The following is a 144,179-nucleotide window of genomic DNA, read 5'->3' as shown; positions in this document are numbered from 1 at the left end:
GAGATTCAGGCTGTTTACCTGAACTCCCTGCCCCAAGTCCTGATGTGCTGAAGTGCTGGTACCCCACAGTCGGCAGGCTTTCCGTGCTCACACACAGCCCACCCACAGTCCTGCCAGGCTCCCAGCCAGTGCACTCATCTCTCAGCTCCTAGAGTTCAGTTCAGTTCAGTCGCTCAGTCGTGTCCGACTCTTTGCGACCCCATGAATCGCAGCATGCCAGGCCTCCCTGTCCATCACCAACTACCGGAGTTCACTCAAACTCATGTCCATGGAGTCAGTGATATCATCCAGCCACCTCATCCTCTGTTGTCCCCTTCTCCTCCTGTCCCCAATCCCTCCCAGCATCAGGGTCTTTTCCAATGAGTCAACTCTTCGCATGAGGTGACCAAAGTATTGGAGTTTCAGCTTCAGCATCAGTCCTTTCAATGAACACTCAGGACTGATCACCGTTAGAATGGACTAGTTGGATCTCCTTGCAGTCCAAGGGACTCTCAAAAGTCTTCTCCAACACCACAGTTCAAAAGCATCAATTCTTCAGCGCTCAGCTTTCTTCACAGTCCAACTCTCACATCCATACATGACCACTGGAAAAACCATAGCCTTGACTAGGCTTCCCTGGTGGCTCAGAGAGTAAAAGCGTCTGTCTACAATGCAGGAGACCCGGGTTCGATCTCCTGGAGAAGGAAATGACAACCCACTCCAGTCCTCTTGCCTGGAAAATCCCATGGACTGAGAAGCCTAGTAGGCTACAGTCCATGGGGTCGCAAAGAGTCGGACATGACTGAGCGACTTCACTTTTTGAGTAGACAGACCTTTGTTGGCAAAGTAATGTCTCTGCTTTTTAATATTCTATCTAGGTTGGTCATAACTTTCCTTCCAAGGAGTAAGCATCTTTTAATTTCATGGCTGCAGTCACCATCTGCAGTGATTTTGGAGCCCCAAAAAATAAAGTCTAACACTGTTTCCACTGTTTCCCCATCATTTCCCATGAAGAGATGGGACCAGATGCCATGATCTTAGTTTTCTGAATGTTGGGCTTTAAGCCAACTTTTTCACTCTCCTCTTTCACTTTCATCAAGTGGCTTTTTAGTTCCTCTTCACTTTCTGCCATAACGGTGGTGTCAATCTGCATATCTGAGGTTCTTGATATTTCTCCCAGCAATCTTGATTCCAGCTTGTGCTTCTTCCAGCCCAGCGTTTCTCATGATGTACTCTGCATAGAAGTTAAATAAGCAGGGTGACAATATACAACCTTGACGTACTCCTTTTCCTATTTGGAACCAGTCTGTTGTTCCATGTCCAGTTCTAACTGTTGCTTCCTGACCTGCATATAGGTTTCTCAAGAGGCAGATCAGGTGGTCTGGTATTCCCATCTCTTTCAGAATTTTCCACAGTTTGTTGTGATCCATGCAGTCAAAGGCTTTGGCATAGTCAATAAAGCAGAAATAGATGTTTTTCTGGAACTCTCTTGCTTTTTCGATGATCCATTGGATGTTGGCAATTTGATCTCTGGTTCCTCTGCCTTTTATAAAACCAGCTTGAACATCTGGAAGTTCATGGTTCACATATTGCTGAAGCCTGGCTTGGAGAATTTTGAGCATTACTTTACTAGCGTGTGAGATGAGTGCAATTGTGCAGTAGTTTGAGCATTATTTGGCATTGCCTTTCTTTGGGATTGGAATCAAAACTGACCTTTTCCAGTCCAGTGGCCACTGCTGAGTTTTCCAAATTTGCTGGCATATTGAGTGCAGCTCTTTCACAGCATCATCTTTCAGGATTTGAAATAGCTCAACTGGAATTCCATCACCTCCACTAGCTTTGTTCGTAGTGATGTTTTCCAAGGCCCGCTTGACTTCACATTCCAGGATGTCTGGCTCTAGGTCAGTGATCACACCGTCGTGATTATCTGGGTCATGAAGATCTTTTTGTACAGTTCTTCTGTGTATTCTTGCCACCTCTTCTTAATATCTTCTGCTTCTGTTAGGTCCATACCATTTCTGTCCTTAATTGTGTCCATCTTTGCATAAAATGTTCCCTTAGTATCTCTAATTTTCTTGAAGAGATCTCTAGTCTTTCCCATTCTGTTGTTTTCCTCTATTTCTTTGCATTGATCACTGAGGAAGGCTTTGTTACACCAACCTGCAATCTTCCCTATTCAATTCTTCATGCAGAAAAAATGTTTGAATGAGTCTTTCAGGATTTGTCTAAGTAAATCAAAAAGATCATGATTTTCAAATTAGTCTTTCCTTGGTTGTAAGTTAATCCATTTAGAAACTTGGCTGTCTTTGTGTTCTCTCTGGGTCTGAGATCTTAGTGTCCCTTCTTCCCTGAGCCAGGAAGAGGCCCGAGAAAGCCTACAAGGACCACAGTGAGGTAAGAATGGTAATTAACATGCACAGGGCTGGCTGGGTGCTGATTCAACCCAAAACATACAGATGGAGAGGTAGAGAAATGGGAATCCAAACCTCTGTTGGCCAGCTCGCTCACCATTCTCTTGTCCCCACGCTCCCAGGGAAGGAAGGACTTGCTCTCATGCCTCATGCCAACTCCCCAGTGTGGTTGGGCAAGAGCCCCCAAATCTTACCAGCACAGGTCTGGAGGGGCCCACATCCCTCATATGAGTAGGAAAGCAAAGGCCACAGGGATATAAGTAGCAGTTCTCAACAGAATCCCTGGGGAGCTAGTAAACATACATGTTCCTGGGCCCTGCCCCCAAATATTTGATTCAGGCGGTCTCCAGCAGAACCTGAGCATCTGCATTCCCACAGAGCTCCCAAGTGACGCTAATGCTCTGGCCCAGGACCACAGTGAAAGCACTAATTCAAAGGACCTCAAAGGTGGCTTGAAGGAAGGGGACAGAGGCCAGCCATCAGAGGAGGTGGCCCCAACAGAGGCAGACTTCAGAAAGGAAACAAAAAACAATGCTGAACACAAGAGACACTGTAATGAGAACTCGTAAGGAGATATGTCTACACAGAGAAACAGGGAGAGAGAAATTAGATACAGATTTGGTATAGATATAGTCCAAAATCTTTGTTTTTTCTTTTCTTCTTTTTTTCTTTTTTTCTCAGGAATTCTGGCCCTCAGTCCGACTTCTCCCTTAGACACAGGAGTCTGAGTCCCAGCCCCTCCTGTCTTGTAACCAATTGTCCAGGGCCTCTACTCTCCTATATGGTTCTTCTAGGTTTTTCTCATGGGACCTGAAGAGCTGACCAATGTCCGCAACGTAGAGAGACTGAAGAAGGAGCTGAGGGTGAGGCTGGGAAGTCTGTTGCCCCTGCTCACGTCCTCTGACTCGCAGTCAGCCTGCCTCCCTTACCCTGGAAGCCCTCTCTGGGTTCGCTGAGGCGGCGGGCAAGGCGTTCATCAGCCTGGTCATGTCGGGCCGGGTGGTGGCAGTGACCGAGAGCTGGTGGCGGCTGGGGAGGCCGGAGGCTGTGCAGCTCCCCTGGCTGGTGGGGTCCTTGCCGCCGCAGGCCACTCGCGACTCCCCGGTGTACCTCTTTCCTGGCCGTGACACCTGTTTCCCCACAGGCTGCTGCTCCTCCACCTGGAACTGAAACGCTAGTTTTTTCTTACTGTTTCTTGCTAATATCTTCCTGACTCTCCTTAAAAGTTCTCATTACAATTATTTTTTAGATTTTTGTTATAATTTTAACATTTTATATATTTGTGTATTTTATTTTTATTTTATTTTTAATAGTTTTTAGTCTATATACATACAGAACATATATACATACATTCAAATTATAAAAATTCAGTAGAGGTAATGAAAAGCAAAATGGATGCTCTAACATTATCGTAATTATCACTCCTACACACACGCCAAACTCCTGCCCCTAACTTCCTTGAACTCTCTTAATGAAACCTTAACCATGTTAAATCCAACTCTCCAGCAGAAGATAGCTGGGAAAAATCACAAGTCGCATAGATGGGCTTCACTCCAGTCCCTGACTGTGAACCTCAAGAGGCAGTTTGTCCTGCCCAGGTCATGTTGTACTTCCTTCATCCATCCACTCCCCAGTCTCCAGAGGCTGGTTCTCACTTTCCTCTCTCGCCGCAAACCCCCAATATTCTGCCTTTACCAGCCCTCTCCCACCAGCATCTGCCCACCCTGGATTGTCCAAGCTGCCACCCACAGCCAGTCCCTCCTAACCGATGCAAGGGTCCTGCTCCAACAACATTGCTCTCTCTCTGCCACATCATCAGTCTTCATTCTTTCATTCTCCTGGATCTTCTTCAACTGTATACAACAATGCTGTTACCTCTCCCAGCTGAAAAGAACAAGAGAAAACACCCTAGTGTTACAAACATAGAGAAAAGACTTGTGGACTCAGCGGGGAAGGAGAGGGTGGGACCAGCTGAGACAGTAGCACTGAAACATATACATTACCATATGCAAGGGGCTTCCCTGAGAGCTCAGTTGGTAAAGAATCTGCCTGCAGTGTAGGAGACCCCGGGTTGATTCCTGGGTCAGGAAGATCTGCTGGAGAAGGGATAGGCTACCCACTCCAGTATTCGTGGGCTTCCCTTGTGGCTCAGCTAGTAAAGAATCTGCCTGCAATGCGGGAGACCTGGGTTCAATCCCTGGGTTGGCAAGATCCCCTGGGGAAGGGAAAGGCTGCCCACTCCAGTATTCTGGCCTAGAGAATTCCATGGACTTCCTGGAGAAGTCCATGTGGTCGCAAAGAATTGGACACAACTGAGCAACTTTCATTTTCACCATAGGTAAAATTAGATAGTCAGTGGAAATTTGCTGTGTCATGCAGGGAGTTCAAACCTGGTGCTCTGTGACAACCTAGAGGGGTGGGATCACGTGGGGAGGTGGGACAGAGGTTCAAGAGAGAGGGGACATACATATACCTATGACTGATTCATGTTGATATATGGCAGAAACCAGTGGAATATTGTAAACCAATTATCCTCCAATTAAAATAAATTAAAAAAAAAAAAAACCACTGCAGTTTTGTTTTTTTGGCCACACAGCACTGTTTGTGGGATCACAGTCCCCCAACTAGGGATTGAACACATGCCCCTGCAGTAGAAGCATGCAGTCTTAACCACTGGACTGCCAGGGAAGTCCTCAAAACACCCTAGTCTCGAGCTTACTCCTCCTGCCAACATCTGTCCCATTTCTTGTCTGTACTTGTCTCAAATTCTTTTCCATCCACCATCTCTCTTTAACGTACTTCAATCAGGCTTTTACACGTGACAGTAATAAATTGCTCTCCTCAAGCTTACAAATCATTTCCATATAGATCCCATGGGCTGTCCTCATCTCACTGTCCCAGCATGGCCACCTTCCCATCCTTGTAATATTTTCATCCTTGGTTTCCAGGATACCATCTCCTTGAATTCCTTTCATCTCCTGAACATTTCTTCTCTGTCTCCTTTGCTAGCTCCTCCTCCCCTCCATGACCTTCTTTTCCCCTCTAACTACCTGGCTTCCCTGGTGATAGCCACATCTCCTCCCACTCCTTCCCAGCAACTAGAAGACCATATGTGACTAGTTCTGGCTAATAGATTGAGTAGAAGAGACAGGTCACTTCCCAGCAAAGCCTGGCATAAAATTTTCCAGCTGTCTTTTCTCCTGCTGTAGCTATTTAGAGAATTTCTCATGTTGATGTGTGGGACCAAAAAACCAAAGCAGCCTGTTCACTGAGTCACTCTATAAAAGACAGACGTCCTGGAAATGAACCCAGACATGCATCAAGCTTCATATCATTGAGCAAACATCTGTGTATCAATTGCTTGTATTTGGGAGATATTTGTTACCAAGGCAGAAGCCTCATCTATTCTGACCAATACAGTTACCTTATCCAACTTTATACCTTTAACTACTTAACTACATATGCCAGTTACTCCCAAATTTATAGATTTTGCCAAATTTGTCTCCTGGACTCTAGACTCAAATATCCAACTACCTACCCAATGCCTCCAGTTGAAACATTAGACTTCTCAAACTTAACATATCCCAAGCCAAATTATTGATTTTACTCTCATAACATTCCTCATTTCAGCTAGCGGAAACTCTGCTAGCCATTACACTCCACTGCTACCAAACTCCACTGCTACCACCCTGATCCCACTGTCACACTCGTTAAAGAATCACTTTCAGTTAGTTCTCCCACTTCTACCTCTACAGTCTATTCCCATACAATTGATACCTGGACAATCTATGCCTAACAGATTAGCCAGAGAGATCTTTTTATTGTTTATGAAACTATACTAAAAATTCTTTATCTTATTGAAGTATAGTTGATTTACAATGTTGTATAAATTTCTGCTTGTGCAGGACAGTGACTCAGTTATATACATACATATTGTTTTTTCATATTCTTTTCCATTGTGGTTTATCAGAGGATATTGAATATAGTTCTCTGTGCTATACAGTAAGACCTTATTGCTTATCCATTTTACATATAATAACTTACATAAGCTAACTCCAACCCTCTGTTCCATCCTTCCTCCAACCCTCTCCCCCTTTTATAATAAGTCAGATCAAGTTATTCTTCTGTATCAATACTCTACAATGGCTTCCCATTTTAGCCAGAGTAAATCCAAAGTCTTTACTGTGGTCTATAAGACCCTATGCTATGCTATGCTATGCTAAGCTAAGTCACTGCAGTCGTGTCCCACTCTGTGCGACCCCATAGATGGCAGCCCACCAGGCTTCCCCGTCCCTGGGATTCTCCAGGCAAGAACACTGGAGTGGGTTGCCATTTCCTCCTCCAATGCGTGAAAGTGAAAAGTGAAAGTGAAGTCACTCAGTCGTATCCGACTCTTAGCGGATACTAAATATCCAACTACAGTCCAAATATCCAACTACCTACCCAATACCTCCACTTGAAACGTTAGACTTCTCAAACTTAATATATCCCAAGCCAAATTATTGATTTTAATCTCATCAGATCAGATCAGATCAGTTGCTCAGTCGTGTCCGACTCTTTGCGACCCCATGAATTGCAGCACGCCAGGCCTCCCTGTCCATCACCAACTCCCGGAGTTCACTCAGACTCACGTCCATCGAGTTAGTGATGCCATCCAGCCATCTCATCCTCTTTCGTCCCCTTCTCCTCTTGCCCCTAATCCCTCCCAGCATCAGAGTCTTTTCCAATGAGTCAACTTTTCGCATGAGGTGGCCAAAGTACTGGAGTTTCAGCTTTAGCATCATTCCTTCCAAAGAAATCCCAGGGCTGATCTCCTTCAGAATGGACTGGTTGGATCTCCTTGCAGTCCAAGGGACTCTCAAGAGTCTTCTCCAACACCATAGTTCAAAAGCATCAATTCTTCAGCACTCAGCCTTCTTCACAGTCCAACTCTCACATCCATACATGACCACAGGAAAAACCATAGCCTTGACCTGATGAACCTTTGTTGGCAAAGTAATGTCTCTGCTTTTGAATATGCTATCTAGGTTGGTTATAACTTTCCTTCCAAGGAGTAAGCGTCCTTTAATTTCATGGCTGCAGTCACCATCTGCAGTGATTTTGGAGCCCAGAAAAATAAAGTCTGACACTGTTTCCACTGTTTCCCCATCTATTTCCCATGAAGTGGTGGGACTGGATGCCATGACCTTCGTTTTCTGAATGTTGGCCTCATTTCAGCTAGTGGAAACTCTGCTAGCCATTACAGTCCACTGCTACCAAACTGCTACCAAATATCCATGGACTGCAGCCTACCAGGCGCCTCCATCCATGGGATTTTCTAGGCAAGAGTACTGGAGTGGGTGCCACTGTCTTCTCCGATAAGACCCTATAGGTTTTGTTATCCATCAGAACCTCAATATCCACTCTGTGCCAGTCATACCAGCATTCTTGCTCTTCATCCAACACACAAGGTACACGCCCTTCTCAGGCCTTTGCACCAGCTGCCTCCTAGAATGTTCTTCCCCAGGTCCTGCAAGGCTCACTCCCTCACCTTGTTTGACTAATTCTCACCTTCTCAAGAGGCCTACCCTGAACAACCCATTTAAAATTGCAGATCAGAGGAGCTAAGATGGCAGAGGAGTAGGACAGGGAGAACACTTTCTCCCCCACAAATTCATCAAAAGAACATTTAAACGTCGAGTAAATTCCACAAAACAACTTCTGAATGCCGGCACAGGACATCAGGCACCCAGAAAAGCAACCCAAGTCTTCAAAAGGAGGTAGGAAAAAATATAAAAGACAAAAAAAGAGACAAAAGAGGGAGGGACGGAATTCCGTCCCGGGAAGGGAGTCTTAAAAAGAGAGAAGTTTCCAAACACCAGGAAACCTTCTCACTGCCGAATCTGTGCAGAGCCTTGGAAGCACAGAGGGCAACATAACAGGGAGGAAAAATAAATAAACAATTAAGACCTGCAGATTATGAGCCCTATGGTAACTCCTCCAGCGGAGAAGCAGAGCAGACGCCTGCACACGCCACTAGCAAGCGGGGGCTGGGCAGGGAGGCGTGGCACAGGCTGCATCGCTTAGAGTAAGGATCTGGCCTGAATACCCCGAGCACTATCTGAGCGAAATAATTTGGGCTAGCAAACCAGACTGTGGGATATCTACCACGCTAAAAGCCAGCCCTAACCTAAGACACCGCCAGGCCCACGCACGGAACAAAGGACTGAACAGAGATAGCCGGCTGCAGACCATCCCCCTCCGGTGACAGGCAGCCAGAGCCAGAAGGGGGCAATTGCAGCCCTAGAGAGACATTATCTATAAAACTGTAAGCAGGCTTCTTTGCTAACTAAGATTTCTTGAGGGTCTGGACGGTCAACATCCGCCTGAGAAGATGCGCCGGTTGTACACCTAGATAACTGAGTGGTGGGGAGGCGATAAGTCGCAGCAATCGCGCTCGCCAAACACCTCATCACCTGAGCTGCTCGGACCTGGGAAGGGCACAAAATGCAGGCCCAACTGAGTCTGCGCCTCTGAGGACTACCCGAGTGCCTGAACCTGAGCAGCTTGGACCTGGGAGGTGCAGGCAGCCCAGGGCCGGCCACGGATGGTTCCCGGCAGAGCAACCTAGAGCCTGAGCAGTGTGGGCAGGGAGGCTCCATGCGCCGTGAGCGGGGGCAGAACCAGTGTGGCTGAGGCACTGCGAGCACATGCCAGGGTTATTTGTTTGCAGCGTCCCTCCCTCCCCACAGCGCGACTGAACAAGTGAGCCTAAAAAAAAAAAAAAAAGTGTCCACCACCGTCCCCTTTGTGTCAGGGCGGAAACCAGACACTGAAGAGACCAGCAAACAGAAGAAGTTATAACAGAGGGAACCGCCTTGGAAGCTACAGGCAATAGGTACTAACCCTGTGGTTAGTACCATCTACATAGGAAGGGGCCTATAGATCTTGAGAAATATAAGTCGGACCAAGGAACTAGCCGAAAATGAACTGAACCCACAATACCGACAACAAAACCAGAGAAAGTCCTAGATATATTTTTACTATTTTTACGATCATTCTTTATTTTTTTTTTAATTTTTAAAAAAATTTTAAGTCCTCTATTGTTCCTTTAATTTTCACTTCTATAACCTACTATTACTTTGCAAAAAAAAATCTATTTTTTAAAGCAAACTTCATATATTTTTTATAATTTTTTGACCTTTTTTTTTCCTCTTTTCTTTCTTTTTTTTTTTTTAAATATATTTTATTTTGTTTTATTTGGCTGCACTGGGTCTTAGTTGCAGCATGTGGGATCTCATTCCCTGACCAGGGATCAAACCTGGGCCCCATGGACTGCAAACGCAGTGTCTTAGCCACTAGCCCACCAGGGACGTCCCCTTCTTTTCTTTAACATTGTATTTCTGAAATTCCAAACTCTACTCTAGATTTTTAATTTTAGCTTTTTGGTATTTGTTATCAATTTTGTACCTATATTTTTTTTCTTTTTATAATTTTTGTGACTTTTTTTTTCTTTCTTTCTCTTCTTCTTTTATATAACATTGTATACCTGAAATTCCAAACTCAATTCTAGATTTTTAATTTATGCTTTTTGGTATTTGTTATCAATTTTGTACCTATATTTTCTTTATAATTTTTGCAACTTTGTTTGTTTTTGTTTGTTTGTTTTCTTCTCTCTTTCTTTTTCTTCTTTTTTTTAACATTGTATTTTTGAAATTCCAAACTCTACTCTAGATTTTTAACTTTTGCTTTCTGGTATTTGTTATCAATTTTATACCTATGTTTTCTTTATAATTTTTGCGCCTTTGTTTTTGTTTGGTTGGGTTTTTTTTTCTCTCTCTTTCTTTTCCTTTTCTTTTCTTTAACATTGTATTTTTGAAATTCCAAACTCTACTCTAGATTTTTAATTTTTGCTTTTATGTATTTGTTACCAATTTTGTACCTTTAAGAACCCAATCTTCAGTACCCATTTTTCACTAGGAAGCGAGATTACTGGCTTGACTGCTCTCTCTCTCTTTGGACTCTCCTTTTTCTCCACCAGGTCGCCTGTGTCTCCTCCCTAAGCCCTCTCTACTCTATCCAACTCTGTGAATTTCTGTGTGTTCCAGACGGTGGAGAACACTTAGGGAACTGATTTTTGGCTGGATCTGTCTCCCTCCTTTTCATTCCCCCCTTTTATCCTCCTGGCCACCTCTGCCTCCTTCCTCCTTCTTCTCTTCTCTGTATAACTCCGTGAACATCTCTGAGCAGTCCAGTTGTGGAGTGCACATAAGGAAGTGATTACTCGCTAGCCCACTCTCTCCTCTATTGATTCCACCTCATCTCATCCAGGTCACCTCTAACTCCCTCCTCCCTCTTCTCTTCTCCATGTAACGCTGTGAACCTCTCTGGGTGACCCTCACAGCGGAGAAACTTTTCATCTTTAACACAGATGTTTTATCAATGGTGCTGTATAGAAGGAGAAGTTTTGAAACTACTGTAAAAATAAGACCGATAACTGGAAGCAGGAGGCTTAAGTCCAAACCCTGACTCCAGGTAACTCCTGACTCCAGGGAACATTAATTGACAGGAGCTCATCAAAAGCCTCCATACCTACACTGAAACCAAGCACCACACAAGGGCCAACAAGTTCCAGGGCAAGACATACCAAGCAAATTCTCCAGCAACAAAGGAACACAGCCCTGAGCTTCAAGATACAGGCTGCCCAAAGTCACCCCAAAACCATAGACATCTCATAACTCATTACTGGACACTTTATTGCACTCCAAAGAGAAGAAATCCAGCTCCACCCACCAGAACACCGACAGAAGCTTCCCTAACCAGGAAACCTTGACAAGCCACCTGTACAAACCCACACACAGTGAGGAAATGCCACAATAAAGAGAACTCCACAAACTGCCAGAATACAGAAAGGACACCCCAAACTCAGCAATTTAAACAAGATGAAGAGACAGAGGAATACCCAGCAGATAAAGGAACAGGATAAATGCCCACCAAACCAAACAAAAGAGGAAGAGACAGGGAATCTACCTGATAAAGAATTCCGAATAATGATAGTGAAATTGATCCAAAATCTTGAAATCAAAATGGAATCACAGACAAATAGCCTGGAGACAAGAATTGAGAAGATGCAAGAAAGGTTTAACAAGGACCTAGAAGAAATAAAAAAGGGTCAATATATAATGAATAATGCTATAAATGAAATTAAAAACACTCTGGAGGCAACAAATAGTGGAATAACAGGCAGAAGATAGGATTAGTGAATTAGAAGATAGAATGGTAGAAATAAATGAATCAGAGAGGAAAAAAGAAAAATGAATTAAAAGAAATGAGGACAATCTCAGAGACCTCTAGGACAATATTAAATGCTACAACATTCGAATCATAGGGGTCCCAGAAGAAGAAGACAAAAAGAAAGACCATGAGAAAATACTTGAGGAGATAATAGTTGAAAACTTCCCTAAAATGGGGAAGGAAATAATCACTCAAGTCCAAGAAACCCAGAGAGTCCCAAACAGGATAAACCCAAGGCAAAACACCCCAAGACATATATTAATCAAATTAACAAAGATCAAACACAAAGAACAAATATTAAAAGCAGCAAGGGAAAAACAACAAATAACACACAAGGGAATTCCCATAAGGGTAACAGCTGATCTTTCAATAGAAACTCTGCAGGCCAGGAGGGAATGGCAAGACATACTCAAAGTGATGAAAGAAAATAACCTACAGCCCAGATTATTGTACCCAGCAAGGATCTCATTCAAATATGAAGGAGAAATCAAAAGCTTTACAGACAAGCAAAAGCTGAGAGAATTCAGCATCAACAAACCAGCTCTCCAACAAATACTAAAGGATATTCTCTAGACAGGAAACACAAAAACAGTGTATAAATTTGAACCCAAACAATAAAGTAAATCATACTTATCAGTAATTACCTTAAACATAAATGGGTTGAATGCCCCAACCAAAAGACAAAGACTGGCTGAATGGATACAAAAACAAGACCCCTGCATATGTTGTCTACAAGAGACCCACCTCAAAACAGGGGACACATACAGACTGAAAGTGAAGGGCTGGAAAAAGATTTTCCATGCAAATAGGGACCAAAAGAAAGCAGGAGCAGCAATATTCATATCAGATAAAATAGACTTTAAAACAAAGGCTGTGAAAAGAGACAAAGACAGTCACTACATAATGATCAAAGGATCAATCCAAGAAGAAGATATAACAATTATAAATATATATGCACCCAACACGGGAGCACCGCAATATGTAAGGCAAATGCTAACAAGTATGAAAGGAGAAATTAACAATAACACAATAATAGTGGGAGACTTTAATACCTCACTCACACCTATGGATAGATCAACTAAACAGAAAATTAACAAGGAAACACAAACTTTAAATGATACAATAGACCAGTTAGACCTAATTGATATCTATAGGACATTTCATCCCAAAACAATGAATTTCACCTTTTTCTCAAGCACACATGGAACATTCTCCAGGATAGATCACATCCTGGGCCATAAATGTAGCCTTGGTAAATTCAAAAAAATAGAAATCATTCCAAGCATCTTTTCTGGCCACAATGCAGTAAGATTAGATCTCAATTACAGAAGAAAAACTATTAAAAATTCCAACATATGGAGGCTGAACAACACGCTGATGAATAACCAACAAATCATAGAAGAAATCAAAAAAGAAATCAAAATTTGCATAGAAATGAATGAAAATGAAAACACAACAACCCAAAACCTGTGGGACACTGTAAAAGCAGTCCTAAGGGGAAAGTTCATAGCAATACAGGCATTCCTCAAGAAACAAGAAAAAAGTCAAATAAATAACCTAACTCTACACCTAAAGCAACTAGAAAAGGAAGAAATGAAGAACCCCAGGATTAGTAGAAGGAAAGAAATCTTAAAAATTAGGGCAGAAATAAATGCAAAAAAAACAAAAGAGACCATAGCAAAAATCAACAAAGCCAAAAGCTGGTTCTTTGAAAGGATAAATAAAATTGACAAACCATTAGCCAGACTCATCAAGAAACAAAGGGAGAAAAATCAAATCAATAAAATTAGAAATGAAAATGGAGAGATCACAACAGACAACACGGAAGTACAAAGGATCATAAGAGACTACTATCAACAATTATATGCCAATAAAATGGACAACATGGAAGAAATGGACAAATTCTTAAAAGTACAACTTTCCAAAACTGGACCAGGAAGAAATAGAAACTCTTAACAGACCCATCACAAGCACAGAAATTGAAACTGTAATCAAAAATCTTCCACCAAACAAAAGCTCAGGTCCAGACGGCTTCACAGCTGAATTCTACCAAAAATTTAGAGAAGAGCTAACACCTATCCTACTCAAACTCTTCCAGAAAATTGCAGAGGAAGGTAAACTTCCAAACTCATTCTATGAGGCCACCATCACCCTAATACCAAAACCTGACAAAGATGCCACAAAAAATGAAAACTACAGGCCAATATCACTGATGAACATAGATGCAAAAATCCTTAACAAAATTCTAGCAATCAGAATCCAACAACACATTAAAAAGATCATACACCATGACCAAGTGGGCTTTATCCCAGGGATGCAAGGATTCTTCAATATCTGCAAATCAATCAATGTAATACACCACATTAACAAATTGAAAAATAAAAACCATATGATTATCTCAATAGATGCAGAGAAAGCCTTGAACAAAATTCAACATCCATTTATGATAAAAACTCTCCAGAAAGCAGGAATAGAAGGAACATACCTCAACATAATAAAAGCTATATATGACAAACCCACAGCAAACATTATCCTCAATGGTGAAAAATTGAAAGCATTTCCTCTAAAGTCAGGAACAAGACAAGGGTGCCCACTTTCACCATTACTATTCAACATAGTTTTGGAAGTTTTGGCCACAGCAATCAGAGCAGAAAAAGAACTAAAAGGAATCCAAATTGGAAAAGAAGAAGTAAAACTCTCACTGTTTGCAGATGACATGATCCTCTACATAGAAAACCCTAAAGACTCCACCAGAAAATTACTAGAACTAATCAATGACTATAGTAAAGTTGCAGGATATAAAATCAACACACAGAAATCCCTTGCATTCCTATACACTAATAATGAGAAAACAGAAAGAGAAATTAAGGAAACAATCCCATTCACCATTGCAATGGAAAGAATAAAATACTTAGGAATATATCTACCTAAAGAAACTAAAGACCTATATATAGAAAACTATAAAACACTGGTGAAAGAAATCAAAGAGGACACTAATAGATGGAGAAATATACCATGTTCAGGGATTGGAAGAATCAATATAGTGAAAATGAGTATACTACCCAAAGCAATTTATAGATTCAATGCAATCCCTATCAAGCTACCAACATTATTCTTCACAGAGCTAGAGCAAATCATTTCACAATTTGTATGGAAATACAAAAAACCTCGATTAGCCAAAGCTATCTTGACAAAGAAGAATGGAACTGGAGGAATCAACCTACCTTCAGGCTCTACTACAAAGCCACAGTCATCAAGACAGTATGGTACTGGCACAAAGACAGAAATATAGATCAATGGAACAAAATAGAAAGCCCAGAGATAAATCCACGCACCTATGGACACCTTATCTTTGACAAAGGAGGCAAGAATATACAATGGATTAAAGACAATCTCTTTAACAAGTGGTGCTGGGAAAACTGGTCAAGCACTTGTAAAAGAATGAAACTAGAACACTTTCTAACACCATACACAAAAATAAACTCAAAATGGATTAAAGATCTAAACGTAAGACCGGAAACTAGAAAACTCCTAGAGGAGAACATAGGCAAAACACTCTCCGACATACATCACAGCAGGATCCTCTATGACCCACCTCCCAGAATATTGGAAATAAAAGCAAAAATAAACAAATGGGACCTAATTAAACTTAAAAGCTTCTGCACAACAAAGGAAACTATAAGCAAGGTGAAAAGACAGCCTTCAGAATGGGAGAAAATAATAGCAAATGAAGCAACTGACAAACAACTAATCTCAAAAATATACAAGCAACTCCTACAGCTCAATTCCAGAAAAATAAATGACCCAATCAAAAAATGGGCCAAAGAACTAAATAGACATTTCTCCAAAGAAGACATACAGATGGCTAACAAACACATGAAAAGATGCTCAACATCACTCATTATCAGAGAAATGCAAATCAAAACCACTATGAGGTACCATTACACGCCAGTCAGAATGGCTGCGATCCAAAAGTCTACAAGTAATAAATGCTGGAGAAGGTGTGGAGAAAAGGGAACCCTCTTACACTGTTGGTGGGAATGCAAACTAGTACAGCCACTATGGAGAACAGTGTGGAGATTCCTTAAAAAACTGGAAATAGACCTGCCTTATGATCCAGCAATCCCACTGCTGGGCATACACACTGAGGAAACCAGAAGGGAAAGAGACACGTGTACCCCAATGTTCATCGCAGCACTGTTTATAATAGCCAGGACATGGAAGCAACCTAGATGTCCATCAGCAGATGAATGGATAAGAAAGCTATGGTACATATACACAATGGAGTATTACTCAGCCATTAAAAAGAATTCATTTGAATCAGTTCTAATGAGATGGATGAAACTGAAGCCTATTATACAGAGTGAAGTAAGCCAGAAAGAAAAACACCAATACAGTATACTAACGCATATATATGGAATTTAGAAAGATGGTAACAATAACCCTGTATACGAGACAGCAAAAGAGACACTGATGTATAGAACAGTCAGTCTTTTGGACTCTGTGGGAGAGGGAGAGGGTGGGCAGATTTGGGAGAATGGCATTGAAACATGTATACTATCATGTATGAAATGAGTCACCAGTCCAGGTACAATACATGATACTGGATGCTTGGGGCTGGTGCACTGGGACGACCCAGAGGGATGGTATGGGAAGGGAGGAGGGAGGAGGGTTCAGGATGGGGAACACATGTATACCTGTGGCGGATTCATTTCGATATTTGGCAAAAACCAATACAATATTGTAAAGTTTAAAAATAAAATAAAATTAGTAAGAATAAAAATAAAATAAAATAAAATTGCAGATCATCCCTATATTATTAATACCACTCCCAACTCTCCTTGCCCTACCCTACTTGTCTCTTTCTTCTTTAGTACTCATCATCTTCAAATATATTATGGAATTTACTTCTTTGTCATCTATCTCTTCTCACTAAAATGCAAGCTCCTTGAAAGCAAGGTTCTTTGTGTTATTCATGATATAACCTAAGTGCCTGAATTTGGGCACAGAGGAGGTGCTCAAAAATGTTTGTTAAGTAAATACATAAATAAATAACACCACAAACGCATATTCCTGACAAGAAACGAAGCACGGAGAAAAAAAGAGTGAATAATAATAGTTCCAAAATGAAAGAAAGGAACAGTAGAGAAAGTAATAATATAAGATATAATACATGAAAACTTCCTTATCTGAAAAAAAGACTTGAATTTTCTGATTGAAAATGCCAAGCTAAGTACCAAGCAGAGTTAATTTTTTTAAGTCATAAGTATGACATTTCCTGTAAATTTTTTGAACTGTGATTATCAAAAGACAATCTTAGGAGCTTCCAGAACGAAAGAACAGGCTATTTGCCAAAGATAATCATACTTCTAATGCATTTCTCATACAGTCTACCATAAACATGTCCTTTCTAAGGAAATAACTGAAGAATAGTTTCATAAACATGAAAATTAAATCAGAACAGTAACCTCAAGACAAGAGAAGACAGTGTATACAAGGAATACTGATGAATGAGAAATCTAATTAAAACCATAACCTGCTTTGTGAAATAATTTTACTAAACTGCCCATTAGGAACTGGGTGTTATATGAACCACCAAATCAAAAAACTGGGTGTGTTCAGAAGCATTTCATTATGACATGTAAGGGGTACCTACTAGAAAAGTCTGAGTGGTTCCAAAAGACCCAATAAAATACCTGTGTGTGTGTGTCAGATTCCACAGGACCTGCCCCTACTGCTTTGCTGCCAGGCCTGCCACTGTTCTGTGATCTTATGGGTATTCCCTATGACCATAAAATGAAGAGAAAAAAGCGCAATATGCCAGCACCAGCCTAAAGGGGACAACCACTCAGGGAAAACCCTAGAAACCCTAGAAAACAGTATTTGGAGATCTTCCCAAAGACGGAACTTCAGACAAGACATCTGGTGGTCCGTGTTGTATGGAAGGAAAGATGGCCTGTGATATGGGTCTACAGTGGTTCACGTGCAGTGGCTAATAGATTGGCCAGCTGGTCTAGGACTTGGAAAGAAGTAGAATACCTAGAAGACAACATCCACCTCCTGAAGAGAATGCTCTCATAAGTGTCAGTCAGCCTCTTCCCCAATCGCCCAGTGCTTGTTCATTAAGTCTAGGTACAAAGTGGCCACAGAAACAAGAAGGAGGCTCTTTGTGGACTTTCCTTCACAGAGGTTGCTCTGGCCACAGCTGCTGCTGAGGGCCTACCCTACCAAAGGCAGATGGCACCAGTTCCCAGGGAGACCACTCAGCCCACTCCAGGTGACCACACTGGGCGCTTCTGTCAGGAAGGGGATCAGCCCACTCCAGGTGACCACACTGGGCACTTCTGTCATAAAGGGGATCAGCCTACTCCAGGTGCTCACACTGGGCACTTCTGTCATAAAGGGGATTGGCCCACTCCAAGTGATCACACTGGGTACTTCTATCATGAAGGGGATCAGCTCACTCCAGGTGCTCACACTGGGGACTTCTGTCATGAATGGGATGGGCTCACTCCAGGTGCTCACACTGGGAACTTCTGTCAGGAAGGGGATCGACCCACTCCAGGTGACCACACTGGGCACTTCTGTCAAGAAGAGGATCAGCCCACTCCAGGTGCTCACACTGGGCACTTCTGTCAGGAAGGGGATGGGCCCACTCCAGGTGACCACACTGGGCACTTCTGTCAAGAAGGGGATCAGCCCACTCCAGGTGATCATACTGGGTACTTCTGTCAGGAAGGGGATCAGCCCACTCCAGGTGATCACAGTGGGCACTTCTGTCAGGAAGGGGATTGGCCCACTCCAGGTGATCACGGTGGGCACTTCTATCATGAAGGGGACAGCAATTTGTCCTAATAGAGACAGACATAGTTTTGGTGTATGAATTTGCCTTCCCTGACCGCAATATTCTTGGCAGCTGCCATAACCATCACAACAAAATTAGACAAACTAGAATATTTTTTAAAAGGAAGAAACATGGAAGGAGGGAAGAAGTAAGAGAATAAGGAAAGAAGGAAGTGAGAAAGGAAGAAAAGGAAGACAGGAAGAAAGGAAAAAGAATGGGAAAGGAGAAAAAAAATCCTTATAAACCAAATGCAAATTTTCTAAATAAAATATCAGTAAATAGAATCCAGCATTCTATTAAAAGAAAAATAATAACAATCTAATGGAACTTATTTCAAGAATATAGGAATGGTTCAAGAGTAGAAATTTTCTTACCACATTAACAGATTAGTGAGAAAAATTTCACCACTATCTTGATAAACATGTTTCTCCCACTATCCAAAAGTAGAGCGTTCCTATGAAACCTTTTGTAAAACTACAAAAGGGCAATAAAGCTAGAAGCGATTACCTCAGTATACATCTTGCTAAAGGACACATGAAATACATCTAGACAAAGCACAGATGCTCACGGACATGGTTCACAGCTTCAGCAGCTCCTTGCTGAGGTGCCAAGCGGTTCCCAGGGAGGGAGTTGGGCAGGGCCACTCTATGCTTGGGATTCAGCTGCCTCTGTACAGACTCATCTGGTTAGCAAAAAAAATGCTGAATGCTGTTTTAGCTTCTTGCCTTTTTTGTAAAAGCAAAAGTCTTCTTAGACTTCTTTCAGTTCAAAGCAAAAACAGGTCGTTTTTTCATTGAATAAGGATACTTGCTTCACACTATTGTGTTCGTTTCTGCCATATAACAACTTGAATCAGCCATAAGTATGTATACATATATATGTGTGTGTGTGTATATATGTATCGGAGAAGGCGATGGCACCCCACTCCAGTACTCTTGCCTGGAAAATCCCATGGAGGGAGGAGCCTGGTAGGCTGTAGTCCATGGGGTCGCTAAGAGTCAGACACGACTGAGCGACTTCACTTTCACTTTTCACTTTCATGCATTGGAGAAGGAAATGGCAACCCACTCCAGTGTTCTTGCCTGGAGAATCCCAGGGACGGGGGAGCCTGGTGGGCTGCCGTCTATGGGGTCGCACAGAGTTGGACATGACTGAAGCGACTTAGCAGCAGTAGCAGCAGCAATATATATATATATATATATATATATATATATATATATATATATATATATATATCTCCCCTCCTTCTTGAGCCTCTCACCCCTCTATGTCATCACAGAGTGCCAAGTTGGGCTCCCTGTGTTATACAGCAGCTTCCCACTAGCTATCTAGTTTATACATGGCATTTTTGCCTGGAAAATTCCACGGACAGAGGAGCCTGGCGGGCTACAGAACATGGGGAGGCAAAGAATCAGACACGACTGAGCATACTATACACAGACAGTGTAGATGTTTCAATGCTACACTCCCAGCTGGTCCTGCCCTCTCCTTCCCCTTCTGTGTCCACAAGTCCTTTCTCTACATGTTCCTCTCTATTCCTGCCCCCAAAACAGGTTAAAAGGTCTCTTAAGGTAAGTCTTTGTAAAAGTGAAGTGGTGTAAAGTAGGGGATACCTCTGTCTGTAAACCATTTTATAATGTTTGATACCATTCCTGATTTTATTTTAAAGCTGAAGAAGAGAAAGAAGCTTATTTAACATCATGAAATTTAAAAAAATGTCTCCCCACAAATCTATAATAAGAAACTAATGCCATAGTCTAAAGCAATCAATCAGTAATAATAAGAGCAAAAGACAAAGACGTAAATCTTAAAAAGGGGGGGAAAAACTGACACTGTTTTGCAAAAGACGTGATGGCCTACCTAGAAAATTCAAGAGGGTCAATTGATAGGTGAATAATTAACAAAAGAATAAAGTAGAAAGATATCACAACACAGTAAAAAATCAATACTTTACATTTCAAGTAAGTGGAGGAAAAATAGACTATTGAATAAACAGTGTTTGAATAAATGGCTAACATTTGGGGGAGAAGTTAAGTTCCTGTATTGTATCAGACACCAAAATAAATTCCATACAGATCAATATATCAATATAAAGAATACAATTGTAATACTACTAAAGCAAAATATAGGAGTAAGTGTTTAGAATCTTGAGATGGTAGCAGGGGGGAGTTTAAAAAACTGCAAAGACATAAAATAAAAGAATAATATAAGTTCCAGAAAGAGAAACCCAAGAAAACTAAGCAGACAGGTTTATCAAAGAAATAATGTGAAACCATTCCTAGAAAAGTAGAATACAAGTTTTCAGATTAAAAGTGCCCACTACTACTACTACTTCTACTACTAAGTCGCTTCAGTCGTGTCCGACTCTGTGCGACCCCATAGACGGCAGCCCACCAGGCTCCCCCGTCCCTGGGATTCTCCAGGCAAGAACACTGGAGTGGGTTGCCATTTCCTTCTCCAAAGCATCAAAGTGAAAAGTGAAAGTGAAGTTGCTTAGTCGTGTCCAACTCTTAGGGACCCCATGGACTGCAGCCTACCAGGCTCCTCCGTCCATGGGATTTTCCAGGCAAGAGTACTGGAGTGGGGTGCCACTGGAAGAAGGAACTTTCAAATCATAATTCAAAATCCACTGGGGATGAAATATGCAACATGATGATTAGTTTACACTGCTGTGTAATCTATTTGAAAGCTGACAAAAATTCTCATCACAAGAAAAAAATTTTTTTTCCTTTTTTTCTTGTATCTATACAAGATGATGGATATTAAGTAAACTTATCATGTTAGTTATTTTGCAATATATGTAAGTCAAGTTATCACACTGAATACCTTAAATTTATATAATGGACTATGTCAATTATATATCAATAAAACTGAAATTAAAAAATAAATCAATAAAATTGGAATTTAAAAAATGAAACCCAGAGGCCACACAGCCTTGCTTCCTGCCAACTTGGCAAACCAAGGCTGCAGACTTGCTCCCAAGAATGGAAAAGGAAACATGAATACCAAGAAATAACCATCCCCCAAAATAATAATCCCCAAGAAAGCTCTGAAAAGACTAAAACTTAAGTAAAGGCAGAATTTGCAATGAGAAGGCATGTTGGAGTAGAGCTTTTTACTCCATCCCCCAAAACCCAACCCACCCATTTTCTCGGGACAACATGTCCCCCTAGAAACCTGTGGTTAAACCATTGGTGTTACAGATTGTGAGGTGGTGTCAGAGCAGTGTAAAACTCTGCTGAGATGAAAGCTGATGAAGAGATACTATTGCACCATAAAAATGAATGAAAATTTTCCAGCAGTATTGAGATATTATTGTATTAGTTAAACTAATATAATACTTAGTATTGTATTAATACTAATACTTATTGTATTAGCTAAACTAATACTAATACCTTAAACTAATTGTATTGTATTAATAACTAATACTTATTGTATTAGTTAAACTAATACTAATACCTTAAACTAATAAAATTAGTTTAAGGTATACAATGCAATGGCTTGAAATATGTATGCGAAATCAACTTAATTTTTTCTCTAGTTATGGAGAAAGCCACAACTGGAAGAAATTTTAAGAGAAATAATAAGTTATTAATACCTTCTCAGAAACTGATAGAACTGTAGGGAATAATAGCTAGATCAATAATATTAACATCTCTCTTGGAACCAATAAACACAGCAGATAAAGCAATAAGCAGAGACATGAAAGACCTACAAAATGCTTTTTAAATTTATATGTATGTGTCTTTATCCACAATAAACAAAATTATGTAATTACATATTTAATTATGTAATTTAGAACATTTCTGAGAATTAAACATATGATTGCACCTTAAAGTACACTTTAATAATTCCAAAAATTCAATATCATAACACCTCTGTTCTCCAACCATAATGGAAATGAAAAGAAAGAGAGAGAAGAGTAAGGGAGAGAGGGAAGGAGGAGGGAGGGATCTTGGAAGGAAAAGAGGAAAGGAAAAATAAAGAAAGAAATTATGTACGCCTACATAACCCTTCCAGCTGAGCTATTTCAAATCCTAAAAGATGATGCTGTGAAAGTGCTGCACTCAATATGTCAGCAAATTTGGAAAACTCAGCAGTGGCCACACGACTGGAAAAGTCAGTTTTCATTCCAATCCCAAAGAAAGGCAATAACAGTGTTCAAATTACTGTACAACTGCACTCATTTCACATGCTAGCAAGGTTATGCTCAAAATCCTTCAAGTTAGTCTTCAGCAGTACATGAACCGAGAACTTCCAGATATACAAGCTGGATTTCAAAAAGGCAGAGGAACCAGAAATCAAACTACCAGCATCCACTGAATCATAGAAAAAGCAATTCCCTTCCTTTGGAATGGAATTCAAAAAAAAAAATTCTACTTCTGCTTCAATGACTACACTAAAGTCTTTGACTGTATGGATCACAACAAACTGTGGAAAATTCTTAAAGATATGAGAATACCAGATCACTTTACCTGCCTCATAAGAAGTGAAAGTCGCTCAGTCGTGTCGGACTCTTTGCGACCCTATGGACTACACAGTGTGTGGAATTCTCCAGGCCAGAATACTGGAGTGAGTAGCCTTTCCCTTCTCCAGCAGATTTTCCCAACCCAACCCAGGGATCGAACCCAGGTCTCCTGCATTTCAGGCAGATTCTTTACCAGCTGAGCCAAAAAGGAAGCCCCCTCCTAAGAACCTGTATACAAGACAAGAAGTAACAGCTAGAACAGACATGGAACAATGGACTGGTTCAAAATTGGGAAAGGAGGAGTACGACAAAGCTGTATATTGTCACCCTGCTTACTTAACATATATGCAGAGTACATCATGCAAAATGTGGGCTGGATGAATCACAAGCTGGAATCAAAATTGCCAGGAGAAATATCAACAACTTCAGATATGCAGATACCACTTTAATGGCAGAAAACAAAGAGGAACTAAAGAGCCTCTTGATGAAGGTGAAAGGGGAAAGTGAAAAAGTCTGGCTTAAAACTCAACATTCAAAAAATGAAGATCATGGCATCTGGTCCCATCACTTCACAGCACATAGATGGGGAAACAATGGAAACCATGACAAATTTTATTTTCTTAGGCTCCAAAATCACTGCAGATAGTGACTGCAGCCACGAAGTTAAAAGACGCTTACTTCTTGGAAGAAAAGCTATGACACACCTAGACGGCATATTCAAAAGCAGAGACATCACTTTGCCAACAAAGGTTCATATAGTCAAAGCTATGGTTTTTCCAGTAGTCATGTATGGATGTGAGAGCTGGACCATAAAGAAGATTGAGCACAGAAGAATCGATGCTTTTAGACTGTGGTGTTGGAAAAGACTCTTGGGAGTCCCTTGGACTGCAAGGAGATCAAACCAGTCAATCCTAAAGGAAATCAGTCCTGAATATTCATTGGAGAGACTGATGCTGAAATTGAAGCTTCAGTACTTTGGCCACCTGATCCGAAGGGCAGACTCATTGGAAAAGACTCTGATACTGGGAAAGATTGAAGGCAGGAGTAGAAGGGGGTGGACAGAGGATGAGATGGTTGGATGACATCCAAGTGACTCAATGGACATGAGTCTGAAGCTCCAGGACATAGTGAAGGACAGGAAAGCCTGGCGTGCTGTAGTTCATGGGGTTGCCCAGAGTTGGACGCAACTTAGTGACTGAACAGCAACAAGAATAGATTGACGCAACTTGTCAAATCCTGGATTGTTAGAAACCCAAATCCATTTTAGACCACTAGATGGAGCCAAACACTGATACTTGTTACATAGTCATGTGTGTCTTTGGGCATAAATTTAAAAGTATTCATGATATTCCCTACTAGGAAGTAGAAAAGCCTTCACCTCTCTGCAGAGCAGAGCAGAGCTTCCAGACTAATAAGGCTACTCAGCAGTTAGCTGTTCAGAGATGCTGATATGTTTGGCCCAGGGGTGACCCAGTGAAGTCTGAGGAAGCAAGACTCCCCAAGTGCTACTTCTGCAGCAAGAAGTCTTCCACTCATTTACAATGCAGTGTTCGACCACAAACAGTATCATGTTCTGAGTGATTCATGATATGAAAAAGATTAGGAAGCACAGCTTTAGGAATGAGAATCTCTCAAACTTATAAAGGAGTACAAAGACCAGAGAGTTTGAGAATGCTTGTTCAGGAAATGACCTGGAGCAGCCATCCACCTGAAATTTACTGAAAGAGTAAATATCCATCCTGAGCTCTCCGTCTTAAAAACAATTTGCATATATAATTAAATAATATCATACAATTCCTTTCAAACATACTTAATGAACACTTGATCTGTGTCTTCTCTGCCATACAGAAGGGAGTGTTATTGTCAGGTGGCCCCTTTTTTCAAGGAGCTCCCAATGTAGAGAGGAGCCAGACAGACAAACCAAATACTATCATACAGCAATAAATACACTGTGAAACTAGCACACCAAATGAAGTTCAGGTTCACACAGTGCATCACTTAGGGATACTTTCAGCTGCAAGATGAAAGTAAGCATTTACTGTGGCATAAACAGAGTTATTTACCCTCATGCTGGTCACATTATGATGCCAAAATGGCTGCCATGGCTCCAGCCATCGTGTCTACATTCAAGGAAAGGAAAAAAGGAAAAGGAAGTGGATCATCAGCTGGTGAATACATAGATAGACCTGGTAAATGTTATATGGCTTCCCACTTATCAGAAAAAGCAAAAGACTTCCCAAAAGCCCCAATACAGTAGTTACACTTCATTGGTCAGAATTACGCTACATGGCACGCCTAGCTGCCAGGGAGGTAATAAACATCAGTATCCCACCTAGGATTGAGCCTATTAACAAAATCAGCATTTATTTAGCAAAAAAAAGAGTACCTATACTAATAAACAAAGAAATGAAACAAAAGGAGAGCTCTTTCTCACTTATCAAATTGGCCCACATCTCTAAAGGCTGATAATGTCTAGTGTTGGAAAGATGGAGGAAAGTGAACATTTTCATAACTTGTTGGTAGAAGTGTACAGTCTTCATCTGGCCATCTACTACAAATCAAGATTTTTTATTTATTTTTGGCTGTGCTAGTTCTTCGTTGTTGCATGCCAGCTACTCTCTAATTGCCGTGCACGGCTTTCTCATGCAGAGGCTTCTCGTTGCAAAACAGAAGCTCCAAGATGTATAAGCTTCCTTAGTTACAAACTGTGGCCTCAGTAGTTGTGAGGCATGGGTTTAGTTGCCCTGAGGCATATGAGATCTTCCCAGACCAGGGATCGAACCCATGTCCCATGCATTGGCAGGTGGATTCTTAACCACTGGACTACCAGGGAAGTCCCAAGATCTTTTTTTAATGAAACATTTTGACCCAAAAATTCCACTCCCAGAAAGTTACTTAGGAGACAAGTACACAAAGATATGCATGCATGTTAAGTCACTGCAGTCATGTCTGACTCTCTGAGATCCTGTGGACTGTAGCCAGCCAGGCTCCTCTGTCCATGGATTCTCCAGACAGGAATACAGGAGTAGGTTTCCATGCCGTCCTCCAGGGGATCTTCTCCCAACCCAAGGATCGAACCTGTGTGTCTTATGTCTCCTGCCTTGTGAGGCAGGTTCTTTACCACCAGCACCACGTTGGCTCAGTAAAGAATCTGCCTGCCAATGCAGGAGATGTAGGTTCAATCCCTGGGTCAGGAAGATCCCTTGGAGAAAGAAATGGCAACTCACTCCAGTATTCTTGCCTGGGAAATAAATCCCATGGACGGAGGAGCCTAGGGGGCTATAGTCCGTGGGATCTCAAAAGAGTTGGACACAACTTGGTGATTAAACAACAATTTATTTTTAAATTAATACAAGATTAGTTTCCTAGAATAACTGTCTTGCATAATAAGAAAGACATATTTGATACTCTGCTTCTGGTCCCCAGAACAGAGCTCCTAAAACTTGTCATTTCCTGAGTGAAAGAGAGATGGGAACAGCTTTTTTGTTATTTGTAAAAAGCCTGTTTCAACAATACCTGAGTTTATGCTAATGAGGTGACTCTTGTGATTAGAGAGTTGGAAATTTCATGCCTACCCCACCCCCACCTCCTGGGAGGGGTAAGGGGCTGGAGATTGAGTTCAATCACCAATGGTTAATAATCGATCATACCTATCTAACTGAACTTCCACTAAAACCCTAAGCAGCAGGATTCATATCAAGGTGCTGAGGGGGTAATGCACACAGAGAGAGCATGGAAGCTCCAAACCTCTTCCCATGCACGTTGTCCCGTGCATCTCTTTTTCATTTCCATTGGTTTCTTAGCTACATCCTTACCACAAAGAGGATAGTTAAGTAAGGCACTGTCCTGAGTTCCATGAGTCATCCCAGCAAGTTATGAAACCTGAGGAGGGGTTCGTGGGAACGGCTTACTGATAGCCAGTCAGTTAGAAGTACTTGTGTCACCAAACAAGGGCTTCTATGCCCACAGCACAGACAGCCAAACCCTAACAGCAGGTGTCTGCAGAAGTGAGAGTGTATTTGCAGGGTATCAAGCAAGGGAGTGGAAGACAAGCCCCAGATCTACTCCAACCCGATCTTCGGCTTGGGGGTGTTTTTTAAAGGGAAGAACAAAGAAGCTGTGTTTAAACATTATCTTGTGACAATTCTTGGTCATAATTGCAGAGGTCAGGATATCTCCAGTTTAAGATTCTCTAGCCATGTGTGGTCCATGGCTCAGGAGTCTGTGAGCTCATATTGCCCTAGAGAAACAACCTGAGTTTTTACATTAATGATGATGTCTACAATAGCAATTTGAGTACTTCAATAATGTTATTGACAAGAGCAATTTTAGTCATCCGACTCTGGTTGACTAGGGTTCAGTTAGCATAGGACTGAGGTCAGAGCGGACAAGAAAGGGAATAAAGTTTTAAATAGATTAATCATAAACTCGGTAAAGGAACTCAGTTTTAGGGGGACTCAGTTTCACTGGAGGCCTAGATTGGCCTCTGAATTGAGGAGACAGTCTTTTTTTTATCTTTTTTTAATAGAAGGATAATTGCTTTACAGAATTTTCTTGTTTTCTGTCAAGCATCAACATGAATTAGCCATCAGTTCAGTTCAGTTCAGTCGCTCAGTCGTGTCCGACTCTTTGCGACCCCATGAGTCGCAGCACGCCAGGCCTCCCTGTCCATCACCAACTCCTGGAGTTCACTCAGACTCACGTCCATCGAGTCAGTGATGCCATCCAGCCATCTCATCCTCTGTCATTCCCTTCTCCTCCTGCCCCCAATCCCTCCCAGCATCAGAGTCTTAGGAGGGGACAGTCTTGTGGGACTGAGCTCTCACCCTGTGGGGTCCACATTAACTCCAGACAGTTAGTGTCAGAAGTACTGTGAGTAGGAAGACAAGTTTTCCTTTCAGTTGGTTACCCTTTAAACTTTCACACTTTGATGCCATCTCAGCAACAGTACTTACATCTCGTTCAGTTACAACGAACCACCACAAGTTCTACGATTCAACTTATCATTGTAGAGTATTTTACCCAAATCCCTGTAGTTACAAGGCCGTTCAGAGAAGCCGAAGTCTTTAAAATGTTAAAATATTTACTAATGAGTATATTAGTATTACCACTTATAAAATCCATCCCTGCTCCAAGCTCACTTCCTGCTGGACCCCAAAGTACTATACCTCAGGTACTGAGCCAAAGGCTAGCCAGTCTCTGGCTGGTTGTCAGATGTCTACAATGCAAATCAATTGTACAGTGAAGCTATAAATCTGCACACAATGCAAGATTTCACGGAGTAAACAAAAGTGATACTAAAGTCCCAGCCAATCCCACACAAAGCCACAGACATATAAGATCAGCAGAAAAGAAAACTAATGCTGCTGATCCAATAGGAGCTTCAAAATAGAATAGTTGGGGGAAAATAGTAAATTTAAAACATATGAAAAGAGAAGAGTGAGCTTAGATGGGCAAAACGGCTTGTTTTTTCCTATGAGATATCCCACCAAAATATCCAGAAGGATGAATAACATGATAAACGGGACAATTACTTTACCACTTTGGGCCAACTAGCTTGAATTGTATGTACATGCAAAGAGATACAAGTAAAATGAAAAGGTAGCCAGAAAAGGGTGTGGTTTAATCTGCCGCAGGATTAAAGGGGCCTTGAGAAAAAATATGAAGCCTAAATATTTTTGGACCCTCTTCCTGACTCCATTGTGAATCAGATGTGAAATAAATAATGCTATATAATGTGATTATCTTCAGAAAAATTGTACAAAGAAAATTAGCACTTATTCATTCTTTACTCATTATACAAACTAGTACATGGTTGCGAACATTTTAAATTCTGTTAAGTATAAGATAAAAGAAACTTATTTTTGTTTTTATTATCAAAATAAAATCTCAGTTAAGACTTTTTTTTCTTTTTTTTAATTGAAGGATAATTGCTTTACAAAATTTTTGTTGTTTTCTGTCATACCTCAACATGAATCAACCATAGGTATACATATATCCCCTCCCTTTTAAAACTCCCTTCCACTTCCCTCCCATCCCACCCCTCTAGGTTGATACACAGCCCCTGCTTGAGTTTCCTGAGCCATACAGCACATTCCTGTTGGCTATCTATTTTACTTATGGCAATGTAAGTTTCCATGTTACTCTTTCCATACATCTCACCCTCTCCTCCCCTCTCCCCATGTTGTAAGTCTATTCTCTATGTCTGTTTCTCCATTATTGCCTTGTAAATAAATTCCTCAGTACCATTTTTCTAGATTCCATATATGCGCGTTAGAATATGATTTTTATCTTTCTCTTTCTGACTCACTTCACTCTGTATAATAGGTTCTAGGTTCATCCACCTCATCAGAACTAACTCAAATGTGTTCATTTTTATGGCTGAGTAATATTCCATTGGGTATGTATACCACAACTTCCTTATCCATTCATCTGTCGATGGGCATCTAGCTTGCTTCCATGTTCTAGCTATTGAAAATAGTGCTGCAGTGAACCATGGAATACATGTGTCTTTTTCAACCCTGGTTTCCTCAGGGTATATGCCTAGAAGTGGGATTGCTGGGTCATGTGGTGGTCTTATTCCTAGTTCTTTAAGGAATCTCCATACCCTCTTCCATAGTGGCTGTATCAATTTACATTCCCATCAAAAGTGCAAGAGCCTTCCCTTTTCTCCACATTCTTTCCAGCATTTATTGTTTTTAGAATTTTTGATGAGGTTCATTCTGACTGGTGTGAGATGATATCTCATTGTGGTTTTGATTTGCATTTCTCTAATAATAAGCGATTTGAGCATCTTTTCATGTTTGTTAGCCATCTATATGTCTCCTTTGGAGAAATGTCTGTTTAGGTTTTTTCCCCCACTTTTTGATTGAGTTGTTTGTTTTCCTGGTATTGAGTTGTATGAGCTGCTTGTATATTTTGGAAATTAATCCTTTGTCAGTTGTTTCATTTGCTATTATTTTCTCCCTTTCCAAGGGTTGTCTTCTCACCTTGCTTATAGTTTCCTTTGCTGAGCAAATGCTTTTAAGTTTAACCAGGGCCCACTTGTTTACTTTTGTTTTTATTTCCTAGGACGTGGGTCATAGAGGATCTTGCTTTCATTTATGTCATCAAGTGTTCTATGTTTTCCTCTAAGAGTTTTCTAGTTTTTGGTCTTATATTTAGGTTTTGAATCCATTCTGATTTTATCTTTGTGTATGGTGTTAGGAACTGTTCTAATTTCATTCTTGTACATGCAGCTGTCCAGTTTTCCCAGCACCATTTATTGAAGAGGCTGTCTTTGCCCCATTGTATATTCTTGCCTCCTTTGTCAAAAATAAGGTACCTATAGGTGCATGGGTTTATTTCTGGGCTTTCTATCTTATTCCATTGGTCTATATTTTGGTTTTTGTGGCAGTACCATACTGTCTTGATGACTGTAGCTTTGTAGTATAATCTGAAGTCAGGAAGGTTGATTCCTCTAGCTCCATTCTTCTTTCTCAAGACTGCTTTGGCTATTCAGGGTCTTTTGTGTTTCCATATGATTCTGAAATTTTTTGTTCTAGTTCTGTGAAAGATGCCATTGCTAACTTGATAGGGATCACATTGACTCTGTAGATTGCATTTCGTAGTGTAGTCATTTTCACAATACTGATTCTTCCTACCCAGGAACATGGAATATCTCTCCATCTGTTTATGTCATCTTTTATTTCTTTCATTGGTGTCATAATTTTCTGTGTACAGTTCTTTTGTCTCCTTAGGTAAGTTTATTCCTAGATACTTAATTCTTTTTGTTGCAATGGTGAATGGGATTGATTCCTTAATTGCTCTTTCTGATTTTTCATTGTTAGTATATAGAAATGCAAGTGATTTCTGTGTATTGATTTTGTATCCTGCAACTTTGCTAAATTCACTGATTAGCTCTAGTAATTTTCTGATACTATCTTTAGGGTTCTCTATGTACAGTATCATGTCATGTACAAACAGTGAGAGCTTTACTTCTTCTTTTCTGATATGGATTCCTTTTATTTCTTTTTCTTCTCTGATTGCTGTAGCTAGGACTTCTGGAACTATGTTGAATAATAGTGATGAAAGTGGACAGCCTTGTCTTGATTCCTGATCTTATGGGGAATGCTTTCAGGTTTTCACCGTTAATAATAATGTTTGCTGTAGGCTTAGCATATACGGCCCTTACTGTGTTGAGGTAGGTTCCTTCTATGCCCATTTTTTGAAGAGTTCTAATCATAAATGGGTGTTGAACTTTGTCAAAGGCTTTTTCTGCATCTATTGAGATTTCACTTTTTGCTTTCATGCATTGGAGAAGGAAATGGCAACCCACTCCAGTGTTCTTCCCTGGATAATCCCAGGGACAGGACAGCCTGGTGGGCTGCCATCTATGGGGTCGCACAGAGTCGGACACGACTAAAGTGACTTAGCAGCAGCAGCAGCAGCATTGAGATTATCATGTGGTTTTTATCTTTCAACTTGTTAATATGGTATATCACATGGATTTGTGTATATTGAAGAACCCTTGCATTCCTAAAATAAACCCAACTTGATCATGGTGTATGAGATTTTTGATGTGTTGCTGAATTCTGTTTGCTAAAATTTTGTTGAGGATTTTTGCATCTATGTTCATCTCAGTCAAGACTTTTTTGAGGGTTTTTCAGTCTTCTTGTTTTCTGTCACGCTGTGTAGCTTTCGGGATCTTAGATCCCCAAACAGGGATTGAACCCAGGTCCACAGCAGTGAAAGTGCAGAGTCCTAACCACTGGACTGTCAAGGAATTCCCTAGGATTTTTCAGTCTTTATGACACATTGGTTCCCATTTCATATGTATTCACTTTTTTATATATCTTTTTACTTTTTATTATGAAAATTCAGACATTCAAAAAAGTAGAATAATAATTCTCTTACACTCATTACCTAGATTGCAAAACTGTCAAGATCTTGCCACGTTCACACCAATTACTTTCTTGACTTTCTAGAAAGAAGTCTTTCAGAAGGTAGTTCCAGTCTCATCAGGGTTGCCTGTTCTACCAGGTCATGGCAGATGCTGCCCATTGTAGGAATGTCTCACTGTTTGCTACAGGTGCTGTTTCTCTTCTTCCTTTCTCCCCTGCATTTCCTATAACCCAGTCACATGATCTTCATTGCAAGTGCTCAGCAGCTGCCTGTGACTCCTGTACAGTCACAGGCCACCATACAGAACATTTACAGCTAAGGGTTCTATCAGACAGTGCTGCTCAAAAAGCATATTTTGCTTTAGGTAAACACTTTTGGCAGAAGACCACAGCCAATGGCATATTGTGTTATTCAGAAAAATGATTTGACCTTAATTGGCCGTTCTTGGCACAGGGTACCAATTATATCCAGATAGTGAAGCTCGCTTAGATTATAAAATGACAATCAAAGTGCACAAATTATACACACATGAGACACAATTAGTAAAGCACCGTCTACTGATAGGCCAATTGCAATCCTACTGAAGCCACAAGGATCCATCTCTTTGGCTCTCACTTTGGACTCAGCCAAGTCACCCAACCACCACGGGATGCTGCATAACTCGATATCTAGTCCACACCAAGGAGAAAATAAGCAATCTGCAAACTGCAGCATGTAGACAAGACAAAGCCTCTTGCCACAGGGAAGCAAAGGGAGGTTTGAAAACAAGAAGGAAAGGATCAGCCCTGGGTCTTGGAAGTCCTTGGCTGAGCTGGAACAGATACAGGAAGTAAAGCCCCAAGGCACAGGGAAATGTCCTGGTGAGTGACTACAAACCAGGCAAGAATCCACTCAGGCAGGGGCACTGGGCATAGAAATGCAGGGCCTGATATGAGAGACAGAGTCTAAGAAATGTGATGAGAATCCTCCAAAGGATTTTTTTAAGTGAGAGTGACTGCAATGGGCACAGGATGGAATCAGACTCAGGAAGAGGGAGCAGATGCATGTAACCCAAGCCACGAGGATAAGCCATGAGAAGGGAGAAAAAGTTCTAGGCCTAACCACACAAAAAGGCATTTGTTAAAAATGCTGGGGTGCATTTCTGGGCATATAGTCAGAACAGACAAAAATTCTAATTTGAAAAGACACATGAACCAAGTCACGGAAACAACTTAAGTGTCCATCAACAGACGAATGAATAAAGAAGATGTAGTATGCACGTGTATATGAACATGTACATGCTTTGTGTTTAGTTACTCAGTTGTGTCCGACTCTGTAACCCCATGGACTGCAGCACACCAGGCTTCCCTGTTCATCTCCAAGTCCTGGAGATTGTTCAAACTCATGTCCATTGTGTTGGTGATTTCATCTGATCATCTCATTCTCTGTTGTCCCCTTCTCTTCCTGCCTTCAATCTTTCCCACATCAGGATCTTTTCCAATGAGTCAGTTCTTCCCCTTAGGTGGCCAAAGCATTGGAGCTTCAGCATCAGTCCTTCCAATGAATATTCAGGACTGATTTCCTTTAGGATTGACTGGTTTGATCTCCTTGCAGTCCAAGGGACTCTCAAGAATCTTCTCCAACACCACAGTTCAAAAGCATCAATTCTTTAGCACTCAGCTTTCTTCATGGTCCAACTCCCAAATCCATACACGACTACTGGAAAAACCATAGCTTTGACTGGACAGACCTCTGTCAGCCAAGTAATGTCTCTGCTTTTTAATACGCTGCCTAGGTTGGTCATAGCTTTTCTTCCAAGGAGCAAGTGCCTTTTAATTTCATGGCTGCACTCACCATCTTCAGTGATTTTGGAGCCCAAGAAAACAAAGTCTCTCACTGTTTCCATTATTTCCCCAACTATTTGCCATGACATGATGGAACCAGATGTCATATCTTAGTTTTCTGAATGTTGAGTTTTAAGTCAACTTTTTCACTCTCCTCTTTCACTTTCATCAAGAGGCTCTTCAGTTCTTCTTCACTTTCTGCCATAAAGGTGGTGTCATCTGCATATCTGAGGTTATTGATATTTCTCCTGGCAATCTTGATTCCAACTTGTGCTTCATCCAGCCTGGCATTTTGCATGATGTACTCTGCACATAAGTTAAATAAGCAGGATGTACTCCTTTCCCAATTTGGAACCAGTCTGTTGTACGGTTCTAACTGTTGCTTCCTGACCTGCATACAGATTTCTCAAGAGGCAGGTAAGGTGGTCTGGCATTCCCATCTCTTTAAGAATTTTCCACAGTTTGTTGTGATCCACACAGTAAAGGCTTTGGCATAGTCAATAAAGCAGAAGTAGAAGCAGAAGATATTAAGAAGAGGTGGCAAGAATACACAGAAAAACTATAGAAAAAAAGATCTTATAAAAAAAAGATAACCACCATGGTGTGATCACTCACCTAAAGCCAGATATCCTGGAGTGCAAAGTCAAGTGGGCCTTAGGAAGCATTACTACGAACAAAGCTAGTAGAGGTGATGGAATTCCAGTTGAGCTATTTCAAATCCTAAAAGATGATGCTGTGAAAGTGCTGCACTCAACATGCCAGCAAATCTGGAAAACTCAGCAGTGGCCACAGGACTGGAAAAGTTCAGTTTTCATTCCAATCCCAAAGAAAGGCAATGCCAAAGAATGCTCAAACTACCACACAACTGCACTCATCTCACACACTTGCAAAGTAATGCTCAAATTTCTTCAAGCCAGGCTTCAGCAGTACATGAACTGAGAACTTCCAGATATTCAAGCTGGATTTAGAAAAGGGAGAGGAACCAGAGACCAAATTGCCAACATTCATTGGATCATATAAAAAGCAAGAAAATTCCAGTAAAACATCTACTTCTGCTTTACTGCTTTGGGGTAGGAACTTTTTAATCATTATTGAATATTTCTAGCACATAGAAAATTATAGAAAAAACATAACAAGTACATTAGAGTATCATCTAAATTTCACTATTTGTACCTAAAATAGTCAGACATATCCTCTTCACCAAAACCCCCTTAGCAAGTTTTCTCCAAAGTTGATCTCATATACAGTAAAAAATTGAAAGAACCTGGAACTGCCATGTTTCTTTTGGGGCTTCCCTTGTGGTTCAGCTGGTAAAGAATCCAACTGCAATGTGGGAGACATGGGTTTGATCCCTGGGTTATGAAGATCACCTGGAGAAGGGAAAGACTACCCACTTCAGTATTCTGGCCTCGAGAATTCCATGGACTATATGGAATGGGGTCGCAAAGAGTCGGACACGACTGGATGACTTTCACTTTCATTTTGCTAGGACCATTAAGATAAATACATGCAAACTCAATTGCCCACCTATCAAAAACACATATTTTATAATGTTCCACTTGCTATTCTGAAATGAAACATATAGAATAAACCTACAAACACTCAAAATTACAAAAAATTTAATACAATGTCATAAGCACAATATGAAAGAGAAATAAACCTACAGTATGTATTTCATATATTTCAAAGGAGGTCACCTCAAGCCAAACTACAGGGAGGGGACACAGCCCCACCCATCAACAGAAAGTTGGATTAAAGATTTACTGTGCCTGGCCCCACCCATGAAAGCAAGACTCAGATTCCCCCACAGCCAGTGCCTCCCATCACGAAGCTTCCACAAACCTCCCATCTTCATCCATCAGAGGGAAGACAGAATGGAAACCACAAATACAGAAAACTAACCAAACTGACCACTTAGATCACAGCCTCGTCTAACTCAATGAAACTATGAGCCATGCTGTGTAGGGCCACCCAGGATGGTGGAGAGTTCTGACAAAATGTGGTCCACTGCAGAAGGGAACAGCAAACCACTTCATTATTCTTGCCCTGACAGCCCCATGAGCAGTATGAAAAAGCAAAAAGATATGACACTGAAAGATGAAATTCCCAGGTCAGTAGATGCCCAATATGCTTCCGGAGGAGAGCAAAGAAATAGCTCCAGAACGAATAAAGAGGCTGAGCCAAAGTGAAAACAATGCCCGGCTGTGGATGTAACTGGTGATGGAAGTAAAGTCTGATGCTGCAAAGAACAACACTGCATAGCAACCTGGAATATTAGGTCAATGAATCAAGATAAATTGGAAGTGGTCAAACAGGAGATGGCAAGAGTGAACATCGACATTTTAGAAATCAGTGAACTAAAATAGACCAGAATGGGTGAATTTAATTCAGATGACCTTTATATCTATTACTGTGGGCAAGAATCCCTTAGAAGAAATGGAAAGTGAAAGTCACTCAGTCGTGTTCGACTCTTTGAGATCCCATGGACTATACAATCCATAGAAATCTCTAGGCCAGAATACTGGAGTGGGTAGCCTTTCCCTTCTCCAGGGAATCTTCCCAACCGAGGGATCGAACCCAGGTCTTCCGCATTGAAGGCAGATTCGTTACCAGCTGAGCCACAAGGGAAGCCCAAGAATACTGGAGTGGGTAGCCTATCCCTTCTCCAGCAGATCTTCCCAACCCAGGAATCAAACTGGGGTCTACTGCATTGCAGGTGGATTATTTACCAACTGAGCTATCAGGGAAGCCACAGAAGAAATGGAGTGGCCCTCATAGTCAACAAAAAAGTCTGAATTGCAATCTCAAAAATGACCATGCAATATCACAGTAATCCAAGTTGATTCCCCAACTACTAATGCCGAAGAAACTGAAGTTGAATGGTTCTATGAAGACCTACAAGACTTTCTAGAACTAACACCAAAAAAGATGTCCTTTTCATCATAGGGGACTGGAATGCAAAAGTAGAAAGTCAAGAGATACCTGGAGTAAAATTGGCCTTTGAGTACAAAATGACGCAGGGCAAAGGCTAACAGAGTTTTGCCAAGAGAACTCATTGGTCATAGCAAACACCCTCTTCCAACAACACAAGAGACAACTCTACATATGGACATCACCAGGGGGTCAAAAACGAAATCAGACTGATTATATTATTTGCAGCCTAAGATGGAGAAGCTTTATACAGTCAGCAAAAACAAGACTGGAAGCTAACTGTGGCTCAGATCATGAACTCCTTATTGCCAATATCAGACTTAAATTGAAGAAAGTAGGGAAAACCACTAGACCATTCAGGTGCGACCTAAATCAAATCCCTTGCAATTATACAGTGGAAGTGACAAACAGGATCAAGGAATTAGATCTGATAGAAAGAGTGCATGAAGAACTATGGATGGAGTTTCGTGACACTGTACAGGAGGTGGTGATCAAAACCACTCCCAAGAAAAAGAAATGAAAAAAGGCAAAATGGTTGTCAGAGAAGTCTTTGCAAATAGCTGAGAAAAGAAGAGAAGTGAAAGGCAAAGGAGAAAAGGAAAGATATATCCATCTGAATGCAGAGTTCCAAAGAATACCAAGGAGAAATAAGAAAGCCTTCCTAAGTGATCAATGCAAAGAAATAGAGGAAAACAATAGAATGGGAAAGACTAGAAATCTCTTCAAGATAATAAGAGACACCAAGGGAATATTTCATGCAAAGATGAGCACAATAAAGGACAGAAATCGTATGGACCTAACAAAAGCAGAAGATATTAAGAAGAGGTGGCAAGAATACGCAAAAGAAATATACAAAAAAAGATCTTAATAACCCAGATAACCACGATGGTGTGATCATTCACCTAGAGCCAAACATCCTGGAGTGTGAAGTCAAGTGGGCCTTAGGAAGCATCACTACGAACAAAGCTAGTGGAGGTGATGGAATTCCAGTTGAGTTATTTCAAATCCTAAAAGATGATGCTGTGAAATTGCTGCACTTAATATGCCAGAAAATCTGGAAAACTCAGCAATGGCCACAGGACTGGAAAAGGTCCGTTTTCATTCCAATCCCTAAGAAAGGCAATGCCAAAGAATGTTCAAACTACTGCACAATTGCACTCAATCTCACACGCTAGTAATGTTCAAAATTCTCCAAGCAAGGCTTCAAAAGTACATGAACCAAGCACTTCCAGACGTTCAAGGTGGATTTAGAAAAGGCAGAGGAACCAGAGATCAAATTGCCAACATCTGTTGGATCATAGAAAAAAACAAGAGTTCCAGAGAAACATCCACTTTTGCTTCATTGACTACCCCAAAGCCTTTGACTGTGTGGATCAAAACAAACTGTGGAAATTCATAAATATATGGGAATACCAGACCAGCTTACCCAACTCCTGTGAAACCTGTATGCAGGTCAAGAAGCAACAGTTAGAATTGAACATGGACAATGAACTGATTCCAAATTGGGAAAGGAGTACATCAAGGCTGTACACTGTCACACTGCTTAGTTAACTTATATGTAGAGTACATCTTGCAAAATGTCAGGCTGGATAATGCACAAGCTGGAATCTAGATTGCCAGGAGAAATATCAATAACCTCAGATATGCAGATGACACCACCTTTACGACAGAGAGTGAAGAAGAACTAGAGAGCCTCTTGATGAAGGTGAAAGAGGACAGTGAAAAGCTGGCTTAAAACTCAACATTCAAAAAACTAAGATCATGGCATCTGGTCCCATCACTTTATGGCAAATAGATGGGGAAGTAATGGAAACAGTGAGAGACTTTGTTTTCCTGGGCTCCAAAATCACTGCAGATGGTGATTGCAGTCATTAAATTAAAAGACACTTGCTACTTAGAAGAAAAGCTATGACCAACCTAGACAGCATATTAAAAAGCAGAGACATTACTTTGCCAACAGAGGTCTGTCTAGTCAAAGCTATGGTTTTTCCAGTAGTCATGTATGGATGTGAGAGTTGGACCATAAAGAAAGCTGAGTGCTGAAGAATTGATGCTTTTGAACTGTGGTGTTGGAGAAGACTCTTGAGAGTCCCTTGGACTGCAAGGAGATCAAACCAATCAATCCTAAAGGAAATCAGTCCTGAATATTCTTTGGAAGAACTGAAGCTGAAGCTGAAGCTCCAATACTTTGGCCACCTGATGCGAAGAGCTGACTCATTTGAAAAGAGCCTGATGCTGAGAAAAATTGAAGGCAGGAGGAGAAGAGAATGACAGAGGATGAGATGTTTGGAAGGCATCACTGACTCAATGGGCATGAGTTTGAGCAAGCTCCGGGAGTTGGTGATGAACAGGGAAGCCTGGCATGCTGCAATCTATGGAATTCCAAAGAGTGGGATATGACTGAGCAACTGAACTGAAGATTGGGATCATGATATCAGTTCCTGAAAAAAATCTAACTATCTAAAGATATGTCCCACCAGATTCCCTGGAGCACAGAGGTCTCACTCCACCCTGAACTCAACAAGGGGTGTTGGAGGTCAAGAGCCACAGCAGTGCAGGGTTCAATGTTGGCAGAAAGTGAAAAGAGAGAGAAAGTACTAATCACTCAGTCGTGTCTGACTCTTTACAACCCTACTCGGTGGTAAAGAATCTGCTTGAAATGCAGGTGACCTGAGTTCAATCCTTGGGTCAGGAAGATCCCCTGGAGAAGGGAATGGCAACCCATTCCAGTATTCTTGCCATGTAAATCCCCTGGACAGAGGAGCCTTGAGGGCTACAGTCCATGGGGTCGCAAAGAGTCAGACACAACTGAGCATGAGCCACCATGAAGGACTGTAATCCATCAGGCTCCTCTGCCCATGGAATTCTCTAGGAAAGACTACTGGAGTGGGTTCGCATTTCTTTCTCCAGGGGATCTTCCCAATGGCAAATGCCCTTGTTCAGTCGATGGCAATGCTCTTCACAAGTGCCAATTTTTAGTTGACAGGCAAATGCCAATTTGTAGTTGATGGTTTAATAACTCTTGGGTTCTAAACAAATCACGTTAGTCACATTCTGGGGAAATTTAGAGTACATTTATGGCAGTCATTATACTGTCCATCAATATTCCATTTTCCTTTTCCCAGATTCTAGTAGGAAGTTGGAGATGACATGTGACTTGCTGTGGCCAATGAAATGTGTATAAACAAAGTTTGTCACTGAACAGCTAGGATACTTAAAATTGAGTACTTGGAGCAAAACTGTGCTCCAACTAGTGGAGCCTCCAACGGCCTGATCCCTGAACAAAGCACAAAGAGAAAAAACATCTGTTATGTTAAACCATAAAGATTTGAGGGTTATTTTTGTTCAGATCAGATCAGTTGCTCAGTCGTGTCCGACTCTTTGCAACCCCATGAATTGCAGCACACCAGGCCTCCCTGTCCATCACCAACTCCCGGAGTTCACTCAGACTCACGTCCATCGAGTCGGTGATGCCATCCAGCCATCTCATCCTGTGTCGTCCCCTTCTCCTCCTGCCCCCAATCCCTCCCAGCATCAGAGTCTTTTCCAATGAGTCAACTCTTTGCATGAGGTGGCCAAAGTACTGGAGTTTCAGCTTTAGCATCATTCCTTCCAAAGAAATCCCAGGGCTGATCTCCCTCAGAATGGACTGGTTGGATCTCCTTGCAGTCCAAGGGACTCTCAAGAGTCTTCTCCAACACCATAGTTCAAAAGCATCAATTCTTTGGCGCTCAGCCTTCTTCACAGTCCAACTCTCACATCCATACATGACCACAGGAAAAACCATAGCCTTGACTAGACAAACCTTTGTTGGCAAAGTAATGTCTCTGCTTTTGAATATGCTATCTAGGTTGGTCATAACTTTCCTTCCAAGGAGTAAGCGTCTTTTAATTTCATGGCTGCAGTCACCATCTGTAGTGATTTTGGAGCCCAGAGAAATAAAGTCTGACACTGTTTCCCCATCTATTTCCCATGAAGTGGTGGGACTGTAGCATAACCTAGCCTGATAGAATATTAAAATTATTCTTCCCCCAAAAGTTTATGTTTTTATGCAAAATGGAATTTGGTTCCAGTCTCTAATCATTATAAACAAACTTTTCATCGATATGATTGTCCAATGGCATTGGAAAGTCACAAAGGATCCCAGACAACAGTTTGTTTTTCCAGACTACTTAACACATCTGTCCACTCTATTCCAGTAAAGGCTAGTAGCATCCCCTCAATCATTGTGACAACTCAAATAGCACGCCCACAAATTACTTAGTCACTCCCTACCCATCTCTCCAGAAAACAACTGGCCGTCAGGAACCAGTCAAGTCACAAAAACTAATTAAAGGGGCTAGACGAAGATAACAGGAGAACTTGGACTTTAAAAGGGCAGCCATCTTCAAACAATAAATGTTGGAAAGAGTGTGGAGAAAAAAGAGCTCCTTCCTACACTGTTGGTGGGATGTATATTGGTACAGCCACTATGAAGAATAGTATGGAGGTTCCTTAAAAAACTAAAAATTTAGAGCTACCATTATGATCTAGCAATCCCACTTCTGGGTATATATCCAGAGGAAACCATACTTCAAAAAGATACATGGACGCCAGTGTTCATTATAACACTAAGCCAAGACATGGAACCAACCCAAATGTCCATCAACAGATGAGTGGATAAAGAAGATGTGGTATATATATCAATGGAATATTACCCAGTCATAAAAATGAAATTATGCCATTTGCAAGCAACATGGATGGACCTAGAGATTAGCATACCAACTGAATTAAATCAAAGACAAGTATCATATGATATCACTTATATGTGAAATCTAAAAAAATCATACAAATGAACTTGTTTACAAAACAGACTCACAGACGTAGAAAACAAATGTATGGTAACCAAAGGGGAAGAGGTGGGGAATAAATTGGGAGGTTTGGATTAACACATACATTCTACTATATATATCAAGTATTTGACAAAGGTCTGAACACTCAAAGCTATGGTTTTTCCAGTTGTCATGTATGGATGTGAGAGTTGGACCATAAAGAAGACTGAGCACTGAAGAATTGGTGCTTTCAAACTGTGGTGCTGGAGAAGACTCTTTTTTTTTTTTTTTCAGTTCAAACTCATTTCCCTTTTATTAAAGTCCAAGTTACATTACACAGTTTGGTACTCAACAAAGGAAAACTTGTTTGAATAAGGTAATATGTTATCATCAGTATTTCCAGGTGACTTTATAATCAAGTAGCATTATCAATAAGTCCTTGGGAAGTCCATCCATGGGGTTTACACTTTGTCAAGGCCCAGTTCCTCTGGAGTGGAGATTCCCAGTTCATTCAAAGTTGGTCTAAGTTCCTGGATGACATAGGGGTAGATTTCCTTATGAGGTCCTGCTTTGTCCTTAACAACTTCTAGGATGCGAACTGCACTAGCAAAATCATTTAAACATCTGCATGCCCGCAAAGCAGCATCAATGATTTTGGGCTCTGGAACCAGGTCATAGCCAACAAGTGTGTTCATCCCTTTACGCAACTCCCAAGCATCAATATCTGGCCTATTGAAGTATGTCACCCAGCGAGCATCAAACTCCTCGTCTGTCTCATGTGACCCATGGGAGTAGCAGCGAAGTGACTGGACAGCGGCGGCTTGGCCGGGGGCCGGAGTGGGGTGCAGGAGGCCTCGAGGGCTGGCCCGGGCGACTGCGGCTGCAGCTACAGAGCAGCGGCGGACAGCGGCGCCTAGCATGACGGCGATGGCGGCGCACAGGTTAAGGCTGAAGAGAAGCCGGGTGTGAGCCCACGACCGCTCGGGAGCTCGTGGGGGCCGTACTTGGAGAAGACTCTTGAGAGTCCTTTGGACAGCAAGGAGATCAAACCAGTCAAACCTAAAGGAAATCAACCCTGAATATTCATTGGAAGGACTGATGCTGAATCTCCAATAATTTGGCCACCTGATGCAAAGAGCCAACTCATTGGAAAAGACCCTGATGCTGGGAAAGATTGAAGGCAGGAAGAGAAGAGGGCAACAGAGGATGAGATAGTTGAATGGCATCACAGATTCAATGGACATGAGTTTGAGCAAACTCCAGGAGACAGTGAAGGACAGGGAAGCCTGGCATGCTGCAGTCCATGGGGTTGCAAAGAGTTGGACACAACTGAATGACTTAAAAACAACTCAGTCGTGTACAACTCTTTGTGACCCCATGGTCTGTAGCCCACCAGGCTCCTCAGTCCATGAAATTTTCCAGGCAAGAGTACTGGAGTGGGTTGCCATTGCCTTCTCCAGGGGATCTTCCCAACCCAGGGATCGAACCCAGGTCTCCTGCACTGCAGGCAGATGCTTTACTGTCTGAGCCACCAAGGAAGACAAAAAACAACAATATATATTAATAAAATAGATAATCAACAAGGACTTATTGTTGCATAGGAAAGGCTACTCAATACTTTGTAATAACCTAAATGGGAAAAGAATCTGAAAAAGAATGTGTACAGCTAAATCACTTTGCTATACATCTGAAACTAGTACAACACTGTAAATCAACTATTCTTCATTTAAAATTTTAACGTATTTTAAAAATTTAAAAAGGGCAGCCATCATGCACTCCACCAGTTTGCTGCCATCAGAGAATACATGGAGCTGCAAAAGCTTCTGATGTCTCAAAAGAAGGCCAACATCCAAATCTTTATGTAAATTCTTTTGATTTCTAAATATCGGTCACTTAAATATTTTTAATTTGAAATTCAAATGTTCTGGGAATCAAAACACTTCTCCTAGTTTGATGAGGCCTATATGCCAACATTTAGCAAACAACGTGTTAAATGTTAGTGAAATTTAAGTTTCTATTTAGACAAATTTCTTTTTACCAAGTGAAGAAGACTACAATATCGAACAAGCAGATCCTGTCTTGCCCAAGCCACATAGCTAAGAAACAGATAGTCAGTGCAATTATTCATGTCTGCCATGTGCTCCTTATTTAATAACGAGATTGGCTCTATTATTATCACCATTTAGTTAATTAACGGCAGAGTCATCTGCTGGATCATACGAAATAGAGAAAAGAAATAGAAGAAAAACTAGAGATCTCTTCAAGAAAATTAGAGATACCAAGGGAATATTTCATGCAAAGATGGGCTCAATAAAGGACAGAAATGGTATTTACCTAACAGAAGCAGAAGACATTAAAAGAGTTGGCAAAAATACACAGAAGAACTGTACAAAAAAGATCTTCATGACCCAGATAATCACAGTGCTGTGATCACTCATCTACAGCCAGACATCCTGGAATGTGAGGACAAGTGGGCCTTAGGAAGTATCACTGCGAACAAAGCTAGCGCAGGTGATGGAGTTGATCTATGCTGCTGCTGCTGCTAAGTCGCTTCAATCATGTCCAATTCTGTGGGACCCCATAGATGGCAGCCCACCAGGCTCTGCCATCCCTGGGATTCTCCAGGCAAGAACACTGGAGTGGGTTGCCATTTCCTTCTCCAATGCATGAAAGTGAAAAGTGAAAGTGAAGTCACTCAGTCTTGTCTGACTCTTTTCGACCCCACGGACTGCAGCCTACCAGGCTCCTCTGTCCATGGGATTTTCCAGGCAAGAGTATTGGAGTGGGTTGCCATTGCCTTCTCGTAGATGAGCTATATCAAGTCCTAAAAGATGATACTGTGAAAGTGCTGCACTCAATATGCTAGCAAATTTGGAAAACTCAGCAGTGACCACAGGACCAGAAAAGGTCAGTTTCATTCCAATCCCAAAGAAAGGCAATGCCAAAGAATGCTCAAACTACCACACAATTGCACTCATCTCACATGCTAGTAAAGTAATGCTCAAAATTCTCCAAACCAGGCTTCAGCAATACGTGAACTGTGAACTCCCAGATGTTCAAGCTGGATTTAGAAAAGGCAGAGGAACCAGAGATCAAATTGCCAACATCCTCTGGATCACTGAAAAAGCAAGAGAGTTTCAGAAAAAAAAAAAAAAACATCTATTTCTGCTTTATTGACTATGCCAAAGCCTTTGACTGTAGGGATCACAATAAACTATGGAAAATTCTGAAAGAGATAGGAATACCAGACCACCTGACCTGCCTCTTGAGAAATCTGTATGCAGGTCAGGAAGCATCAGTTAGAACTGGACATGGAACAAACTGGTTCCAAATAGGAAATGGAGTACGGCAAGGCTGTATATTGTTACTGTGCTTATTTAACTTCTATGCAGAGTACATCATGAGAAACGCTGGGCTGGAAGAAGCACAAGCTGGAATCAAGATTGCCAGGAGAAATACCAATATCCTCAGATATGCAGATGACACCACCCTTATGGAAGAAAGTGAAGAGGAACTAAAGATCCTCTTGATGAAAGTGAAAGAGGACAGTGAAAAAGTTAGCTTAAAGCTCAACATTCAGAAAACAAAGATGATGGCATCCGGTCCCATCACTTCATGGGAAATAGATGGAGAAGCAGTGGAAGACTTTGTTTTGGGGGCTCCAAAACCACTGCAGATGGTGACTGCAGCCATGAAATTAAAAGACGCTTACTCCTTGGAAGGAAAGCTATAACCAACCTAGACAGCATGTTAAAAAGCAGAGACATTACTTCACCAACAAAGGTCCATCTAGTCAAGGCTATGGTTTTTCCAGTAGTCATGTATGGATGTGAGCGTTGGGACTATAAAGAAAGCTGAGCACTGAAGAATTGATGCTTCTGAACTGTGGTGTTGGAGAAGACTCATGAGAGTCCCTTGGACTCCAAGGAGATCTAACCAGTCATCCTAAAGGAAATCAGTCCTGAATGTTAATAGGAGGGACTGATGTTAAAGCTTAAACTCCAATACTTTGGCGACCTGATGTGAAGAACTGACTCATTTGAAAAGACCTTGATGCTGGGAAAGATTGAAAGCAGGAGAAGAAGGGGATGACAGAGGATGAGATGGTTGCATGGCATCACCAACTCAATGGACATGAGTTTGAGTAAACTCCAGGAGTGGTGAAATGGACAGGGAGGCCTGGCATGCTACAGTCCATGGGGTTGCAAAGAGTCAGACATGACTGAGTGACTGAACTAAACTGAACTGAATTGTTGGATCATCAGAAAAGCAACTGAATTCCAGAAAATCATCTACTTCATTGGCTATGCTATGCTACGCTATGCTATGCTAAGTCACTTCAGTCGTGTCCGACTCTGTGTGACCCCATAGACGGCAGCCACCAGGCTCCCCCGTCCCTGGGATTCTCCAGGCAAGAACACTGGAGTAGGTTGCCATTTCCTTCTCCAATGCATGAAAGTGAAAAGTGAAAGCGAAGTCGCTCAGTCGTGTCCAACTCTTAGTGACCCCATGGACTTCAGCCTAGCAGGCTTCTCCATCCATGGGATTTTCCAGGCAAGAGTGCTGGAGCTAAAGCCTTTTTTCTATGTGGATTACTACAAACTGTAAGAAATTCTTAAAGAAATGGGAATATCAGACCACCTTACCTGCCTCTTAAGAAACCTGTATGCAGGTCAAGAAGCAACAGTTAGAACCAGACATGGAAAAATGAACTGGTTCAAAATTGGGAAAGTCATGGATGTATATGTCACCCTGCTTATTTAACTTATATGCAGAGTACATCATTAAAAATGCCAGGTTGGACAAAGCTCAAGCTGGAATCAAGATTGATGGGAGAAATATCAATAACCTCAGATATGCAGCTGACACCACCCTACTGGCAGAAAGTGAAGAGGAACTAAAGAAAAAGTTGTGGTACATATACACAATGGAATATTACTCAGCCATAAAGAGGAATGCATTTGAGTCCATTCTAATGAGGTGGATGAACCTAGAATCTATTATACAGAGTGAAGTAAGTCAGAAAGAGAAAGATAAATATCATATTCTAACATATATATGGAATCTAGAAAAATGATACTGAAGAATTTATTTACAGGGAAGCAATGGAGAAACAGACATAGAGAATAGACTTATGGACATGAGGAGAGGAGAGGAGCAGGTGAGATGTACGGAAAGAGTAACATGGAAACTGACATTACCATATGTAAAATAGAGAGCCAAGGGGAATTTGCTGTATGACTCAGGAAACTCAAACAGGGGTTCTGTATAAACCTGGGACTTCTCTATAGCTCAAATGGTAAAGACTCTGCCTGTGATGCAGGCGACCAGGGTTTGATCCCTGGGTTGAAAAGTTCCTCTGGAGAAGGGAATGGCAATCCACTCCTGTATTCTTGCCTGGAGAATTCCATGGACAGAGAAGCCCAGCAGGCTACAGTCCATGGGGTCACAAAGAGTCAGACACAACTGAGCGGCTAACACACACACATACACACACATCAACCCAGAGCGGTGGGATGGGGAGGGAAATGGGAGGGAGGTTCAACAGGGAGGGGATATATGTATACCTATGGCTGATTCATGTTCAGGTTTGACAACAACAAAATTCTGTAAAGCAATTATCCTTCAATTAAAAAATTAATAAATTTTTTAAAAAATAAAGAGCCTCTTGCCCAGGGTGAAAGAGGAGAGTTGGCTCTTTCTCTTTTTAATCCAAAATGTTGGCTTAAAACTCAACATTCAAAAAACTAAGTCCATGGCATCGAGTCCTATCACTTAATGGCAAATACATGAGGAAAAAAATGGAAACAGTGAGACTTTATTTTCTTGGGCTCCAAAACAACTGCAGATGGTGACTGCAGCCATGAAATAAAAAATGCCTGCTCCTTGAAAGAAGAGCTACTACTAACCCAGAAAGCGATTAAAAAGTGGAGCCATCACTTTGCCCACAAAGGCCCATATAGTCAAAGCTGTGGTTTTTCCAGTACTCATGTATGGATGTGAGCGTTGGACCATAAAGAAGGCTGAGTGCTGAAGAATTGATGGTTTTGAACCCTGGTGTTGGGAGAAGACTTTTAAGAGTCTTTTGGACAGCAAGGTTATCAAACCAGTCAGACCTAAAGGCACTCAGCCCTGAACATTCATGGGAAGAAGGACTGATGCTGAAGCTCCAATACTTTGGCCACCTGATGAGAACAGACTCTGATGCTGGGAAAGACTGAAGGCAGGAGGAGGAGGAGACAGAGGATGAGATGGTTAGATGGCATCGTGTGACTCAATGAAAAAGTTTGAGCAAACTCCAGGAGCCAGTAAAGGACAGGGAAACCTGATGTCCTGCAGTCCATAGGGTTGCAAAAAGTCAGACACGGCTGAGCGACTGAGCAAAAACAGCCGGACCTTCTGATTCCCATTCCACCACAGTGTGTTCAAAAGAACACTGCCAAGTTGTCAGTTTTCAGTTATTTAATTATTTTTTTATTTTTTAAAGTCCTGCCTTCCTGCCTTAACTGTTGCAGAATTTCCTTACCCGCTCTTTTAGGGCTTGTTCTGAAAACTACCGCAGAATAATGGCTAAGCAAAGCAAAATATGAAATGAAAATTTAAGAGGGAATTCTTTCACAAAGAAAACTACGGCCTTTGGGGCTCTGTTTTAAGCCAGATAGGAGGAACGACAAAAAAGGGAGAAAACCCAAGAGGAACTTCAACGGAAACAAGTCCCCCCAGCTGATAAGAACGTGTGACTTGCGCCTTCCCGAGCTTTTCTAAACTGAAAGAAAGGAGAGTAGAACCGTAAAGAGGAAGAAAACCCGGCGCGAACACGAAAACGAGCAGCGAGGACGTAAAAGCGCCCTCCCGCGCGCCCGGCTAGTCAGCCGCCGGGGGCACGTGACACGGCCAAAATGGCTGACGGGGACGACGGCTGCCGGCCGGAGCAGGAGCCGGGGCCGGAACCGGGAGAAGAGTTTGAAATCGTGGACCGGAGCCAGGTGCCGGGCCCAGGCGAACTGCGGAGGGCGACGAAGTCGCGGGCGGCGACGGAAGGCTGGTCCGCACCCATCCTGACCCTGGCGCGGAGAGCCACAGGCACCCTGTCGGCCAGCTGCGGGAGCGCGCTGCGCGCGGCCGCGAGCCTGAGCGGCGCGGAAAGCGGCGCGGACGACGTGGTGCGCGCAGGTAGGCTCCGGCCGGGCACGCTGCGTGAGCTTTCCATCAGACAGGTGGTTGTTTTGCCTTGGGTGCCAGGCTGGCAAGACTGTTTAACTGACTCAGCTTGTTAGGTTGTTAACACGCGCAACTACTCGTCGGTTTTCTTTACACCGTGCGTCCGAGTCAAGATAAATACCTGGGCGTGGGTGGCCTGAGATTGGAGCAATTTCACTTCCTATGGTGTGCCCCAGACAGCATTCTTATTCTCATCGGTGACCTTTATACTAAAAACTGGACGGCTTTAAGTTTAGTTAGTCCTTATTTATTTTTAAAGGACTTACTTAGGAAATGAAAATGTACTTTTCTCTGCTTTAAATCTCAAACTTCCATGCCAGCTCACATCTCTAGTTGTTGATGGCGCATACTGACTCACCGCGGAGTCAGAACACCAGGTGGAGTTTAGAGGGCGAGGGTTCCGGTTCAGTTCAGTTCAGTCGCTCAGTCGTGTCCGACTTTTTGCAGCCCCATGGACTGTAGCACGCCAGGCCTTCCTGTCCATCACCAACTCCGGAGCGTACTCAAACTAATGTCCATTGAGTCGGTGATGCCATCTAACCATCTCATCCTCTGTCGTCCCCTTCTCCTCCCGCCTTCGATCTTTCCCAGCATCAGGGTCTTTTGCAATGAGTCCGTTCTTCACATCACATGGCCGAACTATTGGAGTTTCAGCTTCAGCATCAGTCCTTCCAGTGAATTTTCAGGAATAATTTCCTTTAGGATTGAATGATTTGATCTCCTTACAGTCCAAGGGACTCCCAAGAGTCTTAATCACCACAGTTCAAAAGCATCAGTTCTTCGGTGCTCAGCTTTCTTTATAGTCCAACTCTCACATCCATATATAACGACTGGAAAAACCATAGCTTTCACTAGATGGACCTTTGTCGGTAAAGTAATGTCTCTGCTTTTTAATGTGCTGTCTGCGTTGCTCATAGCTTTCCTTCTAAGGAGTAAGTAAGCATCTTTTAATTTCATGGCTGCAGTCACCATCTGCAGTGATTTTGGAGCCCAGAAAAATAGTCTCTCACTGTTTCCATTGTTTCCCCATTTATTTGCCCTGAAGAGACGGGACTGGATGCCATGATCCTAGTTAAGCCAACTTTTTCACTCTCTTCTTTCACTTACATCAAGAGGCTCTTTAGTTCTTCTTCACTTTCTGCCATCAGGGTGGTGTCATCTGCCTTTCTGAGGCTATTGATATTTCACCCAGCAATCTTGATTCCAGCTTGTGCTTCATCCAGCCTCTCATTTTGCATGATGTACTCTACATATAAGTTAAGTAAGCATGGTGACAATATACAGGCTTGACATACTCCTTTCCCAATTTGGAACCAGTCTCTTGTTCCATGTCCAGTTCTAACTGTTGCTTCTTGACCTGCATACAAATTTCTCATGAGGAAGGTCAGGTGGTCTGGTGGTACTCCCATCTCTTTTAAGAATTTTCCACAGTTTGTTGTGATCCACACAGTCAAAGGCTTTGGCGTAGTCTATAAAGCAGAAGTAGATGTTTTTCTGGAACTCTCTTGTTTTTTCGATGATCCAATAGATATTGGCAATTTGATCTCTGGTTCCTCTGCCTTTTCTAAATCCAGCTTGAACATCTGTAAGTGCTTGGTTCAAGTACTGTTGGAGCCTCGCTTGGAGAATTTTAAGCATTACTTTACTAGTGTGTGAGATGAGTGCAATTGTACAGTAGTTTGAACATTCTTAGGCATTGCCTTTCTTTGGGATTGGAATGAAAACGGACCTTTTCCAGTCCTGTGGCCACTGCTGAGTTTTCCAAATTTGCTGGCATATTGAGTGCAGCACTTTCACAGCATCATCTTTTAGGATTTGAAATAGCTCAACTGGAATTCCATCACCTCCACTAGCTTTGTTCGTAGTGATGCTTTCTAAGGCCCACTTGACTGCGCACTCCAGGATGTCTGGCTCTAGGTGAGTGATCACACCATTGTGGTTATCTGGGTCATGAAGATCTTTTTGTATAGTTCTTCTGTGTATTCTTGCCACCTCTTCTTAATATCTTCTGCTTGTGTTAGGTCCACACCATTTCTGTCCTTTATTGTGCTCATCTTTGCATGAAATGTTCCCTTAGTATCTCTAATTTTCTTGAAGAGATCTCTAGTCTTTCCCATTCTAATTCCAGACGACCACTACAACCAACGAGCTGTATGATACAGGCAAGTCATCACATTTTCCAGTCTGTAAAATAGGAATTTTGTGATTCACAAAGTTCTTATAGCCTTCAATGATCTCTTATCATCAACTCTTTTAAGCCTTTGTCATCTAGAATAGTTTCAGCACATGAGTAAGAATGGAAACGTTAAATGATTGGTAGAGTGTGACTTAGAAAGTCCTGTAAAGCCAGATATTTAGAGCTCTGCCAACCAGTACAATAGCCACTACCCACATGTGATGTTTAGCGATTAAAAATTCAGTTCCTCAGTCACAACAGCCACATTTTAAGTGGTTCAGTAATCTACATGTAGCGAGTGGCTACTGTACTGGATTGTGAACTGAGAACATTTCATCATAGTGCTATGGGGCAGAGCTCACTAAAGACTGTGAAGTACCCCCTAACAAGTATTACAGTGTGCCTTTAAGGCTTCTTGATTCCATCCTATCCAGTGTATATTTGATGTAAAAAGCACGGATAGTGAGTTGTGATAGTTTCAATGGCTAGGAAAGATTTTTACAGTTTAAAATCTCACTTGTTTTGATAGGAAACTGTATGTCTCTGGCAATAGAAAGCAGGACTAGAAGGTAATGAAGGAACCTATTTAACTCAGGAATCTAGTTCCCACTAAATTGCCACCTTTACACGTTTTGACTGTATGCCCACCCACTGGTGTTCAGTCCAGAGAGTCAAGGCCCGAGATCTTCTTAGACGCTTGTTAGTAAGCAAATAATGTTAGCTGTTTGGCGAGGAAATGTGCCAGTGCCTAGAACTGTGCCTAGCACGGAATAATATTTGTTGAACAAATATTTGAAAAATACTTTTCTATTTATGGTAATGCTATAAATAATAAGCAGCACTTATATTGTGCTTCCTAGGTAACGGATATTATTCTTAAATCTGTACATATATTAGTTCATTTCATCTTGACAGTAATCCTAGGTGATAGCTGAACTGGCTTCATGATGTTCATGAAGTGCAGGCTTTAATCAGTATGACTGCACAGGGCCAGGCCCTCAAAAGTACCCACGATAGAAACTCTTATCTTTAAATTTGTGTTAAGTGAAGTCTCATGGGACAAAGGAGCAGGTGTGGGGCCTTGGAGCTGGGCTCCCGTGTGGTCCCATCTCCCACTGTCTCCGTGGGACAGGTTCTCTGCCACTCAGGTCCATTGAATTTCCCTCGGGCTTCTCCCTACCTGTCCCTGACATACTGCATGACCATGCTGCCCCAGGGAGGGTTGATGTTATGCCGTTTGACTCTCAGGGCAGGGCCAGGTGTCCACTGGCCTGCTGCAGGCTGGCAGCGCCACGGCACATTAGGCAGGAACTGGGCAGGGACTTCTCACCCACCCAACCCTATGGGAACTGCATCCCTGCAGGAAATTGCAGTCCCTTAGGGGCATGGGAAGGAGTCGTGGACTTCATGCCTCCACTCATGTAGCCTGCCCCATGTGATAGATACCATTATTATTCCTTGTTTATAAAGAGGGAGGCTGAATTAAAAAGTAAATTGACCAAGTTACTTAGAAATGGCAGAGCCAGAACTTGAACCAAGACAAGCCTCCTCTCAAGCCAGTGCTTAGTTACATCACCTCAACGCCTTGATGTTTTTAAATAATGTTGTAATACGCTGTAATATATACATATGGATTTTTTAGTCAGTTAAGTAAACAACTGCCACTGAAATCTGGCAAAAGTTGTGAGCATGGCTTACTGAGGGCCAAAGGGTGGGGAACAGCTGGCATGAGCTATGTGACTGGTTTCCCAGTGGTAAGCCAGATTTTAAGTCATCAGATAGAGCAGGAGTGGGAATGGGGAAAAGGAACTGAAACCCAGGTAGCATGCTCTGCAGAGGCCTCAGAAAGTAGGTCAGAAGATAGTGGTCACCACTCCAGCCAGGGCTGGCTCATTTCCTTTCCTTTGATCTGCTCATCTGCTTACAAAAGCAGTGAGGTCAGAGATTGTTCAGTGGGAGTGGTGGAGGAGCAGAGACTGAATATGAGCAGCACTCTTGCCAGAAGGAGCAGAGACTGAGTATGAGCAGCACTCTTGCCAGATAGCTTTTGTGGTGATCTAGGTTTAAGAAAGATGCTGTGGAATGTCATGAAATGACTTGTATTAAAATGTTAACCCACATGGGGTCTGGTAGCGCAGCTTGCCACAATGATTGCATTCTCTGTAGTTGTTTGGTTTGGGGGTATTCTTTTACTAAAGGATGAATAACAAAACTCACTGAAGAAGTCACTCTTTAATTTTAAAAGTATTTAGATGTATATTTGCCATTAGGTAAGTGGCATTATATTATGCCTTTCTTTGTTGTCTTCCAATGGCAAATTTTATTTTCCACGTATGAGAGCTCCACTGCACAAAGTAATATGCCTCCTTCCAAAATGAAGTACAATGCCTTTTTCATTTCATATTGCTGAACTCCTTAAGTTAGCCATTGAGATGATAAGTGAAAATTCTGGAAAATTAGGAAAGTGTAAAATGGTTTTCTTGTCAGTACAGTGTAACACCATATTGTATTATAAGATCTTTTGAGACACCAAAGGGCTAATCAAAACTAAAACTCAAATTTATAAAGACTCGTTACTTCTCTTTAATTCAGAACCCAATAAAAAAAATCTGTAGAGCCCACTCTCCTGAATATGTATTCTCTATACCAAGGTTACAACACACTGGCAGCCCTTTGAGATGTTTGTGCTGGTAGCTGCATTCTTTTTTTTTTTTTTCACATCCTGCACAGTGTAAAAGCATTTAGGGTTTTTTTTTTTTTTTTTTTTTTTAGCCAATTACCAGGTTTTCTATTAAAAATCCAGATCCCAGTTTCTTCTGACTCCCATCTGGCACACATGATCAGTTAGCATTCCTCTAGCAAGGTGTCTTTATGTCTTCTCCAGCTTTTCCTCTCACTGGGTCACTCTTTTATGTTACAGGCTCAGCCCCTCTAACAGTCAAGGTCCAGATCCCTGATCAGACCATTTACTTGGCAATTCGATAAGTGTAGAATTTTATGATATTCTGTGTGCTGTGTTGAACTATTATTAATGAAGCTTAGAGATGTAAATAGCTTAGCCAAGGTCACAAAGCTAATAATATGGAGAAATGAAACAAAGATCCTTCCAAATTTTCCATGACTCTAAATTGAGCTCGAATGGGAATTGGTGACTAACCTAACTGGGGAATAGATGAGATGGCTGCAAAACACTACTGTGTTCCCAGGAATGACTGTAGGAGCCACTTCCTGAAACACTAGTCTTCACATTTTTTGTTCACATGACCCCCTAAAAAAAATCTTCAACTTTTAAAGTTGATACATAAAATTCATCATAATTTTCAATAAACTTTTTGGTTTATTGTAAAAATTGACTTTTTAAAATAAAACCACTGTATCATTAAGTGTATCAAGTGATCAATACCTTAACAACTTGATAACTCTGCCATCTATCTTGTTAATAAATTAATAATAAAATTATTTAATATTTATACATTTTACACTTTTCCCTTTATTCCTTGAATTTCCAATCCACTTAATGTATGTTTTAAATTTTTTTATTGGTCATCCTATCATACACCTCAGAAAAAAATATGTAAATTAATTAAAATATAATAAACTTTTCTTGTGACTAAAGCTCTGAGTGTATAAAAAATTTTTTCTTGTATAATGAATTACCATTAAAATTATTAGTAATGCTAAGTTGATTAAAGGGATACAAATATAATTTTATAAGTAATTATACATAATTTTTTCTTGGAATTACTTCTCTTAATGAACTGAATGGTGTCTTTGTTTTTAATTTAAAAAATGCAGATGAATATACATGATTTACTGATGTAAATGTGATGGAACTCAGCATCAATTTTATTCCCATCTTTTGGGTTTTTTATAGATGTGATCCTTGAGAACTCTGACTCATATAAATAAAAAATAGAACTGGACAGGTTGGTTTGTTTTCCCCCCATTGGTAAATTCTACCAAACACTTTAAAATATTTTATTTCAGTACAGTTGATTTACAATCTTGTGTTAATTTCTCCTGTACAATAAAGTAACTCAGATATGAAATGGACAGCTGTGTTATAGTAATGTTATTCAGGTCTTTGAACTCCTTCTAAGTTATATGCCCCAAATCGCATTGATCTAAAAACATTTTTTTGATCAAAAAATTTTTTGTTCAGATTTTCATTTTGTTCGAATGAAAATCACCTTTCTTGCAACCATTAAAGATATTTCTCTTTCAGGGAAGTTCTCCAAAAAAGGCTTTACCAAGACCTATCAAACGATAATTATGCCTTATAATTCTTTCACTTTGTTTAACCTAGACACTCAAAATGGTTGGAGACATCTAAACATTGCTTATATCATCACATCTTGCCGATACATTATGTTTTAACAGAAAGACTTTAGGAAATTCCCTGGTGGTCCAGTAGTTGGGACTGAGCACTTCCGCCACAGGGGACACGTGTTTGATCCCTGATCAGGGAACTAGGGTTTCATATGCCAAGATGTGGCCAGAATGCATAAAAAAGAGTTAGTGTACGTGTTCTTCAAGGGCTGCAGTTTGGCTCATTTAGAGAACATGTCCATCCAGTTAATGGCACATCCAAGGAATAAGTATTGAGACCAACCAAAAAGAATTACATATATTTTTACTTGTAGATAAATTTTTTTTTAAACTTTCTAAATTCAGGATACCCAGCAGACGGGTAGAAACCACTCCTCTCCCCCAAGATCAAGTTTCTTTAACTAAGTTCAGCAAATGAAAGACTGGAATCTCTTCAAATTTTTAGTGATTTGATGAATCATCAAAGGAAGCTTCACCCCTATCTGGTATGTGGCAATTTCTGTACCTCAGGTCAGTGCCTCAGGAGGAAGATACGGGACAAGGAGTGAACTGTGATTCTTCTGTAGAGTGGGTAAAGAAAGAGTGCCTGTGAAACTTGAGATCTAAAAATCAAGTTCCTCAAAATATCTGGACCTGCCTAGCCCTCTGCAGGACTTCCTGTGTATTTATTCCCATTTGAAGACCACTAGACTTCGTTTATAGCCTAGGGATTGGTATCTTCTTTAAGGATCAGTTCAGACGCTCAGTTGAGTCTGATTCTGCAACGCCATGGACTGCAGTACCACAGGCTTCCCTGTCCATCACCAACTTCCGGAGCTTGCTCAAACTCATGTCCATTGAGTCGGTGATGCCATCCAACCATCCCATCCTCTGTCGTCCCCTCCTCCTCCTGCCTTCAATCTTTCCTGGCATCAGTGTTTTTTTTTTCCAATGAGTCAGTTCTTTGAATCAGGTGGCCAAAGTACTGGAGTTTCAGCTTCAACATCAGTCCTTCCAATGAACATTCAGGACTGATTTCCTTAAGGATTGACTAGTTTGATCTCCTTGCAGGCCAAGGGACTCTCAAGAGTCTTCTCCAGCACCACAGTTCAAAAGCATCAATTCTTTGGTGCTCAGCTTTCTTTATAGTCCAGCTCTCACATCCATACATGACTACATAAAGACCATAGCTTTGACTAGATGAACCTTTGTCGGTAAAGTAATGTCTCTGCTTTTTAATATGCTGTCTAGGTTGGTCATAGCTTTTCTTCCAAGGAGCAAGTGTTTTTTATGGCTGCAGTCACCATCTGCAGTGATTCTGCAGCCATGAAAATAAAGTCTCTCACTGTTTCCATTACTTCCCCATCTATTTGCCATGAAGTGATGAGACCAGATGCCATGATCTTAGTTTTTTGAATGTTAAGTTTTAAGCCAGCTTTTTCATGCTCCTCTTTCATCAAGAGGCTCTTTAGTTCTTCTTCGCTTTCTGCCATAAAGGTGGTGTCATCTGCATATCTGAGCTTATAGATAATTCTTCTGGAAATCTTGATTCCAGCTTGTGATTCATTCAGCTTGACATTTCACATGACGTACTCTGCATAGAAGTTAGATAAGCACGGTGACAATATACGAGCTTGACATACTCCTTTCCCAATCTGGAACCAGTCTGTTGTTCCATGTCTGGTTCTAACTGTTGCTTCCTGACCTGCATACAGATTTCTCAGGAGGCAGGTCAAGTGGTCTGGTATTCCCATCTCTTTTAAGAATTTTCCACAGTTGGTTGTAATCCACACAGTCAAAGCCTTTAGTGCAGTCAACAAAGCAGAAGTAGATGTTTTTCTGGAACTCTCTTGCTTTTACGATTATTCAACAGATGTTGGCAATTTGATCTCTGGTTCCTCTGCCTTTTCTAAATCCAGCTTGAACATCTGTAAGTGTTTGGTTCATGTACTGTTGAAGCCTGGCTTGGAGAATTTTGAGCATTACTTCACTAGTGTGTGAGATGAGTGCAATTGGGCAGTAGTTTGAACATTCTTTGGCATTGCCTTTCTTTGGGATTGGAATGAAAATGGACCTTTTCCAGTCCTGTGGCCACTGCTGAGTTTTCCAAATTTGCTAACGTATTGAGTGCCACACTTTCACAACATCATCTTTTAGCATTTGAAATAGTTCAGCTGGAATCTCATCACCTCCACTAGCTTTGTTCGTAGTGATGCTTCCTAAGGCCCACTTGACTTCACGTTCCAGGATGTCTGGCTCTAGGTGAGTGATCACACCATCATGGTTATCTGGGTCATTAAGATCTTTTTCGTGTATTTCTTCTGTGTATTCTTGCCACCTCTTCTTAATATCTTCTGCTTCTGTTAGGTCCCTACCATTTCTGTACTTAATTGTGTCTATCTTTGCATGAAATGTTTCCTTGGTATCTCTTATTATCTTGAAGAGATCTCTAATCTTTCCCATTCTATTGTTTTCCTGTTTTTCTTTGCATTGATCACTTAGAAGGCTTTCTTATCTCTCCTTGCTATTCTTTGGAACTGCATTCAGATGGATATATCATTCCTTTTCTCCTTTGCCTTTCACTTCTCTTCTTTTCTCAGCTATTTGTAAGGCCTCCTCAGACAACCATTTTGCCTTTTTGCATACTTTTCCTTGGGGACGGTTTTGATCACTGCCTCCTGTACAACGTCATGAACCTCATCCATAGTTCTTCAGGCACTCTATCTATCAGATCTAATCCCTTGAATCTATTTGTCACTTCCACTGTATAATCATAAGGAATTTGATTTAGGTCATACCTGAATGGTCTAGTGGTTTTCCCTACTTTCTTCAATTTAAGTCTGAATTTGGCAATAAGGAGTTCATGATCTGAGCCACAGTCAGCTCCCAGTCTTGTTTTTCCTGACTGTATAGAGTTTCTCCGTCTTTCGCTGCAAATAATATAATCAGTCTGATTTCATTTTTGACCTCCTGGTGATGTCCACATGTAGAGTCGTCTCTTGTGTTGTTGGGAGAGGGTGTTTGCTATGACCAGTGAGTTCTCTTGGCAAAACTCTGTTAGCCTTTGCCCTGTTCATTTTGTACTCCAAGGCCAACCTTGCCTGTTACTCCAGATATCTCCTGACTTCCTTCTTTTGCATTCCAGTCCCCTATGATGAAAAGGATATCTTTTTTTGGTGTTAGTTCTAGAAGGTCTTGTAGGTCATCATAGAACCATTCAACTTCAGCTTCTTTAGCATTAGTGGTTGGGCCATCAACTTGCATTACTATGATATTGAATGGTTTGCTTTGGAAATGAACAGAGATCATTCTGCCTTTTTGAGATTGCACCCAATCACCCATCTCATTAAACTTTTCAAATTTATAAATAATACATAGGAGTCTCTCAATATTCAAAATATACCATCCCCACCCAGATGCTTTACTTAAAATCTGTTTTTCTTTTTCCAAAACCAAGATGAAATATTTAGACCAGTTTTTCTTTCCCAGTAGCTGTCTTCTTGGGTTTTGCTGAGAATTTGGAATTTTCAGTCCCAGGCTGTCTTGAGTCTCATTCATATTTACTTAATACTTGTATTATAAATTCAGAGTCATAGTATCATCCTTTTTGATTTAGCTATACACATATATGCTCTTTTAACTATATATCCATATTAATTATTGCTGATGAAAGAAAGCAGGTAAACAAAGGATTAATATCCACAATACACAGACCCATAAGACAAAAGCAAACAAATCAAGAAAGTTAAAAGATTTAACAGGCAAGTCATAGAAATAATACTAGGAAACAATAAACATGAAAGTCTGCTTAACATATATAATGAACAACTGGTAAACAACCATATACTTCCCACCCCATCCTCCAATCCAAGGGGCAAACATTTAAAAGACCAAAAGGTGGCATTAGTGCAGAGAGAGGGGTGCACCAACCAGGGCTTATTTTCCTGCTGGAACTAGGTTATAGTTTGAGGGTCTATAATAGTTTTAATTTCCAGAGTGACAGTTTCCTAGGCTTGAGAGGTCACTCAGTAAGAATTTGTCATGGATTGGGTTGCACGTAGAGCAGAGGGCCTAAATAAATGGCTCATCTGTTTATAGCCCACCAGACAGGAATCTGGGTTCACTGTGACAAGAGGCACAAAACTTCTAGTGTTTCAATGAACAAATATCCAAACTGTGTCCTTGTTCACCTCCATGTGGCTGCTGGGCAGGACCAGTGGGACAGGGCTCGATATTGGAAGAAGAGCTGCAGTACTTAGTCAGGGAGCTTGTGACCTAGAGCCCTTCTGGTCATGCATGTGTTGGCCATGAGTGGTCTTAAAAAGGCTTTGAACCTGTCAAGGAGAAAAAAAAAAGATAAATAGATTCCAACTAAATGCCATTCTGGAAAAGGCAAAACTCTGGAGACAATAAAAAGATCAATGGTTGCCTGGAGTTAGCAGGGAGATGCATACACAGAGTACAGAAGTTTTTATGAGCAGTGAAAATACTTTGACATTATAACGATGTCATTATAATGATATTATACTTTTGTCCAAACCCACAGAAGGTGCAATACTACTTACTTCATCAGTGAACATAGAGGATGAACTGGGACCTTGGTTATCATGTGTCAATGCAGTTCTGCTGCTGCTGCTGCTAAGTCACTTCAGTCATGTCCGATTCTGTGTGACCCCATAGACAGAAGCCCACCAGACTCCCCCGTCCCTGGGATTCTCCAGGCAAGAACACTGGAGTGGGTTGCCATTTCCTTCTCCAATTCACGAAAGTGAAAAGTGAAAGGGAAGTCGCTCAGTCGTGTCCAACTCCTAGCGACCCCATGGACTACAGCCTACCAGGCTCCTCCATCCATGGGATTTTCCAGGCAAGAGTACTGGAGTGGGGTGCCATCGCCTTCTCCGCAATGCAGTTCATCCTTATTTAAAAGAAAAAAGTTCCAGTCTTGATAACAGCTATGCATGTTCATTGGAAGGACTAATGTTGAAGCTGAAACTCCAATACTTTGGCCACCTGATGTGAAGAGCTGACTCATTTGAAAAGACCCTGATGCTGGGAGGAGAAGGGGATGACAGAAGGTGAGAAGGCTGGATGGCATCACTGACTGGATGGACATGAGTTTGGGTAAACTCTGGGAGTTGGTGATAGACAGGGAGGCCTGGTGAACTGCGGTTCATGGGGTCACAAAGAGTCAGACACAACTGAGCGACTGAAGTGAACTGATGCATGTGCAGCTGCTGCTGCTAAGTTGCTTCAGTCGTGTGCGACCCCATATACCGCAGCCTACCAGGTTCCCCCATCCCTGGGATTCTCCAGGCAAGAACACTGGAGTGGGTTGCCATTTCGTTCTCCAGTGCATGAAAGTGCAAGTGAACTCGCTCAGTCGTGTCCGACTCACAGGGACCCCATGGACTGCAGCCCAGCAGGCTCCTCCGGCCATGGGATTTTCCAGGCAAGAGTACTGGAGTGGGTTGCCGTTGCCTTCTCCAGATGCATGTGAGGGAAGGGAATTTCCGTACCTTCCTGTCAATTTTGTTGTAAACTTACAACTACTTTAAAAAAAAAAATTTCTCCCCCCCCAAAAAGAATTAATTCAGGGTAGACTTTTTCGCAAAATTTTGTTTCACCTTTATACATTTTTACATAGTAAATGAGCTTTCCTCTTGGCTCAGTAGTAAAGAATCTGCCTGCCAATGCAAGAGACGGGCCTCGGATCCCTGGGTTGGGAAGATACCCTGGAGAAGAAGAAAATGGCAGTCCACTCCAATATTCTTGCCTGGAGAATCCCATTAAGAGAGGAGACTGGAGGACTGAAATCTGACTTAACAAAATGAAAAATAATCTAATGAAATATTGCTGAACTCCAGTGGTTATTAAGTGTAAATACGATTAATGAATACAAAGAAACTTCTAGCACATTTCATTTTATAATTATTTATAATAGTAATAAAATAAAGATTTTTTAAAAAACCTTGAATGATTGAACTTTTATTAACTGTACCAGTTTATAGTGCTTGCATTTTATTCTAATGGTTTTACCTTACAAAAGAAGTGTGAAACAGTGCACTAATCGTGCACGAAAGAAGGGCAACGAGAATTTGAGCCCTGTACCAAGGAATGGATGCTTCCCCGAATGCCCCGGGTGGCACTCACAGACAAAACAGCTGGCTCAGGAATCCCTCTAGCTAGTATACGACCCACCCCAAGCAAGCCCGGAAGCCGCTACCTCCCTCCTGGCAGAGAAGTCAAAATGGCGCCCGCGAGCTCTGGGGGCGTGGCCTCGAGCTGGACTCCTCCAATAGAAACGAGAGGGGGTGAAGCACTTTCCCAGCAAGCCTCCTAGCTTAGGGCAAGGCTTTCTGGAGTATGCATCGTTCCATTGGTCGAAAATGGAATAAGGGCGTGGGAGACACCAATCGCAGTGAGTGCTGATAGGGCCGTCGCCGTAGCAACGCGCGGAGCTACCTGGGAGAAGCCTTGCAGACTGACCCACGGCCTCAGCCGCCCGGTTGAGGCTGTGACCTCCCGGGGATAGGGGCCGGTTGGCTGAGAACTCCAGTTAATCCGCACGTGAGTGCTCAGAGCAGACCAGCCGACGGGTCTTCCCTTCGTTGTTCTGCGTCTAGCCTCCTCACCCGGGACTACATTCAGTGCACTAACGAAGCTGTCCCTGCTTCCACTCTACAGCTTCCAAGGGCCAGATGATGGAGGAGCGTGTCAACCTGATGCACATGATGAAACTCAGCATCAAGGTCTTGCTCCAGTCTGCCCTGAGCCTGGGCCGCAGCCTGGATGCAGATCATGCCCCCCTGCAGCAGTTCTTTGTAGTGCTGGAGCATTGCCTCAAACATGGGCTGAGAGGTGAGCCGCGGCCGTGGGGCGGGGTGGGGCGGGGGGCTTCCAGGGCGTGAAAATTCAGGCTGACTTCGCTCAGCATCTTCAATGCCAAACATTCTTCTGGGTGCTGGGGTAACAGCTGTGCACAAAACAAACAAGATCCCTGCCCACAAGACATGACATTATAGAGCAGCGCTGTCCAGTAGAAATGCCATGCAAGCCACATGTGTGATTTCTGATATCCTAGTAGCCACGTTTTTAAAAAGCAGAAACACATGAAGTTTTAGTAATTTATTTTATTGAACCCAGTATAGCCAAAATAGTATCATTTTGACGTATATAGTCAGTATAAACCTTATTAGTGAGATATTTTACATTCTTTTTAAGGTGAGGCTTAAAGATCCACTGTATTTTACACTTAAAGCACATCTCAATTGCACTGGCTACATTTCAGTACCACTTGTGGCTAGTGACTACCTTGGACAGCACAGTTCTAGAGCGGAGATAAGACAACAAATTCAGAAGCAAAACAGTTGCAAAATGCTACTAATTCAGGGATGCAAGATTGGTTAAAAGATAGAGGGAATCAAGGGAAAATCTTTCCAGTTAGGGTAAAAGGGGAACGTCTTTCTGGGGAGTGAAATGTGAGCTGAGAGCTAAAGGAGAGAAGGCGTCAACTGTGCAAAGGTTTGGGGCAAGAGCCTTTCTAGAAAAACAAAACAGGTGCAGAGGTCTTGAGTGGGACCAACCTTGGTTTCAGGAAGACACCAGGTAAGTGAGGCATGCCAACAGGAGGAGAGGAGGTCAGGGTAGTTGAGATGGGCTGGATAACATCGGCCTTTAAAGGTCAAGTTAGGAGTTGGATTTTATTTCATGAGTATTTGGAGGATTTTCAGCCATGGAAAAATAAGATCTACATTTTTAAAAAAAACTTTCACCCATGTGGAGAACAGATTAGAAAGGTGGGGTGGTAACAATATTAGGAGCAAGGAAACCCATTAGGAGGTTATTGCAGCAATTCAGATGAGGGATGGTGGTGATGATTTGACAAAGTCCATCAAGAATTGACTTTGGCATCAGGTAAGAGGGAGAAAGGGCAAGGATTTCATAGATGATTATTTGAGCACTTGTTTTATTTTGTGGGCAATAAATACTTGAGGGAGCATAATGGGTATGACAGAGAAACCCTGTCATCAGAAGCAGGGAGAGCTCATTTGGTATTTGGCTTCTCCCAGTCCCCAAGACTGAATCAGAAGGAATAAGCAGTGCAGCTCCATAGCTTTCATTTGGCTTTTGGGAGAGAGACTGAGGGCCCCTGAAAACGTTTTGCAAACTGTTCTTATGAATAATACTTTTGTTTTCCCTTTTAGTTAAGAAGAGTTTTATTGGCCAAAATAAATCTTTCTTTGGTCCTTTGGAGCTGGTGGAGAAACTTTGTCCAGAAGCATCAGATATAGCCACTAGTGTCAGAAATCTACCAGAATTAAAGTGAGTGAGAAGTAGTTACATCAATTTGATGTTTTAAAAAAAAAAAAAAAAAAAAACTCCCTTCTATTTATCCATTTCTCAATTCCTTGCTAATAAAGCATCTTCTAATTTAGAACAAACTATAGCACAAGCCACACTTTACTTAGACTTTAGTCTCAGCTCTGCTGCTCAATTTCCACATAAACTTGAGCAAAATTTGCCCCATTCTGAGCCTCAGTTTCCTTTTCTTTAAAATGAGGACCATAATTCCTGCTTGTCATACAAGGTTCTGTAATGAAAAGGTATTGTCACTGCAAGAGCAGTTACAGGAGGAGAAGGAGATCCTGGGGTACATACCAGAGCCCCTTGCAGAGTCTTCCACAAGGAACCTAACTATCCAGACTCTCTTTGACCTTCTCCTGCAGAGCCAGCCTATTCCATTTTAGGGTAATTACATTAGCCACCACCACTGACTAAGGCCCTGCCAAGTGCCAGGCATTGTGCTAAGGACAATGCCTTAGCACTTCATTATTTCATTTCATCATCCACAAATCCCTAGGAGCTAAGCTGTTGGTGTTCTTATCTGCAAGTGCAGAAACTGAGACTCAGAGTGGTTAAGTAACTTGCCCAAGGTCCCTCGGCAACTGAGTGGTGGAACCAGGAAGAGAACACAGATCTCCTGGCCTCTGAAACGCTCTGCATCTTGCTAAACTCATTTGCTGCTGAACCCCATGCGTTCATAGGATTTAAGCCTTCTGTCTCTGACCTGGGTTCAGCCCTGTGGGCCTGTGCCACCTAAGGCTTTCGCCTATAGCAGGTGACAAACTTTCATATATTTATTTGGTGACACCACCCCACCCCACCACCCCCACCAGCCGTGATCTTCCTGGGCTTCCCTGGTGGCTCAGATAGTAAAGAACCTGCCTGCGATGCAGGACGTGTGGGTTCGATCCCTGGGTGGGAAGATCCCCTGGAGAAGGAAATGGATACTGGCTCAGTATTCTTGCCTGGAAAATTGGATGGGCAAAAGACCGTGGTCCATGGGGTCGCAGAGTTGGACATGACTGAGCAACTGACCCTTTTGCTTTTCACTTTCACGAGCCTCCCACATCTGCCTTGTTTCTTCAGTTGTTCTGTGCATGGTCCTGTTGTCCATCCCTTCCAGCCAGCTCACTCCCTCTAGAGACCCTGTCCTTGGGTGGTCTGATTGGGTGGAGCAGGGGTCTGCCTTCTCCTGCACTCACGCTTCTATTTCCACTTAGGCACAGGGGCATTTCCGAAGTCTTGTTATGCTAACAAAGAGCTTCTTGTCAGCTGAACTCACTGCTTCTGTTCCCTTATTAACCCTGTGGATGCTGAACAAGCAACTAGTTGAAGTATCAAAATCCTCCCTGTGTCTGCCAAAAAGGAAATACAGAGTGACTCCCTCTTCTTGATGCCTCTGGAGTAGTAGCCTTTTGGGGAGCCATGTGAGAAGACTGCTGGCTTTGCTCCATAAACAGCTGCAGTGTTTTTACCATTTCATTAAACAGGAGCACAAGTTCTAAAATTTCTACAGGATTTTAGAAGTTATGATTAGTATTTTTTGGAGAGTAGAGACTGTTTGCTCTGAGGTAGTTTGAAACTTGCAGGACAGACTTTGAGTCCTGAGAGTCATCTCTCTGGAGTTTAATTTCCTTGTCTAATTGAGATAAAAATGTCTTTTACAGTGTGGCCCAGTACCCAGAACTTTACATTGTTTTCATATCATGGTTCACTATTAAACATACTGTTACACAACAAATACGATTTCACGTATTGGCATGTAAACCCAGACAACAGACAAGGTTCTCTACTTTTTTGGAAATTAAAAACAGTCTTTTTTCTTATTACATAATTTTTAATTAGGAAATAAGAACAAGTAAAAAAGATGCTTCTGTTAGCTTACTGCTCAGAAAAAACAAAGCTACAATTAATATCTTGGTCATTATCCTTGTAGAGTCAGACAGACGAATAAAGAAGCTTCTACTGTGATTCACCTTTGCCTCCCCCGGTGGCATCACTGTTGCAGTCCTCATGGACTAACCACCGAAGCCACCAGCGCATCTACCTTTTGCCCCAGTAACTCTACTTCTAGGGGTTTTATCTCATAGACCTAACACGTGAAAATGACACATGTACAGAGATGTCTGTTGCAGCATCATTTGTAACAGCAGCAGATTAGAAATGGCCTAGATTAAAAACTGGAGAAGGTGATGGCACCCCACTCCAGTACTCTTGCCTGGAAAATCCCATGGATGGAGGAGCCTGGTGGGCTGCAGTCCATGGGGTCGCTAAGAGTTGGACACGACTGAGCGACTTCACTTTGACTTTTCACTTCCATGCATTGGAGAGGGAAATGGCAACCCACTCCAGTATTCTTGCCTGGAGAATCCCAGGGACAGGGGAGCCTGGTGGCCTGCCATCTATGGGGTCGCAAAGAGTCGGACACGACTGAAGCAACTTAGCAGCAGATTAAAAGCTAGGTAAATAAATCATGGCACAGTCCAGTAGTGAAACACCTTAAAGCTATGAAAACATGAACAGGAAATTTCCTGTGTACAGAAAGAATTTCAAAATAACAGATATTCAGTAAAACGAGCAAGTTGCAAAATGGTATATGTAGCATACTAATATTTTTGTAAGAAGGGAAGGAAAATAAGAACATTTATTTCCAATGCAGAAAAATGCTTGGGATGTGAACCTTAACTAGGAGCAGTATATTAATGAACAGAGAAGGAGAACTGGGGAAAAAACAAGTATTAAGCTGTACATACTGTAGCTTTTTTCCCATTTAATAGTAGACTTTAAGCCTTTTTCCATATTAAATATTCATCCACAACTTTGTTTTTGAAGTGAGCACACAGCATTCTGTTGTTTAGCCCCTCCCACTTTGGGCTTTGTGCTGCTAAGTCACTTCAGTCGTGTCCAACTCTGTGCGACCCCATAGACGGCAGCCCACCAGGCTCCCCTGTCCCTGGGATTCTCCAGGCAAGAACACTGGAGTGGGTTGCCATTTCCTTCTCCAATGCATGAAAATGAAAAGTGAAAGGGAAGTCGCTCAGTCGTGTCCGACTGTTTGTGACCCCGTGGACTGCAGCCTTCCAGGCTCCCCTGTCCATGGGATTTTCCAGGCAAGGGTACTGGAGTTGTGGTTGTCTTCAAATCCTCATTGTCCAAACTGCAGTGCTGACCACCCCCAACACACATCTTTGTGCACATCCTCAATTACTTCCTTACCTTGCTAGATGCAGAACTTTGATAACCGGCTGGCATTAAATTGCCTGCTGGAAGAATTGTGCCAGTTTGTACTCCCACCAAGCAGGACATGTAGATGTGCATTTTTCCTATTTCTTTTCTTCTTTTACTCTAACTTCACATCATTTATTGAAAGGTGGGGGGAATCCAAAGCCTTTTATATTAAGTTGGGTGCCTTCTAGCCCTTTGAGGCAGGTATTGATTACAGCAGTACCTCCAATACTCTCTTGGACATTACAAATGCAGTTACTCTGCTTAGAACAGTAACTTTTTTTTCCTTAAATAGTGCTAGGTCTATATTTGGGAGGCTTTTTCTTTCTTTTAAAACAGATCTTTTCAAAATTGCACCTTTGAGACTGGTTGCACAACATGTGCCTAACAGAGCTAACAGTACACTTAAAAATGGATGAGGTGGTAAACTTCATATTATGTGTATTTTACTGTGTCAGAAATAAACTTGATGTAGTAAATTTCAAGCTAATGCCTTAGAAATCTTGTGAGTTCAGTACTTTAATGACTGTATTCTATATTCATCTTTTGAAAGAATGTTTATCCATGATACAATCTAACCTGATATTTCCTGGCTTCCTGTGAAATGTATGAATACATGCAAAGTTTTATCTAATTGTATTTGTTCCAGAAATCAGATATTTCTGGCTTAAATATTTTTCTGGTTTTGTTGTGGTTTTTTTTTTTTTGAGGGGGAGGGAGGGAAATATATGCCTATGATAGAGACTTCAAACAGTCCCGAAAAAAATGCAGTGAGCCATTTCTTCAGCCTTCCCAGAGTGTTCCCGCAACCCCCAGGGCAGCTTTGCATTCACAAGCGTGCGTGCGTGTGTGTGTGTGTGTGTGTGTGTGTGTGTGTGTGTGTGTGAATATATTTCTCCCTGGCTAAGTTGGCTTTTTTCCCTTTGTTTTTGTTGTTGTAATGCTTTAATAGTCTGATCCTCTGTTTGAATTACAGGACAGCTGTGGGAAGGGGCAGAGCTTGGCTTTATCTTGCACTCATGCAGAAGAAACTAGCAGATTATCTGAAAGTGCTTGTAGACAATAAAAATCTCTTGAGGTATTTCATCACCTATCTTCGCTTAGTTTTTGCTTCGTAATTAGAACATAGTTTTGTACATCATTAGGAATTAAAATAAGAATGTATTGACTTGGCCAAATGGTTCATTCATGTTTCTCTGTAAGATGTTAACGCAAAAACCTGAACAAGCCTGTACAGTTTTTATTCAGATTATTATGAAGTGTAACTATTCTGTGGCTTACTTTTAAAATAGCAGAATTTTATTTTTTGAGCACCGATGTCTGAAAGTCTTTATTAATGAAGATTCATATTTTCATTTTGAAGATAATTCTTCAAAAATACCTAAGATCAGGTAACTGACAGCATACTCCATTAAGTTTCAACAAAATAGTATTTGATTGGGTGATAATAGGGGGGAAATGACTTGAACTAGATTCAGTGGGCAATTTTAAATTATAAGACCCTGCTTTTTATAAGAGAACATACCTAGATTACCTATTTTAGGATTCCATATTCAAATTGTAAACTTTTATATCTCTTGGCATCAGTAAAGACAAACTATCTCTGTAATTTATGACTGGGTTCATTTTTTATATTTATAACTTTATAGACGAAAGAAATCATTATAAGAGGAATTTTCTCTATGATATGAGAATATTTGAGGAAAAAATCTTTATAGAGCTAATGCTCTTATCTAACTGAAATAAAAATACCTTTTACAGTATGGCCTATCATCCAAAATTTTCGATTGTTTTCAAGTCATGGCTTATTACTGAACAAATGTTTTCATGATAAATACTGATTTCAAATAATTTACATACCTTGTACTCTTCTCTGACCGTTATACTGAATAACTTTGAGGTACGGATTTTGTTCTAAACAACTAGTTCTGGGACTGCCCTCACGGTCCAGTGGTGAAGACTTCGCACTTCCAGTATAGAGGGCACAGCTTCCGTCCCTGGTCTGGGAACCAAGATCCCACATGGCTCACTGCCAAAAATAAAATGATAATAAATAAATAAATAAACAACTAATTCTGAGGATAACACGTTCTTATGCACTCACACACACGCTGGTGTATTAGCTAATCACTGATGACCAGAGCGGTGACGGATGGAGCCTCACTACACGTGTATGCACTCAGCTAATGCACACGCTGGTGTATTAGCTAATCACTGATGACCAGAGCGGTGACGGATGGAGCCTCACTACACGTGGCCCGGGGGACTGGGAGGGAAGGAAGTCAAAGCAGGCAGTGTTCCCCGGGACACAGGGGAGAGGGAAGAGTGTTGTTCTGGGTCAGGGGGGTGGGGATCGCAGGATTGCACTTCATGTTGACATGAACGTGAGTGTAGCAGTAGTTCACGTAGGAAGACGAAGGAAGCAGCCAGGTGGAAAGAGGGACAGAGTGGCGTTTAGGAACACAGGGGCCTAATGAGAAGAGCTGGGCTCCAGGGTCCAACCAGAGAAGTTAACCTTAGACCAGAGGTGGGAGGGGTCCGTTCTAAGCCCCAGGAAGAGAGAAGAGGCCAGAGAAGAGATCACAGAACTTAAAATGAGAGAGGGAATAAAAGGCAGAAGGGAATGCACACAAGGCAGCCTCTGGTTCCTGGTGAAACTCTCAGCCAGGCCACGAGCTAAGAGGTGAAAAGTCAGGAGGTCCAGTAGAAGGGTGGTGAAGGTGTTCTGTCGTATCCATCTCTTTCAGTGAGTTCTATGAGCCTGAGGCATTAATGATGGAGGAAGAAGGGACAGTGATTGTTGGTCTGCTGGTGGGACTCAATGTGCTTGATGCCAACCTCTGCTTAAAAGGAGAAGACTTGGATTCTCAGGTAAGATGGGAATTTTGACTCTAGGTCAAATGTCTTATTTGGGCCAGGGATTTTACATTGGATCTGCAGACGTGTGCAGGAAGGGGCAGATGGCAGGGGGTATCTGGCAAAGGGCTGTGCAGGGTGCTGCGCTGGACCAAAGCTGGAACAGCTGGCAAAAGTCCTGGGGAAGAGCGAAAAATAGCTCGGGCAAAGGCACAGAGGCACACACACAGAGCATGGCGTGTCTGGGAACGGGAAATGGTTCTCCATGGCTAGGACACGGCCTGCCCAATGAGTGACATGGAGGTGGAGGCCGGCCCAGGTTTTACATCGCAAGTGCCATGTTAGAGGCTTCAGCTTTTGTCCCTGGAACTTTGGGAACCATGGGAGGTTTTTAGGCAGTACACTGAAATGGTCAGGCCTGAGACTGAGAAAGTTGAAGCTAGCAACCATGCGGGTCATGAGTTAGAAGCAGCCAAGAATGGGGAATGCAGAAACATGAAGCAGATAAGTCAGGAAATCAGGGGCAGACAAGTCTGCATGAGGAGTGGGAGAACAGACTCAGGAGAGATTTGGAAAGTCAGATGGTAAAACGGAGCAGGAACTTTCAGGCCGTGAGGTGCAGAGTGCCCCTTGCTGGAGACAGCCTTCTTTTGATGGGCTTTTCCTCCTGCACAGAAGCCAGTAGCCAGGGCTGAGGCCTAAGCTCCAGGTGCTGGAGACTAAATCCAGACAGTCTGCCCCGCCCTAACCTCCACCCCACTTCAGGGCATCAGGAACTGTGGCTGGGCCGCTGCCCCGCCTTCTTCCCATTACATGTTTGGACATGAATCTAAAGCTTCCCCAATCCCTCCATGACCAGATCAGCTGCTTTTTTTCCCCCAGTAGTTTTCTTGTTCTGGCCTGTTGAATATTTTTCAAAAAATACAAACAAGTTTTTTTTTAAAGAAATGAAGTATCACATATTGTCCCATTACACAGAAACAGCTGATTCAGTGTTACATTTTGGGATATATCCTTCCAGCACATGAATAAAAGGTGTGAGTGTGTGTGTGTGTGTGTGTGTGTCTTTGTATCTCACAGACCGATGTTTGGAGCTTTCTTTTTTCATTAAACCAAAATGTGATTATTCCAAGAACACCATTTTGCAATTTCTTTATTTAACAATGTGTTCCACATAGCTCTTGATGTCAAGAGATACATCCATTTTATGAATATACCATAATTTATTTAACCAATACTTTTTTTTAATTGAAAGATAATTGCGTTACAGTGTTGTGTTGTTTTCTGCCATACAACAACACAAATCAGTCATAATTTTATATATATATATACATATAATTGTATATATAATATATATATCCCCTCCTTCTTGATTCTCCCTCCCTAACCAATACTTATTAATGTAAGTCATTTTCATGTTATAATGACAGTGTTATAAATATCCTTATACTTGTTTTTAAGCCTTGTCCTTTTGTTTTCTTAGGATAAGTTTTGAGATTGCTGTGTCAGACTGCACAAGTTCTGCATGAGTGTTGTGAAAGCATGAGAGGTTCTTGGTCTTTTTCAATCAGACAGAAAAAACTCTTCATCCCAAATTTGTGTTTTTGAAAACTAGGATGATGGAGTTGTTTTGGTTTTTTTTTTCATGTTTTATTTAAATATCATACAAGGTTTATTCATTTTGTATTACAAACATTAAACAAGCCATTGGTGGTTCACCTGTTCATATCCTTTGCCCATTTTTTTGAATATTCCATCTTTTTCCACTTCTTTATTATAGATAAGGATATTTACCATTTGTCAGAATATTTGTTATAAAAATTTTTTTCTGCTCTCTCGGGGTTTGTTTTCTCTATAGACCTCTTTTTTTTTCTCGTGCAGTCGTATTTAATGGACTTTTCCTCTATACCTTCTAACCTATTGTGCCTAGAAGGTCCTTCCACATCTAAAAATTAACTTAATTTTTAAATCACATGTATATATTTTACATGTAAATAATCTGCCTGTCATTCTTTTTGACATAGTATGAAGTGGAAATCCAGATTTCTTACATAAGTACAGCAGTGAACCAGTGTTTCCAGTATCATGTATCAAATATTATTATTTTGCCTACTAATTTGAAATTCCACCTTTATCATGTGTTAAAATATCCATTATACTCAGGGGGCTTATTTGTAGACTCTCTATTTAGTCTCTGGATCTTTTTATTTCTATGCTAGTAACATAGTCTTTTAACTACCAAAGCCGTATAGTGTGTTTTATGCTCTGGCAGTTCACCTCCTACCTACTTTGTTATGCAACATTTTCAGATTTAGTTGAGGCTGTCCCGTTTTCCATTCTGCCCGATGACCTTGAACATCATTTATTTTGTCAGATTCCAAAATGAAAATTTGTCTGGGATTTTTATTAAATAATAGATGTGATTGAGCCCCTGGCTTATTCTTATCGTCAACATAATGCCTCCTGCATGTCACTAGGAAGCATGAGTATTTGCTGCTGCTGTCTGAGAGATCCTCTTTCTCGTGTTTAGAAAGTGCTGTTCTCTTCTAACTTTGCATTTTTATTTAAAAATGAATATTGACATGTATCAGCCACAGGTGTACATGTGTGCCCCCGTCCCAAACCCTATGACAAAAACCACCTCAATATTGTAAAGGAATTAGCCGCCAATTAAAATAAAGAAATTAATTTTTAAAAAATGAATATTGAATGCTATCCAGCACTTTCTGGCATCTATTGAGATGTCATATCCATTTTTAGCCCATAATTATAATTGAAATAATTGTTGGGCTTCCTATTGTGATATTATTATTCCTGCATTCTTAAAATAAATCTTAGTCATCGTACATATACTTTTAGTGTACTCCTAGACTTAATGTCTGTGGTTTAGTTGGGATTTTTGTGTTTCTACTTATAAGAGACACTTGTCTGAATCTTCCCTTCCTATACTGTCTTTGTAACTTTTCAGTGTCAGGATTGTATAACCTCATAAAATAAGCTGGATAATATTCTTTTCGTTCTTATTTTCTACAAAAGTTTATTATAGCAAGAATTATTTTTCTTTAAATGTTTGTTAAAACTTGCTGGTATAACCGTTTCAGCTCTTTATGATCTGCATACTCTGACCACTTCTATTTTTTGCATAGCTTTGGTCAGTTCATTGGTTTCCTAAGCAGCAGCAGCAGCAGCCAGCCTTATAAAAACCTTTAGTCATTTATATTTTTCCAGAAACCATTTATTTCATTCAGATCTCCGCTGTTAGTTGCATGAGAGTATTTTCTTGCAGCTTTTTAAAATCTCACATTTCCAAATTGTAATATTGTACGCATGACAGAGTTCGTCTACTGTGTTGAGCTCGAAACCCAGATCTTGCTCTTTACTCATCACTTCTGCTTCGGGAGGAGGACTTTATCTGTCTTCTAGTCCATTAATTTCTACTTTGGGTATTAATTCTTTCTCATTCTTTCTATTGTTTCCTTTTTTCCAGGCAAATGTATATATATATTTTTTACTCTTTTTCTATTATAGAAGAAGTACATGCTTGTTGAAAAAAATTAAGCAATTACAAAAGCATGTAAAGTGAAAAGTGAAATTCAAGCTTCCCTTTTCTCCTTCCCCTTCAGTCCCACTTTTGTCCCCACAGGTAATGTGAAAACTTGAGGGACTACTTTTTCTATGCATTTATGTGTACATAGGTTTTTGTTTCTGACTAAATCTTTTCTGGCTTTCTATTGCAGTGTAACAAATTAACAGTCACATTAAAAATACCAATCACTCATAGTTGATGGTTAGCTGATTTCAGCAAGTTGATTCTGAAGCACACCTGTGATTATAGGAAGTTGGTGGCTAGGACTGGAGTGGCTGAAGGCATGTGCTGTCACTGCCCTCTGAGTTGAGAAGGTCAGTGGGTGGGCGCTGGAGCAGCAGGGGTTTCCTGGGCATCTCTGTCTGCATCTGGTCTCTCCACATGGTCTCCAGCGTGGTGCCTCAAGGTAGCCAGACTTTTCCCATAGAAGCTCAGAACTTCAGAGGCATGTGCCCAAGGGAAAGAGCCAGGACGAAGTGTGTACTGCCTTTGTTAACCTAGCTGAAAAGTCACAGCCTCCTTCCTGCTGCTTTCTGCTCATTTGGACAGGTAGTAAGGCCACCCAGGTTCAAGGGTTGGGAATGGAGATTGGTGGGAGGCGCAACAGAGAAGTTGCAAAAGACGTCACATACAGCTTTGGCTTTTAACATGAGTGGGGTTGCTATACTATATATATATAAGTGGGGTTAATGCTGTACATAGTATTCTTTGACTTAAAGTTTTATCCTGGAGCTTTCTTCATTTCATTACATTTTCATTCCCTGTGTTCTTTGTTATGGTTGCAGAGGGCTCTGCAGTATGGCTATAATGTGATTGATTTAAATATTTCTGTATTGATGGACCCAATTATCCTGTATTTCAAAGGAATGGCTTCACTTTCACCAGAGTCAGTGGTGGCAGGCTAGGGCTCTTATTCACTCTCTCTCAAGTGCTTTATTTCTGAACAAAGCACCTAACTTTGAGATGTTGAGGGATCTTGGACCTCCCTAGTTCCCTATAGCAGAGAATTTTCCCTGAAATACTGACTGGACCTTTTCATCCCAACTTGGGGAAAGAAGGAGTCAGAGTTATCAGTTGAGGTCACCACTTTAAAGATCCAGGTCTCTCTCTCTCTTTTTTTTTTAATCACTTTGTACCCAAAGAACTTTGTTGATCTTTGTCAACAATTTGTTGAATAAAGACAGAAAAACTAATCATTATTAAGTGGTAAAACTTGAGAATATTCCCTCGAATTCTGATTTTTAGTAAGTTTTTCTTCTAGAAGATGATGGGGTTGTTTTTCTTTCGGTTTGTTTGCTTGATTGCTACTTTAAGCTCATCCGTCTGACTGACTGTTTACGAAGGAGATAGGCATATAAACACCATGAATTTTAAAGATAGTAAGGTTTGTGGAAAGTGGGGAAATTATCTTTCATTTAAACTGGTGCATTTTCTTTCAATCAGGTTGGAGTGATCGATTTTTCTCTCTACATTAAAGATGTGCAGGATCTAGATGGCGGCAAAGAGTAAGTTCTGCATTGTATGCTGCTCTTATGATTTTAATGAAATTCTAGCAAAGAATGCGACTTTTTAAAAAACTGAGATGTAATTGACATATAACATTATATTATTTTCACATGTACAACATAATGATCTGATATTTATATATATTGTAAAGTGATCACCACAGTACATCTAGTGTACATCCATGACCTTAACATAGTTAGTTACAAAAGAACATTTTTCTTGTGACAAGAGCTTTTAGGATCTACTGTCTTAGCAACTTTCAAATATGCAGTTTTACTATTAACTATAGTTATTAGTTATACTTGATTATATATATTAACTATATATATAAAATGCTCTTAACTATAGTCATCATGCTGCATGTTGCGTCATTAAGCCTCCTTTGTTTTATAACTGGAAGTTTGTGTCTTATGACCCCCTTCACCCTCTCCCCCACTCCCCAACCTCTGGCAACCACCACCAGTCCCCGTATCTGTGAGCTTGGTTCTGTCTTTGTTTGTTTTAGATTCTACATATAAGTAAGAGCATAAGGTATTTGTCTTTCATTGTTTTACTTATCTCACTTAGCATAATGTCCTCAAATCCACTCATGCTGTCAGAAATGGTAGGATTTTTTTTTTATGGATGAATAATATTTTGTTATATAAATATACTACATTTTCTTCATTCATCTATTGATGGACACTTAGGTTGTTGCTATAAAGGAGTGAAGTGAAAGTCGCTCAGTTGTGTCCGACTCCTTGCAACCCCAAGGAAAATACAGTCCGTGGAATTCTCCAGGCAAGAATACTGGAGTGGGTAGCCTATCCCTTCTCCAGTGGATCTTCCCAACCCGGGAATCAAACCAGGGTCTTCTGCACTGCAGGCAGATTCTTTACCAACTGAGCTATCAGGAAGGTTGTTGCTATATCTTGGCTATTGTAAGTAATGCTGCCGTGAATATGGGGGTGCATATATGTATTCATGTTAGTTTTCCCTTTATTTGGGTAAATACCCAGAAGTGGAATTGCTGAATCATTTAGTAGTTTTATTTTTCATTTTTTGAGAAACTGCCATACTGTTTTCCATAGTGGCTGTACTCGTTTACATTCCCACCAACACTGCACAAGGGTTCCCTTTTCTCTGTTTCCTGGCCGACACTTCTTATTTCTTGTCTTTTCAGTGATAACCATTCTAACAGGTATGAGGTGTTACCGTCTTGCAGTTTTGTTTTGCATTTCCTGATGATTAGTGTTGTTGAGCATCTTTTCCTGTAACTGCTGACAAAGAATGCTACTTTTGTTTTTGCACTGTTTGAGATTTTCGTTTTTATTTAGCTGTTTTTAATTACAATGGTAATATGTTCCTGTTCCTGTAGTTTAAGGAATTAGGCTCTCAGGAAGAATAGAGAGTACAAGGGCGATTTCCCCATCCACACTATCCCCCGGTCTCCCACCTCAGTCCCACTCCCCGCCTCCTTCGTCAGAGGAAGCCACTCATGCATGACTCCTTCCAAGTCCTTTTTTTAATGCCTTTCAGATGTATATTGTTGGTAGTGTAATTTGCTTTATGGATTGTTGGGATGTAAATGGAAAAGCACTGTGACACATTTAGGTTGCCTCTAGACTTACTCTGACCACAGTGTGTCTTGGATGTCTTTTCATGCCACATGTAACTCTACCTCATCCTTGTTAACAAGAGCATTAAAAGAAGTCACTCTGAAAAAAGAGACGGAAAAGAAAAAAAAGCAAACAATGTGTATAACATGCTCAAATTTATGTTGTAATAAAGAAGACATAACACTTGTATTTATATGTTGTACTTCCATATTCATGGATCACTTCTAGAGAGGCACATGGACTGAACACAGATGTGGGAGGGAGTTTCACTGTAAACCCTTGGGCTGTGTTTGAATATTCTGCCAGAAACATCCATTACTTGTCCTTCACACTTCTTCGTATTGAGGACTCTTCTGGTCTCAGTGTCCTGGCAGTGTACCTTACCAAGGAAGGCATGCTTTATGCCCCCAGAGTACTAAGGTTTGCTCACTTGGAATTAAAAATATATTCTTAATGTCGAAAAGAACTGGAAATGAGCTGATTGTCCACCTTTAAGGGAATGCAGTCAGCCTTTCATACCTGCAGATGTTGAACCCACAGATGTAGAGGGTCAGCAGTGCTACGCCATGTGTATGAGAGACTTGAGCAGTTGCAGATTTTGGTATCCACAGTGGTTTTGGAACCCGTCCCCTGTGGACACTTAGGGACATCTGTAATTGAATGAATTGTGGAATATCCAAAATGTTCCACGCTGTGGTATATTATACAGACATGAGAAAAAGCAAATTTTACCTAGTGAATAGTAGGTTTAGAGGGGTTTCCACAGGTATTATTGAGTGAGAAAAGTATAATACTGAGAAGTATATATATTCCATTTTTTTAAACCCTCCAAATCTCTTTTATATTTTAATTGTATATACTATATATAAAAATATAGATATTATGATTATATGCACAGAGGCTACTCAACAAGCTGTCAGTATGTGTCACCTGGGAAAGCCATGTGAGGGCAGAAAGGTTAAAAAAAAAATAATAATAAACTATACTGACCAATAAATCCAGCACCTGTGGCATGAGTGTGGGTTGAATAATCTCATTTACGTACATATGTATGTAAAGAAATTGGTGGGGGGAGGCTAACTTTAAAATGTTAAAGTCTTTTTTATATATATAAACACATATAAAGTTTTTTGTTGTTGTTTTGTCTGTCACACTGCGTGGATTTGGGGATCTTAGTTCCCTAACCAGGAACTGAACCCACCCCCTTGGCACTGAAAGCACAGAGCCCTCACCACTGGACCACCACGGAATTCCCAATGTCTTTTTTTTTTTTTCAAACCCAGACTAATCAGCTTTGTGTTGTGAAGAGTCTTGTGATCTTCTTTTATGAGCCAGCTTCTTTTCCTTCAGTATACCAAGGGCTGCTTCATCTCCTGCCTCGGGAGCCATTTGCGTATGGATTTTGGTGTTTCCACCTCGCACCCTGGTGGCATTCTCAAATGCTAGGGATGCGGTGCGAGGAGTATCTGTAGGGAGGATCCTTTCCAGGCAGCGTTGCCAGAGTGTTCCATGTTCTCCCAGCCAGTCGTGCTGGTTCACTCAGGACCAGGTAGACGTTGCTACACTCTGACTGTCTCTTGGTTTCCCAGTGGCACTAATGACATTGGTACTCCTACAAGGTAATTGGAAGGTTGGGGGCAATTAGAGAGTATTAACCCTGAGTAAAAGCAATTCCTTGGGACTTCCCTGGTGTCCCAGTGGTAAAAAATAATCCATCTTATAATGCAGGGGACACAGGTTCAATCCTTGGTCAGAGAACTAAGATCCTACATGTCAGGAAGCAACTAAGCCCATGCACCACAACTGGAGAGTCCATATGCCGTATCCAAAAGACCAAACACAGCCAAATAAGTAAATGCATTTTTTTAAACTATTCATTGCAAAAAAATAATTTCTCTATTTTTATGCCCTTTTTTAAAGGCATGAAAGAATCACAGACGTCCTTGATCAAAAAAATTATGTGGAAGAACTTAACCGGCACTTAAGGTAGGACTCCCTTCTTTTTCCAGTGTTCGTTCTCAGTGCCCAATAATTGCCTCATGGGACCTTTTTTGAGTTGCCATATATTTATAACTTTTTTCCTAATCAGGAAGAAAGATTGTCATTCAGTGCTCATGTGTACAGGTTATAGAAGTATGATTTCTTGATAAAGAGCTTTGGGGAATCCTTTGGTGCCTTGTTCTGTGTAGTCATGCAGCTTAGAGAGTAATGAATGAAACCTGACTCTCCACCCCTCAGCCTACAGCAGCTTAGTTGGAGATCACTGCCTAGAAACCACTACTGCCGCTGGGAATCAGCACACATCCCTCCCGTGTGCTGAGCAGGAAAAGGAGTTGAAAACCACTGGGTTAGACCTTTGAAAGCAATTCAGAAGAGATTTAATAGCAAGTGTTTTTTTTTTTTGAAAGCGGATATCTTTATCTTGAGTTTTCTTTTTAATTGGAAAGCTGCTCCTGTGTGTCGTGAAACACTGGTTGTTGCAAGTGTTGATGGGGAGTGGATGGAGATTCTCAGCGTAACATTTTTGGGAGATACAATTCTCTCCCTGAACCCTCAACCCCTTTAGGAAATTTACTCTGCACATTAACAGTGCCCTATGGGAGCAGCCTCTGTGGCCCCCAAAGCCAATGAAACAGGCAAAGGATCTGGCATGTTCTTTAGAACATACATAAGGAGGCACATTTCTGAGCTCTCTGAGGTATGATGCTGACTATTGTTTTGAGAGAGAGATTCTTAATTCATTCCTAGTTTATTGAGAACTTAAGAAATAGATGTTGAATTTTATCAAATGCCTTTTAGCATTCATTAAGTTAATCTTGACTTTTATCCCTTAATCTATTGACATGATACAATTTTACTAATTTATTTTTTCCACAGGGATAAACTACTTAATCATAGCTTTAATGATTTAATCATTCTCTTAAGGCATAATCTAATGTAATTGTTCCATAGTTTTCCTTCTGGCATGGTCTCAAAGCAGCCTCACAAAATGAATCAGAAAGCTTTGCCTTATTTCTGTGCCTGGGAACACCTTCTAGTTCGTGAAATCCTTGAAAATTTGAAGCACCTGTAGAGAGGCAATACTTTGCCAGCTTTTCAGTCTTTCCTTGGTTGTTAGTTCATCTAGCTTTTCTCCTCTTGTTCAGTTCAGTTCAGTCACTCAGTCATGTCTGACTCTCTGCGACCCCATGAACCGCAGCACACCAACTCCCAGAGTCCACCCAGACCCATGTCCATTGAGTCAGTGATGCCATCCAACCATCTCATCCTCTGTTGTCCCCTTCTCCTCCTGCCCTCAATCTTTCCCAGCATCAGGGTCTTTTCAAATGAGTCAGCTCTTCGCATCAGGTGGCCAAAGTTTTGGAGTTTCAGCTTCAACATCAGTCCTTCCAATGAACACCCAGGACTGATCTCCTTTAGAATGGACTGGTTGGATCTCCTTGCAGTCCAAGGGACTCTCAAGAGTCTTCTCCAACACCACAGTTCAAAAGCATCAATTCTTCGGTGCTCAGCTTTCTTTATAGTCCAACTCTCACATCCATACATGACCACTGGAAAAGTCATAGCCTTGACTAGACAGACCTTTGTTGGCAAAGTAATGTCTCTGCTTTTGAATATGCTATCTAGGTTGGTCATAACTTTCCTTCCAAGGAGTAAGCGTCTTTTAATTTCATGGCTGCAGTCACCATCTGCAGTGATTTTGGAGCTCAGAAAAATAAAGTTTTCCACTGTTTCCCCATCTATTTGCCATGAAGTGATGGGACCAGATTCCATGATCTTAGTTTTCTGAATGTTGAGCTTTAAGCCAACTTTTTCACTCTCCTCTTTCACTTTCATCAAGAGGCTTTTTAGTTTTTCTTCATTTTCTGCCATAAGGGTGGTATCATCTGCATTTCTGAGGTTATTGATATTTCTCCCTGCAATCTTGATTCCAGCTTGTGCTTCATCCAGCCCAGCATTTATCATGATGTACTCTGCATATAAGTTAAATAAGCAGGGTGGCAATATACAGCCTTAACATACTCCTTTTCCTATTTGGAAACAGTCTGTTGTTCCATGTCCAGTTCTAACTGTTGCTTCTTGACCTGCATACAGGTTTCTCAACAGGCAGATCAGGTGGTCTGGTATTCCCATCTCTTTCAGAATTTTCCACAGTTTATTGTGATCCACACAGTCAAAGGCTTTGGCATAGTCAATAAAGCAGAAATAGATGTTTTTCTGGAACTGTCTTGCTTTTTCCGTGATCCATGGGATGTTGGCAGTTTGAGCTCTGGTTCCTCTGCCTTTTCTAAAACCAGCTTGAACATCTGGAAGTTCATGGTTCACGTACTGCTGAAGCCTGGTTTGGAGAATTTTGAGCATTACTTCACTAGCATGTGAGATGAGTGCAATTGTGCGGTAGTTTGAGCATTCTTTGGCATTGCCTTTCTTTGGGATTGGAATGAAAACTGACCTTTTCCAGTCCTGTGGCCACTGCTGAGTTTTCCAAATTTGCTGGCATATTGAGTGCAGCACTTTCACAGCATCATCTTTTAGCATTTGAAATAGCTCAACTGGAATTCCATCACATCCACTAGCTTTGTTCTTAGTGATGCTTCCTAAGGCCCACTTGACTTCACATTCCAGGATGTCTGGCTCTAGGTGAGTGATCACACCATTGTGATTATCTGGGTCGGGAAGATCTTTTTTGTATAGTTCTTCTGTGTATTCTTGCCACCTCTTCTTAATATTTTCTGCTTCTGTTAGGTCCATACCATTTCTGTCCTTTATTGAGCCCATCTTTGCATGAAATGTTCCCTTGGTATCTCTAATTTTCTGAAGAGATCTCTAGTCTTTCCCATGCTATTGTTTTCCTCTATTTCTTTACATTGATCACTGAGGAAGGCTTTCTTATCTCTCCTTGCTATTCTTTGGAACTCTGCATTTAGATGTGTATATCTTTCCTTTTCTCCTTTGCTTTTCGCTTCCCTTCTTTTCACAGCTATTTGTAAGGCCTCTTCAGACAGCCATTTTGCTTTTTTGCGTTTCTTTTCCATGGGGATGGTCTTGATTCCTGTCTCCTGTACAGTGTTACGAACCTCCGTCCATAGTTCATCAGGCACTCTATCAGATCTAGTCCCTTAAATCTATTTCTCACTTCCACTGTATAGTCATAAGGGATTTGATTTAGGTCATACCTGAATGGTCTAGTGGTTTTCTCCACTTTCTTCACTTTCAGTCTGAATTTGGCAATAAGGAGTGCATGTCTGAGCCACAGTCAGCTCCCGGTCTTGTTTTTGCTGACTGTGTAGAGCTTCTCCATCTTTGGCTGCAAAGAATATAATCAATCTGATTTTGGTTTCGACCATCTGATGATGTCCATGTGTAGAGTCTTCTCTTGTGTTGTTGGAAGAGGGTGTTTGCTATGACCAGTGCGTTTTCTTGGCAGAACTCTATTAGCCTTTGCCCTGCTTCATTCTGTACTCCAAGGCCAAATTTGCCTGTTACTCCAGGTGTTTCTTGACTTCCTACTTTTGCATGCCAGTCCCCTGTAATGAAAAGGACATCTTTTTTGGGTGTTAGTTCTAGGTCTTGTAGGTCATCATAGAACCGTTCAGCTTCTTCAGCGTTACTGGTCGGGACATATACTTGGATTACCGTGATATTGAATGGTTTGCCTTGGAAATGAACAGAGATCATTCTGTCGTTTTTGAGATTGCATCCGAATACTGCATTTCAGACTCTTTTGTTGACCATGATGGCTACTCCATTTCTTCTGAGGTATTCCTGCCCACAGTAGTAAATATAATGGTCATCTGAGTTAAATTCACCCATTCCAGTCCATTTTAGTTCGCTGATTCCTAGAATGTCGACTTTCACTCTTGCCATCTCCTGTTTGACCACTTCCAATTTGCTTTGATTCATGGACCTGACATTCCAGGTTCCTATGCAATATTGCTCTTTACAGCATCAGACCTTGCTTCTATCACCAGTCACATCCACAGCTGGGTATTGTTTTTGCTTTGGCTCCATCCCTTCATTCTTTCTGGAGTTATTTCTCCACTGATCTCCAGTAGTATACTGGGCACCTACTGACCTGGGGAGTTCCTCTTTCAGTATCCTATCATTTTGCCTTTTCATACTGTTCATGGGGTTCTCAAGGGAAGAATACTGAAGTGGTTTGCCATTCCCTTCTCCAGTGAGGATAGTCTCCTCTTGAGGATATATCTTTTTTGGCAATTTATGTTTTTTAAGATTTGTTCTAAGATTTATGTTTGGAAATTTATGTTTCCTAAGAAAAAAATAGCAATTTATTAGTACTTTGTGAGTTATATAGTCAGTACAGAATTGAAAATGCCATACTCTTTAAACTTGTAATTCCTTCCATATCTTTTGTTTTGTTGCCGTTTTCATTTTGTGTCAATTTGTATTTTTATCTTTCTCCCACCCAATTCCTGAACCTTGGTTCTCTAGCCTTGAAAGATTTGGCTCTTGGTACCCACCCCCTCAATCGCAAAAAACATCAGTTTTTGGTAGTAGGATCTTGCCGGGGACTAGCCCCGGCTGATCCAGGGTATTCGAAGGAGAGACGGCGTAGGCGAGGATCAGGATACAATAGCTTCAATTAGATATTAATTAAAGATATAAAGAGTAATAGAATAAGGATAGCTCAGTAGGAAAATTCAGTGGAGAAAAGAGGCTGAGTAGCTTGGTTTACGCGGGAGACCAATAAAACTTGAAGACAAGAAGTTTGCACCACTTACATAGGCCGCAGGCGTCCTTCCGTTCTCCCGAAGGAGAGGAGACACTGAGGCCTCCCCGGTCGGATCTTAGAAGCCCAGGCATAATTAGTAAGCATGGTGGGTTCCGCGCTCCAGATGGAGACTCAACCAGAGTGAGAGAGAGAGTGACATGGGGAGACCAGTATTTCGAGAAACTGATCCCAATTCTTTATTTTCCAGAGTCTGTTTTTATACACTGAGATGTTATACAAAAGTCACGTGGGGACAGCAGTCCTGACTTTTATTAAAGTCAGGTGCTTCACACAAATGTATACAGAGGTCTTGGGGGTGTTACATCATCTTCTGGCCAGGGCGGCCTGCTGACAATTTACGACCCTCTCCTTGTGACAGCGGTCAGTCAATCAGGACACTTATTTCTCCAGGGCTGATTATTCTCAAAACAGACGCCACCCAAATAAAGTTACATTCCTACAGGGTGAGGGTGTAGTGGGTTTTAGTTAAGGAAAGAATTTACTTAGCCTAAGGTCTAACGTGATTAATATCAAAGGTTAATTCTATATATTCATTAATGTGTGTAAGGGCAGGGGATGTGGAGACTTAGCAACAAACATTGGCTCAACAAATGAAAAACCCTTCACCAACACAATTTCTAATCAGCCCATTATACTTATACTAATAGTTTTCTACTTCTCTAAAGAACCTGTTTTTAGAGGGTTTAAAGCATCTTGTGCCTCTCACGGTTGGGAGGCTGTGAGCAATCACATGTGGCTGGACGAGCCTGTCAGGCAGGCTAGAGAACCTTCAGAGGAGTTTGTAGGTTAAAACACTCTTATCACGCCCAGGAATTATTATTAACTGGAGCTCTAGGTTAACTCCTTCTCCGAAAGAGGTGGTGGGGGACAGCCCCCCGTAAAGTCAGAGGTGTAGGTAAGAGCACAAAGTAGTAAAGTAGGCAGGCTCTGGTTATGGGGGTAGACGCTCGAGGATTTCCAGGGGGACTCCTGAGGCTCGATCCCGCCTTTGCGTATGTCGAGCCTCCTTCCTCATGACCTTTGTCACGGGCGGAGTACCTCACTCTGGCCCCCAACAGGATCTGTTGCCTAAAAGTGCAGATTCTAGATCCAGACTTCCTGGGTTCATAGGGGTATGAACTTAGTGAGTTTTTCAATGTAAAGTTACAGTTTCCTCATCTGTAATACAGATTAACAATAAAATTTGCCTCACAGAATTGTGGGGAGGATTACATAAGTTGATGCATTTAAAATGCTTAGACCAAAAGAGAGCCTGGTACATTGTCCAAAAAGAAAATTACTACTATTATTGTTGTAGCTATTGTTGTTGTTTATGAAGTCTACACTAGCTTTTTGTGTATTTTTCAGTATGAAGGTAGAGCATGTTACTTAAAGAGTATGTGAAAAATGGGACAAAGTATAAAAAAGATTTAAAAATCAACTTTGATCCTAGTGCCCAAAAGTACCAATATCTTGTTATGAATGTTACTTTAGATGTATGACTGCCAGGGCATTTTGGCTCCCATCTATTGTGTTGGGAGAAACTCTTGTTTTCTTTCCAGTTGGCTAAAAAACAAATGGGTAGCATATTTGGGGAAGAAAACATTGAAAACTTTTCAATTAATATACATATATATTTAAAATCCTCATCTATGAGTTAATTGGAAACCCTTTGACTCCATTTCATACAGGAAATCTGAAACTCTCTATTCTCATTGTTTACAAATTGGGAAGACAGTCTTCATAGGTTCACATTTACTTAATATTTTCTGTTTTACAGCTGCACAGTTGGGGATCTTCAAACCAAGATAGATGGCTTGGAGAAGACTAATTCAAAGCTTCAAGAAGAGGTTTGTAACTTCCTGAAATGCTTAAGCCAGAATGACCCCAGGCTAAGAGAAATGGTATGGTTGGTATATCTGACCAGAGCTGCTCACTGGCAGGAATGGGAAGTGCTAACCTTGGGTGGAGCTGCAGACAGGACAGGCACTCTCAGAATTTCACATCCTCAGAATGTCTGTGTTCTGCACTGGCCAGGGCTCCCGTGAGCCAGTGCAGCTGATCGCGAGCCAGCTCTCGGGGACTTCGGTTTCATCGCGCCACAGTGGCTCAGAGGAGACAAGTGCAGGTCCTCTTGTGAACATGCTGTTCTCTTCCTCTTTTACCACCCGTCCTGTGATGTTTGTGTCTCCCTGCTGTCGGAAGGCGCAGGCTCTGCCACGGGGTGGAAGTACCCTTACCCGCCCCTTTGGTGTTTTGGCCTTGCTGGCGCATGGAGCCAGTCTCCCCACAGTGTGGTCTTTCTCTGCTTTCTCACTAGGAAGAGAGAGAATGAAAGGCCAGGAAGAAGGAGGGCTGAGGCCGAGGAAGAGGCTTGCTGCCCGCACCCGGCCGTCCGCTTGGTGGACACAGCTCGTCTCCTACTAGCAGGAGCGGGGTGCGTGCCCACAGGTAGCGGTCCCTGGCTGCCCAGCCCCCCCAGCTCTCACTGGGAAGGAGAGGCCGCGAGAGCGGCTGGAGGACAGCCGCCCGTGGCTTGGGGCAGGTCACGGCCGGGAGGAGTCGCAGAGCACGCCTGTTAGTAAGGACTCCATTGGAAGGCTCACTGCAGACTTCCTATAGTCTTCTCAGGGCCATGACCGGAACAGCTTTCAGGAGAGGAGCTCAGATATGTGAGAGGAGGCAGAAATTCAAAGATGAGCATCACAGGAGAGACTTCATCGCATTTAGAACTGAAGCACTCAAATTCCTCTGGGGATGGAGTGGGCCTTTGGGTCTCTCTTTCCTCATCTCCAAGTTGGGTGATAAGTCATACCTTACAATAGTGTTGTATAGATTAAATTAGGTTAATACCATATAAACGTGCCTTGCCTGATACTTGGCATGTAGAGGCGCTCAAAGAGACCTTAGTTGCTTTTAGAACAAGCAGATTCACTCTTTGTTCTCCCAGATGAGGCGGCATGCTTTGTTTTTTGTTGTTGTTGTTGTTTTAGGGTTTTTTAAATCATTTTTATTGAAGTATAGTTGGTTTATAATGTTATGTTAGTTTCAGGTATACAGCGAAGTGAATTAGTTATATAAATACATACATCCACGCTTTAGATTCTTTTCCCGTATAGACCATTGCATAGTATTGAGTAGAGTTCCCTGTGCTCTACAGTAGGTCCTTATTAGTTAACTATTTTCTTTTTTTTCTTTTTTTTTTATTTTTTTTTAGTTAACTATTTTATATAGCAGTGTGCTTATGTTAGTCTCAGTCTTCCAGTTTATCCCTTTCCTCCCCCTTTTACCCCTGGGAACCATGGGTTTGTTTTCATCTGGAACTCTTTTTCCATTTTGTATATAAGTTCATTTGTACCCATTTTTTAGTTTCTACATATAAACAATATCATGTGATGTTTGTCTTTCTCTATCTGACTTACTTCACTTGTATGACAGTCTCTAGGTCCGTCCATGTTTCTGCAAACTGACATCATTTCATTCTTTTTTATTCCATTGTGTATATGTACCACATCTTCTTTATCCCCTCCTCTGCTGATGCACATTTAGGCTGCCTCTGTGTCCGGGCTGTTGTCAGTAGCGCTGCAGTGAACACTGGGTCTGTGAATCTCACACTCTTGCTTTCTCTGCTGCATGCCCAGGCGTGGCACTGCTGGGTCACGGTAGCTCTAGGAAGGGTTTTTTAAGGAACCCCCACACTGTTCTCCACAGTGGCTGCACCAGTTTACGTTCCCACCAACAGTGTAAGAGGGCTTCCTTTATCCACACCCTCCCTGGTATTTGCAGTTTGTAGGCTCTTATGATGGCCATTCTGACCTGTAGTTTTGGTTTGCATTTCTCTAGTAATTAGTGATGTTAAGCATCTTTTCGTGTGGTTTTTGGCCATCTGCATGTCTTTGGAGAAATGTCTGTTTACATCTTCTACCAATTTGTTGATTGGATTTTTCTTTTTTTAAATACTGAGCTGCACGAGTTGTTCGTATATTTTGGAGATTAATCTCTTATAAGTTACTTTGTTTGCGAATATTTTCTCCCACTCTGAGGGGAGTTGGCACACTTTGAATGAAGGTCTAATTTAGCTTTTGAAACTGAACAACTGGGTTATTTTTTCTTCAAAAGCAAACAGTTGTAATAGAAAATGTGCTTTAGAGAAAAGTACACCTCTCAGTCGGGGTGTGCTCTCTCTATCCTCAGAGAGTAGGACTGGAATTACGATACGGTTTTTTCCTGCTTCTTCCCTTGTAGCAACTAGCACCTCCTTTCAAGCCTTACAGTTTTTAGCTTGGGCAGAGAAGTTAGTTTAGAAACCTCAGTCCTGGCTTCTGAGTCTGAGTGGAGCTAGATGCATTGACCAAGAGAAGGCTCCAGGGCCTCCTGTTTGTGAATGATGCTAGGAGCATAACCACACATTGGGACACACGTCTTGCTTCTTTCTCCTTACCCAGCCTCACCTTCTCTCTCGAGGCTGGTTCAGAGTCTGGATAAGGACAAGCTGGTTGGAGCATTCACTCCTTGTCTTTCCTGCTGGCCTCTCTTCAGCAGCTCCACGAAGGCACCTGCTCCTATATACTTTTCCCTAAACTATGTTAACTCATTCAAGGCAAGGAAGATGTTTTCCTCAGGCACATCTTTAGTGGTTTGGTTGTGATTCTACTCCCACATTCTTTAATTATCTCTCTAGTGATAAGATATACTTTTGCTCATTGGCTAGAAAAACTAAAAAGGGGGTGGGGGGGAGGGGTAGACAGGAAACCCATAATCCCTTGGCTAAATGACAGCTCTTTTTAACACTTGGATTAAAGTGTCCCCATCTTGTCCTAAAAGTTTTGTTTGTTTGTTTGCTTTTGATTTTCTTCTTAAGCACTTTTAAGTTGTGGGGTTTTTGTTTAGTTTTGTTTTAGGCTGTGCCGTGTGGCATGTGGGGTCTTAGTTCCCCAGCGAGGGATCAAAACCATGTCCCCTTCACTGGGACCACCAAGTTTTTACCCCCACCAGGGAAGTCCTTGTGGTGGTGGTTGTTTTAAACTAGTCATGAGAACATACTCTATAACCTGCTTTATTGTATTGTATCATAAATATGTTCTCAAGTCATTAAAAGTTTTTATAAATATTTTAATAACTACTTGTTTCTTTTTTTGCTCTCACTGTGATTTGTTAAACCATTTCTAGTATTGGACATTCAGGCTGTTTCTAATATTTTGTGTCCATAAATCTTTGCCCATGTGAATTAGATGGTATATTGTCATTTTTGTGAAAGAGTATCTGGGGAGGGCAGAGATCACTAGGGGCAAGGGTGGGAGAGAGATTTTACTGTCTATGTATTTTTATCTTTGGAATTTTGTGACTGTATTACCTAATTCAAAACAAGGATAAAATACAAAATTTCACATATGTGAAAATGCATTGTCAATTTCGAGGATGCTAAATGTTAGCTTCTGATTTGAGCAGTAAGATTCATTTTGATGTTAAAAAAATATAAAAATCTTTCTTAATAAGCTTTCAGCTGCAACAGACCGAATTTGTTCACTCCAAGAAGAACAGCAACAATTAAGAGAACAAAATGAATTAATTCGTGAGAAAAGTGAAAAAAGCGTAGAGGTGAGAAATGGGCCCTGCGGGCACTCAGACCTGTCCATCACAGACCTCAAGCTTGAAACGTGCAAAGATGCTCTGTTTCAAAGATGCCTTGGTACCCTCATGTCACTCTCAGGCCACCTGGACCACTTGCGGTTTCCCAAGTGCCTCTAGGCCTTTGTAAATGAAAGTTACTGTTCCCTCCTCAGCTTCTCTTGTGCGCCCAGGCCCCTGTGGGGCTGCCCCGGTGCCCAGCGGTGGGCCTGGGCCCTTCTCCTCCTGTGTTCTCATCACTCGTCGCGTCTCCCTCCATTATAGAAGCCATTTGCTGGTTTGTAGAACTGCTGACTTGCAGCCGTCTCACCCAGTGACTTGAGGGTAGAGACCGTATCTGATTCATCTCTAAATTTACCCAGTGCCAACAGTTATGCTAGATAAATATTGAATGGGGACCTTTCCCACTCAGAACAACTTTTCTGTTTTAAGGAAAATTAAACTGTTTCTGAGCCCACCTTTTCAAAAATCTGTTAGTTTGCTTTCATCCTTCAAGTTCAAACACATTAAAATATCTTTAAAATTTTAACTTTTCTCTATTATTTAATAGAAATTAGAAATTATGCTACTTTTTAAAACATATGTGTGGTATATTTTAGCAACTTTTTGACCAGAGATGTATTAATATATCTTTTGTTACCTGAACGTGATTGACCAGAGTGTTTCATTATTCACTTACATAACAAATCGCCAGTCACGGGCATTAGTTTCTGCAATAATTCCCCAGTCAATAATGCGTTAAAATACTTTGTACTTGTCCAGCCCAGTAGTTAGCTTGTTTCTGTAAGCAAACCATTCCTCTGGTGCTCTTGTTTGATCACAGATAACAAAACAAGATACAAAAATTGAACTGGAGACTTACAAGCAGACTCGGCAAGGTCTGGATGAAATGTACAATGATGTGTGGAAGCAGCTGAAGGAGGAGAGGAAAGCCCGTCTGGTGAGTGTGTGGGCCTGAGAGTCGTCAGAAAGATTTCCCACTTCATTCCCTGTAAGCTAACTTCTATCAGCACTTTGCAGACACATGCTTCAGCCTTCTTTAAAATGAATTAGTTTTATGGGAATAAGGCTTTTAACGTGTTAAAAAAAAATTCCTGGAGTGTTCCTCATTGCCACCTACCTACTTTCTGTTGACTTGATGCTGAGCCAGTGTTCACTGTAAAATGAGAAAAGGGGTAAAATTAAATCTAGTTGTGCTCCAGACAGACTTGTCTGCATCTCCCTAACCTATTCAGACCTTTGTATTTTCAGCACTGCCCAAAATACAGTATCAGTTAAGTTCATTTCTCTGATCTACTATTAATATTAATACTATTACTACTAATACTAATAGTATTAATAATACTATTATTAATATTACTACTATTAATATTCTCCTTATTCATATCCTTTAAGGAACTAGAAAAAGAACTGGAGTTACAAATTGGAATGAAAACTGAAATGGAAATTGCAATGAAGCTACTAGAAAAGGACACCCATGAAAAGCAGGACACTCTAGTCGCCCTGCGCCAGCAGCTGGAGGAAGTCAAAGCCATTAACTTACAGATGTTTCACAAAGTCCAGGTGGGAATTGGCTTTGTGTCCACATCACACAAAGCCCCGACACAGTGGGCATGGATTCCGTCTTCCAAGTTTGGGCAAGTGACAGTTTGACTTAATGTTGGCCATAACTCGCAAGGCTCATGATACCTGCTTTGGCATCGCCAGACCCCGGTCTGCAGAGTCAGCACAGCATAGCTGGATTCCCCAGGGAAGGACCACCCCCACGTCCCTCTAGTGCTGCTGGAATTCTGGCTTCACCCTCTTTCTCCCTCTGGGCTTCAGATGCCGAAGGCTGAGTCAACACTTGTATCCCTGGTTGGAGCACTGTAAAGAAACGTCCCTCCTGTTTTCTTATTTCCTTTTACCCCCCACCCCACTCCCATCCTCTTTCCTGTAGCTCAACATTCGAAAGCGTTAATCTTTTCATTTGTATTTATCACTCTAAAACGTGTATCGTTTTGAGATACAAATTTTAGTTTCCATCAGTGGTATTTTGCTGTGGCTCTCTTGTTCCTTTTTCTGCCTCGGCGTGACATTCATCTGCATACTTGTCTGCTGTTGGCTTCTTAACACGGTTTAGCTTCCCAGTGTGTGTACCCACTGCACTTTCCTGCCCAGTGATGGACAAACGATTTTCCTTCACTGTGCTAGCACAAGCCACACCCTGGCAAGCAGTGTACCCATCTCCCTTTGCAACCTGGGAGAATCTCTCTGGCAGACACAATCGTAGTGTCCTCCCAGCCAGACGCTTCTTTCTTCCTTTGTGTTCTTGGTTTGCACAAGTCCAGCCACACAGCTTTCCAGAAGGGCTGCACCAGCATACACTCCCTCCAGCTGTGTCATGCGGTTACCTGTATTGTGAGTGAGCGTACAATTGTTTTAATATTCATTTCTCAGTCTAGTGAGCTTGAGCATCCTTTCACATGGCAGTTAGCCATTTATGTTTCCTCTCTGTGGCTTACCTGTTCATATTTTTTGTCCTTTATTTCTTTTGGGTTTTCTGTTTTCCTTGTTGACGAGTAGTAATGTATAGTGTAAATATTAGTCCTTTACTGGTCTACAGATTGTAAGTATCTTCTCCTAGTCATCTACTATCCTTAAGTCCCTAGTTTTGATGTAGTCTAATGTGTTGATTTTTCACATATGGTTAGCACTTTGGGGGCTTCCCTGATAGCTTAGTTGGTAAAGAATCCTCCTGCAATGCAGGAGACCCTGGTTCTATTCCTGGGTCTGGAAGATCCCCTGGAGAAGGGATAGGCTATCCACTTCACTCAAACTCACGTTCATCGAGTCGGTGATGCCATCCAGCCATCTCATCCTCTGTCGTCCCCTTTTCCTCCTGCCCCCAATCCCTCCCAGCATCATGTTGACTCATTGGAAAAGACTCTGATGATGGGAGGGATTGTGGGCAGGAGGAAAAGGGGACGACAGAGGATGAGATGGCTGGATGGCATCACTGACTCAATGGATGTGAGTCTGAGTGAACTCCGGGAGTTGGTGATGGACAGGGAGGCCTGGCGTGCTGAGATTCATGGGGTCGCAAAGAGTCGGACACGACTGAGCGACTGAACTGAAATGAACTGATGTTAACTCTGTTTTTAGTTTTTTAAGGAATCTCCATATTGTTTTCCAGCGTCTGTACTAATTTACATTCCCAGCAACAGTGCAGGTGGTTCCCTTTTCTCCACACCCTCTCCAGCGTTTATTATTTGTAGACTTTTTGATGATGACCATTTTGACTGGTGTGAGGTAATACTTCACTGTAGTTTTTATTTGCGTTTCTCTGTAATTAGGCATGTTGAGCATTTTTTCATGTGCCTGTTGGCCATCTGTATGTCTTTCAGAGAAATGTCTAATTAGGTCTTCTGCCCACTTTTTGATTGGGTTGTTTGGTTTTTTGATATTAAGCTATGTAAGTTTTTTATGAATCAAGAAGAGATAAGAAGGCTTTCTTCAGTAAACAATGCAAAGTAGAGGAAAACAACAGAATGGGAAAGATTAAAGAACTCTTCAAGAAAATTGGAAATATCAAGGGAATATTTCATGCAAGGATAGGCACGATAAAGGACAGAAACAGTAAGGACCTAACAGAGCCAAAAGAGGTTAAGAAGAGGTGGCAAGAATACACAGAAGAACTATACAAAAAAAGATCTTCATGACCATGATAACCATGATGGTATGGTCACTAACCTAAAGCCAGACATCCTGGAATATGAAGTCAAGTGGGCCTTAGCACTACAAACAAAGCTAGTGGAGGTGGTGGAATTCCAGCTGAGCTATTTAAAATCCTAAAAGATGATGCTATTAAAGTGTTGTACTCAATATGTCAACATTGGCCACAAGACTGGAAAAGGTCAGTTTTCATTCCAATCTCAGAGAAGGGCAATGCCAAAGAATGTTCAAACTACCAGTCAGTTGTGCTCGTTTTGCAAGCTAGTAAGGTTATGCTCAAAATCCATGAAGCTAGGCTTCAGCAGTACGTGAATCGAGAACTTCTATATGTACAAGCCAGGTTTAGAAAAGACAGAGGAACCAAAGATCAAATTGCCAACATTCATTGGATCACAGAGAAAGCAAGGAAATTCCAGAAAAACATCTAATTCTGCTTTATTGACTACGCCAAAGACTTTGACTTTGTAGATCACAACAGACTGGGAAATTCTTAAAGAGCTGGGAATAGAATACTTTACAAGCCTCCTGAGAAATCTGTATGCAGGTCAAGAAGCCACAGTTAGAACCTGACGTGGAATAACTGGTTCCAAATTGGGAAAGGAGTACAACAAGGCTGGGTATTGTCACTCTGTTTATTTAACTTCTATGCAGAGTACATCTTGGAAAATGCTGGGCTGGATGAATCACAAGCTGGAGTCAAGATTTCCATGAGAAATATCAACAGCCTCAGATATGCAGATGATACCACTCTAATGCAGAAAGTGAAGAGGAACTAAAGAGCCTCTTGATTAAAGTGAAAGAGGAGAGTGAAAAAGCTGGCTTAAAACTCAACATTCAGCCGCAGGTGCACATGTGTTGCCCCCATCCCGAGCCCCCTTTCCTGTGGCTCATTCATGTTGATGTATGGCAAAAGCCACCACAATATTGTAATTAGCCTCCAATTAAAATAAATAAGTTAATTTTTTTTAAAAGAACTCAGCATTCAAAAAACAAAGATCATGGCATCCAGGCCCATCACTTCATGACAAATAAGTGGGAAAACAGTGGAAACAGTGACAGATTTTTTGTTGGGCTCCAAAATCACCACAGATAGATCGTGACTGCAGCCATGAAATTAAAAAGATGCTTGCTTCTTGAAAACTGTGACAAATCTAGACAGCATATTAAAAAGCAAAGACATCACTTTGCCGACAAAAGTCCATATAGTCAAAGCTCTGGTTTTCCAGTAGTCATGTACAGATGTGATAGTTGGACCATAAAGAAGACTGAGTGCCAAAGAATTGATGCTTTCAAACTGCAATGCTAGAGAAGACTCTTGAGAGTCCCTTGGACTGCTAGGAGATCAAACCAGTGAATCCTAAAGGAAATCAACCCTGACTATTCATTGGAAGAAGACTGGATCCCTAGGTAATGCCATATACAAAAGTTAACTCTTGATACATTACAAACCTAAATGTGAAAGGTTTAGTAAACTAGTGTTGAATATCTTTGTCACCTAAGCATGAGAATGTTTCTAAAACAAAACCTCCAAAGTGCAAACCATATGTGAAAAATCAACACGTTAGACTATGTCAAAACTAGGGACTTAAGGATAGTAGATGACTAGGAGAAGATACTTACAATCTGTAGACCAGTAAAAGACTAATAGTTAGACTATACATGGAATTACTGCTCATCAACAAGGGAAAGATAGGAAATCCAAAAGAAAAGGGACAAAAAATATGAACAGGCAAGCCACAAAGAGGAAACATAAATGTTGAAGCTGAAGCTCCAGTACTTTGGCCACCTGATGTGGAGAGCCAACTCATTGGAAAAGATCCTGATGCTGGGAAAGATTGAAGGCAAAAAGAGAAGGGGGCAACAGAGAAAGAGATGGTTAAATAGCATCACTGACTCAATGGACATGAATCTGAGCAAACTCCAGGAGACAGTGAAGGACAGGGAAGCCTGGCATGCTGCAGTCCATGGGGTCACAAAGTCGGCCACAACTTAGGGACTGAACAACAACTGTAAAGCTGGCTGTTGGTATATTTTCAAAATCCCTCTGTTGATCACATCATTAGCAAATATTTTCTCTCATTCCATAGGTTGTCTTTTCATTTTGTTTATGGTTTCCTTTGCTGTGCAAAAGCGTATAAGTTTAATTAGGTCACATTTGTTAATTTTCACTTTTGTTTCCATTTATCTAAGAGATGGATCCAAAAAACTATTGCTGCAATTTATGTCAGTGTTCTGCCTATGTTTTCCAGTGTTATACCTTGATCTTTAATCCATTTTGAGTTTTTCTTTGTATATAGTGTCAGAAAATGTTCTATTTTCATTCTTTAACATGTAGCTATGCACTTTCCCAGCACCGCTTATTGAAGAGACAGTTCTTTTCTCCATTTTCTTGCCTCCTTTGCTGTAAGTTAATTGACCATAAGCACATGGGTTTATTTCTGCGCTTTCTCTCCCGTTCCATTGATCTCTGTCTGGTTTTGTGCCAGCATCATGCTGCTTTGGTTACTGTAACTTTGAGTGTAGTCTGATTCTTGATAAATATTTTAGAATAAGATATAAACTTCCTTTTTTAAAGCTCCAGCTGAATTTCCTAAGTGGGAATTACATTGAATTCAAAGCTTGCTCTCATTTTGTCCTTTTTATTCCATAAGAGTTGCATTTTCTCCAGGTGAGCCCCTCGATTCTGTCTAGTTCTTGATGGTAGCGTGGTTGTTTCCTTATTTTGGCCGCGTCTTCTAGTGAGGTCTTACTAATATAGAAAAGTGCTTTTGTGCTTTATAGGTTGATCTTGCATTTGACAACCTTGCCCACCACCTGGTTCTGATAGTTTGTCTGTTGATCTTGTTGGTTGTAATTAATCATATTGTAGGCAAATAAAGACAGTTTAGTCTCTTCACTCTCAAGTCTTGTGCCCATTATTTTTTGTTTCTTTTAGCACTGGCCTCCATGACTACATTAAACAGGAATGGAAATAGTGAGCAGACTTGTGATTCTGATCTTAAAAGTAATGCATGCAAAATTTTCTCCATCAGGCCTTCCCTGGTGGCTCAGTGGTAAAGAATCCGCCTGCCAATGCAGGAAACACACGTTCCATCCCTGATTGGGAAATATCCCACATGCCTTGGAGCAACTAAGCCCGCGTGCCACAACTATTAAGCCTGTGCACTAGAGCCTGGGAGCCACAGCTACTGAAGTCCACACACTCTAGAGCCTGTGCTCCGCAGCTAGAGAGTAGCCCCTGTTCTCTGCAACTAGAGGAAAACCCACACAGCAACAAAGACTGAGCACAGCCAAAAATAAATAAATAAAATTATTTTTAAAAAAGATTTCCCCATCAAGAATAATGCTTACTAGATGGTTGGTGTATAATCTTTACTGAATTAAAGAAGTTCTTTTTTTTTTAAATTTATTTATTTACGTTCTGTGCATGGGCTCCCTCTCGCTGCATGGAGCAGAGGCTGCTCTGATTGCCCCACACAGGCTTCTCACTGCAGTGGCTTCTCGTCGTGGAGCACGGGGCTTGTGGGCTTCAGTAGCTGCAGTGCGTGGGCTCTAGAGCACAGGCTCAGCAGTTGTGGTGCTCGGGTTTAGTTGCTCATGGCATGAGCGATTTTCCGTGATCAGGGATGGAACCCATGTCTCCTGCATTTTCAGGCAGATTCTTAATCACTGGACCCCCAGAGAAGTCCATGAAGTTGTTCTTTATTTCTTGTTTGCTCAGAGATTTTTCTCATAAATAAATATTAAATGTCTTAGGCTTTTTTGCATTTTATCTATTGTGATAGAACAGTTCTTTTTCTCCCTTATTTATGTGGCAATTTATAGATTAACGTTCCTGGATTCCTACCTGATTGTGATATATTTAAATATGTAGCTAATGTGTATGTTTATACATGAGACAGACCTCTAACTTTCTTTCCTATTACTAACCTTATTTGGCTTCAAAATCATGGTTGGACTGATACTGTAAAATAAGGTTTCCTGTTCTCTTTCTTAGAAATAACTCTTACAAGATAGCAAGTATTTATTCTCCAAAAGTTTTGAGAATCCCATCCATGTTATGAGAATCCCATTCATCTGGGCTGGGCTTTTTGGCTTAAGGAGACTATGACTGCCATTTCAATTTATTGAATGCTTAGTGGTTTATTCGTATTTTCCATTTCTTCTCAGACCAATTTTGGTATATTTTATACTTTTTCCCAAAATGTGTCTTGTTTTATTTAGGTTTTCAAGTGTTCTAGCTCATAATTGTTTATAATATTCTTTTGCAGAATTTTAAAATCTCTTTCAGTGTTTTCTTATTGCATTTTCTGTCTTTCTTCCTTATCTAATCTTGCCAGAATTGTGTCTGTTCTTTTCAAAGAACTGGCTTGTTTTCTAATATTCCTTATTGTGTACAGTTATTGTTTCTTATTTCATTGATCTCTACCTTCACTTTTATTATATTCTTTCTTATTTCTTAGGGTTTACTCTGTGGCTCATTTTCAGCTTCTGAAATGCATACTTAGCTCATCTGTTTTATTTTTTTAAATTTCATTAAATATTTTATTTAAAGTTTAAAATTGCCCACAAGTACTATTTTAGCTAGGCTTCCCCAATGGCTCAGATGGCAAAGAGTCTGCCTGTAGTGTGGGAGACCTGGGTTTGATCCCTGGATCGGGAAGATCCCCTGGAGAAGGAAATGGCAACCCACTCCAGTATTCTTGCCTGGTACCCATAGACAGAGGAGCCTGGTGGGCTACAGTCCATGGGATCACAAAGAGTTGGACATGACTCAGCGACTTCACTTCACTGCACTGCTTTAGCTATGGCACTCACATTTTGAGAAAAGTATTTCATTGATTGGGTTGGCCAAAAGGTTTGTTTGGTTTTTTCCGTAAGACAGCTCTTGCAACATTTAGTCTTTAACTTCATTCAAAACAGTTTTGTTAGATTGTATCATGACAGTTGTTATAGCAGCCTGCATTTTCAAAAAACTTCACAAAATTGGTGAATTTTTGTAAAGCTATTTTAATATTGAAGATGGAAGGGAAAAAGCATTTTTGGCATTATTTTAAGGAAGGTAAAAATGCAACTGAAATGCAAAAAAATGTATGTGTGCAGTGTGTGGAGAAAGTGCTGGTCAACTGTGTCAGAAGTGGTTTGTGAAGTTTGCTGTTGGAGATTTCTTGCTGGATGATGCTCCCCAGTCAGATGGACCTGTTGAAGTCAATAGAGGTTAAATCAAGACATCAATTGACAATAATCAGTGTTAAATTACATGAGAGATAGCTGACATACTCAAAATATCCAAATTAAGTGTTGAAAATTATTTGCACCCCCTTGGTTATGTTAATCATTTTAATGGCTTGGGTTCCACATAAGCGAAATAAACCTTCTTGACCATATTTCCACATGTCGTTCTCTTCTGAAACGTAATAAAAACATTCCTTTTTAAAAACAAATCGTGAAGGGCAACGAAAAGTGGATACTGTACAATAATATAGAATAGAAGAGATCATGGGGTGAGCAAAATGAACTACCACCAACCTTGCCAAAGGCAGGTCTTCATCCAAAGAAGGTGATGTTATATATATGGTGGGATTAGAAGGGAGTCCTCTATTATGAGCTCCTTCCAGAAAAACCAAACAATTAATTCTAATAAATACTGCTCCCAATTAGACCAACTGAATGCAGCTGTTGATGAAAACTGTCCAGAATTAGTCAACAGAAAACACATAGTCTTCCATCAGGATAACACAAGACCACATGTTTCTTTGATGACCAGACAAAAACTGTTACAGCTTGGCTGGGAAGTTCTTCTTTAAAAAAAAAAAAAAAGATAGGGTTTTGTTTGGTTTTATTTATTCATTTGGCTGTGCCAAGTCTTAATTGTGGCATGCAGGATCTTTAGTTGCAGCGTGTGGGATCTAGTTCCCTGACCAGGGATCGAACCTGGGCCCCCTGCAGTGGGCTCTCAGCCCCTGGATCATCAGGGAAGTCCCTGGCTGCGAAGTTCTGATTCGTGTACTGTATTCACCAGACACTGCACCTTCAGATTTCCATTTATTTAAATCTTTACAAAATTCTCTTCATGGAAAAAAATTCAGTTACTTGGAAGAATGTAAAAGGCACCTGCAACACTTCTTTGCTCAAAAAGATAAAAAGTTTGGGGAAGATGGAATATGAAGTTGCCTGGAAAATGGCAGGAGGTAGTGGAACAAAATAGCATGTTGTTCAATAAAGTTCTTGTTGAAAATGAAAAATATGTCTTTTATTTCTTACCTAAAAACCAAAGTACCTTATTGGCCAACCCAATAAAAATCATATTTTTCTTATCTATCATCTCTGAAATTAAGACACGTCTTATAGTCAGTGTCATGACATGTTTCAAGTAGCAGTCTTTTCCTTTCTTAGTGGTATATAAAATTAGGATGCATCTTCAGTAATGAAATACTGCAGTGTTTTCAATGTCTTTCAGCTCTAAGTATTTCATAATTTCTCTTCTGATTTTTTTAGCTCAATGTGCTTTAGTAATATTCTACTCCATTTCCAGATGTGAGGTGTTCAGCTATTCTTTAGTTGCTTACATCTAGTTTTATTAAGTTAAAGCCAGAAAATACAGTCTATGTATTCCTAGGAATGTATCAGTACTTCTTTCTGTCTTCAGTCTTTCTGTTGCCTTGTATTTAAGAGTGTCTCTTGTAGACACACAGAAACATGTTTGGTTGTTTTGTTTGGTTTTGTTTTTTTGCTGCCTCCTGGTCACTCAGCATCTGCCACAGTTGAAAGCTTGGGTTGAGAAAGTCACATGGGTGGGGGTACGAACCCAGCTGCACCGCATTTGTGCTGTAACCTTTACCCAGCTGCTTTCTCCTTCTGAGCCTCCGTCTCTTGCTCAGAGAAGTTGCTGCCAAGTCGCTTCAGTCATGTCCAACTCTGTGCGACCCCATAGACAGCAGCCCACCAGGCTCATTGAAGTGGGGGCTCACAATGCCCGCCATGAGAACCCTGCAAGACTCACATAAACTCGTGGAGGTGCCTGGCATATGAGAAGGCTCAGCAATGTTGAGTCAGATCTGACTCTGAAGTTCCTTTTCAAAAAGGGACTTGGCCTGTTCAAACACAGAGCTTCATTACCTCCCTCTCTGCCTTTTTTTCACCGCTCTGCGAGGTTGCAGGATCTTAATTCCCTAATTAGGGACTGAACCCAGGCCACAGCAGTGAAAACGCCAAGGCCTAACCACTGGACTACTAGGAAATTCCCCCTCTGCCTTTCTTTATGTTGATGACACTGGGAGCGTTGACCTAGTTTGTCTTCCAGGGCTGTAGTGAAGAGCCGCAATTAATGAAACACTCTTGAAAGTATTATTTAAAAAGTACAAAGAGAACAGTTGAACCCTCTTGTAATCCAGAACAGGCAGGGGGGTGAGACAGAAGCAGAAAATGACCTCTTTCCTTGCTCTTACAGAATGCCGAGAGCAGTTTACAACAGAAGAATGAAGTCATTACATCTTTTGAAGAAAAAGCCAATCAAGTCATGTCCAGCATGAAACAAGTGGAAGAAAGGTAAACTTCCTCCTGGCAGATATTCCCTAGAAGGTACTAGGCATTGTCTGGGCCTGCAGACTTACTCAGAGTCTCTCTCAAAAGTATAGACAAGTTGGAATGACTTTCCTTCAGGTCTTCAGTCTTGCCCGGAAACGGGACTGGATTCCCTAGTTTTGCCTAAGCGTGTATTCAGTTATGCAACTTTTGGGCTACTATATCACTTTGACATCTCAGGGAGTCAGAACTATCCACTGAGCTCACATTTAAATCAGGTCAGGGACTTCCCTGGCAGTCCAGTGGATAAGACTCTGCACTTCCGTTGCAAGGGGCAGAGGTTTGATCCCTGGTCAGGGAACTAAGATCCTGCGTGCTGCACAGCATGACCAAAAAATAAAAGTTAAATAAATAAATAGCAGGTCAGTAAGGGATCAGAATACAGTTAAAAAAAAATAGACTCATACAAATATAGGTGACTGTTTTTTTTTTAACAAAGGTACAAAGGCATTTCAATGGAGAAAGGATAGTTTTTTTTCAATACATGGTTTTGGAAACAATTGGGTATCCATAAGCCAAAAAATGAACCTCAATTTAGACCATACCTTTATATAAAAATTAAAATGAATCATGAATCTACATGTAAAACTTAAAACTAAAAACTTTTAGAAGAAAACATAAGAGAAAAATCTTTGTGGCCTTGGGTTAGACAAAGAATTCTTAGATGTGACATAAAAGCTCTGTTCATAAGAGAAAAACTTGATAAATTGGACTTCCTCAAAATTTAAAACTTTTGTTCAGTGGAAGACACAGCTAAGAGAATAAAAATCCCATATCTGACAAAGGACTCATATCCAGAATATATAAAGAACTCTCAAAACTCAATGAACAGTCCAGTCTAACACAGACAAAAGGCTTGAAAAGACCCTGCATCAAATAGGACATATGGAGGGCAAATAAGCACACAAAAAGGCAGTCAAGAAATCTGTTGGATTTCTTAAGACTAACTATGATATATCAGAAAAAGTAAGAAAAAAAATTGCTGTTTAACATCACATCCAAAAAAAAAAACCCGAGGGATAAACCTAACCAAGGGGTGAAAGACTTTGAAGATGATTCAAGGAAATGTAAAGATATCCCACGTTCTTGGATTGGAAGAAGTAATACAGTTAAAATGACCATACAACCCAAAGCAACCTATAGACTTAATGTGATCCCTATCAAATTACCTATGACATTTTTCACAGAACTACAACAAATAATCCTAAAATTTATATGCAACCATGAAAGACCCTGGATGCCAAAGCCATCCTGAGGGAAAAGAACAAAGCTGGAGACATAACCCTCCCAGACTTCAGACAATACTACAAAGTGATAGTAGTCAAAACAGTATGGTATTGGCACAAAAACAGACCTGGATCAATGGACAGAATAGAGAGACCAAAAATAAACCCACACACCTATGTCAATTAATCTTTGACAAAGGAGGCTAGAATATACAATGGAGAAAAGATGGTCTGTTCAGCAGGTGTTGGCAAAGCTGGACAGCCTCATGTAAATCAGTGAAGTCAGAACACTCCCTCACACTATACGCAAAAATAAACTCAAAATGGTTTAAAGACTTAAATATGAGTTGTTGTTGTTCAGTTGCTAATAAGTCATGTCCAACTCTTTGCAACCCCAACAGACTGTAGCACTGTCCTCTATTATTTCCTGGAGTTTGTCAAATTCATGTCCATTGAGTCAGTGATGCTGTCTGTCTAGCCATCTCACCCTCTGCTGCCCCCATCTCCTTTTGCATTCGATTCTTCCCAGCATCAGGGTCTGTTCCAATGAGTCTGCTCTTTGCATCAGGTGGCCAAAGTATTGGAGCTCCAGCTTCAGCATCAGTCCTTCCAATGAATATTCAGGACTGATTTCCTTTAGAGTGGTCTGGTTTGATCTCTTTGCAGTCCAAGGGACTCAAGAGTCTCCTCCAACACCACAGTTCAAAGGTGTCAGTTCTTTGGTGCTTAGCCTTCTTTATGGTCCAACTCTCACATCCATATATGACAGCTGGAAAAACCATAGCTTTGACTATACAGACCTTTGTCAGCAAAGTGATGTCCCTACTTTCTAATACACTGTCTAGGTTGCCATAGCTTTCCTTCCAAGAAGCAAGCATCTTTTAACTTCATGGCTGCATCACCATCCACAGTGGTTTTGGAGCCCAAGAAAATAAAATCTGTCTTCAACTTTTTCCCCTCTATTTGCCATGAAGTGATGGGACTGGATGCCATGATCTTAGTTTTTCTAATCTTTTTCAAGCCAGCTTTTTCACTCTCTTCTTTCAAGAGGCTCTTTAGTTCCTCTTTACTTTCTGCCAGTAGGGTGGAATCATCTGCATATCTGAGGTTATTGATATTTCTCCCAGCAGTCTTGACTCCACCTTGTGATTCATCCAGCCTAGCATATAAGTTAAATAATCAGGGTGACAGTATACAGCCTTGTCACACTCCTTTCCTGATTTGGAATCAATCAGTTGTTCCATGTCTGGTTCTAACTGTTGCTTCTAGACCTGCATATAGGTTTCTCAGGAGACAGGGAAGTGGGGTGGGGGGCATTACTTGAAGACCATTGAGGACCTAGGGGCTCAGATTTTTCCAAATTCTGTGGCCAATGCCTGCATCATTCTACAGATTGACAATGCCCCATCTCATCTTGCTGCTGATGACTTCAGAGTCAAGTATGAGACAGAGCTGGCCATGCACCAGTCTGTTGAAAGTGACATCCACAGACTTCTCAGCTTATTGATGACACCTGTGTCACTGGCTGCAGCTGGAGACTGAGATTGAGGCTCTCAAGCAGGAGCTGCTTTTCATGAAGAAGAACCATGAGGAGGAACTTGGGTTACCATAGAATTAGATGCCCTCAAACCTCAGGACTTCAACAAGATCATGGCAGACACTGGGCCCTGTACAATGAGCTGGCTCAGGAGAACCAAGAGGAGCCAGACCAGTACTGGTCCCAGCAGATCAAGGAGAGCACCACAGTGGTCACTTTACACAATCTGAGGTAGGAGCTCCTGAGATGACTTTCTCAGAGCTGAATCACCATCTAGTCCCTGGAGATCAACCTGGACTCCATGAGAAATCTGAAGGCCAGCTTGGAAAACAGCCTGAGGGAGGTGGAGGCCCACTATGCCATGCAGATGGAGCAGGCCATCGGGGTCCTCCTGCACCTGGAGTCAGAGCTAGCCCAGACTGAGGCAGAGGGGTAATGCCAGACCCAGGAATATGAGGCCCTGCTGAACATCAAGGTCAAGCTAGAGGCTGAGATCAACACCTCCTGCCACCTGCTGGAAGATGGGGAAGACTTCAGTCTTGATGATGCTCTGGACAGCAGCAACTCTATGCAAGCCATCCAGAAGACCACCACCCTCAGGCTCGTGGAAGCAAAGTGGTGTCTAAAGCCTCAGATCCTGAAGTTTTGAGGCATTGAATGAATAGAAGCAGTGTACCCTGCAGAGCAGGAGGCCAATAAAAGTTGAGACGTTATTGCATTAAAAAAAAATGAGCAGAAGACCTAAATAGACATGTCTTCAAAGAAGACAGATGAAAAGATGCTCCATCATGGCTAATTATTAGAGAAATGCAAATCAAGACTACAATAAAGTGTCATTTCAAACCAGTCAGAATGGCCAACATGGAAAGTCTATAAATAAATGCAGGAAGGGTGTGGAGAAAAAGGAACCCTCCTGTACTTGGTGGAAATAAAAAATTGGTGCAGCCACTGTGGAAAACAGTATGGAGATTCTTTTAAAAACTAAAAGTAGAGTTGCCGTATGATCCAGCAGTCCCGCTCTTGGGCATATATCCAGAAAAGATGAAAGCTCTAATTCAAAAAGACATGTGCACCCCCAGTGTTCATAGCAGACTATTTACAATAACCAAGACATGGAAGCAAACTTAATGTCCATCAGTTAATGAATGGATAAAGAAGATGTGGTACATACATACAATGGAATATTACTCAGCCATAAAAAATAATGAAATATTGATTTGGAGCAACATGGATAAACCTAGAGATTATCATACCAAGTAAAATAAGTTAGAGAAAGACAAATATATGATATCACTTATATGTGGGATCTAAAAAAAAAATGTTACAAAGGAACTTATTTACAAAACAGAAACAGACTCAGAAAAACAAACTTATGGTTACCAAATGGGAAAGTGGGGAGGGATAAACTGGGAGAGTGATGAATAGACATATACCACTTTAAACTGGATAAACACAGTGATTTTCTGATACCTTATAGCACAGGGAGCTATATTCAATATCTTGTTCAGTTCAGTTCAGTCACTCAGTCGTGTCTGACTCTGCGAACCCATGCACTCCAGCACGCCAGGCCTCCCTGTCCATCACCAACTCCTGGAGTTTACTCAAACTCATGTCCATTGAGTCGGTGATGCCATCCAACCATCTCATCCTCTGTCACCCCCTTCTCCTCCTGCCTTCAGTCTTTCCCAGCATCAGGGTCTTTTCCAGTGAGTCAGTTCTTCACATCAGGTGGCCAAAGTACTGGCGTTTCAGCATCAGTCCTTCCAATGAATATTCAGGACTGATTTCCTTTAGGATGGACTGGTTGGATCTCTTTGCAGTCCAAGGGACTCTCAAGGGTCTTCCTTCTCCAACACCACAGTTCAAAAGCATCAATTCTTTGACATTCAGCTTTCTTTATAGTCCAACACTCACATCTATACATGACTACTGGAAAAACCATAGCCTTGACTAGATGAACCTTTGTCAGCAAAGTAATGTCTCTGCTTTTTAATATGCTGTCTAGGTTGGTCATAACTTTTCTTCCAAAATCAACTATGTTTCCATTTTTAAAAATTGTTCAGCATTAGCCATTAGGGAAGTACATGTTAAAATCACAATGAGATGCCACTGCACACCTATTAGAACAGCTAAATTTTTTTTTTAATGATAATACCAGGTGCTGGTGAGGCTACAAAGCAACCGGAGCACTCATGCATTACTAGTGGGAATGTGCTTTGGAAAAGAGTCTCTGAAAAAAGCTAAACATACTCCTATCATATGATCCAATAATCCCATTGCTGACTGTTTGCCCAAAAGGAGTGAAAACCCATGTTCACAAAAAAACCTGTACACAAATGCTTATAGCATCTCTATTCGTAATTGCCAAAATCTAGAAGCAACTCAGATGTCTTTCATCAAGAGAATGGATAAACGGGTCATCTACCCAATGAAATTCTACCCAGCATAAAAAGGAATAACCACTAATACACACAAAAACTTGGGTTGATCTCAAAGATACGCTGAAAGAAAGAAGCCAGTCTCAAAAGGCTGTGTGAAATATAATTCCGTGTATTAATATATGACATTTGGGGTGGAGAGGTGTGAGTCAAAGGGGCAGTGGTAAGGTGTTTTGCAGAGTGATGGAAATAGTCTCTGTCACCTGTTAGAATGGATTGTGGTAATGCTTACGTGAGTTTATGCCTGTGCTAAAGACTCACAGGATTATATACACAAAGGAGTCAATTTTATCATATAGTAATTTTTTAAAATACAAGAAAGCCAGCAAGGATATGCAAAAAGCATGGTAAATGTGAGGAGTGATCCTTTCCTTACAAGTATTTGGTTCCTTCGGTCCAGGTTACAGCACTCAGAGAGGGCAAGGCAGGGGGCCGAGGAGCGGAGCCGCAAGCTGCAGCAGGAGCTCAGTGGGAGGAGCAGCGCCCTGCAGCAGCAGCTTGCCCAGCTGCACGAGCAGTGGTAGGAGCCCCGGAGGCAGCATGTGGCTTCGTGGTGTGGCAGGGATGGGGGAGGCCATCTCCCAAGTGGGGCAGACAGCGTCCCACTTCACAGGTGACCCCTGCAAGGCTAGGATTAGGATGAGAGATGAGGTGTCTATTCCCCGCTTCACAAATGAGAAAAAATGACTTCATGGGGGCTCAGTATAGTCCCCAAGGCTATTCAGCTGGTGAGAAAGGCATCAGGATTAAACTGAAACTCACCCCCACCCTTTGGTAGCTTCCTCCTTGTCCCGAGCCCCCCAATATCCTCCACTGTTAGCTGGGCTCTTTAAAAAGCAGGATAAATGTTGCAGAATAAATGTCTCCATCTCAGTAGTAGGTTCTGTGTGTGCAGCCACAAGTGTTAGAGCTCTCTTCCTCCCTTCCCATTTGTGTAACTATCAAATGTGTGCCTGTGCCTGCTTTCCTTGACGTGTTCCTGGTCTTTCTTATGGAGGTGCAGATGGCCCTGGGGGAGCGGGAGCCTGATTTCTATGCTTTGTGGAAGGGTCTGTATGCTCACATCACAGTTCAGATTGCTGTGAATCCCCTGTTTCTGATGTGGTGACTTGGGTTGTGGATTGTGCATTTCCATGAAGATCTCTCATTGAGACTAACTCAAGTTCACTGTGCAAAAACAGCGCAAGTCTAGAGAAAGAGCTGAAATCAGAAAAAGAACAAAGACAAGCTCTTCAGCGAGAGTTACAGCATGAGAAAGACACTTCCTCTTTACTCCGAGCAGAGCTACAACAAGTAGAAGGATTAAAAAAGGTAAGGTGGACTGCCTTGGGGAGAAAAAGAGCTTCTAGATCTCCAGAAACTCCTGCCCGAGAGCCTCCCAGCCAGCAAGTGAGACGCACGGCGGCTGCAGAGTCCGTCCCCGCTGTGCACACATCAGCTCTGGGTCTGGGACACTGTTCCCACATCCTCGGAGCCTCTGCTTCAGGAAGAAAAGACAAAGACAAATCCTAAGCAGCGAGCAAACCAGAGATTCAGTGATGAGGGCTATGAAGAGAAGAAAACAGGAGCGTGTCCCCACACCAGGGTGGAGGGTGGCCTGGGAAGAGAGTGACAGTTAGACAGAGAACTGAATGGTGAAGCAGGGCCAGCCATGCAGAGCTGCCAGGAAGTGTGAGGGACCGTGACAGTGAACGAGCAGAGAGAAGGGCTGTGTGCCCTAGGTGTGATAGCAGAGGAAGGAGGGCTTGGGCAGCGACCCCAGACGGCCTTCCTGTGCCGCTGGGGCAGTTCCCAGACAAGGGTTTTGTCTTGTTGAACACAGTAATGGGCACCGCTGCAGTTTGAGGTAAAAGCCCTTTGATTTCTATTGGAAAGTACCTAGAGTCCCTCATGGGAGAGCCTGCTAGGCCCAGTGTGGGGGTTGCTAGTGAGGAGAGAGCTTTCCAGGAGCCACTCAAGCTCAGAGATGGGAGGAAAGGACTTCTAGAAAGTTCTGCATGATGGAACACTCCCCCTTCACTTCAAAATGCTTTGGTCTAAGATTTGAATTACACACACCCTGCAAAAGGAACAAAACAGCATATCTAACCTCACCAGGAAGCCTTAGCATGCCCTTGTGAGTCCGTGTTAAACGGTCTCTGGGGCAGAAGGCCCAGGGGGTGGCTGAGGTGGGAACTGCCCCCTACTCAGGCCTTAAGCCCTACTGCTTGCCCTGGGATCAGCCCTGAAAACCAAGTTGCTTTTCCGAGTCTTTGTCTCTGCCCTTGCCAGCCTGTGTCCTCAAGGTGTGCTCACCCCAGTTTATAGAGTCATCAACATCGTGCCCACTGAGCTTCGCTCCGTGGCTCAGGGCCCCTGGAGGGGCTTGCCACCCTCAGGGCCATGAAGGAGATCCCAGATCTTGGCTTTCATCAGCCTTGCTCATTTATTTTCAGAAAATGTTGACCAGCTCTTTCTAAAAAAGTTTATTCCTAAACTAGCTTTCCCTGATACAGATCTGTCTTCTAATAGAAACAGAAAAAAACTTTTTTTGCAAAAATCTGTTTGGAATGTTTCCTGCCCCACGTTCCACACTGCAGAGCCACTCATGAAGCGCTTCCCTTCCAGTTGTCCATCTGGAGAAACACACGAGTGTTTCTCGAAATAACCCTGTTGTGAATGAGATTGATACAACAAAACTGTTCCTGCTCTTGCAAAACATTCTAGGGACTTCCCTGGTGGTCCAGTGGCTAAGACTCCATGCTTCCACTGCAGAGGGGTGAAGGTGCAATCCCTGATCAAGGAACTAAGACCCTGCATGCCATGTGACATGACCAAAATTAAAAAATAGGGAAAAAAAAAACATTCCGACCTGCTTGTCAGTGTGATGACTAAACCTTTTTTTAAAAAAAGGACTTTGAGTTCTGTGTCAGGCATCTGGTTGGTTTGTTTTAGGAGCTGCGGGAGCTCCAGGACGAGAAGGCAGAGTTACAGAAGATCTGTGATGAGCAGGAACAAGCCCTCCAGGAAATGGGTCTGCACCTCAGCCAGTAAGAAACCCACTCCCCTTGTCTGCCACCCACATCAGGGCCACCGGGCCCACCTCCCCCTGGAGAGTCACAGCAGCCTGCCCACTGCGTCACTTGAGCCGCAAACCCGTGTCCTTTTTGTCCAGGGAAGGGCAATCAGGGAGGCCTGCCAGCTGTTCAAGGGGAACCCCCTGCGCAGGAAGTCAGGCTTCAGGGACACAGCACTGGTTTGGGTTAATTAATTCATCGAGAACATCCTTTTCTAGTGACCGGAAGTCTTACGGTCACAAACTGAGTGTCTGTGTCCCAGGGGAACCAGATGAGTGATAAGAGGGTGGTGTGTTTAGCTCCAGAGGGAGTGCTGTGGCTTGCGACTGTGAGCCCGCCACAGTGCAAGTCTGGCAACCACTTCCCTCCCTGGAGCCTGTAAACTCGCATCTGCCAGAGTCTGCCTGTCCGCCTCCGACGGGTGATACTGCGGGAGTGCACGCCCCGCGGCTCTGTCTGCCCTCTGACTGAACAGGTCTCCTCCCTGATGTCTCAGTCCTGCCAGGTTGCTCTGGACAGTTTGGTAGGTCACACCGCAGGCGGTGGAACTTGCCCATTTGTGTGATTGTTGCATTTTTAAACAAAGTGGGTAGCTTTTTCTCCTCAAGTCACAAGTCTTTTGGTTGCTAGTGACAGAAATCCAGTTCAAACTGGCTTAAGCAAAAAAAAGTCATCAGGAGTCAGTGTCTACCTGTCACTTGCCTCGCAGGTGGGCCTGGCCCCCAGCAGGGCTGTCTGTCAGAGGAACGAGCCTGTCTCTCTCCCGTCACTCCACAGAGATCCCAGGTTGACTCACGGCCCACCTGAGTCCTGGTGCAGGCTCAGTGAGCAGCAGAGCCCGGCTCAGGCCCGGTGCAGGACACACCGTGACCAGAGACGGGAGCTCAGAGCAGAGGAAACCAGACATACTCAAGTAGTGCACATGTGTGCACAAGCTTGGGAGCTTTCTGTCTGCAGAGTTGGAAGGTCTCAAGCAGTGCGGTAGCCCACAAAAGTATAAGGAAGAATGTTATGACTCTGATGAGGTGGTCTTTTTGGTAGTTTAATGTGAAGATGCTGCCCATTTGCTCTCCTCTCCCATTCAGCGGCTCTTTCTAGACCAGCTCAGGGCCACTGGTCCTTCCCCAGAGAGCTGCCTGCCCCCCACAGGTGGAGTGTGCCATGCGCTGCCCCCGCCTGGGGGGAGCTCTCAGAGAGTACCGGCCAGCTCTGAGGGCTCCCTGAAACTACTGAGAACCAGCTGTGGACGCTGACGTGCTGCTGCTTCTTGGATGCGAGCGGTATTTAGAGAGACAGAGGCATTCTCAGGGTGCCCTCCCCCTTCTCACATGGCTCGCCCCGTTTTTTTCCTCCTGCCTGTGCTCTTCACGTTGGACAAACAGCAGAAGTCAGAGACACATTCCTAGTAAGGCAGAGGCCTCAGAAAAGCAAAGTCTGGTCTTAGAAAGGCACCCCTGCCCTTAGCAATCTCCACCTTCAGTGCCCTTCACAGCCGAGGTGTCAGCGCTGCAGACAAGACGTGTGTTCTCCCCGTTCCCTCCTTTATGCAAGCCCCCACCAGACGACAGAGAAGGGAAAGCCCACTGTCAGATGCCTCCCCCAGCTGCAGACACACGTCTGGATTCTCAAGTTGTGTTTCCCAGGGAAGTTCTTCTGTGTCCCAGGCCGCCTCTGGCCCCGTCGGTCTGCCCTCCTGCTTCTGTAGCCGGGCGGGGAGGGGAGGAGCCCCTGCAAGCATTCCTGCAGGCCACAGGGTGTTTTCTTTCAAAGGCTCTGATGTTTGGTTTCCTCGTCCTTCCCTAGAAGTCTAAGCTGTGACTCAGAGCCTTCCTCTCTGACACTTGGATTAGGCGAATCCGGTGACAGTTTAAGCTAACTTCAGCTTTTAAAAAAGGGCTTTGACATACACGTAGTGTTCTGCTTTATCTGGTTTAATTCTGCCATTTTAGACCATGTTCGGTCCTGTCTTCTATGTGAAGAACTAAGGAATTATTCTTCCGTTAATGAATGAGAATGGAACAAGAACAAACTACCGTGCCCCCTGAGCCTGGCTGTTCTAGACAGAGCTGGCAGCAAGAGAGGGGCAGAGAGGCCTACAGATGTGGGGTCCCGCACCTGGTGAGGGAGTGCACCTGCCCCTCGCACATGTCACGGACGGGAACAGTTGCTCAGAGAAGCTAGAAACATGGGCTTTTATGAGATCATTCTGTTTTTAAATGATTGCAACTATTTCAAAGCCTTTTTAAACCCTGCCACAACTCAACAGCGTATATCTTGGGCCAGATTCAGTCCAGAGGCTCAGCCTCAAGACCGCCCCAGACACGAGCCAATACAGTGAGATGACTCTGGGATTGTAAAAAGGTGGAAAGAAGTCATTCTTTAAGAACTCATGTTATCATGTTCCTCTCTTACAGTCTTGTTGCCCTCACAAAGCCAAAAAGTTATCTGTGGATTTACTTCATGAGAGCTTGAAAGTCCCTCTTAGTGAGGCTGTGAATTTCTCTGTCTTTTTTAAGGTCAAAGCTGAAGATGGAAGACATCAAAGAAGTAAATAAGGCACTGAAGGTACTGGACTATTAACGTTATTAAGAATCACTGCTCGTAGCTGTCAGTCAGCTCATGCTCATATATTGGCATGCTCTTAGGTTTTCTCACAACAGTCAGATGAGAATATGTGGTTGATTCCTGGCTCCCATCACTTATTTACAGATAAGAAAACGCTGCCCAGAGCTGTGTGTCTAGGCTGAGATGGTGGCGCAGACAAGCAGCAGGGCCTGGAGGAGTCAAGGTCCTCTGGTACTGGTCTCTCTGCCGTCAGCTGCAGTTTGACATTAGACCTAGATCATAGGTGCCCTAATGAAGGAAATGAAAAGTGGCAGAAAGAGATCCAAGAAAGGTTGTCTTTTTTTTTTTTTTTTTTTTAATGATCAGAGTAAGACCTTTCCCTCCAGGTAAGGTGCTAGAGGCCACATTGTCCCATTCAAGTGCCCTGGGCCATTTCCGGGGACCATTTAAACCCTCAGCTGGGCCAAGTTTCTGAACCATTCTGGGGAGGGCAGAATGGCACACGCCACTTATGAGCAGGGACGTGTGGGCCAGGTGACCCAGTGTGGCGCTGAGCTAGCCCGCTGAGGCCGAGAGTGGAGTAGCAGAGGGCAGGAGTGTCTGACCCTCAGCCTCAGCTCTGCTCTGGAAGCAGTGTACAGACAGCCCTCTTCCCAGGGGACCCTGCAGCACATGCTGGAGCAGAGACCCTTCTGTCTCCAGGCACTTGACTACCAGGCCGCCTCAGGTCAGAAGCAGCAAATTGTCACAGCAACTAACAGCAGCCTGGACTGGCAGTTCACATCAGCTTTGTTTTAGCCTTCCTTGTAGACTGAAAAGCTCCTTAGATGTCATTGCTGTGAGCTGTTTTTATCCCCTGCAGAGATAAACAAGTGTTTGCGCAAAATGTCAGCTGACTGTGCTAGAGGGAGGATAAGTCATGAAATGGGACCCTAGCGCTTCCTGGAGCGGTGGAACACAAGGCTGAAAGCACGGTGGGCCTGTGCTGCACCTCCCAGCCGTATCTCTGTGTCATCAGGAAAGCGATAGTCAACAGAAGCCAAGGCGCCAGTAAAGCGCCTGGGGCGCTTGACCCTTGAACAGCTCAGTCCGAGACAGCAAATGCACATCCCGGTTTTCCCTTAGAAAGACTTCCAGAAAGGCATATCTCTAAGCCTCAGGTGCCTCCTCTGCTCCCCCGGGAAGCTCTGAGAATCAGGGCATCAGTGTGTATGGAGAAGCGCCTCCTGTCTCCGCAGCACGTTGCCCTTCTTTCTCAGCGGGGACTGGTGTCACAGATTTTCTAGTCTGGCTGCCAGGGTTGGCCTGTCTTCCTCCTGCCAGTTTAGGGGGCAGTTTGGATAATGTCTCAGCCAGGGATGGAGTTACAAGCACCAGACCCTGATTCTGATCACCTCGGCCCTAGGGCACTTACTGAAAGGGAGTGGAGTCTCAGGTTAACGCGAGGCTGGAGAATCTGGCAACCTGCAGAGACAAGGAAGCCCCAGGACAGGCAGGCTGCAGCACATGAGCTCCAGCTGTGGTCAGGCTTGGGGACAATCCTGGGACCACTTCTAGTGGAGAAGAGGCAGTGCCTCAAAAGCAAACCAGGTGCTATTAGGGATAGTGGATGCTGGGCTGAAGGATGAACATGGCTAAAGGCTCATCAGGAGCCAAGCCATAAAATAGGACTGTGTTCTTTCTTCCTCAGGGCCATACTTGGCTGAAAGACGATGAAGCAACACACTGTAAGCAGTGTGAAAAGGAGTTCTCCATTTCCCGGAGAAAGGTATGTGGGGTAGCCCTCCACTTGCTCGCCCAGGGACTAAGTTGGTACCTTGCCTGGGCCCTGGTTCTGGAGAAGGCCCGTAGGTCTAGGCCCGCTGCATTGGGTTCATGCTCACCGGTCTGCTGGCAGATGACTTCCCAGCCTGCCCCCCTTCAGGGACCTCAGCCCATTAGCACAGGCCTTGTCTCCACCACAGTCCTGCCAGTGATTTGGGAGTTGGGGCTGCTTGTTTGCGGAAGTGGTCTAGGTCTGTGTGTGTAAGCTGAAAATTCTTTGAGAGCAATAGGACCAGAATCTGGCCTAGTTAGGCAAAACCAGAACCTATGGGGAACCTGTGGGCAATCAGTCTTAAGCCTGGCATCCAGGTGGCTATCTGGGCAGGGCACTTGCGGCCAGTGGATCTGCCTCTGCCTGTGTAGCCCGCCTTCAGGTTCCAGGAACACGTGGTCTTGGGCCCAGCCTTCAGTCCAAGGTTGACCAGGCCTTGACTGACCAGTTGGGCAGGGCAAGATACAGATGCCACACAAAATAGAGAGCCTTTATTAAAGGACTTCTCAGGAGTGGCTGGCTAAAGAAACCTTGGGTCACCACCATGGAATGCAGCAATTACAGGGAACATACCCAGGCACATAAGGTATCACTGACTACCAACTCAGAGTTGGCAAGTCCAATAAACACAAAGAAAAAGAACCTCACTCGTGCCATTGGACACCCCCTCCAACACTCCATGGATTTACAGGAACAGAAATGTAGAAACACGAGGTCTAGAAGAACCCCTTTCAAAATGATACAAGCCTCTGGAGGAGGGATTTTAGCATATTAAACTTTTAAAGATTGGTCAACTAGAGTAGGGTGTGCAGGCCCAGGCAGCACAGCAGTCGCTAACTGCCTCTTTTCACCCTCTAGCACCACTGCCGGAACTGTGGCCACATCTTCTGTAACGCGTGCTCCAGTAATGAACTGGCCCTGCCCTCCTACCCCAGACCAGTCCGTGTGTGCGACAGCTGCCACACCCTGCTCCTTCAACGGTGCTCCTCCTCCACCAGCTCCTAAGGCAGGGGCCTCAGCAGGGCCTGCTTTCCAGACCAGTTGCCAGCCTATCTTCATCTCTGTGGGCAGCCTCAGAACAGTGCCAAACTCTCTGGGTCTTGAGTTGGTCTGGGACTTGGAAGGTTGGTTTCCAAGCTGGGCTGCTGGCCCTCTGGAACGCAGCACACAGGACTGGAAGCTGCACATGCCTCTCCTTTCCAAGTTGTACAGAATCAACTCCTCTGGATTGAAATTCTCACTTGACACCACCGGCTTTGGTTCAGATGCAACTTCATGATTTTGCTATTATCATTTTTCAATTTCCAAAGAATTAACCTCTTTTGCAACAGCCCAACTAGTTGTAGTAATCAGGTCCTTTTCCTCCCTACCACCCCAGCATGCTTTCCCCTACTTCGGAGTCAAAAAATTCACACCCTTGTGAATATCCATCATTAGCCCTGCAATAAAACTGTTTATTTTTCATTCTGGTATAACGAAGGAGCTTATGTCAGCTTCACAGGATGCCCAGAACAAGCCCCATTTCAGGACTAGAGGCCCTCAGTGAGGGTGGCTGCATCTGAGGTAGAGGCCTGAGCTTGCTGGGTTCTGGGGTGCAGGCTGCTGCCCAGCTGAATAAAGGACAAGCTGAGCTGTCCCCTACACACAACACACACCCCCCTAACTTCCCTCCACCGGTTAACGGCCTTGAGTATTCAGGTTACAGAAGTGTAACAAGTACTCATAACACAATCAGACAGGTCAGCCCATCTGTATGCAAGGCCTCTTTTCAGTGCCCGAGTCCACCTCCCACCAGCGTTCTGACCTTGACTGTCCAGCCTCTGCTTGAGAGCCTGGCTCTCTTTTCCTTCTGTACTCTGTCCTAGCACAAGGCACACCCACAGCCTAGCTGATTCCACATCTGCTCACCTAAACACACCGTTACGGATGGGAAACATGGAAGGTTCAACGACATTAGGTCCCAGATCTGTGTGACCAGCCTCCAAAACCGTGTGCCCTGCTTCAAAGCTACATTCATTCCGAAGTGCAGATTTTTGAGTCCTATTTAAGGAAGCACATGGCAGCAAAAAGGGACTTTGTCCTCTTCCCTAACCTAATCTGAGCTTTCTTAACCTCATTCAGGGCCCAACTTTTCCCAGCGTTTACATACCACACTTCCCCCAAATGGTCTAGCATTAGATCTGTACCTTGTTTGCAGCGTGCCCAGTTTTTACTCCAACTTGCTGGGGAGCCTTAGGTTAAGTCACTCCTCAGCCTGTCTCATCTGCACACAGAAGGGGAGCAGGATACCTTCCTGCTTCAAGACAGTTCTGACAGTTCCCACCACTACCACACTAAGTGCTCTTCCCTTTATCATCCTGATTTCTTCTAAAACCTGCCCCTGCCCCATGCCCCAAGCACTATTCACAAAGAATTCTTGTGCTGGATACTAAGTATCTAGCTGCGGAAAAGAATTTAAGACATCCATTATGTACCTGAACTTTGGAACCCTCAGTTTCTGGTTTGGCAAACTTCCCCTTACTTGGGCAAACAAGGAGGGACAGATAAAAGGCAGTGTTTCTCCAGCTTAAATACAGACTGTGGAGGGCTAAGGGTCATGATAAATGACACCAAGTCTGGAGACTCTGACTGTTCCTAACAAACTCCCAGGTGAAGATGCCGGTCCATGGAGTACAGTGTTTGAAAGAAACACAATGTTTCTAGGTATTTTTTCAAGTTTCTTCAACAAAAATGTTTCCTGTTAAAAAACCAAAAACTAAAGGACTAGGGAAGATGAAGGGACACTCCTTGTGCCTGATTTCCCCTGACACAGACCAAGGAAAGATCTCAAGGGCATTACTAGGTTTAGAACAGTGCATCCCCAGAAAATTCTCTCCAAGCCTGCAGAAGACAATTTATAGAACATTAGAATACTTCTGTATCCCCAACCCAACTGAAGGTATGCACCCAGTTTTCAGAACACATGGAACGGCAAGAGGATTCAGAGTCCGTCAGTACATCTTCGTGTAGTGCTGCCAACTGCAATCTTCAAGAAGTGCTATCATTCTAAGCAGTTTTTCTACATTCACCATACTAACCACACCCCTTCAGCACTGTCAGCAAATAAAAATAGCTTCGAACAGCACAAGCCTATGTTCACAGCTCCAATTCTGAATTCTAACCTCAATGCAGCAAACTTAATTTAGAGGGATGATGAATGAGTGGTAATTCCCAAATTACCAGTGTTAAATGTCTGAAGGTAATTCTAGAACTATACCTGTATTGCTTACTACTTTCCTAGCAAATGCCATTGAGTTTTACCTACAATAAAGATTTCAATTAGAGTTAAAACTAATCATTTGTTCTCAGAAGTACTTGATAGCTTTATACTTTATAAATTACTTTATAAAGTAATTTTGCTCCTAAGCAGACTTGATCTTGAGGAGCAAAGCAAAAATAAAAGACTGAATCTCATTTCAAAGTCCTCTATGAACTAGCTCCTTCTAGAAGGTACCTCATAGAAGCAAAATTCAAAAGATGCCACAAGATTGCTGCTGGCACTTCCTCAGCCATGCTCAAAGGCTTCCACAGACATGCAGAGCGTAACAGAGGACACTTCTGCCTCCCCCTTGGCCTTGTGCAAGTGCTTAGCAAGTCAAAGCCAATTCAGATCACATCCTGTGCAGCCAGGCCAAACATACAGACCTTCCACAGGACCCCAAAGCTTAATTTACCTTCAGTTGTACTGGAAGGAAAAGTCTGAAGACATCTACACAACAGCCACAACTGCCAAGCCTGTCTGCCACAGCCAGAGATGCGGGCCACTGTTCACCTACGCCCCAGACAGCAAGGAAGCACCAACAAACAGTCCACGTGACACCGAAGCACAGACCAGACAAAGTGCAGTTTCTAAAAGGAAGATTTATTCGACAAGTTTCACTTAGCGCAATACACCTAAAAGGAAAACCACAATACAATGAAAAATTTAAATCAAGGCCTCAGAATTTCATACAAACACCAAGACCAAAATCCTCAAGTATTGGTATTGCGTGTCAAATTTCCCCCATTAACTTAAAAAAAAAAAGCTTAAACTTACGTGCCATAGAGGTTATTAAATGAAACTAGAATTAACAAACATGCCAAATGTTTCACTTTTAATTGTAGACACAGCTCCTATATTGAGTTTTACAAAAAAAGCATGTCTTTCAACATGCATCCAGACAGTGTTCAATGTAATGTGATGTAAGAGCAACATTTAACATAATTCAACTGCTTTAACCTAAATACACTTACTGCTTAAGTACATCCTACAAGAGAACTAACTTGAGAAAAGCTGAAAATTATTTAACAGGAATAGTTTACTCAACCTAGTTGTTACATCCTAGATGAACGTGTTCAAAAATACTGAACCTTAAGTCTTTAAAACAATCCTGATTTCCACTTAGAGTAAGCATAAATCACAAGCTTGTATTGCAAAACTGTTAAAACTTAAGTTTTTCTTTTAAAAAATGTTGACCAAGAGTCAGTGATCAGGATCAATTACATTCCCCATCCACCACTCATACTGGACATGCTAGACATCCCTCCCATTCCGTTCACTCCCATAGATGTTCGGCTTCCGCTACTGTAGTAGCTGCTGTTCACTGCTCCTTGGCTGCCTGCAAAGAGATCAATTTGACAAGTCAGGATAAGTATCAGATTAGCAGTCAACTAAAATATAGCATTCCAAAAAAAAGTTTAAAAAGTATACGAGTACAAATGGCTGCTGTCCAAGTGGCGAGAAGCATGTTTGGGAAAAGGGACTCCCGACTCCAAACAAGTCTCAATAAACCCCTTTTCTCTGCAGTACCAACTTGCCAGACTCTTGTGCTACCATTTATTTGGATGCTTCAGGATCAACGTTGAAAAAAGTTTAAAGGAAAACTAGTGTTTTTCAAAAATTGCAAAATTACTTCATGTTGTTTTTAAAGCTAAACAAAGCATTTTAAAAAAAATTTACCGTAAACATTCACAATGTGTCCATTGAATGGCATGTATGAATAGGGAGCACAGGGGCAATCTCTTGCTTTTCCTATTCATGGTGGGCAGGAAGTGAGACAATGAAGTTGGACTAAAGGCAACTCACTGTGCCCAAGATGGCAGCCTCCATGGAGTTAAATAAGAGCCATTGACTGCTATAGAAAGTGTCATTACAACATATCAATATTTGCTATTGGGAATTTAAATTATATTTTTTGAGAAAATATTTACCTATGCAATGTTTGATTGAAAATCACTGGAGTTTTCCTGTAAAACTTGGTCTGCAAAAGGATTTTGTAGGGTAAGACTATAATACCAAAATCACCATTCTTTAGACCAACTGAAAAAATTAATTAATAAAACCAATCCTAGGTTAACTGACTAGTAAATACGGTCTTGAACCCAACCACCATTCTAAATTCTCCCTCCATCTAACATGGATTTACTGCTAACAAAAAGACAGAAAAAGAGAACGACTTTAATGTTTTAACAAACGGAGGCAGATGTTTTCTGGCTCGACATTATTCAAAGTTGCAATATCGACTATTTTGAATTCATAGAATACTTCCCCCTCCCAATGATTGATTCTGAAAATTAAACTATTTGAATATTTATATTAGGATCAAGAACATACATTTAATAACCCAATTTTACCAAAAAAGGAGCCTGAACATTCCCAACTAAAGAAACCTGCCTGAAACTTATTCTAAGTATATTAAAAAAACACTTACCGTATCCACTCATGCTGCTCTGGCCACCATAGCCGCCTCCATAACCACCACTCAGCTGCTGGCTGGCCGGGCCCCCGTAACTGGACTGGTTTGCTGTTAAGTTAAGACAACATTAGAACCTTGTTTCTTATATAATGTGGTACCTGGTGGTACCCGGCTTGTAATTCTAAATCTAAATTTCTAAATTCTAAATTTCCAGTCTTGATCTTAGTATCACTAGAGCCCACTGTACCACCTTCTGCCTATTGCCTAGGACCAGACTACCTTTCTATCCATCGTATGAGCTAGTCAAACACTTAAAAACCACAAGGCCAAAAGTATACACATCAGCAGGACTGAATCCACGTTTCCTTAAGTAGAGGCATTTTGACAACACCTTATGAAACTGCTTAATTGGATTTAATGGGATTTCCCCCCATGATTCCATATAATAAGGGTATTTCAATACACAGGTATCACTGAACACCTAATTATGCCCAACAATTTATTCTGATCCTGTGCTTTTTTGCTAAATATTTTAGGCTTATACTTCATACTTAAACAATTCAACTAATTTCTTTCTACAGTCCCCTCCCCCAAAAGTACTTCAAACCAACTTATCTATTCTAAACACTTTATATAACTCACATTTAATGCATACTATTCAAATAAAAACTTTTATTTGCCTAAATTTTGCTAAACCCCTTATATATAAATTAACTTAACTTATATAAATTGACTTATATAAATGTTTTGGTTTTTAAAAAAACTAACGATATTTACACAAGCCCATGCCTCCCATCATTTGGCTACCATAAGCACCACCGCTTGCTCCTGCTGTAGAATTCAAGAAGAGTTCTACATATCTGTGTTCTGAAATGAGAGAAAAGGCATACAAGGTTAGCTTAAAAAAAAGACACTAAAGTGATATTTACACAAACCCATGCCTCCTAGCATTTGGCTACCGTAAGCACCACCGCTTGCTCCTGCTGTAGAATTCAAGAAGAGTTCTACATATCTGTGTTCTGAAATGAGAAAAAAAAAGTTTGAAAATGTATGTTGGTGACAGAAGATAAACTCTTTTAAGTTCTTTTAAGTAGATCTGTGAACTTATTACTTTTAGTAAAAAAAAAAAATTCTAGCTGCTTGTTCTCAGGTGATTTACTTCATGCAGGTTTTAAAAAGCAGTCAAGCATTCATCTAAATCGCTTAAGTCTGTCAATCAAGCATATACCTTCAGTCAGTGTTGTTATCAAATTAACTTATCAAATTCATTTTAGTCATAGAACTTTTTAAAGATCCACAGAACCCTATCACTAGATTAAAAAATTTTCACATCCTCAGTATTCCTCTATTATAATCATTAGTCACACAACTATCTGTAAAGAGACCCCAAAATCCTTAAATCACACTTACGCATATTTGCTTTGTCTTTTGACATAGCTGCCACAGCATCTTCATGAGTTGCAAACTCGACATCTGCTTCACCAGTTACTCTGCCATCAGGACCAATTTCAATATGTACTCTCACAGGGTTGAGTGGTGAAAAAAACTAAATACAAGGTATTTCAAAGAATCAAAATCAAACCTTGTTACAAGAAACAAAATTTTAACATGCTGCTTCACTTAAGTAGAACCACCACCATGTTTGTACTGCTATACTGAAATAGACAATTTATCAATCTATCCTCCACTTACATTATAAATGTCATTCTCAGTAGCTCTGTAAGGTAATCCCCGCATGTGAACACAGTGTCCTGTTGTGCTCTGGAAAGTAGAGCCACCATCCCCGTATCTGTGATCTGACATTCCTGAAAAACAGTAATTGAGGTCTAGATGAACAAGAGTGTAAGTATCCCTCAGAAGAGAAATTCAATTCTTACCTTACCTCTTCCGAATCTATCTGACCCAAATCCATAGCCATCATTATAGCCATTATAATCATCATAGCCTCCATAACCTGAAAGACAAAAAGTACTATCACTACATGAAAACACTCACAAAGAACAGACCTCATGACACTTGCACAGTCTACATACCTCCACCATAAGCACCACGCCTCATCCTTTCAAAGCCAGCTCCTCTTCCAATGCTGTTATACCCTCTGCCAGCCCCAGGTCTGTCATAGGGACCTGGTCGCTGCATGGCCATAAGTTTTCGTGGTGGATCATAGTGAGTTCTAACTTCAGCTCGACTGCTCTTAAAGATTTCGATATACCTAAAGCATTGTTCATGAGGAAGGGGGGTGGGGAAGGGAGAGAAAACATTAGTTCATTTCATACAGGTATTTAGTTACACAAGAAAACAATGAAGTCATAGCCATGAAACTGACTAATATTTAAAGCCAGATTTCTTATATTTGCATAGGCAATGACCAGAAATTCACTCAATTTTAAGATTTAATGTAAACTTTATAGGAGAAAAACATCCTCCTCTGAGGCAGAGTGCCCAACCTTAGGGGTAGAGAGGAGTACTGTAAATGTCTTAGGAGGGAAAGAATTCCACTCAACTTTCAACATTTCATGTCTTAAATCCATTGGCATCATGTATAGCAAGTGGGCTAAAAAGCCAGCCTCCACCAACAGTCTAGCCCACACTACACATCTCCTTCCGCCAATAAATTCCCCAGCCTATGCTTTTAGTAGGAATCAGCATAGGTAAGCGCATGCTTCAATGAAAAATAGTCACAAGCAAAGAGAATAAAACCTTTTGTGACAATTTCTTGAAAGCTATGCTTATTAATACATATGCAGAATATTTATACAGCAAGAAAAAGTTTGTTGCATTTCAACTTTAAAAACAAGATCAGAAAGTATCACATTTTCTTATGGTAATATTAATTTACTAGGTGGGTGTTATTACAGCTAAAGCCAGGTTTGCATGAACATTTTTAAAACCATAGTCTCTCAACTCCACTGACTGGGGTTAATTAGGACTCTTACAAAATTGTGAAGTAGATCAAATTAACTGGGGACAATTTTAAAATCTAAAATTTAATCTGAAAGTACTATCGGACTTTTGACACTGGAAAAGTTTGAAAATTGTGGCAAAATATCAAATAGACTATGAAATCAGATTTTTTTTCCCTTGATTCTAAGCAGAGAGAATATGGATTTAATAGTTTACCATAAGAAAAGTGACAAATCCAACCAACCATCCATCCCCACCTGTGCCCTATTCTTTCCTTGTGTTTCTTTAGAGCCTTTTCAGCTATTTCCTGTGAAGCAAACTGCACGAAGGCCTCCCCCGTACTCCTCCCCTGGAAGTCCACCGGCAATGTTATCCCATTTGGCACGATTTCCAACCCTTCAACCCAAGGACAAATAACCCCAGTAGGGGGGCAATATTAACATCACAAGCCCAGAAATGATTCTTCTTATAGCTTTAAATAAACCAGAATTTTAACTTTAGGTGAATGGTATGCTTTCAACAAGTACTCTTTAAAAAAGCATTGCAGTAATATGAAGTTCCATTATTACAGACTATAACTCAATTCTTAACACATCCCATGACATGGTATACAAGAAAACACTTTGAACACAGGATGCATTAAGAATTCAACAATTAAGAACACTTATTTATCTATGCAACTTAATGTTGAATTATACAAGAATTACACACATTTTCAAGCATTAAATACAATAGTTTTGCTAAATTCAAAGATACACCTTCTACCTCATTTCATATTTTTCAATGTTTTAAAGTTAGTGGAACTTCAGTTTTTAAAAATTACATATTTAAACATTTCATATACAAATTGAAACATTGCTTAGTCATACAATTGACAAACATACAATCTAAGCTTTCAACAAACAACTGATCTAACACAGCACAATCATGCACTCTTATTCTCTAACAGTAGTATGATTCACTTCTGGAAATTCCGTCTATGAAAAATCCTTTCCGTGGATACATTCCCAAGCTTACAAAAAGGACTTAAAGCACTTTCCTAGAAGATATGAAATTATGTTCATATTTAACGATGTTGACAGATAGCATTCAATTCTCACCAATTTAGACAAAAACAGTAAAAATAGACTTGATTTCAAAAATTCTGGCAAAACATTAGGACTTGATACATATCTAATAGTCAAAATTTTAATACATACTATACTAAACCATGAAAGGATTTGTTAATTCCAACTTATAACATCATGAATATTAAGCAACAATATTTAAAATATATGCTCTAACATTCTGCTAAACATTCAAATACTTTAGGCCCAAAACAATTTCAAAACAGTTTCTGTACTTCAGATACTAAGACAACATTCAACCTACACTTCCTTTCCCTATTTTTTCTTGCATAAACAGAATGAGATCATTAGAGACATTTCTGACCCCAGTACCTACTGTGTCTTACAATATAGACACCTGCCATAAATTACAACAGCCTAACATACTAATCTAATGTTAAGGGATCTTACCTTTAACGTGAAGTATTTTGCTGAACAGCAATGTGAGGAAAGTAGTTAAGTTGTTGAGGACAATCCTCAAAGATCTACTCTGAACTACAATACTAAATATAAGCAAAGTTAGCATTTTGGAAATAATTAATCCACCTTTAAGATGGGCTTAAATTATTTGACGGTCTCCAGGAAGAAGAAAACATCTGCATATACTCACAACCTATTTAAATATCTAAGCTTCTCAACTTTTAAGTCTATTCAATCACATGTTGCCAGCTGCTAGCCAGAACTCACTGCTCAATAACAAACACGACTACATACCTGAGAAGAACTGAACAATTTCTTCCTTGCTACATCCAAATGGGAGTCCTCTAAGCCGTACAAAGCCATCATTGGCCGTGTCAGGACTATTTGGACCAGTATGCTTCAACACCCAATCCATTTCAACGTTGTTTGACTTGAATACTGAAAGAGGTGCTTAGAATTAGTCAACTTCGGAAAGTTACAGAACAATGTTCAGACTTCCTGGGTCTTTAGATAATCTAGGAAGAGCTGCCATAAACTCTTAGATGACCATTTCCATGCGGTCAAATACCTAAAATTCAGAAGGGGTAAGATAGATTTCTATTTGTTTAATGTTTTATTTACTGTTACTAGGGCAACATAAATCAAACCTTCAACATATCTGTGTCCCATAGTTTCTCTGTCTTTTTTCAGGGCCAATTTGACTTCATCTTCTGATTCAAGTTCAACAAAAGCCTCGCCACTCGGTCTGCCTTCTCTGGTGTAGATGAAACGAATACCTTGAGCCCCATTTTGAATTTTGCAGTCTGGAAAGAAAACAACCGTTAATACAGAATTTAAAACTAAAAACCACCTCTGGGTGATACAGATAAAATGCCTATACATACCCCCACTACAAAGGAAATCATTTGCAAAACCTAGAATGAGCAACATTACTATCTCCTAAGGTGTCTTAGTAATTAAGCAGTTTTCCTCTCATGACCAAACTTTCTTATTCCCCTGAATACATTCCCGATCCATCAAGAAAATCCAATATTCAAAGCAGTTTCTTACCGAACTTATCTCCAACTCATTACTCATGTGTGTCCATTAAACATACTTTTAATAATAACTCCTCAGCAAATTTTTCAATCTGGACTTTGTGGTTTTTATGGTCTTTTCTGAATACACTTGGTTTGGACTTTTGATTCGGGGTATTTGACAGTTTTACCTTACTAGAAGCAACATCACAGTTTCTTGCTCAAATCCGAACTGCAGGGCCAATACTCACCTGAAAGGGGATCAATGTTACCAAGCTAAAATGCTCCAAACGCACAGCTGAAGCCAAACCCAGTCTTGCTCACTGCAAGGTGGCTTCCCATGTATTTGCTTCTTGTTTTCGTTTTCCGTTACATACACTGAATTCAGATAGTAAGTCAATACTACAAATATCCTTCCAACCTGTAAATTTCTACCAAATATCATCTTTCAGTCTAATCTTACACTAATAATGAGAACACGGGCATTTGGCAGACATTCAAGGAAACCTACATACTGGAAAAAAGCTACCCAGGCAAGAAAACTTTTCCGGGTTTCAGTGCCCTCAACTGTAAAGCGAGCCAGACCACGAACTCTTCAATTACCAAATCCCGATTAGGAAAACTGTCTTAAATTAAGAAGCGATATTTTCTTTTTCCAAAACAGAATGCCCCTTTTCAAATCAACACCCAAATTTGAAAAGTGTTAGCAATTTAAATTTGTAAGGTATTTGCTGAGCTACTCGGCAAATTTTCCCAAGATTGCGGGGAAAACCTGGTCTATTCCCATTTATCCTTTGTGAGAAAAGACATACACAGATAAATACTTAAAAAGATAAACAAAAATTCCACCAGAGGCCGCATTCCCCCCAGGAGCGCCGGGCGGGTGGGGCTTTCGCAATTTCCATTGCGTAACCGCAGCCTGCTGGGCGCGCTCAACAGCGGGAACAGCTGCCGCCCGCGCCCCACTAGGGGGCGCCACGGGCTCGGCCCCGCCGTCGTCGCTGTCGCCTCCTCGCTCGCCCGCCCTGCGGCCCCAGGTGCTTAATTCCAGCCTCCGTTTCAGACTCACCAGAAAAAAACCGCTGCACTTCGTCTGCAGAGCAAGACCAAGGCAAGCCCCGGACCTTCACCACGAACCCCTCACCGCCTTCGGTGCCCAACATCATGGTCTCCTAGTGGGTGCTGGCGTCGAATCAGACTGCAAGACCCGGGTCGGCAGTCAGACCTGGAAGAACGTTAAAATGAAACAGCCCTCCGCTCTCGAGACGGCCCGCCTGCCCGCGGAGCCTCAGGATGGGTCGACCCCGTGAGGACGTTCCGACCCCAGCGAATATAACAACGAGTGCCCCACTTGCCAGCAGCCAGACGCCCGAAGCCGCTCTGTGCACCAGGTATCGTGGCCCCAAGCCGAGGGGGAACCCGGCCTAGCGCCAGCGTGGAGGCTAGGAAATGGCGGCGGTCGCTTCCGCTCCGCCTCCTCCGACATCTCACACAATAGAGTCGTCGCGGCCTGCAGGCCTCAGCGGCCCTGCCGCAACTCGGCGAACCATTCCTGGCTCCTAACGGCAGCTCTCACCTTGCCAAAGACCCTGACGCTCTACACAGACCCAGGGGCAAGCAATCCTCGCAAAACTGACAGCCTCGGGGGACGCTGGATGGTAAACACCGAACAACAAACACTCACCTGCAAACACAACTTCGGCGCGGCTGAGACGAAATGGCTAGTGGGCGCCTGCGCAACCTAAATAAGGCCTTTTGAACAAGCTCTGCGCACGCGCAGCCAGGTGCCCGCACCGCCCTCTTGCGTCACACAGAGCTCGGACGCATGCGTAGTTTTACGAGCCGGCCCACTCCAGCCCGCTAATTATTATTCGCATGCGTATTTGGTTCAGCCCCACCCACCTCCTTAAACCCACTAGGCTGTTTTGCGCCTGCGCCTTACCGCGATTAGCGCGCCTTAGCGGTTTTAGTTTCTCGCGCATGCGTCTTCCTTCAAACTGCTCTTCAAACTTACCCTTCAGAAGGGGGAGGGGAATGGCGGCGGCCAGTTCTTTATAGGAACTGTATGAGAGTTTCGGGCTCTGGGTTGTGATGAGGTGTCCCTAGCGTGTTATCCGCAGTCCTGCCCAACCTGAAGGTACAGAGGCTCCCCGCCCTGGCGCCGCCAGTACTCCTCTTCTCCCTAGAGCCAGTCCGTGACCAACCGGGCGCTGCGGAACGGCATACTTGTGCGCCCGAAGCCACCTCCGCGGTACCCGGAGCGCATCCAAGGCCTTCGCCCCGCCACTGCCCCTTACCTGCCGCCGTTGGGCCTGGGGCTTGGACCCACGCAGGGTCTCCGTGCCCGTGCCTCAGTCCCGTACCCCGCTTTTGCCCTAACGAACTCCCACCCTGCGACCCCCGCTTCCTCGCCTCGGGTCAGCCGGCGGGGCGCTCGCACGAGAGTGGGGCGCCGGATGCCGCGTCCGGCCGCGCCTCGTGAGTGCAGGTTGAGCCGCCGGTGCGCGCCCGACTCCCCTCTCTCGAGCAGGTTCCCGCTTAATTCTCCCAAAGCTAAGCAGACAACTGTTACGGCTTCCCCCCAGGTGGGTCACCCCGTGTGCTCATAAGACACTAGTGATGTTCGAGACTAGTGAATAATCCCAGATTTCCTGCAGCACTGCAGGAACTGGGACCATTTCTGTTGCCTCCCAGTCCTCCCCTTGTCTGATCCCAGTTGTCCTCAAGCCAGGGGTAACACAGCACAGGTCTGTCTTGAGTACCACCATGGGTAGATACAAGTGAAACGTGTTTTCACCCCTGCAATGGTGTAGAAGCCACATCCAGTTTTGGGGGTTTTGTGTTGGTTTTGTTTTTTTTTTTTCCCCCCTTAAAATCTTTAGTTTTGAGACAGGACAGGAGTCTTACAGATACACATGGAAAAGCAATCCATGATCACAGTTGAAAGCGAACACAATGTAGTCAGTTTTTAGGCCTGTCAGCTAGCTAATGCTGAAGCTCTGAGTATGACATGCTGCAGGCCTCAAAGGAATGGTAACTAGTATTCCTCTCCTTCCTCTGCCTCTCCTTCAACAGAATCCACACAACCTCATAATCCTTCTCGAGGGCAGCCATGTCCTCACGGGCCTCAGAAAACTCCTTCCTCCATACCCTCACCCACATACCATTGAACTAAAACATGCTTGGCATGCATCAGGTCAAACTTGTGGTCCAGGTGAGCCCAGGTCTCAGCGATGGCTGTGGTGTTGCTCAGCATGCTCACAGCTTGCTTTATTTTGTCCAGGTCTCCCCCAGGTACCACAGTGGGAGGCTGGTAATTAATGCCAACCTTGAAGCCAGTGGAGCACCAATCCACAAACTGGATGCTATGCTTGGTCTTGATGGTGTCAGTGGCAGCATTAACATCTTTGGGAACAACATCACCACAGTAGCACAGGAGGAGCAAGCCATGTATTTACCATGGCGGGGGTTGCATTTCACCATCTGGCTCAAAGCAAGCATTGGTGATCTCTGCTACAGAAAGCTGTTCATGGTAGGCTTTCTCAGCAGAGATGACAGCAGAGATGACAGATGTGGCCAGAGGGAAGTGGATGCGGGGATAGGGCACCAGGTTGGTCTGGAACTCTGTCTGATCCACACTCGGGGCTCCATCAAACCTCAGGGAAGCAGTGATGGAGGACACTATCTGGCTAAGAAGGAGCTTAAGATTCATGTAGGTTGGCACTCAGTATCAAGATTTCTATGACAGATGTCATGGATGGCCTCATTGTCTCCCACAAAGGCACAATCAGAGTGCTCCAGGATGGTGTGGGTGGTGAGGATGGAGTTGCAGGGCTCACGTGCAGCTGTGGAAACCTGGGGGGCTGGGTAAATGGAGAACTCCAGCTTGGACTTCTTGCCATAATTGACAGAGAGACGTTCCATCAGCAGGGAGGTGAACCCAAAACCAGTTCCTCCACCAAAGCTGTGGAAAACCAAGAAGCCCTGAAGACCTGTGCACTGGTCAGCCAGTTTCCGAATTCGGTCCAAGACAAGGTCAATGATTTCCCTGCCAGTGGTGTAGTAACCTCGGGCATAGCTATTGGCAGCATCTTCTTTGCCTGTGATGAGCTGCTCAGGGTGCAAGACCTGGTGGTAGGTGCCAGTGCGAACCTCATCAATGGCTTGGTTCCAAGTCTACAAACACTGCCCTGGGCACATGCTTGCCAGCACCTGTCTTGCTGAAGAAAGTGTTGAAGGAGTCCTCTCCCCTAGCAGTCTTGTCACTTGGCATCTGGCCATCAGGCTGGATGCCATGTTCCAGGCAGTAGAGCTCCCAGCAGGCATTGCAGATCTGGACACCAGCCTGGCCAACGCGGATGGAGACGCACTCACACTTGGGGGCTACGGATTAGCAGACGCAGGCAACAGAAGTAGACGCTGGTCTTGGCTACCATCCCCAACAAGCTAAGAGTCAAGGTAAGTAACACACTCCGTTTTCCAGTTTTAATGGGTTAGAAAACTGAAGAGGAAATGGAATAGAGGAAGACGGTAATCCAAGATAAGGTCACAGCGGTAGGCAAGGCCCAATCCTGAAAGGCCATTTAGGCCTTGACAATGGTGATAACTCCAAACGCAGAAGGCTTTGGCAGGTCTTCATCAGGGCACAGTAGGACTTGTTTGAAAAGGAAAATTATTACTGGGTGTGAAGAGGACTCAGATGGACAAGCATGGTGAATGATGCTGCTTGCCCTCAATTGCAAATGGAGCTAGAGGAGAATAGAGGGCATTTTGGCTGAAGTCACCAAGATGTGGGATTCCAAGCACATTGGACTGGTACACAGGAGGGCTATTGGCAATATATATTCAAAGTCTTTAAAAAATACACATCTTTGGGAGGGGGTTTTGGAGGAGAATGGATACACATATAGCTAAGTCCCTCCACTGTTCATCTGAAACTACCACACATTGTTAATCAGGTATACCCTAATACAAAATAAAAAGTTTAAAAGTTTGAAAAAATATATACATCCCATTTGACCCAAACATTCCATTTCCACTTTTGCACAGTTTTAAATTTACGAGAATGTTCATCACAGCATGAAACAGGTAAATTTTAGAAGCAACCTAAATGTCAAATGGTGTATTGAATAAATTATGGTACAACTTTATCATGCATCATCACCAGGGGAAAAATTGATTCCTGAGTGTGAGGAGGAGAGAATACAACTAAGCTATTACAATGGTTTTTGGCCACAGTGCCTAAACAAGAGGTACAGTGTACCTATGCTATTAATATTTCATGTCAGGAAGAAAAAAAGTTGAGAAAAACTGATGTATGTAGTAGAATACTTTGCAGTTATTAAAAATGGTGACTAGAAGTATGTTTTTGGAAAGACATTTACAATATTTGTTGAGTGGAAAAAACCAATGAAACATTATTATGCATTGCTAAGATTTCCCTGTTGGCTCAGATGGTAAAGCATCTGCCTACAATGTGGGAGACCTGGGTTCGATCCCTGGGTCAGGAACATGCTCTGGAGAAGGAAATGGCAACCCACTCCAGTACTCCTGCCTGGAAAATCCCATGGATGGAGGAGCCTGGTAGTCTACAGTCCATGGGGTCGCAAAGAGTCTGACATGACTGAGAGACTTCACTTATGAAGCAATAATGCAGTATGGCTCAACATCCTGGAAATATAATTATGCACATGCATAGGAAAGAAACTATACATATATGGAAAAGATATAATCCAAGTGTTTACAGGGACTTTAGGTGATAGGAGCATGGGTAAGTTTTTTCTTCTTCTATGTATTTTCTCTCTCTCTCTCTCTCTCTCTTTTTTTTTTGGCCATGCACGGATCTGTGCACAGACTCTTAGCTCCCCAACCAGGGATTGGGCCCATGCACCCTGCAGTGGGAGTGGGGATTCTTAACCCCTGGACCTCCAGAGAAGTCCCTCTTCTCTGCTTTTCAGTTGCCAATACTAAACACATTACTTGTAGCTTTAAAACTTGACCATTTTCTGAGTGGGAAGGATTGAGAATGTTAGGATGTGTTTCCTCCATCCTCCTAGTGCCGTAGCATCAGCTGCTTCAGAACGTGATGGGGACCAGGCAACCCCACTTTGAAGCTGGAAACTGTAAAGACAGGGACTGTGGTTCAGCTGTGAGAACCTAGGTACAGAGTCTCAAGCCCGCTCCAACCTGGTGCAGCGTGGCTCGACCCTTTCATCAGCATAATCATAGTTGTCTTAAATAAGAGCTCCTCCAACACCTGGTGCGGGCTTTGAAACCATCTAAACCACTCTGTGTATTCTGATACATTTGCTTTTTCTACATGCCACAGAAAAACAAAGGGGTCCCCACAGGGAGGCCCAGCATCCTGGCCAAGGGGAGGGGCTGGCGCTCTTGATGGAGTACAGTCAGCTTCTGGGGCCACCTGGAAAGGGGATCTTAACATCCTCTCCTCAGTTCACTCAGCATGTCTCCTTTGGGCAGAATGTGACTGCCATTGGTTTTGAGCATTCAAGGTATTGGCCCTGAATATTGAGAGTATTCTGATTACTGAATACTGAATATTGAAGCTTCCCACGGCTTCAGCCAGGACACTCACTGTGGTTGAATCCTTCAGCCAGGAATTCAAAATGTACTGATGACTAGTCTCTTTGTTGTTATTGTTTAGTCTTTCAGTCATGTCCGACTCTGTAACCCCATAGACTATAGCCCACCAGGCTCCTCTGTCCTTGGAATTCTCCAGGCAAGGATACTGAGTGGGTTGCCATTTTCTATTCCAAGGGATCTTCCCCAGTCCAGGGATCAAACTTGTCTCCTGCAAGTCCCCTGCATTGCAGGCAGATTCTTTACCACTGAGCTGAGCCCAACTAATAACATTACTTACTTTTAAAATGTTTTATTATAATAAAATATACATAACATGAAAGTTACCATTTTAAATGTACAATTCAGAGGTATTCAGTACATTTTCAATGTTGTGCAAATATTTCCACTCTCCATCTGTAGAACTTTTTCATCTTCTCCACTGAAATTCTGTACCATTTACATGCTTTACTCCTCAGCCCTTGGTAACCTCTGTTCTACTATCTGTCTCCAGGAATTTGCCTATTACAGTACCTAATATAAGTGGAATCATACAGTAATTGTCCTTTTGTGTATGGTTTATTTCACTTAACACTGGAAGGCCTATCCATATCCTCAAGAGTTTTCTTCCTTAAAGCTGAATAACATTCTGTTGTGTATATATATATTATATGCATATATATCAGAGCAGGCGATGGCACCCCACTCCAGTACTCTTGCCTGGAAAATCCCATGGACAGAGGAGCCTGGTGGGCTGCAGTCCATGGGGTCACTAGGAGTCGGACACGACTGAGTGAGTTCACTTTCACTTTTCACTTTCATGCATTGAAGAAGGAAATGGCAACCCACTCCAGTGTTCTTGCCTGGAGAATCCCAGGGACGGGGAAACCTAGTGGGCTGCCGTCTATGGGGTCGCACAGAGTCAAACACGACTGAAGTGACTTAGCAATAGCAAGAGCAAGAGCAATGCATATATATGTACTACATATGTATACACTACATGTTGCTTATCCATCAATTCACTCCAGTGTTGGCTCCACCTTTTAGCTGTTGTAAATAGTGCTGCTTTGAACTTTGGTGTACAACTATCTTTTTGATTTTCTGCTTTCTAGTCTTTCAGTCTGTATGAAAAACAGTTTGGCAGTTCTTCAAAAAGTTAAACATAAAATTACCATATGAAAAAAAATTACCATATGATTCAGCAATTCCATTCCTAGATTGAACTATTGGACATCCCTCTCAGCCATATATGGGGCTTCGAAGTCTCTCTTTATTTTCACCAACACTTGCTATTTTCTGAGTTTATTTTTGTTTTCTGACAGTAACCGTCCTAAAGAGTGTGAAGTAGTATTTCACTGTGGTTTCGATTTGTATTTCCCTAATGTTTAGCGACATTGAGCATTTTTTTAATGTGCTTATTGGCCATTTGTATATCTCCTTTGGATAAATGTCTATTCATGTCCTTTGTCCATGTTTGAATTGGGTTGTTTGGTTTTTCTATTGTTGAGTTTTAAGGGTTCTTTATATATTCTGGATATTAATCCCCTGTCAGATAATGATTTGCAAATATTTTCTCTCATTTTATGGTTTGCCCCTTACATTTTTGAGTCTTTTTAATTTCATTGTCCCTTTGAAAGTTTTCTTCACACACTGCCTACTAGCTTTCACATATGGATTCTATTCGTGAATTTATTCATCCAACAAATGTTCCAGTACAGTTCCTGTGCCATGCTTTTGGATGAGCCCTAGAGGCATGATCACAGGAGAAAATATCCCTGCCCTAGGAACTCCCTGTCTAGAAGGGGGAGACAAGCAAAAATTAATAAATATGCAGTTCAGTCCATGACTACAGATTGTGCCAAGTGCTGTGCGTCATGGGAAGAGCCCCTCATGTAATTTGAGGGATAAGAAAGTTGCTGAGAAAGTGGCACTCAAACTGGGATTTGACAGGTGATCAGGCCTGGTTAGAAGAGGGTGATTTGGCAAAGGGGAGACTTTGAGGGTGGGAGACTCCAAAGCAGGAGTGGCAGCCCCAAGGCCAGATGAGCGGGGAGGGGTTCCTTCTACCTTCAGAGGGAAACCACTGAAGGCTCTAGGTGTACGGTGACACAGTCCAATTTATATACTTCCAAGATTAGTCTTACTTCTATGCTGGGAATAATTTCACAAGGAGTCCTCTTTCCTCCCCTACCTCACCCGACACTCACCACATCCTGCCTTACATCCATAGGCATCACTTTGGTCATGTGATGTCACCTAGTCATCCGATGAATACAAGTGATCTCCCTGGCTGTACTCTTGGCCTTTGTCTGGTCATTCTCACCACAGGAAGAATAATTTTTTTTTCTCCCTGCCAGTAGTTTTTCTGAGATACAATTCACATGCCATACCACTTTTTTTTTTTTTAATTTTTGGCTGCCCTGAGTCTTTGTTGCTTCCCACAGGCTTTGTCTAATTGTAGCATGCAAGGGTTACCGTCCAGTTGCAAGGTGGTGGCTTCTCTTGTTGCAAAGCCAGGGTTCGTGGGCTTCAGTAGTTCTGGTGCATGGGCTTCGTTGTCCTGCAGCATGTGGAATCCTCCCAAACCAGGGATCAAACCCATGTTCCCTGCATTAGCAGGCACACTCCCAACTACTGGATCACCTGGGAAGTCCACAATTTTTTAAAAAATATATTCACAGAGTCGTCCAGCCATCACATTCTAAGTTTAGAACATTTTCATCACCCCATAAAGAAACCCCATGCCCATTATCCAGAGTCATCTTTCAAAACTGCAAATCATATCACATAGCTCTCCTGCTTTATATCCTCAGTGGCCCCCACTGCACTTAAGAGGACCATTTCTTTGCCATGGTCCTCAGGGTCCTGCATGATGTGATGCTGTGGGCCTCTCCATAACCCCCATTACTTTTCTACCACCTTTTCTATACCCCAGCTACACTGACCTCCTTTCTGCTCTTTTCTACCCACAGGCCTTTGCAAATGGTATTTCCTTTCCCTGGAGCACTCTCCCCAAACGCTCATCCTCACTAACTCCTTCTTCAGGCTTTTCTCTATCAAATTCCTCTATTCATTTCCTTCATAGTGCTTCTGCACTCTGTGATTATCTCATTTATTTATGTAATTACTTTTTATTGCCTGTTCCCCACACTAGAATGTTGGTTCCATTGCTAACACCAGAGGGAGTGCCTGGTATGTACTAGGCATGAACAAGTAATTGTTGGCTGAGAGATGAATTAAGGAAAGGAGGGAGAAGGACATGTGAAAGTCAGTACACTGAGGTAGATGAAGATGGGGAAAACTGGAGGCAGACGGAAGGGGCAAGTCAGTAGATCCATTTTGAACATGTTAAATTTGAAATACCTCCAAGATATCCAAGTGGAGATGTCCTAGCTTAGCTGATATTTTACAAGTTTAAAGCTAAAAAGAGCAATCTAGATGGGATATAAAATGTGGACGTCACAGGATATAGATGATATTTTAAAACTTAGGAATGAATTAAGGGGCTTACCTTTGAGAAGTGGCTCTTAGGGATTTCGTCACCAGGTATCACAGACATTACAGATTGGGAGTCTGTGTCAATGAAAGAATGAGTGAATCAGTGGAAGGAAATAGCAAAAGAGGCTGAAAGGGAGTCGCCAGAAAGATGGGCAAAGCCTGGGAAGCATTAGGGTAACAGAAATAGAGGACAGGGTTTCAGGTGAAACAGTGTGGTTAACAGCATAAAATTATGGTGAGAGGGCTCAGAAGATATAGGAAACAAAGTCCCAAAATATATGTCTCTGGTGCCTTTGCAAAGAGCAGTTTAGGTGGAGCAGAAAGACTGGAAGCCAGACTAGAAATGCAGAGAAGATTAAGGGAGGGCATATGTAATACCAGTCTTCTTAGAATCTAATATAATAAACATATGTTGATGTAAGCCACTGAATTTGTGGTAATTTGCTACAGCAGTATCAGGAAGCTAATACAAGGTTTATTCCAGGAATCATTAATTTTCTCACAAAATCATATGATTACATATATACATAAACAATAAATAGGATTGATGGATAGATCTCTATCCCTAATAAAATCATAAATAGGAAAAGGAAGTAAAATACTAAAGTACAAAAAAGACTTTTTACCCAAACTCAAAAGTATAAAGCAAACTAAATAAAAGTCTCAAAGTTGTTTCCACTAAAATTCAGATCAAGACAAGTACGTCCACTACTTCTTAAAATTGTGTTGGAGGGTCTAGCTAGACCATGCAATTAGAGCTGGTTTAAGTGATCTCAGAGTCCAACTGGAGGGCTTCCCCGGTGGTTCAGCGGTAAAAAATCCACCTGCCAGGACAAGAGACACAGGTTCCGTCCTTGGTCCAGGAGGATCCCACATGTCGCAGAGCGACTAAGCCCGAGCAGCACGACGGTGGGGCCTGCGCTCCAGAGCAACTACCGAGGCCCACGCGCCTGGAGTCCGAGCTCCACAGCAAGGAGAAGCCACCACACCGCAAGGAGGGCAGATCCTGCCCCAGAAACGAGAGAGCCCTCGCACAGGAACAGAGACCTAGAACAGCCAAAATAAGTAAGTAAACTAATGAAGTCCAACAGGAAGAACAAATGCCCGAGTAGATCCTAGAACACTGTGAACAGAAGACTGGTAGTGGAGTAGAACTGGCCAAGAGAAGGACAAGAAGAATTCAGAAATAGCTGCAGATAGACTTTGGAAATTAATATGTGGCTAAGACGTCATTACTGTTGAGTGGAAAGATGATTAACCTGATAAATGATGTAGACATTATAGACCATGATTACAGGAAAAAGAAAGAAAAGCCAGGTTGGGCTGTAACCCAGCAGTTCTCAGCTAGGGGGGCTTTACCCCCAAAGGACATTTGGCAGTGTCTGGTGACATTTTGGTTGTCACAACTGGGGCCTGCTATTGGCATGTAGTGAGTAAACGCCAGGCATGCTGCTAAACACCTACAACGCACGGGACAGCCCCCACAACAAACAGTTATCTAACTCCAAATGTCAGTAGTACTATGGTTTAGGAAACTTGCTCTGAAATAACACAAAACACCAAAATACTTTTCTGATGTATTAAAGGTTTCATAATAAATATTTAAATATAAAACAAGATAGCAGGGGGGAAAAAAAGAATGTATAACTTTGGGGTGGAAAGTCCTCCCAAAGTCTGGAGACCATGAAGCCTCTCTCTTCTTATATATAAGTTTTTTTTTTTTTTTTGACTGCACATAAATTTTGAGTTTTTCTAGTAGAAAATAAAATACATAAGAAAATGAGAAAATAGTTATAAAATATGTGAAAGACAAAAAGTTAAAACCCCTAATATGTGATTATACTACAATTCTTAACAGATCAAATAAAAAAAGAACCAGGATATGTAAATATTTTATGAATAGGGGCTTATGAAGTTTGCTCATAAAGTTTATGAATAGGGGTTCAACCTAACAAGTAGAGAAATGGCTACCTTTAGCAGGATTGGCTAAAATTTAAGAGCAATTTGTGTCCACAAGCCCTTATTTATTCCCAATCCAAAATTCATAAAGTCCTGGAAACCTGAAAAATGTTTTGGCTTTGTTAAATTTGAGGCCAGTTCATTAAGCAGCAAGACTTAACCTGAGCTACTATGAGGCTCTTTGCAGTCTTCACGTAACTTGTTTGGTGAGAATATTTCTTACATCTTGCCACAGAACCATTAATTAATGTGTTTGATTAGGAAATGCTACCTCAGAGCCTGCTAGGAGTGTCAGAATTTCCTTAAATCCAGAGAATTCTGTTTTCTGAAACATAAGGATTTTGAATAAGAGTTTATAGATCTGTAATTTCCAGAGCTGACAAGGATGCAGTCAATGAGAGAAGTATATATTGACTGATTTTCAAGTATTAAAACAACATTGCATCCCTGGGATAATCCTACTTGGTCATAAATGTGTTACATTTTATGGAATGTTGGATTTGATTTGCTAATGTTTTATAGGGATATTTAAGTCTGTATTCATGAGGGCTATTGGTCTGCAATTTTCTTTTTGTAATGACTTCATAGGTAATGGTGGCCTCAGAACAGGTTTCTTTAGTGTTCCTCATTCCTCTGTTTTCTGCAAGTGTTTGTATGAGATTGTTGTTTATTTCTACTTTAATAAAATTGACCAGTGAAATCATCTGAGCCTGGATTTTTCTTTGGGAGAATGTTTGGATAACAAAATCAATTTCTTAACCTGTGTTTTTGTTGTTTTGTGTTTTTTTTGGGGGAAAAAAAAAAAGCCTGAAGGCAAATACCTCCCCACCCCACACTGTCTCCACAGTCAGAACCTTGTCGCGTTCTCAGCCCCAGCCAGCCAAGGGCAGGGAGATGGTTCTGCCGTGATTGCCTTAGACAAGTCAGGATTTATCCCTGAACCAGGATAAGGGGCACCTTCTCCAAAGATGGAACCCAAACAGTCACAATTCTGTAGGCAAAGAAGCAGAGAATAGAGATAATACAGGCAACCCAGTCTGCTACAGAATGAGGAGGACGAAAGGAAGAAAAATGGAACGACTGAGGAATTATCCCCTCAAAGACTAAATCCAGAGAGACTGTCACCATTAAAGAGCAGGTTAGTTTGGTTTCCCTTCAGTAGAAATGGGGATCAGAACAGGATTTGCTTGAATTTGAGGATACTTTGACCTGTCATCCATTGTTCAAGAAGGAATTCTAGATTCTCAGGGCTCAGAGTCTCAAGGGAAATAACCTGCCTGCTTGCTTGTTTGTACTGTTTTGTCTCAGAAAGGATTTCAGTTCAGTTTAGTTCAATCACTCAGTTGTGTCCGACTCTTTTCGACCCCGTGGACTGCAGCATCCCAGCATGACAGGGATCCATCATCAACTCCCAGAGTTTGCTCAAAATGTCCATTGAGTCAGTGATGCCATCTAACCATCTCATCATCTGTCATTCCCTTCTCCTCCTGCCTTCAATCTTTCCCAGCATTAGGGTCTTTTCCAATGAGTCATCACTTCTTCGAATCATGTGGCCAAAGTATTGCAGCTTTAGAAAGGATTTAGCGTCCATTAGTCAAGATGTGCTACATTATCCTGCAATAACAACCCAAAATCTCAGTAGCTCAACACAGAAAAGTTGATTTCTCATTGCTCATACTACACATTCATCTTAGTTTTACAGGGTTCTGCTCCATCTTGCTTCTTTCAAGGACTTAGGCTGACGGAGGCTCCACCATCCAGAACCACCACTCTGGCCCTTAGAGGCTTCTGTCTAGCAATGACTCGTATATTTCTACTAACAGTTCACTAACCAAATAAGTCACATGGTCAAACCTTTCCTCGGGAGGCCAATGTAAACATAAAAGAACAAAGAGTCTTGCTCTTCATCCACTTGTAAAAATTAAGTCAACAACCCACAACTGCAGGATGAAGAAGTCTCTGTTTTAGATATGTGGCTCCTACATAGTTAAGATGCATATCTAAAGAAGGATTTCAAAAAGAAAAGAAAGAATTTCAATGACCCCAGATTCGTGCATCTTTCCATACATAGAAAATCACTAAAATTATTACCTTGAGATGTCTGTCCTCTATGATTAGCAGTAATGTTTTACCAAGATGTATGCATGACTATATTTCTCAGTCAGAAAATTCATATATGCACTAGTTCCGCCCCTACTTCTGAGTTCCTCAGAGCTATCTGAGAGGCTGTCTCCCAGGCTATAGTCCTCAGTAAGGGCCCCTGAATAAAACTGAAACTCAGTTTGTACGTTGTGTTTCTGTTGTTATTTTCCCACTTGACACCGGAATGAAATCTCATGAGCCTGGAAAGAGAAGAACCAGAAACATCAAGTGAACAATAAGTATGACCACTAGGTCGGGTGTCTGTATTTATAAGAACATATGGAAGAGGAAACGCCAAGCACTCTCTTGGTGGCTCTACTAAGCTTCACTTAGCCTTTGAACGATTCACCTCATAGCCAGTATTCTGTCCCAATCAGTCAGGAGACAAAGTGGCATCCCCAGAGAGCACAGCCCATTCAATAGCACCCACTGTGGGGGCTTACCTACCAGCGCAGTGGTGAGGAATCCGCCTGCCGATGCAGGAGACACAGGGTTCCGTCCCTGATCTGGGAGGACCCCGCGTGCTGTGCAGCAACCAGGCCTATGTGCCTCAACTGTTAGGCCTGTGCTCGACAGCCAGTGAGCCACAACTGCTGAAGCCCTCGCACCTACAGCCTGTCCTCGGCAACGAGAAGAGGTGAGAGTTGCACCACAACTGGAGAGCAGCCCTGCTCTCCACAGCCAGAGAGAAGTCTGCACAGCAGCTACAACCTGGCACAGCCAGAAAATCATAACCCACGCTGCACTAAAGCACTGGCACGTCTCACTTTTCGCATCCTCCATCCCTGGGTTTTTCCCTTTCAGGGCTAAATCTGCCAACTGATAATACCCCAGTGTTTGTGTCCTAGGATTTGACAAATAGTTATTTTAGAGTCTCATATTACTCATATTACTAAGTCACATGAGTCTGAGAAATCTAAGACTTCCCTATGTGCCTGGGCTAGTATAAAAGAAAAGCGAGGCGCGTGGTTAGGCAGAGTCACTTGGAGTGATATTGGCACTGGGTTGGGGTTTCCCCTTGACTAGATGAGCCAATGTTCGGGGAATAGTCACAAGCCAGGGGACCAGGGTTGGGAAAGAGTACAAGGGGGTTATAAAAGTTCAAGCAGTTGGGTTCAATGACTGTTTCAGGGCCAAACCTCATTTCTGGGTGCTTCACCATCCCTGTCTCAATGGGGCCTTTCAACAAGCCCACATCTCCAAGAAACGGGCTCAAAGGTGTGCGTGGTCAGAGATCCAACGAGTGGGCATAGTGGAACTAGACTCCAGGCCATGTCCAAAACTCATACCCCTTCCTCCACTCTAGCCAGTGGGAGAACCAAGGGCGTCTGGCCAAAAGGAACACTAAATGAGTTGCAACCTCCAGCAAAGAAGGTACAACTACACTCCAGGACTGTTGTGAGGGAGAAGTCTTGGGCTTCTGGCTGACCCCAGGAAGAGGAGTCGCCCAGAACCTCAAAGAAGTCTCAGGAGCAGGAACATGCAAACCAACCCAGAGTCCTACCCAGACCCAGATATGTGCTGCCCCTCCAAGGGGCACAAGCCACTCCAGACTCCATGTACCCAGCATGGGGTGCCCCATCCCTACACTCCCACATGAACCCTGAAGGTAGGCTGGGCCTGGGGACTTGATTTAGCCCGGGAAGTCCTTTCCTTGTTAGTGCATTGAAAATGGTTGGAAACCATTGCTGTTGGTTACCATCGTGGAATTGCACTGGGGCAGGATAAGGACCCCTGCTCTTTAAACACTAAACATACTGTTTGACACATTTATAAACTTGTATCATTTTGATACAAGGAGAAGGAAATGGCAACCCACTCCAGTATTCTTACCTGGAGAATCCCATGGACAGAGGAGCCCAGATGGCTACAGTCCATGGGGTTGCAAAGAGTTGGACACAAGTAAGTGACTAACACATCATTTTGATAGAGTTTATGTTCTGTATCTGACTTGGCCTGGATTCCCCTGAAAGCAGAGCCTATGGGATGTTGGTTGAGCAGGTGACCATGAGGAGAGTGAGCAGTAGAGAGACAACCAACGTAACCCCTGGTCACCAAACTGGTCTTCTTTGCATTCAGTCCCCTAGGTCATTCTGGGGCTCATCATGAAATGTCTCCAAACCATCCTGCTGGGGAGGAGAGAAGAAATTTATATATATAATTTATTTATTTTTGGTCTTTGTTGCTGCACTGGGCTTTCTCTAGTTGAAGTGGGCGAGTAGAGACTACTCTCGAGCTGTGGTGCACGGGCTTCTCATCGTGGTAGCTTCTGTTGTTGCAGAGAACGGGCTTCAGGAGTTGCAGCTCACAGGGTGAGTAGTTGTGATGCACAGGCTTAATTGCTCTGTGGTATGTGGAGTCTTCTCAGACCAGGGATCGAATTTGTGTCCCCTGCATTGGCAGGTGGATTCTTAACCACTGGACCACCAGGAAAATCCAGACCAAAGGAATTTATTCATTGGCTCCTGACCCCTTCTTCCAGCACAAGCCTAAAGGGAGCTTCTGTCCAGTTGTACCTGCACAAAACCTGCTTAGGATGGTCTCCCAGGGAGGGCTAGAATAAAGATGAGCGAGGCTAGGAGAGTCTGAAGAGGTGCACATGAGCTCAGAACCCCTCCTGAGAAAGGGACCTGAAGGAAGCAAGAGGACCCTAAGGAAACACAATTACTACCAAGCTCTTCACATCAGGGCCATTTATACTAGGGAAAGTTGGTATGTGTTTGGGATAGATTCTGGAAAGTGGGATTGCCTGGTTAAAGGGTAAAGGCGCATGCAGTTTTATCAATACTACATGTCAAATCTTCATGCTCAGAGGTTGTACCATTTTGTATTTTCCCCAACAATTTATGTGCCAGCCTCCTCACAGCCTTGCCAATGAAGTGTGTTGCAAAAACTTGGGTTTTTGCTGATCTTGCAGGTGAGAGATGACATCTTAGGACACTTTCATTTTGTATTTCTGTTATGAGCAAAATTGAGCACCCAACTTGTGCACAAGAATTTTCATGGCACTGGGCTTTTCATTCGGAGAAGGCGATGGCACCCCACTCCAGTACTCTTGCCTGGAAAATCCCATGGACGGAGGAGCCTGTGGGCCGCAGTACATGGGGTCTCGAAGAGTCAAACACGACTCAGCGACTTCACTTTCACTTTTCACTTTCATGCATTGGAGAAGGAAATGGCAACCCACTCCGGTGTTCTTGCCTGGAGAATCCCAGGGACGGGGAGCCTGGTGGGCTGCCGTCCATGGGGTCGCACAGAGTCAGACGCAACTGAAGCGACTTAGCAGCAGCAGCAGGCTTTTCACTGGGCCTCCCAGGTGATGCTAGTGGTAAAGAACCTGCCTGCCAATGCAGGAGACATAAGAGGTGCGGGTTCATCTCCTGGGTTGGGAGGATCCCCTGGAGGAGGGCATGGCAACCGACTCCAGTGTTTTCTTGCCTGGAGAATCCCCATGGACAGAGGATTCTGGTGGGATACAGTCCAACGTGTCACAAAGAGTCGGACACAACTGAAGCTACTTAGCACGCACACACACAGGCCCTTCATTGCAATATTAACTATATTAGCTAATTACAAGAAATACAAAACTACAATGAGAAACACTGCTTCACACCCATTAGGATAACAACTATTAAAACAAAAACAGAAAATAACAAGCATTGGTGAAGATGTGGAGAAGTTGGAGCCCTTGTGCAGTGTTGGTGGGAATGTAAAATGATACAACCACTATGGAAAATAGTGGTTCCTTAAAAAAAAATGGCATAGGATTACTTTATGACCCAGCATTTCAACTGGGTGTGTATCCTAAAGAATTGGAAGCAGAGTTTCAAAGAGATATTTGCACACCCATAGTCATGCAGCATTAGTCACAATAGCCAAAAGGTGGGAGCAACCCACACAACCAGATGAATGGATAAACAAAATGTGGTGTGGCCATACAACAGACCATTGCTGCTGCTGCTGCTAAATTGCTTCAGTCGTGTCTGACTCTGTTCAACCCCATAGACGGCAGCCCAACAGGCTCCCCCATCCCTGGGATTCTCCAGGCAAGAACACTGGAGTGGGTTGCCATTTCCTTCTCCAATGCGTGAAAGTGCAAAGTGAAAGTGAAGTCTCTCAGTCATGCCCAACTCTTAGCGACCCCATGGACTGCAGCCGACTAGGCTCCTCTGTCCATGGGATTTTCCAGGCAAGAGTACTGGAGTGGGTTGCCATTGCCTTCTCCACAACAGACCATTACTGAACCTTAAAAAGCAAGGAAATTCTTACACATGCTGCAACATGGATGACTCTTGAGGACATTGTGATAAGTGAAATAAGCCGGTCACAAAAGGATAAATACTGTATGATTCCACCTACATAAGGTACTTAGACAAATTCATAGAAACAGAAAGTATCAATAGAATGATAGTTACCAAGGGCTGGGAGGAGGAGGGAGAAATGGAAAGTTATTGTCTAATGGCTACAGAATTTCAGGGTGTTTTTTTTTTTTACATAATTTTATCTATTTAATTTATTGGCTGTGCTTGTGTCTTTGTTGCTGTGCGTGGGCTTTCTCTAGTCGCAGCAAGCAAGGGCTGCTCTCCAGCTGAAGTGCACCAGCTTCTTTTGTTGCAGAGCACAGGCTCTAGGGTGAGTGGACTTCACTAGTTGTGGGGCACGGGCTCAGTAGCTGTGGCACCTGGGCTTAATTGTCCTGCGGCATGTGGAATCTTCCCAGAACAGGGATTGAACCAGTGTCCCCTGCATTGGTAGGTGGATTCTTAACCACTAGATCATCAAGGAAGTCCCAGAATTTCAGCTTTGCGATATGAAAAGAGTTCTCGAAATAGATGGTGGTTACAGTTGCACAAGAAGATGAATGTACTTCACGCCACTGAACTATACATTTTAAAAAGTTAAGATGGTAAATTTTACACGTATTTCATCACAATTTTAAAAGAAACAAGAAAAGCCTAAACATTAAATATGTAGTGAAATAGATTATGGAACCCTTACCCAATAGAATGGGCTTCCCTGATAGCTCAGTTGGTAAAGAATCTGCCTGCAATGCAGGAGACCCCGGTTCGATTCCTGGGTCAGGAAGATCCCCTGGAGAAGGGACAGGCTACCCACTCCAGTATTCTTGGGCTTCCCTTGTGGCTTAGCTGGTAAAGAATCTGCCCTCAATGTGGGAGACCTAGGTTCGATCCCTGGGTTGGGAAGATCCCCTGGAGAAGGGAAAGGCTACCCACCCCAGTATTCTTGCCTAGAGAATTCCATGGTCTGTACAGTCCATGGGGTTGCAAAGAGTTGGAGACGACTGAGCAACTTTCACTTTTATCCAATAGAATATCACTGCAGCTATGAAAGGGAAAAAGGAGTATCTATGTATTGCTGAGGCATTACCTGCAGGATAGGTCATTCAGTGAAAAAAGTAAAGGTGTTGGGCTGTAACCCACAGGCCTACAAGTCTTGTAATTGCCCAGCCATGAGCCTAAAGAAAGAGCCCAGCGACAGTGACAGAAACATCAACAATTCATTGGGTAGGGAATCTTAAAAGTCTCAAGCAAAGTCCTGGAGCAACATCCCACTGTGTGCAGCAGAGGGAAGAAAGACAGGAATAGCAGTCTTCACTTCCGAGGGGAGAAGGAGAATACAGTAGATAAGGGGGAATTGACATTAGGTTGGTTCATCAGTGACCAGGGAAAGCAGTGACTGGGGCAGGCAACAAGCACGTAGGCTGCTACTAACCAAGCCCTATGATTAAGAGGAATGGATAGTCAGGTGAGTAGGGGGTATGTGAAGCAAGGACTGGTCAAGCAGGGAATGTACAGAGGGCAAAAGAACAGCCATTTTGAGTGGCCTGACTTTACAAACAGGTTTTACAGGATTTTACCATATGCTGCAGTATCCAAGAAAGAAAAGAAATGCAAGTAGATATGCTTGTATTTTCAAATAGAAACAACAGAAGTATATTTAAAATTTTAATATAAACATTTACCTAAATGGGGAGGAAGGATCACGGTAGAAGGGACAGGGGTATACTAGACATATATGTACATACCTTGCTTCACAGTTCTGTCTCTGGAAACATATAAATGTGCACACAATTTTTAATTTAATCAGTATAGAATTAGTCGGATTGATTTCTCTGCAGTCTTAGTAAGCACAGCCATAGCCTCAGAGGAGTATGGATAGTGATTTTTTGAGATTTCGTCCACTGATTAAAAAAACACAGAAAATAACAAGTATTGATGAGAATGTGGAGAAACTGGAATTTTCATACATTACTGGTAGGAATGTAAAATGACTGCTTTGGA

At 42.3% G+C, this 144,179-nt stretch overlaps 2 protein-coding genes, 2 long non-coding RNA genes, 1 other non-coding gene and 2 pseudogenes across 31 annotated transcripts; 2 read left to right on the top strand and 5 right to left on the bottom strand.

The window, feature by feature from the left end:
• Nucleotides 1-41,805: 41,805 nt before the first annotated feature.
• Nucleotides 41,806-42,390, bottom strand: LOC147367989 (cytochrome c oxidase subunit 5A, mitochondrial pseudogene; annotated as a pseudogene). Its single transcript, XR_015166378.1, has one exon. The product of XR_015166378.1 is annotated as a cytochrome c oxidase subunit 5A, mitochondrial pseudogene (transcript).
• Nucleotides 42,391-48,313: 5,923 nt separating this feature from the next.
• On the top strand, nt 48,314-114,003 carry RUFY1 (RUN and FYVE domain containing 1). Of its 14 annotated transcripts, none has more exons than XM_086407889.1 (19): nt 48,314-48,596; nt 60,101-60,203; nt 61,813-61,986; nt 63,333-63,450; nt 67,673-67,774; nt 69,444-69,567; nt 74,582-74,643; nt 78,163-78,228; nt 84,756-84,825; nt 88,472-88,573; nt 89,427-89,543; nt 89,999-90,166; nt 99,768-99,865; nt 105,503-105,622; nt 106,284-106,413; nt 108,037-108,131; nt 110,675-110,723; nt 112,414-112,491; nt 113,398-114,003. In XM_086407889.1, exons 2-19 carry the CDS (start codon nt 60,194-60,196, stop codon nt 113,542-113,544), a joined length of 1,830 nt encoding a protein of 609 aa, XP_086264015.1. In that variant the 5' UTR covers nt 48,314-48,596; nt 60,101-60,193; the 3' UTR covers nt 113,545-114,003. The 14 variants fall into 14 exon arrangements, with proteins under 14 accessions (XP_086264015.1, XP_086264014.1, XP_086264012.1 ...); XM_086407888.1 differs by having other exon boundaries at nt 59,675-60,203; XM_086407886.1 differs by lacking the exon at nt 60,101-60,203.
• LOC147367987 (uncharacterized) lies at nt 54,785-59,870 on the bottom strand. The gene is made up of 2 exons (XR_015166377.1): nt 59,694-59,870; nt 54,785-59,462 (listed from the first exon to the last, which is right to left on the bottom strand). It is a non-coding gene; the product is annotated as an uncharacterized LOC147367987 (long non-coding RNA).
• On the top strand, nt 59,177-59,306 carry LOC147367988 (small nucleolar RNA SNORA11). Its single transcript, XR_015168667.1, has one exon. It is a non-coding gene; the product is annotated as a small nucleolar RNA SNORA11 (small nucleolar RNA).
• A 2,416-nt stretch (nt 114,004-116,419) lies between the features above and the next one.
• On the bottom strand, nt 116,420-125,429 carry HNRNPH1 (heterogeneous nuclear ribonucleoprotein H1). 12 transcript variants are annotated; one of them, XM_086407906.1, is made up of 14 exons: nt 125,384-125,429; nt 124,769-124,924; nt 123,331-123,486; nt 122,978-123,121; nt 121,415-121,553; nt 120,287-120,465; nt 120,136-120,207; nt 119,946-120,079; nt 119,664-119,799; nt 119,213-119,272; nt 119,031-119,120; nt 118,269-118,361; nt 117,769-117,818; nt 116,420-117,176 (listed from the first exon to the last, which is right to left on the bottom strand). In XM_086407906.1, the coding sequence occupies exons 2-13, from the start codon at nt 124,863-124,865 to the stop codon at nt 117,769-117,771; spliced, it is 1,350 nt and encodes a 449-aa protein (XP_086264032.1). In that variant the 5' UTR covers nt 124,866-124,924; nt 125,384-125,429; the 3' UTR covers nt 116,420-117,176. The 12 variants fall into 12 exon arrangements, with proteins under 12 accessions (XP_086264032.1, XP_086264034.1, XP_086264028.1 ...); XM_086407908.1 differs by lacking the exon at nt 119,031-119,120 and having other exon boundaries at nt 119,183-119,272; XM_086407902.1 differs by lacking the exon at nt 117,769-117,818.
• A 238-nt stretch (nt 125,430-125,667) lies between these two features.
• On the bottom strand, nt 125,668-126,421 carry LOC147367984 (uncharacterized). Of its 2 annotated transcripts, none has more exons than XR_015166376.1 (2): nt 125,997-126,413; nt 125,668-125,881 (listed from the first exon to the last, which is right to left on the bottom strand). It is a non-coding gene; the product is annotated as an uncharacterized LOC147367984 (long non-coding RNA). The 2 variants fall into 2 exon arrangements; XR_015166375.1 differs by having other exon boundaries at nt 125,699-125,909; nt 125,997-126,421.
• Nucleotides 126,422-126,606: 185 nt separating this feature from the next.
• LOC147367983 (tubulin alpha-1B chain pseudogene) lies at nt 126,607-128,065 on the bottom strand (annotated as a pseudogene).
• Nucleotides 128,066-144,179: the final 16,114 nt, after the last annotated feature.

This window comes from Bos grunniens, chromosome 7 (assembly GCF_055505025.1).
Source record: "Bos grunniens cultivar Pamir isolate PY7600 chromosome 7, Bosgru_T2T1.0, whole genome shotgun sequence".
NCBI lineage: Eukaryota > Metazoa > Chordata > Mammalia > Artiodactyla > Bovidae > Bos > Bos grunniens.
Note: the sequence above shows the minus strand (reverse complement) of the source record. Positions and strands in the feature narration are given on the sequence as shown.

Coding starts and splice junctions, on each gene's coding strand:
- HNRNPH1 (XM_086407901.1), bottom strand. CDS start 123,613: ATGTTGCTCATTCTAGGTTTTGCAAATGATTTCCTTTGTAGTGGGGGT. Junction 119,273..119,663: donor AAAAGACAAAGCAAATATGC/GTAAGTGTGATT, acceptor TTCTCATTTCAG/AACACAGATATGTAGAACTC. Junction 118,362..119,030: donor GATGGGAGGCATGGGCTTGT/GTAAATATCGTT, acceptor TTAACTTAACAG/CAAACCAGTCCAGTTACGGG.
- RUFY1 (XM_086407886.1), top strand. CDS start 48,323: ATGGCTGACGGGGACGACGGCTGCCGGCCGGAGCAGGAGCCGGGGCCG. Junction 78,229..84,755: donor GAACTTAACCGGCACTTAAG/GTAGGACTCCCT, acceptor TCTGTTTTACAG/CTGCACAGTTGGGGATCTTC. Junction 112,492..113,397: donor TCTCCATTTCCCGGAGAAAG/GTATGTGGGGTA, acceptor TTCACCCTCTAG/CACCACTGCCGGAACTGTGG.